Here is a 144,179-nt window from a genome sequence, read left to right on the forward strand (position 1 = left end):
GTGTCTGTTTTGCTTGTTAGTTCAGTGTGTTCATTAGATTCCACATATGAGTGAAATCAGATAGAGGGGGGATGTTAAAGGGTGGAGGGATTGAGCAAAAAGGAAAAAGGACTCATAGACATAGACAATAGTGTGATTTGGGGAGAGGGGAATATAAGAGGACTAAAAGGCAATATAAAAATGCAATGAAGTTTGGGTTTTTTTTAAAGAATTTTTTCTTCATTAAGAAGCTATCCAAGGTAATAGAAATGAAAATATGAAACATCAGAAATACATAAATATAAAACTTGCCCAGTTGTTTTGTACTAATGGGAATGTTTGCTTTTAATTTACTGTATTTAGTGTCTAATACATTGTCACTATACTATAAAAGTTATTAATAATAACTTCACATATTAAAATTATTAGCTCTAAAGTTAAATTCTGAAACAAAATCACCTAACAAGACCTAAAATGAACAATAAGAATGTATAACTTGGCAATAAGTTGGAAACCTGTCCTCTGACATTGACCCAAATATCATCCTTAAAGTTAGCATAAAGCACTTGTATGTTCTCATGACTTTTCCTTAACCTCTTTCCACACTTGGTCACTCTTGCTATTACTCTGCTTCTTTATCCTTTGCTCTTTTCTTCCTTCATTTCCTCCTTTCTTCTTCTAACATAAACTTCCCTTATTCCAAAAAGATACTGAAAAGAGTTTGAGCAGGAAAGCTATAACATAATCTAAATAAGATATTTGAAGAGTTTACTAAAAAAACTCTTAAAAAAAAAAAACCATGAGCAAGGCAGAAGGGAACTCCAAGATTCAGGGAAGTGCTCTGGGCTAGCAACAGGAGAAATTCTTAGTCCTAAACCTGAAGGGGCCAAAGTGGGGAAGTGGAAAGCAAGTTTATGGGGAGTTGGGATGGAGGGTACCAAAGATAGAAAAGCCCCTGTGGAAAGGACTGCCTTTTTGTGAGCTGAGACCTTCAACAAGACATGGAGCATACCCAAGGAGTCCCCCACTGCAGAGAAGGAAAGGAGAAATAAATATGCAGACTCACTACTGGTACTCCTTTCTGTGTCCTGCTGAAGTGCCTCATTGTCAGGGCCCAGTTGTAAGCCAGAGGGCAAGGGTCTCTTTTTCAGTCCATACAGGTCAGCCTCTCTGGACACTGAGTAAGTGAAAAACAGTTGAGAGTGAACCTGAAGAGGTAAGTGGAAGTCTTCCAGTCAGTGGTTTTAAATACATGCATAAACACACATACACACACAATATCACACTATAGAATAAATTTAGAATTATAAAACGTAAGTCAGTACTCTGTGACTGGGGCAGGATATATATAAGATGAGCTTGGAGCAACTGGTAGTACAGAAAGAAAGTGCTCAAAATAACAAAAACCCACAATGGTGGGAGTTTGTCAAAGGAACACAGGAGCCAACTAAAAACGTTCACAATGACCAAAGCTGGAATCATTGGCACAATAAAATGAAGTAATATTATATTATATCACAAAGTACACAGTAAATATTGTGTCCATACTTATATAAAATGACCAAAGAAATAATAAATTTAAAAAATGAAGAAGAAGAGACAAATTTCCCTATAGAAGAATTTCATATAATTTGGTAGGTTCTCTGTCCTCTAAATGGTGGGGCATAACTCCTGACTCTTTAAGTGTAGATGAGTGTAGTGACTTTCCTTCCAAAGAGGACAGTGTGGAAAGGGGGTGGGGCAGAGGGAAGAGTAACTTCACAGTGGAGAAATCTGAAACCTCAGCCAGATGATGGAGGTCAACATCAACAAATGATGTCATGTTGATAGTATTACCCTCAATATGATGTAAAGAAAATGGCATTTTACACCTGTGGTCCTCCTCCCCATACACAGTGAGGTCAATGGGGATTCTGTCCTCCTGGGAGATTTGGACTGCACCATCCCAGGGAAGGAGCGCTCCCATTGTTACAACATTAGCCCAGGAACTTTCCTTTGGTCTGTGACTGCTGGAGAGTTCAGGCTGCTGTGCTCAGGTGCTGCAGAAGGGTCTGCTGATTACACCTAGCTATGACTTTAAGGGGTCCTCTGTTTTCTACAAAGTCTTTTGACAGAGAGCCAGTCAGTGACTAAACTGTGTGGCTTGGGAGAGAGGATCAGTCTCACCCACCTCAAGCTCACTGGTGACCCCCCTCTCCCCACCTGCTGAACTGCATGGTGTGACACATCCTTCTGGGCTCCTCAACACAGGGGAAAGGCACAGGGCTGGAATTTTAGCCCTACCCTGCTCAATAAGAGTTCAGGGGAGCCAGACTTATGGCCTGTTTAAGGCAGGGTGAGGCTGGGAATTCAGCCCTACCTTGCTGTGACCAGCTGCAACTAGCTGCATGAAGAGGTTGGACTGCCCAGTGGGGCTGATTTTTGACACACTGCTGCTTGTTTGGTGGTGTGGGGGGTGCCAGGGAGCCATGCAGATGTGCGTTTGGGGGACTGTTTCTCCCAGAAAGGCTTCTGTCCTGAAGCCAGAATGGAGGGTGCAGGGCTCTGCCACTGCATTGCAGGGAAGCAGATCTGGGAAGTTCAGCCAGCATTGCCCTGGGAAGGAGAAGAAAAGCCTGCCATCCTTCTCATAGGTTGTAAGCCCCACCCTCAATGGGAGACTGTTTGAATCAGCCCTGCCAAGGCCTAGATACCCCTGCTGAGCACAGTCCCATGGAGGAAGAGAGAGCATCTTACAGCGGGGACAATCAAAGTGCAAGACCCAAAGCAGAGCCAACCTCTGGGCTCCAGAGGTTCCATCCACTGGAATACTAGGGAGTTATGCTATGCACAATCAGGGAAAAACCCAGGACAGATGTGTGGTTTGGGGGAAGGAGAACATACACACCACACTTTTTCTAAAGTTTGAACAGCAGCTTCCCTTGACCCTCTAGATCCAGTGGCCTCACCCTGGCTATTCCACCAGAGGATATTTCAGAGATTGAGGCTTTCAGTGACTAACCTGGGCAGCAAGCCAGCAGGTAGAGGTAGGTAGAAGTGGCTCCCAGTGTGCCTTAGGACATATGTTGACACATCCCTGGGACCTGTGCTCCTAAGTCTGCCTTGGAGCACAGCTTGGCCCTTCCTGTGCACAACCAAGGCAAGCAAAAGGAGTCAACATCTGTGTATGGCTTGTAGCTTTGGACAGGTTTTCAAGGGACAGGCATAGACAGCATCTACATTGGCTTGCACCAAAGGACTTCCCAGGAGGCCCTGAACCAGCACACCAAGTAGCCAGCTCCATACAACATTGAAGCAGGATTGAAATAAGCTTCACAGACAGAATATCTAAAGGGAGATCACTGTAGGCATTAAATTCTGCTGAGAAAAAACACCATTTTTTCCTTTCTATTTTTTAAAAATTATTGTATTCTTCAATTACAGTTGTCTGCATTTTCTCCCCAACCTTCTAACCCATCCCAGCCAAGCCTACCTCCCTACCTTGCTTCCTCCCTTCCCATTGATTTTGTCCATGTGTCCTCTATATTAGATCCTGAAAACCCTTCTCCCCACTGTCCTCTACCCGCTCCCATCTGGCTATTGTTAGATTGTTCTTAACTTCAAGGTCTCTGATTATATTTTGTTTACCTTTTTCTTCTGTTGATTATATTCCAGTTAAAGATGAGATAATATGGTATTTGTCCCTCACAGCCTGGCTTATTTCACTTAGCATAATGCTCTCCATTTCCTCATGCTGTCACAAAGGGTATAAGTTCCTTCTTTCTCTTTATTGTGTAGAATTCCATGATATAAAAGTACCATAGTTTTTGGATCCACTCATTTGCTGATGGTCACTTAGGTTGCTTCCAGCACTTGGCTAAGGCAAATTCTGCTGCTATGAACTTTGGGGTGCGTAGGTTCTTTTGGATTAGTGTTTCAGGGCTCTTAGGGTATAATCCCAGCACTGGAATTGCTGGGTCAAAAGGCAGTTCCATTTTTAGTTTACTGAGGAAATTCCGTACTGTTTTCTCCAGTGGCCACAACATTCTCCATGCCCACCAACAATACACTGGTGTTTGCCTTTGTCCGCATCTTCTCCAACACTTGTTTCTTGATTTGTTTATGTTGGCCACTCTGACTGGTGTGAGATGGAACCTCATTATGGTTTTAATTTGAATCTCACTGATGGCTAGTGATGCTGAGGATCTTTTCATATGTCTCCAGGCCCTCTGTATGTCTTCCTTGGAAAAGTGTCTGTTCAAGTCCTCTGCCCATTTTTTAATTGGGTTGTTTGTCTTCCTGGAGTGGAGTCGTGTGAGTTCTTTATATTATTTGGAGATCAGACCCTTGTCTGAAGTATCAGTGGCAAATATATTTTCCTATACTGTTGGCTCTGTTTTCATTTTAGTGCTGTTTTCTTTGGCCATGCAGAAGCTTTTTATTTTGATGAGGTCCCATTTGTTTATTCTTTCCTTTGTCACTTGCTTTAGGGGACATGTCTGTGAGGGTGTTGCTGTGTGGAATGTCCAAGATTTTCGTGTCAATGTTTTCCTCTAGGACTTTTATGGTGTTGTGACTTATATTTAAGTCCTTTATCCACCTTGGATTTATTTTTGTTTATGGTGTAAGTTTGTAATCGACTTTCATTTTTTTGCACGTAGCTGTCCAGATCACCAACATCATTTGTTGAAGAGGATATTTTTGCTCCATTTTATGCTTCTGCCTCCTTTGTCAAATATTAATTGACCGTAAAGACTTGAGTTTATTTCTGGGTTCTCTTTTCTGTTACCTTGGTCTATGTGCCTGTTTTTATGCCAGTACCAGGCTGTTTTGATTACAATGGCCTTGTAATAGAGTATGATATCAGGTATTGTGATCCCTCCTGCTTTGTTCTTCTTTCTCAAAATTGCTGCAGCTATTCGGGGTCGTTTATGGTTCCATATAAATTTCTGAAATGTTTGTTCTATATCTGTGAAATATGTCATGGGTACTGTAATAGGGATTGCATTGAATCTATAAATCTCTTCTGGTAGTATGGCCATTTTGATGATGCTAATTCTTCCAATCCATGAGCATGGTACATACTTCCATTTGTTTGTGTCTTCCTTAATTTCTTTCTTCAGTGTTGTGTAGTTTTCTGAGTACAGGTCTTTTACCTCCTTAGTTAGATTTATTCCTAGGTACCTTATTTTTCTTTTTGCTCTGTCAAATGGGATTTTTTTCCTGATTTCTGTTTCTGATATTTCATTGTTGATGTGCAAAATGCCTTTTTTTTCGGAATATTGAGTTTGTGTCCAGCTGTTTTGCCAAATTCATTTATTAGGTCAAATAGTTTTTTGGTGGAGTCTATAAGATTTTCCATGTACACTATCATGTCACCTGCAAACAATGACAGTTTAATTTCCTCCTTTCCAATTTGGATGCCTTTTATTTCTTTTTCTTGTCTGATTGCTGTGACTAGAACTTCCAATACTATGGTGAATACCAGTGGTGAGAGCCAATATCTTTTTCTTGTCATCATCTTATTCTTGACCCATTCATTGTTTAATAGCATGCTATTCAATCTTCATGTTTTTGAGTGTTTGGTGTTTTTCCCTTGAGATTTGTTTCTAGTTTCAGTCCCTTGTGGTCAGATAAAATGCTTGATATGATTTCAATTTCCTTGAACTTATTGAGGCTTGTGTTGAGTCGTATCATGCAATCTATCTTTGAAAATATTCCATGTGCATTTGAAAAGAATGTATATTTTGCTTTTGGGGGATGAAAAGCTCTATATATGTCAGTTAATTCCACTTCATCTAGGGCATTGTTCAATGCCACGATACTCTGTTGCTATTGCTTTTGGAAGATCTGTCCATCATTGACAGTGGGATGTTAAAATCCCCTACTATATTTGTGTTGCTTTCAATATCTTTCTTGAAGTCCTCCAAGATTTTCTTTATGTATTTGGGTGCTCCTATGTTGGGTGCATACATATTTAGAATGTTTATGTATTCTTGATGGATTCCTCCTTTGAGTATTATGAAGTGACCATCTGGGTCTGTCTTTATGGCCTTTTTTTTTAAGTCTATTTTGTCTGATATGAGTATTGCTACCCCTGCTTTTATTTCCTGTCCGTTTGCTTGGAAAATTTGTTTCCAGCCCTTCACTTTCAGTCTGTGTAGGTCTTTTGTCCTGAGGTGTGTCTCTTGTAGGCAGCAAATGTGTGAGTCAGGCTTTATTATCCATTCAGCTATTCTATGTCTTTTGATTGGAGCATTTAATCCATTTACACTTAAGTTATTATTGATAGGTACTTAGTCATTGCCATTGTTTTGTACCTGTGTTCCTTTCTGTTTCTCTTTCCTTCCTTTCCTTAAAGCAGTCCCTTTAGCATCTCTTGCAGAGCTGGTTTTGTGGAGGTATATTCTTTTAGACCTCTTTTGTCTGGGAAACTCCTTATTTGGCCTTCTATCTTGATTGAGAGCCTTGCTGGGTCAAGTAGCCTTGGTTGCTGGCCTCTGGTTCTCATTACTTGGAATATTTTTTGCCATTCTCTTCTGGCTTGGAGTGTTTCCATTGAGAAGTCAGTTACTAACCTTATTGGGGCTCCCTTGTATGTTACTTGCTGTTTCTCCTTTGCTGCCTTTAAGATTCTTTCTTTGTGTTGGAATTTTGCCATTTTCATTATTATGTGCCTTGAAATGGACCTGTTTGGATTCCTCTTGATTGGGATTCTCTGGGTTTCCTGGATTTGGGTGACTTTTTCTCTCCTCAGATTAGGAAAATTTTCCATCATACTTTTTCAAACAGATTTTCTATCCCTTGCTCTTCCTCTTCTCCTTTCTGTATCCCTATTACACTGACATTATCACATTTCATGTTGTCCTGCATTTTCCTTAACCTCTCTCCATTCTTTCTGAGCCTCTTTTCCTTTTCTTGCTCTTTCTAGGTGTTTTTCTCTACCTCATCCTCCAATTCACTGATCTAATCCTCTGCTTCATCGAGCTTGTTTTGATTCATTCTACTGTGTTCTTCAGTTCAGAAATTATATTCTTCATCTCCTCTTGGCCCTTATTCGTAGTTTCTATTTCCTTTTTCATGTTGATATAGTTTGCAGTGAATTCATTGTTGTTTCCCTGTAGTTTTTGGCAATTCTCTCTGAGCTCATTAAGCTTACTTATAACCAATACTTTGAACTCAATATCTGATAGTTGACTTGCTTCTTTTTCATTTAGCATTGTTTCTGAGACTTCCTTCTTTCTTTTCATTTGGAGATTGTTTCTTTGTCTTCCCGTTGTTTTTGAGACTCTTCCTGTTAGCCTCTGCTTCTTAAGTTGCTCTGTTCTGACCCCCTGGCTTTATGGTGTAAACTTCTGTTGTAGAACACCTGTGAGATTCAGTGGAACAGTCTCCTTGATCTTCCAATCTTACTGATCTTGGGCTGTGATTTATGTTGGATCTGTGTATTTCTTTAGTTTTTGGTTGTTGTTGGGTCTTTCTTTGGTGGGTCCTTCCCACCATCTGATTAACTGAGGGTCAATCTGTCCACCATTTCTTGCTTTCTGTTTTGCAAGTGTTGGCAGGTTGTGTTGGAGCCGATTCTTCCATATGTACAAAGTTTTGAGGCTTTTCTTTTGCTCTTGTTCAGTTGTTTGTTCTGAGTGATTTCTCCACTATTTAGTTGTGTTTCCAGATAGGTCCTGGGTTGATTTAGTGTGGCTTCCACTCTTTCCTTCACCTTATTATGTTCTTATCTGTTGGTGGTTCCTTTGTTGGTAGGTTTTTCCCTCTAGGAGGTATCCTGATGTTCCTACCTTCTACCTACTCTTTTTTAGTGATAGGTTTAGGGGGAAGGCGAAGTCATGTAAGATAGCAGGAGAGTGTATTTTGTGATATTTAAAGTACCAGCCCTTAGAGAAGAGGTAGGAGTTCCTTTGGATATGTATAGTGTTAACCGTTATAATTCACCCACCTAGCCACTTTTTAGAAAGGGTGGAAAGAAGATAAGACTCTTGTTGTGGCGGGAAGCATTGTGAGTTGGATCTAGAAAGCTGTGAGCCTGTGGGAGGTGAGATTAAAATGGGAATAAAGGGTAGAAAATAGGTGTAATGTGTGAGAGAATAGATTTAACCACACCAGTAATAAAGTTCAGGAAACAGTGAAGTTGGCTGAGATTTGAGAGGGGTTCTGTGTAGTATTTACAAATGTATGGAACAGCTACTATTTACAATAGTAATGGAGCAATAATCATATGACAGAATCTATGTGATCTGGATAACTAGAATAGGGAGTATAGGTCCTAGAGTAGTGTGCTAATGGAACACAAGTGAAGTGAGAGACAGTTAAGTAACAATACACTATGAAAGATACAAGAAGGGAAACCAGTCAAACAATGCTAATTAACCAGTCAAGCAAAGAGGACTAAACAAAAAGAAGAGAAATACAAAAATACTAATCAAATGAGTGATGTAAGAATGATGAAAAAAATAATACAAATATACAATAACTTGCAAGTTCTCTGGAGTAGCAAAGTGAAATTTGTTTCGCTGTCTCAGCTGTTGGGATGCCCCCTCTTTGGCTCCAAGTCTGGTCTTTTCACTGTTCCATGTTTTATTGTCTCACTTGTGGGAATTAAAAAAAGAGAGAGAGAAGGAAGGATGAAGAGATATAAAGGGAAATAAAGGAATAATAGAACAAGAAAGAAGGATAGAGAGGAAGAAGGTATTAAAAGAAAAATGTAATAAAAAAATAATAAATTACTTGAAAAAATTTTTTAAAGCCTCTTGCAGGCTTCAAACTGGCCAAGCCAGTTTTGCTGGTCTTTTTGGCTACAGCAGGCTCAGGGGAACTAGCCCAGCTCTTCTTCTTTCCAGACCAGCACTTGGCCAGCCTCCGTCCCAGCTCTCCAGCAGCCACAGTCCCGCAGGTACAGGCACGTACCCTCCTGGGGGCTATGGTGTGCACGCAGGGCCTTCAGCAGTGTGTACTCTCCCTGGTGCTTTGGATGTGTGCCCCAGGGGCCCTCCGAGGTGGGCATTCTCCCCGGTGCCTCAGATGTGGGCCCAGTGCCCCCCACATCCCCACAGGAGTGCCAGGTGGCTGGGTAGAGAGGAAGCTAGAGCTGTTGCTGCAGGAGAATTCCCCAAACTACCCCCGAGTGTATTTTTTCTCACTTTTTCTTTTTGAGAAATTCCTCCTGCTCATTCCTGCCGCTCCATACAAGGAAGGACCTGTCCTCTCACACAGCCCACCTCTCCAACTAGACTGGGGACTGTCCTGGTCAGGGCACCACACGTCACAACTCTCAACTCTCCCCAACTGGTGCACAGGGTCTCCATGGGTTTACCACTTCATCCTTATTCCCCTCCTGCAACTTCAACCAACCAGGTCTCTCAGTGCTATTCAAACCTTGTTTGGCAAGGGAGGGAGCCATTAACCCGCCTCTCTCTTAGGAGTCCTGCATCAGGCCCTGCAGGTGCTGGGCCTGGGGCCACAGTCACCCTGGTCCTCGCACTGGTCCCAGGGACTTTATTGTCCTGAAGCAATCCCCTTACCGTCTGTTTTTTCAGTGTCTTCTGTACTTTTTGGTCTCCCATCTTCATAAATGTTGGGGTACTGTTGGCTGTTCACTCTATGCTTCAGTAGATTGGCTAGGTGTTTCACCCATGTGCAGGGGGAAGTGGACTCCACTCCAACCTATCTCACCACCATCTTCCAGAGTTCTCATTTTTTCTTCTCTATTCTTTTATCTTTTTTTATATATTTCATTTTTCTTTTTTCTCTTTTCTCTTTCATATTTCTAACTTCTCTCTTTCCTTTTCTTATTCTATTTCCTCTGTTCTTATTCTTTTTGCTATTTTTATTTTCTTATTCTTTATTCATCTCTTTCCTTCTTTCATTTCATATTCTTTTTTCCTTTCATTTTTGATTCTTGTTCATTTTGTTATTATTTTTCTTCTTTCTTGGTATTGTTTTTGTTGTTGTTGTTTTTGGTTTGCTTTTTAGTTTAGTTTAGTTTTGGCGTGTTTTGTTCTGTCAGCACCTGTACAACAGCTTGTATGACGTGGTCAGGGTTGAGCCTCAGAGTCAGCCAGCCTGAGGGTCGATCACACCCACAAATGGACCAACAACAATAAAGACCCTATTATAAAAGAAAGGCCCACATAACCCACACAAGGGACATTCCTAGAGTATGCAACTCAGGAGATTAAGGTGACTGCATTACTGGGTCCCAAAAGACACCTACTACATAAGGCCACCCTACAAAGACTAGGAGTAATAGAAGCTCTATCTAATACATAGAAACAAACCCAAAGAAACAGTTAAAATTGTGAGACAACGAAACAAGCCCCAAATGAAACACCAGGAGGAATCTCCAGAAAAATAGTTAAATGAAATGAAGGCAAATGATTTATCAAATGTAAGTTCAAAATAATGGTTATAAGATGCTCAAGGAAGTTAGTAAAAATTATAAGAAACAGAGAGGGAACTATAAAAGCATGAAAAAGGGCATAGAAACCATGAATAAGAACCAGACAGAAATCGAGAATAACATATCTGACATCAAGAATACATTGGAAGGAATTAAAAGCAGGTTGGATGAAGCAAAGGATTGAACCAGTAAGTTGGAAGACAAGTAGAACAAACCACCCAATAAGAGCAGCAAAAAGAAAGAAAAAACAATTTAAAAAATGAAGTTCTTGCTTTGTGACTCAGTTGGTTGGAGTTTCATCACATACATCAAAATGTTGTCCGATTCCCAATCAGGGCACAGACCTATGTTGCAGGTTCAATCCCTTGTCAGGTCTCATACAAGAGGCAACTGATTGATGTTTTTCTCTCACATCAGTGTCTCTCTCTCTTTCTTTCCCTCTCTCTCCCTCTCTGTCTCTGCCCCTCTTTCTCCCCCTGTCCACATCCTCCTCCTCCTTCATCTCTTCCTTCTCCTCCTCCTCCTCCTCCTCCTTCTTTTTTCTTCTTCTCCTTCTTCTTTGTCTAAAATCAATAAACATATCCATAGGTCAGGATGACAAAAGTGGATGAGGATAGTTTAAGAAAAGTTTTGGACAACATGAAATGTAACAACATCTGCATCATAGGAGTACAAGGAGAAGAGAGCGAGCAAGGGATATAGAAACTGTTTTGAGAAATTATGACAGAAAACTTCCACAATCTGGTGAAGGAAAAAGTCATCACTGGATAGATCTTCCAGACCAAAAAAAATCAACAAAAAAACAACAAACATAAATGACACACTAGAGCAGATGAAATTAATTGATATTTACAGAACATTTCATCCCATAGAAGTAGAAGTACATTCTTCTCAAGTGCACATGGAAAATTCTCAAAGACAGACCACATGTTAGGACACAAAATATGTCTAAACAAATCCAAGAAGACTGAAATAATATCAAGCATCTTGGATAACAATGTCATGAAACTAGAAAACAACTACAATTTTTTTTTAAAAAACTGAAAAACATTCAAACATGCAGAGACTAAATACCATGTTATTGAACAAAAATGGGTTATCAATAAGATCAATAAAGAAATCAAAAATTACCTGGAAACAAATTAAAATGAAAATACAACCACCCAAAATCTATGGGACACAGCAAAAGCAGTTTTGAGAGGAAAGTTCATAGCATTAAAGCCTTACATCAAGGAGCCAGAAAAATATTTCAAATTAACCATCTAATGCTACACCTAAAAGAACTTGAAAAAGAACAACAAGAAAATCCCAGAGTAAGTAAAAGGAAGAAGATAATAAAGATCAGAGAAGAAATAAATGACATGGAGACTATTAAAAAATACAAAAGATCAATGGAACCAATGGAATACAAAAGATCAAGAGTTCTTTGAAATGATAAAGAATATTGATAAAATTTAGCCAGATTTATGAAGAAACAACTATAGAGGACCCAAGTTAATAAAGTCATAAATGAAAAAGGTGAAGTAACAACAGACATCACAAATGAACAAAAGATTGTGTAAGAAAATACTAACAACTATATGATAACAAATTTGACAACCTAAGCAAAATGGACCAATTTCTAGAAGCATACAATCTTCCAAAACTGAATTAGGAAGAATCAGAACCCTGAATAGACCAACAACAACTCATGAAATTGAAGTAGTAATAAAAAAATCCTAGCAAACAAAAGTGCTGTATTGGATGGCTTGCCAGGTGAATTTTACCAAACATTCAAATAAGAACTAACACCTAACCTCCTCAAACTATTCAAAAAATTTCAAGAGGAGTGATGACTTCCAAACTCTTTTTCTGAGGCCAGTATTATTCTAATTCCAAAACCAGATAAAGATATTACATCAAAAGAAAATTATAGGTCAAAATTCCTGATGAACATAGATGCTAAATTCTTCAACAAATATTAGTAAATCATATCCAATGATACACTTAAAAGATCATGCACCATAACCAACTGGGATTTATTTCAAGGTTGCAAAGCTGGTGGCAATGTTCTCAAATCAATAAACATGATATATCACACAAACAAAATGAAAAATAAAAATTACATGATCATATCAATAGATGCAGAAAGAGCATTTGATAAAATCCAGCACCCATTTAAAATAAAAACTCTCAGCAAAGTGGAAATAAAGGAATTTTACCTCAACTTAATAAAGGCCATAAATGAAAAACCTACAGCCAACATCAATGGGCAAATACTCAAAGCTTCCCCTTAATATCTGGAATAAGACAAGGAGCTCTACTTTCACCTCTGTTATTCAGCATAGTACTAGAAGTCCTGGCCACAGTGATCAGACAAGGAAAATAAACAAAAGACATCAAATTGGAAAGGAGGAAGTAAAACTGTCTTTAATCATAGATGACATGATATTGTATATAGATAAGTTCAAAGAATCCACAAAAAAACTACTAGACCTAATAAATGAATTCAGTAAAGTAACAAGATAGAGTCACATTTTTATACACCAAAGATGAACTATCAGGAAGAGAAACTAAGAAAGCAACCAGTTTTTACTATCACAACAACAAAATTGTATGTGTGTGTGTGTGTATGTGTATATCTCCTAGGAATAAACTTAACCAAAGATGTAAAAGACCTGCACTTGAAAAAACTATAGAACATTAAAGAAAAAAATAGAGTAAGGTGCAAACAAGTAGAAGTGTATACCATATTCATGGATTAGAAAAATTAACGTGGGAGACACTAAAATGTCTGTGCTATCCAAAGCAATCTATAGATTCAATGCAATTCCCCTTAAAATAACAATGGTATATTTCACAGAACAAGAAAAAATACTCCAAAAATTTATATGGAACCTCAAAAGATCCAGAATAACCTCAGCAATGTTGAAAAAAAAAAAAAAAAATATATATATATATATATATATATATATATATATATATATATAATTGGAGGGATCACAACACCAGATATCAAACTATACTGTAAAAGTATTGTAATTAAAATAGCCTGATATTGTCACAAGAACCAGCCCATAGTTTAATGCAAATAAAAAAAAGGAGCCCAGAAAATATACTCGTGTCCTTATGGTCAACTAACATTTGACAAAGGGGGCAAGAGCATACAGTGAAGTAAAAACAGTCTCTTTAATAAATAGTGTTGGGAAAATTGGACAGGTACATAAAAAATGAAACTGGACAACCAACTTATACACAAGAATAAACTCAAAATGAAGGACTAAAATGCATTACCATAAACCATAAAAAATATATGGTTTTTGCAAACCATAAAACTCCTAGAAGAAGACTTAGGCAGTAAAATCTCAGACATTTGGCAATATTTTTTCTGGTATATCTCCTAGAGCAAGGAAAACAAAAAATTATAAACAAATGGGACTATATCAAACTAAAAAAAAACTTCTGAACAGCAAAATAAACCATTAACAAAACAAAAATGGAACTTACATATTTGCCAATGATACATCTGATAAGGGGTTAATATCTAAAATATGCAAAATACATACATAACTGAACACCAAGAAGACAAAAAATACAATTAAAAAATGGGCAAAAGCCCTGGCTGGTGTAGATCAGTGGATTGAGTACAGGCCTGTGAACCAAAGGGTTGCCAGTTCAATTCCCAGTCTAGGGCACATGCCTGGGTTGTGGGCCAGATCCCCAGTAGAGAGTGTGTGATGGGCAACCACACATTGGTGTTTCTTTCCCTCTCTTTCTCCTTCCCTTCCCCCTCTCTAAAAATAAATAAGTAAAATCTTTAAAAACTAAAAATAAAATGGACAAAGGACCTGAGTATACTTCCCCAAAGAGGATATCCAATGGTTATTAGAAATATGAAAAAACACTCATTGTCACTAATCATCAGAGATATGCAAATTAAAACTCCAATGAGGTACCACCTCACACCTGTCAGAATGGCTACCGTCAATAACTGAACAAACAACAAGTGCTGGTAAGGGTGTGGAAAAAAAGCAACCCTCATGCACTGTTGGTGGGAATGCAGAATGCTGCAGTCGCTATGGAAAACAATATGGAGTTTCCTCAAAAAATTAAAAATGGATCTGCTTTTTGACTCAGCAATCCCACTTCTGGGAACATACTCTAAGAATCGCAGAACACCAATCAAAAAGAATATATTCACCCTTATGTTCATATTTACAATAACCAAGATCTATAAACAATCCAAGGGCACAATAATAGGTGAGTGAATAAGAAAGCTGCAGTACATTTACACAATGGAATACTATGCAACTGTAGAAAAGAAGGAACTCTTACACTTTGTGACAGTATGGATGGACTGAGATATTATTATGCTAAGCAAAATAAACCAGTCAGAGAAAGACAAGTACCATATGATCTCACTTATATGTGGAATCAAGCGAATAAAATATACTGATGAACAAAATGGAAGCGGAGACGTGGACACATGGAACAGACTGACAACTGTCAGAAGAGAGAGTCACTGGGGGACTGGCTGAAACAAGGTGCAGAGGTTAGCTAAAGAACACATATGCATAATACCTGGACACAGACAATAGTGTGATGAAGGCTGGGACAATGGGGAGCCGGGTGGAGGGGGGCAAAGGGGGGAAATAAAGGACATCTGTAATAGTGTTAACAATAGTGTTATCTACAACCCTTATTTTTGTACAAGGAAACAGAAGAAACTTGATAAACTTAACAGTTGTTAATCTAGGAAGGTTGTCATATGGACATCATTTAATTACTTTTTGTGCTTTTTGGAGACATCTTTTAAATCTTCCACATAGAATCCAATGCACAGTGCAGCCCAGGTGCATGAATGCATTCTCAGGAACAGTTTTCTGCTCTTGGGCCAAAAGAATGTTGGCAAGTTGAGAGCAGGTGTCCGTGGAGTTGTTGTGTAAGTGCCAGAGACAACTGATGTGAATGGTCACCATTGTGGGCACTGAAGGTTGTAGGCAAATGACAACCCATGTTGCCATTTTGTAGTATGCATGTAACAAAAAGTTCATGCACTATCTCTTTGTGGCCAAGCAAGGGCACTCATTTGTACACCCAGACTTTATTGCTTACAGTCCCCAGCCCCAGCCTGAAACTATGTGACAGTCCCTTTGCCATTTTCCTGACATAAGGCAATACTTTCTTGATGTGGATGCAATCAGTGTTTAGATTCACTCTTTCAAAATAATTGATTTTCTACATAAAACTAACTCTTAGAAATGGCAGCGTGTAGTGTATTTTCATTTTTCTACCCTTAAATTCTCAATTATATCAAATTTAAAGGAACTAAAATTTTAATTTTTGAATAGAATAAAATACTGAATAAATTTCAGGTAAAAATAAAAACTAATATAAACCATGCAAATACTTCAAAGTTCATCAGTGAAATAAATCATTTGCCATTGATATACCTTTTACTTTAATATAAGTTCTGAATAAATATTTTTGTAATGATAGTGTGATTATGTAACATGGACTTTTTAATCAGCTTTTGTTGTTGATTAATAATTTAAATGCCAAACTACATGAGACTAATTTCATTTAAAAATTTATATTGAGTACCTACTGTGTATCAATCACTGGGCTAGTGGCTAAAATAGGATTAGCCAAGCTGGAAGCATCTACAAAATGATTATTTTTATAAGGCTATGATAAAAAATAATACTAACTCTCTCCTCTATAGTTATATCAGATCTGATTTAAAATATGCTGTTTTAAGATGAATTATACACTGTCAGAATTCATGGTTATGAAAAGGGATTTCCAGATATTTTTAATGACTGGGAATTTGTGTTTAATCTAACGAACCACACTGACTATTGAATTTCTGTTTCTGTGAATATAAAGATTTATTGTCCTTGGAGGTAATTATTGACCTCAACACCTTATCAGTCAATATTTACTTCTCAGCCCAATAAATCTTGATGTAACCTCATCAAAGTCAATATCTGTTTAATAGTATACATGGAAATCTGTAATAGTTTGACTACAAGCTTCAATATCATGCTGCGTAGTGCTCCTCTTCACATCTGAGGGTCATGGAATCATTTTTTCTATTCAACATAAACTGAACAGGACTCCTCTATTTGCTGTGATTTACTTGTTTTCAATCTGACATTAGACTGGAAATATTAATAATCATTCTTTAATTATCTGTTGCATGAATCCTGCATCATCAATCAACTTGTAAGCTCTTGTGAAGCTAAGACTAATTTAATGTTTTTGTGGTTTCACTCTTTGCTCTAGCAGCACAGCTCTTCATCATTGCAAATAAAACAGCTTCTGTGGACTGACAAGTCTTCCAACACACGCACCCCGGGGGTTACTAAGTAAGTCATCCCTTTTCCAGAGTACACATCACAAAATACCTTCCAAACCTAGCAAGGATTCAGTCTCATCAGATGCCAAGACAGAAGAAATGAGTATTTAAGAATGAGCCCATATTGCCCTTGACAGGTGGCTCATTCGGTTGCATTTTTGTCCTGTATACCAAAAGGTTGCAGGCTGACCCCTCATTTGGGTATATAGGAGAGGGAACCAATTGATGTTTCCTCTCCCTTATCAAATGTTTCTCTTTCTCTCTTCTTCTCTCTCTCTTTAAAATCACTAAACATATACTCTGGTTTCTTTTCAGATCGTATAAATCCTTTACCTTTCACTAAACACATATATTTGAACCTCAGATGAGGAGAAAGCAGAAAGAAAGGTGGAGGAAGAAAGAAAGATGGAGGAAGAAAGGAAGGAAGGAAAGAAGGAAGGAAGGAGGGAAGGACAGATGGGGAAAGAAGGAAGGAAAGAGAGAGAGAGAAAAGAAATAAAGAAAAGAAAGAAAAGAAAGAAAAGAACAAAGAAAGAAAGAAAGAAAGAAAGAAAGAAAGAAAGAAAGAAAGAAAGAAAGAAAGAAAGAGAAAGAAAGAAAGAAAGAAAGAAAAAGAGAAAGACAGGGAGGGAGGGAGGAAGAAAGAAAGAAAGAAAAAGAGAAAGACAGGGAGGGAGGGAGGAAGAAAGAAAGAAAGAAAAAGGAAAGAAAGAGAGAGAGAGAGAGAAAGAAAGAGCACATGTTTCTCCCTCAGGAAAATCAGGAAATTAATGCATTTAGGGAGTTCAAGTGCCATGCTGTAAGTTTTGAAAATACACAGGGTGGGCAAAAGTAGGTTTACAGTTGTGAGTACATGAAAGAGTTTATTCTTATATTATTTATTAATTATTGTATTATTTGCTATGCAAACAACTATAAACCTAGTTTTGTCCCACCCCGTATAATTAATTACATGACATTCCAGTTACCCCATAAATATTTGTTGACCAGGACCCTGTAGAGGATAGTACTAAAATCATTTTTGTTGTTTCATGAGCAGGTTCTGAAACATTAAAAAATGCAGTGTAAGGAACAATTTGGCTAAGTCAAAGACTATTTCACATTGATTAATCAATGACATAGACTACCAATTAGGTTAGATCAAAGGGGCTACATTTTCAGTGGTTGCAGACATCCTCAGTAGGGTTTCCACATGTCTTAGAGTTTTAACACCATGGGGCTTCTGATGCCCTGACATGACAAGTTCCACTAGCTTTCACATCCTGGGCTTCATTTCCCTGTTAATATTTATTTGCCTTTGTAAACTTGCCTGCAGTGGCAAAGCAGGCAAAACCAAAGGCATCTTCATTCTTTAGAGTCTTGTACATTGCCCAGCGACATGTAATCCAGGCCTACTGGGGCAGCAAACATCAAAGAAACTTATGTGAACATGATCAATTGCAGGTGCAGTTCCTCCTTCTCCCATTGTGGAAGGACAACCTCTGATATCTAGCAGGATGAATGTCATAGCTGAGGAAAGTGCTTGTCCCTTAGACTATACAGCTTTTATAATGCATGGTTAGAAGGGTGATACAATGAAAGGCCAGGATACCAAAGTAATATGACATGGCAGAACCTTGGCTCCTGACCTACCCTGCCAGCTCAATGGCTGTGGTTAGGAGTAGCAATAATTCTCTTGTGGCATTGGATACAGGGCTTGTATGTGGGAGGGAACAACTGGGGTCTATACCTTGCAATGGACTGGATTGATTGCCATAAGCACTGGACTGAAGACAATTTGCATGGAGATTTGCAAGAGGCCAATATCAACTCTTTTCAGAGATCAGTCTTAAGTAAAATACACTTTACTCCTCTGTTTACAGTGCCAAACCAAAAAATGCTCTGAAGCATAATACCCCACTCTATAGATGACCCTTACTATTTAAACCTCTAAGATGTATGGGGTCACTCACTGATGCAGCCATACAGGACATTAAAATGTGGTTAGAAATGGCTGGTTGACTGCACCTGTCAGAAAAGAGATGTCATCTGTAAGAGTAAGCTGGGGGATACACATTATTTCAGAGAGTGTCCTGAGGCCAGCAACTGTGGCTTTTAGGGAAGCACTGTTTCCAAATCTCCACTGGCTTGGGACTGCTGTCATCTTGAAAAAAAGAAACGCTTTCACACAATTCACTGAACAACCAGCTAGTATATAGTAATGTATCCAAGTTTGTGTCTAGCACAAGTTTTAGCCTAGATATCTCAATTACTTGAGGAAGTCAAGGCTTTGTGGAAAAGTATTCTCTGCAATTCTACTAATCCAAGCCATTTCCTACTCCAGACACCGGGTCCATTGTCTTCAGAATTCTGTCTGACTATCCTAATTTTTTTTCTTTCTTTTTTGAGTTGTGTAGCCTTTATTAGCAACTAAAGTAGAAGTTGTCTGTTGTATGACACAGGTAGTAATTGACTATAACTGGAGAATTATTATATTCTAATATAAATCATTTATAAATTTTATTTATGAAAACTTTCCACCTCTTTTGTTTGTGTAGAATTTGCAAAACTATTCTGAAATCAGAATATATGTGCACAAGTCTGCAAAGAGTGAAAGTTTAGGATATGGTAAATGCTTTACAAATTACTTTCAAAAAACTGTCACAACTGGACCATTGATGCCAACCTTCCTTCCACTGCCCTAAACTATAAAGCATTTTTAATGAGTTGAAATTAAGGAAGGACTATACCTACTAGAAAAGAAGAGAAGAAAGTTCTATTAATTTGAGGTTTCAGAATCCCCCTAAACCAGGACCAGTATCTTGGTAAGGGCTAGGCTGGGACCTCAGAGTATGAGTATGTACAGGTAGCATCCCTGAGAACTCAGAGCATCAGTGGACCATGAGTACCCCAGCTGCATAACTCGCTGAACTGTCTTGCCAGTTTCTACACTGGCTTGACTGGGCATGATCCAAAATGAAAAAGCTCATATTCATTCTATTCTTTTGGAGCTCTCTGATAGCATTTAATAACACTCCAATGGGATGTCTTCCACATAGTATTATGATATTTCTTCAAGTAATTACTAAAAGATACAGAGTCTAATTGTTCTATAATACTCATATCCATTTTATCTAGATGTTCAATGGATCTATAAACTTCCCCCTGGGATTCATCATAGTAACTGTAATGGGGCCTCTGACCCTAACAGAAGAAATCAGAAAAAACCCTAGAGAGATTACTGGGATCCGCTAGATATTTATTGAAGAGTTTTCTGAATTCCCGTTCTTTTGTCTCACTCAGAGGTTCAACCAGTACAGGAATAATAGCAAATTCAGCCTTATGGCTTTCCATGGCTTCAGCTGTATAAGGCAAATGCATTTCAATACTGTGTTCAATTTCATCTGTCTGCAGAGACATGCATTCAAACATTCCTGTCTTTCATAGTTCTCCATAAATCTTTTGGTCAATATGAAGGTCATACAGAGGTGTCCTATATATATCCACACTAGAAAGTGCACATTGAGAGAGGGGCACATGATGAGAAGGCCCAAGGATGAAATTTCTACAGCCTGCCAGCACCTCAATCTAGAACTTCCAGACTTCAGAAGTAATAGATAGAGCCACTTGTTCGTAAGCGTGAGCAGCACAAGACCCACAGTAAGTATATCCTGCATGGGGTGCAATCATTGCTCCAGCAGGGCTTTTTATAGACTGTACTTGTGAAAGCCAACCTTCTAGCTGTATATTCAGCTGCAGTCCTAAGGCTGTGTACCAGCTTCTGGTATGACTGGTTTCCCAGAAGACAACTTGGTTGAACATCTTGGTGCCATGCCGCTCACCACTCTAATGGGTCATACCCACTGAGCATGCCCAGCAGCCACTGCCAGGCCCACCGAGGAATCTCTGCCTATCCTAATTTTTTACTATGGTCAAAGACATCCATAGATGGACATTCAATGCTTCTGTCAGGATTCTGAAGTTTGCCCTGAGGATTCTAGTTTTTCCAAAAGGTGGTCAGTTAACAAGGTCTAGGTATCATTTCTACAGGCTCATGCTTTATCATCTGAATCTTATAAGGACAGAGTGACATTCTGGGGTTATTCTCTTCTCTGCCATCAACATGGTCTGGACCTTCCTTAACACTTATTCAATCTATACTCTGATTGTAACTCTCATATCACAAAGAGGGTCACATATACATCTCATTTTTTCTTAATTCTATAAGTGGTAGTGGCTTAGCCTTTCCCTGACTAGAGTTTTACCCCTCTGGGATGACTCCCCTCAAGATCTTTAATAGCTACCAGAAAATTCTGCTTAGTACTCAAGACTTTATGAGAGTTATTCTCAAGAACAGTCTGTGCCCAGCTGTGCCAATGAATACAACTCTACCTCAAGGAATTTTTATCACGATAGCACTTTGATCTGTAGTCTATTGACTGTCTTGTATATGGTCATATGGCTGCCTGGCCTGGTAGACAGCTCATGGCACTAACTGCCATTCAATCAGGGCAAATAGCCAGGTGGCACCATTCCAGACTTCCCAGAGTAGTGTGAGTTGGGCAAAGTTCATGTAGTAAGACCAGTAGCAGGTAGGTAGGTCACTGTGATGATTAATTTTAATACAGATCCCAGAGATCTATCATGACCAGACTTTGAGCTGTGGTACTTTTAAACTGCAGAGCTCTTTCTATGGTGTGATAGAGGGACTGGAGATCAAGCCTGTTGGTGGATCAGGATTGATTGCTTCAAGGCCTGGGCCATAGTTTCCATAAAAATTTGCAACAAACCAACTCCTTCTTTAGAGACTAGACTACAAGGGGCAATATTTGGACACTTCTCTCATTGGTTCCAAAATATTGCTGGCCCCTTTGGGTGTGACCCCAAATTCTGCTTTGTGTAACAATTTAACTATGAAAATTTCAATGAATACTTTTGATATTTTAGAAAGATAACTTATAAAACAGTCCTTATAAACAATAACATCCTCATATTATTCATTTGTTCCCTAGCTTATTCTTTCATTCAAATGTGTATTGAATAGTAACTTCTATGTCTAATGTGTTGGTCACTTAAAAATATATAGCTTTCAACCTCAAGGGTTTTACCATATAGGTTAAATGAAAAAAACAAATATGCTTGTGTGGCCAGTTAAAACAATAGAATTGATGGTGACTTAAAGCCACAAAAATATGAGATGTTAAAAGGCAGATTTGGCTTAAGCACCTAATGAGGTATCTTTCTGTTCATCACTATCAGTGCTTCAAATACTAACCCCTAGTTTAAGCAACTCAAAGTCTATGACTTTGCTAGCCACAACAGGCCCTATGTAATCTATTCTCTGTTGAGAACTGCGCTGCCTGGTTTCTGAAGCTATAATCCCCTGTGGCTAAGGCTGAGAAAAAGACCTTGGGACCATAAGTCGTTAAAGAGAGAAAGCTTATTTTCCTTGTAGGGGTGCTGCCTCTGCCCACTTTCACTTCACCCTGCTTGGCCCTGGGTATATGACTAGTTAGCCAATGATGGGTAAGATTCCTCAAGGGAGGGACAACCTGAGACAGGCACAGTCATGAAGGGGCCCTCAGGGAAGGTCTTGGGTGGTTATAGAAAAAGGGGGTGGATGGACCCTCACCCCTCAGCTTTGACATAGCCTGAGTCCTCATTCTGTATGCAAGTCTCCTAATCTCTTGGTTGCCGTACTTCCCCTGCTAGGTTAAACCTGAAACAATGCCTTAAACCTGAAACAGTGCAGGAGGTGGGTGCAGCCCTGTGTTGGAAAGGGCATGTTCCCTGGGGCAATCAGGCCTAAGAAAGAATGCATAAAATCCTGTGAAACCTGCTTTTCTAGGAATACCCTCAATTTAAATGATAAGGGTCCAAGCATGAAATGAGTTTGTTCCCCAAAGTTTTATGGCCCTCTGACCCTGACTCAGAATAAGCCCTCAGAGTTCTTTGAAAGTTATCTGTTGTTTCCTCATTACTGCCTGACAATGATTGATGAGCTTTACATATATATATATATATATATATATATATACACGCCCTGTATTCCTATGCAAATTAAACCCAACAAAAGCCCATTGAGGAACAGGCTCCTGGACCTTCTCCTTTGAGATATCAGCTACCTTTCTTCTCCAAGCAGATCATGTCTTGGTAGACTTATTCTCATCGGTGGTGGTGTGGGCAAAGTTCCCCCATAATTCTCCACATACCAAAACCAAGAAAAATCTTTTTAGAGGACAAATCTAATTATGCCAACCACTGCCACCTAACCCTACTCTGATTTAAATATTTCAACACAGAGAAGAAGATGGTGGCAAGATAGGTGGGAATGGAGTTCACTTCTCCCTGCACATGGTTGAAACACCTAGCCATCTTCTGAGGAACAGAGTGAACAGCTATCAGTACCCCAGCATATAAGAAAATTGGAGACCAAAAATTGTAGAGGACATGAAAAAATCAGACAGTAAGGAGAGTGTTTCAGGACAATAAGGTCCCTGGGTACTATGCAGGGATCCAGGGTGGCTGCAGTCCCAGGCCCAGCACCTGCAGGGTATGTTGCAGGGTTCTTGGGAGAGAGTCGAGTCAACGGCTCCCTCCCCTGGCAAACAAGGTTTGAGTAGCACTGGGAGAGACCCGGTTGCTTGAAGTCGCAGAGAGGGGAATAAGGATGAAATGGCAAACACACTGGGGCTGTGAGCAACCACAGAGACTGTGGATGCTGGCTGGGGACAGTTGAGAGTTGGGCCATGATGAACCCTGACCAGGAAAGTCCTGGGTCTAGTTGGAGAGGTGGGCTGTGTGAGAGGCCAGGCCCTTGTATGGAGTGGCAGGCTTAAGAAGAAGGAATTTCTCAAAAAGAAAAAGTGAAACAAGAGACACTCGGCAGCTGTTTGGGGAATTCTACAGCAGCCTCTCTGGCCTCCTCCCCACCCAGACACAAGGCGCTCCAGCAGTGTGGAAGGCCTGTGCTCACACTCATAGCCCTGGGGAGACTGTGCACATGAACCTGTGGGACTGGAGGCTGCTCATACTACCCTACGCACAGGACTAGGATAGAGCACGCCTGACCCCACCATACAGAGGCATCTCGCACCCAACCCCTACACCCCCAGGGAAGTGGCAGAGGAGGCACACACCTGCATTGGCAGCGGCAGCCACAGTGGCATCACTGCCCCACAAGGCTGACTGGCTCTCAGGGAGGAAGGCAGAGATGCACCCGCAGAGAACTTCAGGGCTCAGGGAGTCAGCAAAAACCAGAAGGACTTGACTCAGGGGGCTGAACTGGCTTGAGGGGGTGCTGAGAGCACCTAGCATGTAGGGCAGCAAAGAGCGAGCACCTCGGGGTCAGGAAAACTGGTGGACTTAAGTCCAAACCTGGGTTCAGAGGGGCCTGACAGCAAACTGGGGAACTGGTCTAGATGCTGGCTGAGTGCAGGTCAAGCAGAGAGAAAAGTGAAACCAATTCCCCCTCATCCTGCTGCAGCCAGGAAGACCAGCAGAACAGGCTTCAACCATTAGAAGTCAGCAGGAGGCTTTGTTTAATTTTAAGTAATATTTTTTTTTATCTTTTAACTCCTTCTTCCTCTATTTCCTTCTTTCTTTTTTTTTTTTTCCTTTTTTGGGGACATCCCGGCCCCTGCTCCCTAGTGCAGTGGTTACTGTGGACCTGTGGTGGTGTAAGCAGGTCCTGGGTCTTCCTGCCTCTGCGGTCAAGGGCTTTTCTGGCTTTGAGCGACGTTTTACTGGATTTCCCCATCACTTTCTTTCTACGTTTGCTCCCTTATTTTTCAGGGTCATGTAACTTTTTGGGAGCATAATTTGAAAACTCAATAAATTCTTTTCGATCTCCTATTCTACCTGTTCCTTGTTTTATCTAGGAATATGGGTCATCATTTCTTTCAAATAATGTTTATTTTTATAAGGATAGTTTCCTTTGTAGAATATTTGGGAAATGTTAAGAATATGAGAAAGAAAATAATATTAACACTTTTTTGAATTTTCTTTTGTTTTTCTCTGTGTATTTCTTTTAAATTTGAGGTAACCTAATGCCAATAACTTTATTGGATTTTTCTGTGAATGCAAATGAAGTATATTTCCTCATGTCATTAAAAGCAGGCTTTTAAGTATCATTTTTTGTTTTGTTTTGTTTTGTTTTTGGTTACACACCAGATACTTGATTATATTTAGGAATTTATATATATATGTATCTTTAAATTTTTATTGTTATTAAATTACAGTTGTATACCTTTTCTTCCCATTCCTCCACCCCACCCCAGCCAAACCACCCAGCCCTCCCCCAACTCCTCCCTTCCACTTGATTTTGTCAATGTGTCCTTTATAGTAGTTCCACTAATCCCCTTTCCCCACTGTCCCCTCCCCACTCTCCCCAGGATATTGTTTAATTGTCCTTAACTTCAATGTCTCTGGTTATATTTTGTTTGCTTCTTTTCTTCTGTTGATTATGTTCCAGTTAAAAGTGAGATCATATGGTATTTGTCCCTCATCACCTGTCTTATTTCACTCAGGATAATGCTCTCCAGTTCCATCCATGCTGTTGCAAAGGGTATAAGCTCCTTCTTTCTCTCTGCTGTGTAGATTCCATTGTGTAAAAGTTTAGGATCCACTCATTTGCTGATCATCACTTAGGTTGCTTCCAGAACTTGGCTATTGTAAATTGTGCTGCTGTGAACATTGGGATGCATAGGTTCTTTTGAATTGGTGTTTCATGGGTCTTAAGGTATAATCCCAGCAGTGGAATTATTGGGGCAAAGGGCAGTTCCATTTTTAGTTTTTGGAGGAAATTCCATACTGTTTTCCACAGTGGCCTCACCAGTCCGCATTCCCACCAACAGTGCAATAGGGATCCCTTTTCTCTGCATCCTCTCCAACATTTGTTTGTGGATTTGTTTATGTTGGCCACTCTGACTGGTGTGAGATGGTACCTCATTGTGGTTTTAATTTGCATCTCTCTGATGGCTAGTGATGCTGAGCATATTTTCATATGTCTCTGGGCCCTCTGTGTGTCTTCCTTGGAGAAGTGTCTGTTCAAGTCCTTTGCCCATTTATTAATTGGGTTATTTGTCTTCCTGGAGTGCAGTCCTGTGAGTTCTTTATATATTTTGGAGATCAGGCTTTCGTCTGAGGTATCATAGGCAAATATGTTTTCCCATACTGTTGGTTATCTTTATATTTTAATGCTGTTTTCCTTAGCCATGCAGAAGCTTTTTATATTGATGAGGTCCCATTTGTTTATTCTTTCCTTTAGGTCCCTTGCTTTAGGGGACGTGTCTGTGAGGATGTTGCTGCATGGAATGTCTGACATTTTTCTGCCAATGTTTTCCTCTAGGACTTTTAAGGTGTTACAACTTATATTTAGAACTTTTATTCATCTTGAATTTATTTTTGTGTATGGTGTAAGGTGGTGATCAAGTTTCATTTTTTCTGTGTGTAGCTGTCCAGATCTCCCAATACCATTTGTTAAATAGTCTGTTTTTGCTCCATTTTAGGCACCCGCCTCCTTTGTCAAATATTAATTCACTGTAAAGGCTTGAGTTTATTTCTGGGCTCTCTGTTCCATTCCATTGGTCTATGTGCCTCTTTTTATGCCAGTACCAGGCTCTTTTGATTACAGTGGCCTTGTAATACAGTTTGATATCAGGCATGGTGTTCCCTCCTGCTTTGTTCTTCTTTCTCAAAATTGCTGCAGTTATTCAGGGTCGTTTATGGTTCCATATAAATTTCTGAAATGTTTGTTCTATACCTCTGAAATATGTCATGGGTACTCTAATAGAGATTGCATTGAATCTATAAATCACTGTGGGTAGTATGGCCATGTTGATGATGTTAATTCTTCCAATCCATGAGCATGGTACATACTTCCATTTGTTTGTGTCTTCCTTAATTTCTTTCTTCAGTGTTGTGTAGTTTTCTGAGTACAGGTCTTTTACCTCCTTGGTTAGGTTGATTCCTAGGTACTTGATTTTTCTTGTTGCTATATCAAATGGGTTTTTTTTTTCCGGATTTCTGTTTCTGCAGTTTCGTTGTTGGTGTAGAGGAATGCCTTTGATTTATCAGTAGTGACTTTGTATCCAGCTGTTTTGCCAAATTCATGTATTAGGTCGAGTAGTTTTTTTGTGGAGTCTATAGGATTTTCCATGTACACTATCATGTCATCTGCAAACAGTGACAGTTTCATTTCCTCCTTTCCACTTTGGATGCCTTTTATTTCTTTTTCTTGTCCGATTGCTGTGGCTAGGACTTCCAAAACTATGTTGAACAGGAGTGGTAAGAGAGGGCATCCTTGTCTTGCTCCTGATCTTAGTTGGAAAGCTCTAAGCTTTTGTCCATTGAGTATGATATTGGCTGTAGGTCTCTCATATATGGCCTTTATTATGTTGAAGAATGCTCCCTCTATTCCCACTTTGCTGAGTGTTTTTATCAAAAATGGGTGCTGTATCCTATCCAATGTTTTTTCTACATCTATTGATATGATCATCTGAGTTTTCTCTTTGCTATTGTTTATGTGATGTATTATGTTTATTGATTTGTGAATATTGTACCATCCTTGCATTCTTGGGATGAATCCCACTTGGACATGGTGTATGATCTTTTTAATGTATTGCTGGATGCGGTTTGCCAATATTTTATTGAGGATTTTAGCGTCTATGTTCATCAGCGATATGGGCCTGAAGTTTTCATTCTTCATTGTGTCTTTATCTGATTTTGGGATTAGGATGATGCTGGCTTCATAAAAAGAGTTTGGGAGTCTTCCATCAGTTTGGATTTTTTCGAATCCTCTGTGCAGGATAGGGTTTAGCTCTTCCTTAAATGTTTTGTATAATTCTTCTGTGAAACCATCTGGTCCATGGCTTTTGTTTGTTGGGAGTTTTTTTGATGACTGCTTCAATTTTGTCTGTTGTTATTGGTCGGCTTAGGTTTTCTGCTTTTTCTTCATTCAGTTTTGGAAGATTATTTTTTTCTAGAAATGTGTCCATTTCATCTAGGTTTTCAAATTTCTTGGCATACAGTTCTTCATAGTAATTTCTTACTATCCTTTGTCTTTCTATGGTATCAGTTGTAATCTCTCCTCTTTCATCTCTAATTGTGTTTATTTGGATCCTCTCTCACTTTTTTTTTTTGATGAGCCTACTTAAAGGTTTGTTGATTTTGTCTATCTTTTCAAAGAACCAGCTCTTGGATTCATTGATCTTACAATTGTTCTTTTTGTCTCTATGCCATATAACTCTGCTCTTATCTTGGTTATCTCCTTCTTTCCACTTTCTCTGGGCTGTCTTTTTTGTTGTTCCTCAAGTTCTTGTAGGCGTAGGGTTAGGTAGTTTGTTTGAAATTTTTCTATCTTTTTAAGGTAGGCCTGTATTGCTATAGACTTCCCTCTCAAGACTGCCTTTGCTGTGTCCCATAGGTTTTGCGTTTTTGTGAGTTCATTTTCATTTCTTTCCAGAAACTTTTTGATTTCTTCCCTAGCCTCATTCTTGACCCATTCATTCTTTAATAGCATGCTATTCAGTCTCCATGATTTTGAGTGTTCTGGGTTTTTTCCTTTGGGGTTGGTTTCTAATTTCAGTCCCTTGTGGTCAGAGAAAATGCTTGCTATGATTTCAATATTCTTGAATTTGTTAAGGCTTGCTGTGTGTCCTATCATGTGGTCTACCTTTGAAAATGTTCCATGCGCACTTGAAACGAATGTGTATTTTGCTTCTTGGGAATGGAAAGTTCTATATATAACAATGAAGTCCACTTCATGTAGGGTATTGTTAAGTGACACAATATCCTTGTTGATATTTTGTTTGGAAGATCTGTCCATTTTTGACAGTGGGGTGTTAAAGTCCCCTACTATAATTGTGTTGCTGTCAATATCTTTCTTGAATTCCTCCAAGATTTTCTTTATGTATTTGGGTGCTCCTATGTTGGATGCATATGTATTTACAATGTTTGTGTCTTCTTGCTGGATTCTTCCTTTGAGTATTATGAAGTGACCTTCTGGGTCTCTGTTTATGGCCCTTCTTTTGAAGTCTATATTGTCTAATATGAGTATTGCTACCCCCGCTTTTATTTCTTGTCCGTTTGCTTGGAAAACTTGTTTCTAGCTCTTCACTTTCAGTCTGTGTAGGTCTTTTGTCCTGAGATGGGTCTCTTGTAAGCAGCATATGTGTCAATCATGCTTTCTTATCCATTCAGCTACTCTATGTCTTTTGATTGGAGCATTTAATCCATTTACGTTTCATGTTATTATCGATAGGTTGTTATTCATTGCCATTTTTTCCTGTGTTCCTCTGTCTTTCTCTTTTCCTTCCTTTCCTTAAAGCAGTCCCTTTAGCATCTCTTGCAGAGCTGGTTTAGTGTAGGTTTATTCTTTTAGCCTTCTTTTGTCTGGGAAACTCTTTATTTGGCCTTCTATCTTGATTGAGAGCCTTACTGGGTAAAGTAGCCTTGGTTGCTGGCCTCTGGTTCTCATTACTTGATATATGTTTTGCCATTCTCTTCTGGCTTGGAGCGTTTCCATTGAGAAGTCAGTTGCTAACCTTATTGGGGCTCCCTTGTATGTTACTTGCTGTTTCTCCCTTACTGCCTTTAAGATTCTTTCTTTGTCTTGGAATTTTGCCATTTTCATTATTATGTGTCTTGAAGTGGGCCTGGTTCTATTCCTCTTCATTGGGACTCTCTGTGTTTCCTGGATTTGTGTGACTTTTTCTCTTATCAGATTAGGGAAGTTTTCTATCATTACTTTTTCAAACAGGATTTCTACCCCTTACTCTTCTTCTTCTCCTTCTGGTATCCCTATTATACGTATATTATTATGTTTCATGTCATCCTGCATTTCCCCTAATCCCTCTTCATTCTTTTTGAGCCTCTTTTCCTTTTCTTACTCTTTCTGGGTGTTTTTTTCTACTTTGTCCTCCAGCTTGATGATCCGATCCTCTGCTTCATCAAGTCTGCTTTTCATTCCTTCTACTGTGTTCTTCAATTCAGAAATTGTATTCTTCATTTCCTCTTGGCCCTTGTTGATAGTTTCTATTTCCTTTCTCATGTTGATATAGTTTGCAGTGAGTTCATTGTAGTTTCCCTGTAGTTTCTGGTAGTTCTCTTTGAGCTCAGAGAGCTCAGTGAGCTTCCTGATGACCATTGCTTTGAACTCAGTATCTTATAGTTCACTTGCCTCTTTTTCAGTTAGCATTCTTTCTGAGGCTTCCTCCTTTCCTTTCATTTGGGAATTGTTTCTTTGTCTTCCCATTGTTTGTAAGACTCTTCTTGTTAGCCTCTGCTTCTTAAATTGATCTCTTCTAACTTCCTGGGTTTATGGTCTGAACTTCTATGGTAGAATGCCAATGGGATTCAGTGGTGCTTTCTCCTTAATCTCCTGTGCTCACTGGTCTTGAGCTGACATTTATGGGTGTAACATGGTCTAACTCTGGTCTTTTCAGAGCTCCAAGTTTTATTGTCTCACCTGTGGGAAAAGGAGAAAAAAAGGTAAAAAAAGGAGAAGGGAGGAAAGGGAAAAGGGAATAGAAATTAAATGAAAGTAAGGAAGGAAAGAAAGCAGAAGGAATAAAAAAAGATCAGAGGAAAGGTAAGAAGAAGGAAATTTAACAAAAATTAAAATTAAAACAATAAATAAAAGAAGGTAGGAAGAAGGATTAAAAAAGTAAAAGACGGAAGGAAGAAGGAATAAAAAAAGAAAGAATGACAGAAAGGAAGAAGGAATTTAGGAGGAAAGGAGAAAAAAAAAAGTCTTCTGCTGTCCTTGAACTGGTCAGTTTATGTCTGCTGGTCTTCCTGTCTGTGAAACGGACAGGGGGTGGTTGGAGGGATTGGTTTCATTTTTTTCCCTTCCTGAGCCACACTCTTTGCTGCTGTTCAGCCTCCTGTCCAGTTCCTCAGGGACCTTCTGCTCCCTGTTAGGCCTTTAGTTCACCAGATGTGCTGTCCCTGAGTTGCATCAGGGGCAACTCACACTCCACCTTCCTGCTATTTGCTGGCTTAGATGCTAGGGGCTCTTGGTGCTCCTTCGGGGTACTTCAGCCCCCTACTGGGTCAAGTCTTTCCAGGGACTACAGTCTCCCCTAGCCCTGCAGCTCCCCTCTGCTGGGCATTCTGCCTTCCTCCTAGAGAGCAAGTAGGCCCTGCAGGGCTCTATGTGCAGGGGCTAGGTGGGAGTTGTTCAGAAGCAGTGCTTCAATTGTGGTCTACTGCAGGCAGCCAGGCTGTTGATCTGGTTGTGTGGATGATCCCCGGCTTTGGGCCAGTGCGGCTGGGACAACTGGGTCACTGATCAGTCCTTCTTTCTTTTTTTAATTCTTCTTTTTTTCTTTCCTTCCTATCACTTCTTTCTTCCTTCTTTTTTTAATATATCATAAATGAGACAATAAATCCTGGAACTGTGAAAAGACCAGAGTTGGACCCAAAGAGGAGACATCCCAACAGCTGAGACACAGAAAAATTTCACTTTGCTAATCCAGAGAACTTGCGAATTATCGTATATTTATATTATTATTTTTTCAGTATTCTTAAATCTTTCATTTTATTAGTATTTCTGTATTTCTCTTTCTGTTTAGTCATCTTGGCTCGGCTACTTAAATTGAATTGTTTGACTGGTTTCCCTTGTTCTCTCCTTCATAGTGTACTGTTAATTAACTGTCTTTCACTTCACTTGTGTTCCATTAGCACACTACTCTAGGTCCTGTATTTCCCATTCTTGTTATCCAGATACATAGATTCTGTCATACGATTGTTGCTCCATTATTATTGTAAATGATTGCTGTACCATACAATTGTAAATACTACACAGCACCCCTCCCAGATCTTAGCTCACTTCCCTGTTTCCTGAACTTTACTACTGTTGTGGTTAACTCTATTCTCTCACACACCACACCTATTTTCTATCCTTTATTCTCATTTTACCTCATAATATGACCTCCCACAAACTCACTTCTTTCTTGATCTAACTCACAATCCTTCTGCCCCACAACAAGAGTCTTATCTTCTTTCCACCCTTTCTAAAACTGGATAATTTGGTGCAATATCATGGTTAACACTATACATATCCAAAGGATCTCCTATCTCTTCTAAATGGGTTGGTACTTTAAATATCATAGAATACACTCCTGCTGTCTTAAACCATTACGCCTGCTGCATCCAACTGATCGCAAAAATGTAGGTGGCAGATGTGAACACTAGGATACCTGCTGGAAGAGGAAAAACCCACCAACAAAGGAACAACGAACAGATAACAACAGAAGAAGGTGAAGGATAGAGTGGAAGCCACACTAACTCAACCCAGGACCTATCTGGAATTACAACTAAATGGTGGAGAAATTACTCAGAACAAACAACTGCAGAAGAGCAGAAGAGAATCTTCAAAACCTTGTACACACAGAAGAAACAGCTTCAACACAACCTGTCCACACCTGCACAACAGAACGCAAGAGGTGGTGGACAAAGTGACCCTCAGATAACCAGCTGGAGGGAAGGACCCACATAAGAAAAACACAACAAGAATCAAAACCCAACAACATATCCATATCCAACATAAATCACAGCCCAAGACCAGCGAGCTCAGGATATCAAAGAGATTGTACCACTGAATCTCACAGGCATTCTACCATAAAGTTCACACTATAAACCCAGGGAGTCAGAACAGATAAATTTAAGAAGCAGAGGCTAATAAGACGAGTCTCACAAACAATGGAAAGACAAAGAAACAAATGGAAGGAAAGGAGGAAGCCTCAGAAAGAATGCTAAATGAAATAGAGGCAAGTCAAATAACAGATAATGAGTTCAAAGCAATGGTTATAAGGAAGCTCAATGAGCTCACACCTAATTACAAAAAACTACAGGGAAACTACAATGAACTTACTGTAAATGATATCAAAATGAAAAAGGAAATAGAAACTATCAACAGGTGCCAAGAGGAAATAAAAAATATAATTTATGAACTGAAGAACACAGTAGAAGGAATCAAAAGGAGGCTCGATGAAGCAGAAGATTAGATCAGCCAGCTGGCAGACAAGGTTGAAGAAAACACCTAGAAGGAGCAAGAAAAGGAAAAGAGGCTCAGAAAGAATGAAGAGAGGTTAATGGAAATGCAGAAAAACATGAAACATAGTATGTGTATAATAGGGATACCAGAAGGAGAAGAAGAAGAGCAAGGGATAGAAAAACCGTTTGAAAAAGTAATAATGAAAATCTTCCCTAATTTTATGAGAGAAAAAGTCACACAAATCCATAAATCACAGAGAGTCCCAATCAAGAGGAACCCAAAGGGTCCCACTTCAAAACACATCATAATTAAAATAGCAGAATTCCAAGACAAAGAGAGAATCTTAAAGGTGGCAAGTGAAAAACAGGAAGCAACATACAAGGGAGCCCCGATAAGAGTAGGGGCTAATTTATCAATGGAAATGCTCCAAGCCAGAAGGGGATGGAAATAAATATTCCAAGTAATGAAAACCAGAGGCCTGCACCAAGACTACTATACCCAACAAGGCTCTCAATTAAAATGAAGCCCAAATAAAGAGCTCCCCAGACAAAAGAAGCCTCAAAGAATATACCTCCTCCCAACCAGCTCTTCAAGAGTTGCTAAAGGGTTTGCTCTAAAAACAGGAAGGAAAACAGTGAGAGAGACAGGAAAACAGGTAGGGGGAAAAGGCAATGAATAAGTACTTATCAATAACAACTTTAAATGTAAATGGATTAAATACCCCATCCCAAAGACACAGAATAGTGGAATGGATAAGACAACATGACCCACATATATGCTGCCTACAGGAGACCTATCTCAGAACAAAAGACATACACAGACTGAAAGTGAAGGACTGGAGACAAATTTTCCAAGCAGATGAACAGGAAAAAAAAAAAAAGACAGACTACCAATACTCATATTGAACTAAACAGACTTCAAAAAAAGTCATAAAAAGAGACACAGAAGGTCACTTTATAATACTCAAGGGAAGAATCCATCAAAAAGACATAAACATTGTAAATATATATGCACCCAACATAGGAGAACCCAAATACATGAAGAAAATCTTGGAGTACCTCAAGAAAGACATTCAAAGCAAAACAATTATAGTAAGAGACTTTAACACTCCACTGTCAAAGATGAACAGATCTTCTAAACAAAATATCAACAAAGATATTGTGGCATCAAACAATGCCCTAGATAAAATGGAATTAACTGACATATATAGAGCCTTATATCCCAAAGAAGCAAAATACACATTCTTTTCAAATGCACATGGAATATTTTCATAGACTGCATGATAGGACACAAAAGAAGTCTCAACGTGTTCAAGAAAATTGAAATCATATTTTCTCTGACCACAAGGGACTGAAACCAGAAACAAACCTCAAGGAAAAAAAAACCCTAACACACAAAAACATGGAGATTAAATAACATGCTATTAAACAATGAATGGGTTAAGAATGAGATTCGGGAAGGAATCAAAAAGTTTCTTAAAACAAATGAAAATGAACCCACAACAATCCAAAAATATCGGGACACAGCAAAGGCAGTCCTGAGAGGAAAGTTCATGGTGCTACAGGCTTACCTAAAAAAGAGAAACATTTCAAATAAACAACCTAACCCTACACCTACAAGAACTTGAGGAACAACAACAAAGACAACCTAAAGACAGTAGAAGGAAGGAAATAGCCATGATCAGAGCAGAATTAAATGACATACAGACTAAAAGGACATTTGTAAGGATCAATGAATCCAGGAGCTGGTTCTTTGAAAAGATAAACAGAATTGACAAACCTTTAAGTAAGCTCATGAAGAAAAAAAGAGAGAGGACCCAAATAAACACAATTAGAAATGAAAGAGAAGAGAGTACAACTGACACCACAGAAATACAAAGCATTGTAAGAAATTACTATGAAGAACTATATGCCAAGAAATTTGAAAACCTAGATGAAATGGACACATTTCTAGAAAAATATAACCTTCCAAAACTCAATGAAGAAGAAGAAGAAAGCCTGAACAGGCTAATAACACCTGCTGAAATTTGAAACAGTAATCAAAAATCTTCCAATACACAGAAGCCTTGGACCAGTCAGCTTCACTAGAGAATTCTACAGAGCATTTAAGGGAGAGCTAGCCCCCATCCTCCACAGATTATTTCAAAAAATTCAAGAAGATGGAAGATTCCCAAACTCGTTTGATGAAGCCAAATCATCCTAATTTCAAAACCAGATAAAGACATAACAAAGAAAGAAAACTTCAGGCCAATATCACTGATGAACATAGATGCTAAAATCCTCAACAAAATATTGGCAAACAGCATCCAGCAATACATTAAAAAGATCATACACCATGATCAAGTGGGATTCATCCCAGGGATGCAAGGATGGTACAATATTCACAAATCAATAAAGATAATTCATCACATCAACAACAGCAAAGACAAAAATCACATGATCTTATCAATAGAGGCAGAAAAAGCATTTGATAAGATACAGCACCCATTTCTGATAAAAACACTCAGCAAAGTGGGAATAGAGGGAGTATTCCTCAACATAATAAAGGCCATATATGAGAGACCTACAGCCAACATCATACCCAATGGACAAAAGCTTAGAGCTTTCTCACTAAGATCAGGAACAAGACAAGGATGCTCTCTCTCACCAGTCCTATCAAACGTACTATTGGAAGTCCTAGCCACAGCAATCAGACAAGAAAAAGCAATAAAAGGCATCCAAAGTGGAAAGGAGGAAACGAAACTGTCACTGTTTGCAGATGATATGATAGTATACATGGAAAATCCTATAGACTCCACCCAAAAACTACTCGACCTAATAAATGAATTTGGCAAAACAGCTGGATACAAAGTCAATACTCAGAATTCAAAGGCATTCCTGTATACCAACAATGAAACTGCAGAAACAGAAATCAGGGAAAAAATCCCATTTGATATAGCAACAAGAAAAATAAAGTGCCTAGGAATAAACCTAACCAAGGAGGTAAAATACCTATTCTCAGAAAACTACACAACACTGAAGAAAGAAATTAAGGAAGACACAAACAAATGGAAGTATGTACCATGCTCATGGATTGGAAGAATTAACATCATCAACATGGCCATACTACCCAAAGTGATTTATAGATTCAATGCAATCTCTATTACAGTACCCATGACATATTTCACAGATATAGAACAAACATTTCAGAAATTCATATGGAACCATAAATGACCCTGAATAGCTGCAGCAATTTTGAGAAAGAAGAACAAAGCAGGAGGGAACACCATGCCTGATATCAAACTGTATTACAAGACCACTGTAATCAACACAGCCTGGTACTGGCATAAAAACAGGCACATAGACCAATGGAACAGAACAGAGAGCCCAGAAATAAACCCAAGTCTTTACGGTCAATTAATATTTGACAAAGGAGGCAGGCGCATAAAATGGAGCAAAAATAACCTCTACAATAATGTAATTTTTTTTAAAAAATTAAAGAACGTATGTATTTCAACACAGGCATTTTTTATGTATTGATGACTCCACCTACGTAGTGCCATCTCATATCATACCTTCTTCAACCATCTTTTTATTTACATGTTCCTTCATTACAAATTATGAACCTACAAATGGACACATCAAAATCACCAAAGTCCATAGTTATATTACTGTTCACTCTTGCTGTTGTATATTTTATGCGTTTGAATAAATGTTAAATGACATTTATGCATCATTATGGATCATACAGAATATTTTCACTTCCCTAAAATCCCTTTTCTCCATTTTTCATGCATTCTCTCCCCCAGCTCCTAGAACTTACTGAATTTTTTAATGTATCCACAGTAACGCCTTTTTCAGAATGTCATATAGTTGGAATCATATAGTATGCAGCCTCTACAGATTGGGTCTTTTGCTGAGTAATATTTATTTAGGAGTCCACTATGCCTTTTTATCAATTAATAAGTCATTTATTTAGCCTTCAGTTATACTCCATTATGTAACTTTCCTACAGTTTATTTATTCATTCACCAAGTGTTGGCAATTTTGAGTCAACATTCCATTAAATAACCATGTGCAGGTATTTTGTGGATGTATGTTTTTAACTAGTTTGGGTAAATACCGAGAAACGTGACTACTGAATCATATGTTAAAAATATATTTAGTTTTGTAAGACATCACCAAACTTTGTCCCAAAGTGGCTGAACCAGTTTGCATCCTCACCAGCCATGAATGGGAGTTCTGTTGCTCCACATTCTTACAGCATTCAGTGTTGTGTGTTCTAGATTTTGGCCACTCTAATTGGTGTATAGTAGTATTCGCTACATTTTAATTTGCACTTCCCTGATTACATGATGTAGAGTATCTTGTGATATGCTTATTTGCCATCCGTTATCTTCTCTGGTGAGGGATCTGTTAAGGTCCTTAGTCTATTTTTTTTTAATCGAGTTGTTTGTCCTCTTAGTGTTTAGTTTTGAGTTCATTGTATACTTTGGGTAACAGTGCTTTTCATAGATATCTTTCACACATAATTTTCTCCCAGTATGTGGCTTCTCTTCTTGTCTTGATGTTTCTTTCACAGAAAATAAATTTTAATTTTGATTAAGTCCAGTTTATCAAATATTTATTTCATAGATTGTGACTTTGGTGATGTATCTTAAAAGTTATCACCAAATCCAAAGTTATCTAGATTTTCTCTTTTTATCTTCATGGTGTTTCATAGTTTTTCATTTAACATTCAGCTCTGTGACGCATTCTCAGTTAATTTTTATCAAGGGTGTAAGGTCTATGTCTGCACTTTTTTTTCATATGCCTGTTTCTGTTTTTGTTCAATCTTTTATCCCTAGCACGGCCCACAGTGGGCACTCAGGGATTGAAAATATGAAGAGGTCATTGTAGGCTGGAATAACAAGAAGATTTCTATAAATAGAATGTATTTTTGGGATTTTGAAAGATACAAATTTTTATAGACAGGGAAGAGTAAGGAGATCATCGTAGGAGGAATTTTGTGAACAAAGGCAAAGAAACCTATAGAAGCATGACACATTTAGGAAATGATGCATAATTCACATTAGAAATAAATGTTTGCAAATTGAAAATATAACTATAGTAAGTTTTTATTAAGAAATGGGTACAATAGTATCTTACATACTCTGTGCTTATCTATAATACTGCTCCCACCATTTGGAGCAGATAGCTTTTCTCAAAGAACTTCAGTCAAAAACTTTGTCCTGGGGAGATTTCTCTTCATCTGGACCTGATCTAGTTGATGAGGTCCTATCCTTTAAGCTGAACTTGTAATCAGATAAGACTTTGAGGGTATTCAGGAGGGGTTTGTGTATGAACTTTTGTATGTGTATGGATTATTTTGTACAAGGGTGGAGTGTAGCAGATACTGTATCCTGAAGATGGCAGCATCATCTCCCATCCCACAATGAAATATCAATTGTCCTATTACTAAATAAAGAATGGAGTCTATGTATTACCCTATGCAACTTCCATGAACCTTTGGTGACTGCCTTGACTTATAAAATACAGTAAAGGTGGGGATGTGAGGCTTTCAAGGCTATTCCTAGAAGTGCATACAACTTCTGTCTGGATTTCCTAAAACACTTGCTGTCTACATAATCCCTATCACAACATTCCATCTTGGAACCCAGCTACTTAGCTGAGAAACAGTCCAAGCCAAATGGAGAATCAACATAGAAATGTTCTAGTCACCACTCTCCAGATGAGCCTAGCCTTCAATTTTTCCAGTCCAGGTATCAGACATGAGAGTAAAGAACTTTCCAGAGGATTTCAGCCACAGACATTTGAATCTTCCCAGCTGAGGCATCAAACATTCAAAATAGTAGAGACATGGCATTGGTATTGTGCAAAGCCTCAGTTCCTGACCCACAGATTTCGTGAGAACAATGAAGGAGTCCTTGTTTTAGGCCACTAGGTTAGTGGTGGTTTTAATGCAGCAGTGAATAACAGAAACAATAAAACCAAACTACATAAGCCTTGCGTAGTGGACTGACACATCTGGCAAGTCTATGATTTTCTAACTCTGGCCCACAAAGACCCCTCAGTGACCCTAATGGAGTGCAGGGTTGGAAAGGAAACAGAGCACATGGGGTGCATAGCTATCCACTTCTACCACATTTATTTGCTTTCCATATGGACTTCCAAGTAAGCCTTTGCTTAACTAAAGGCTATCATACCAAAAGTAATAAATTATAATTTTTGTCTATAAATCAATAACTATGGCTCTATATAGTCATATTCCTAGGACAGAATAACTTCTCTTGAACACTGTGTTGGTTCACTGGTTCAAATGGCTTCTCCAGGTGTGTGGTGCACACGCACCTGCACATTCTGCATTGTGAAACCTGACTCAGTTATGGGTCATTATAGTAGTATCTTACCTGTTATTGTTTTCTAAGCTCACGGTGAAGTTAGGTCTGTGGACTATTCTGAAATAGGATCACCTGCAAACAATAAGTTTCAGGTGCTTTGCCCTATATCTACTTATGGAATCATAATCTTTGAGAATTATAAAAATTAGCAATTCACAATGTGAAAAACAGATGCTCCCTTTTGATGAGATTAACTACAAGGTCACAATGCAAAAGGCCTGGATGTAGAAAGGTTATCAATAGGGCTGGCAATGTAATCAATCTAACATAGTGGTAGGGATTGATAATATGCAGTTTTAATATACTCTCTAGGGTTTCAGAAAATCTTTTGTACATCAATCTTTAAGAACTCCAGAATACACAAATAAATAATTAGGATGCAAAACCTATGTCTCATTTATAAGACAATTCTATTAGGTGATATCAATGACACAGGAATGAGGGTTTCTGTGATATGTTTCAACTTGTTCTGTCAGCTTGGTGCTGACATCCAAAATAGTAGAGACATGGCATTGCTACTGTACGTGTGCATGTAGGCTGGATTGAAACAGAGAGAAATGCTGAATTAAGTGATCAGTTAGGTTATTTTAGTAACTCAAGATGTAAGGTGACAAAGCCCTGGAAAGGCAAGGTGTTGGCCAGGTTTCATTCCTTTCTGGGATCTCTTGAGGAGAATATGTTGACTTGCCTTTTCCACCTAAGGCAGCTTGCTTCCCTTGGTTTGTGGCCTCTTCTTCCAAGTCCAAACCAACAGTGTAACATCTTCACATCTCTTTGACTCTAATATTCTTGCCTTCTTCTTTTTCTTAGGATCCTGGTGATTACATTGGGCCCACCCAGATAATCCAGGATAGCCTTTCCATCTCAAAATCCTTGACTTAATCACACCTGAAAAGTCTCTTATGTCACATAAAGTGACATGGTTACAGATTCAGAGAATTAAATGGGTTATCTTTGGGAGTCGTTATTTTGTTTATGGCACTATACATTTCCCTTGTGAGGACTTTCTGGGTAACTGCTCAACTGAAGGGTGAGGAAGCTGGAGGATTGATCCATTGATTTCCATTTCTAATTGGCTGAGAGTTGGCCTATGGGTAGTATATCTGACACTTCTTGACTACTCTATGAGCAAATGCCTGTGACACAAGAAAAGATCCTCCTCAGGCAGAGAAGTAGAGAGACCTAGGTACTTAGGTAGAACACTGTCCTATGGATAGCAACTGTGATCCTAAATTGCAGTGAGCTCAGATACAGACCAAAGAGTTATAAAGAAAAAAAAAAAAGAGCAACATCTGCTAGAGGTCCCATCACTTTTACTCTAGAATGCATAACATGATATTACCAGAGCCATCTGTCCCTGGACTAATCATTATGCCCCTTCTCTTCCCAATCCTTCTACTGTAACCATATTTTCTGGTCAAGGATCAGCATAAATTTAACCTCACCTGTGGATTGTTCTAAGAGTTAATGACCTTCCTGGGATTTTGTACTTCATGGTCTCTGGTCTGATAACACATGTCTTTACTCTATAACAACATTTATTATCTTAACACCATCTTTGTACAGTAACTAGGTAGCTAATTCTTAGAAAGCAGAAGCTATATTTTAAAAAATAACTTCTTTATTTCCAGGTAGAGAAGTGGTGCTCAGGCCATCTAGGTGAACAAGTACCTGGAAATCTAAGTGTGTGCAAGCTTAGGTGTCATTATAAGATCAGAGTATGGATTTCCCAAACAGTTATCAATGATTTTTCAACATTAAATTGGTATTTGTGGTTAGTCAGGAAATGATGAAAGGGGCTACACTTTACATTTTTCTCTTCTGTTTTTTTCTCTTCCACCTAAACTTCAGATTTTATTTTTAAAAAAAAGACAACAACTCATGGGTTTGTAAACCAAAGATTATACATGATTTGAGCACTGCATATAAATGAACCTAAAAAAGTCTTCCCCAAAGTTAACCATAAGAGAATGCTACTTTGACCACTGAATCACTCAGTGCCCTACTCACTTCGCAACACCATAACATAAGCTGGGTTTTGATCCTTTTAGTCATGTTCCTCTCCACATCAATGTGCCTGCCAGTGAAGTGGTGGGGAACCAGAGTTTCAGAGTCAAAGTCGGTAGGAGACCACAGCAGTAACTTATCAGCCTATGATTACTGTTAAGAGGTGGAATAAACTCTTCATTTTAAAGAGGCAAATGATTGTAAAAGCATAGCGATGGGCTTTAGGAAATGCATCAACTTTATGTTATGAATGGTGCAATTTTGATGTCAGCAAGTTGGCAGCTTTTACTTAGAAAGACATTATTATGATCATTTCACATCTCATCATTTATTTTAAATGCACATTCATGACTTTGTTGTTCATAGAAATTGCAGAGGAGTTACCTAGAGCTGCATCATTTAAAGCTCATGCATATTGGACTTTGTCTAATGAGTGTAATAGTGCTCAAATGAGTTTAAATGAGATACACATATATGTTCCAAAGAGTGAGGTTTATGATTTTACTTTCATATTTATTTTTGTGTATTTATTTCAACAATATAGTGAGAATGAAAGATTATTTCATGGAATATGCAAAGCTGATGGGAAAATTTGAGTTAAGCACAGAATGATGATGAGTTGACTTTCCACAGTCATTTCCATGGATTGTCTCCTTTGCTTCATTTCTCTTCCTATATCAGTTTCTCTGAAAAAGAAATAGACAGTAGTTAGTCATGTATTCTTTCATTAATGTATTTCAATTTAAGAAACATTTATTAATGTCTACCTTACTATTTTATTACTGACAGTACACATGAATACACACCAAAAAATGATATAGGCTATGCCATGGACTGAAAATTATCACTAGAACAATATGATGAATTTAAAATGTAATTATTGTATTATACTGTGTTTTATTACAGTTGAGTTTCTGCCAGAATCTAAAACACTTAGCTAACCTGGTTAAGTCAGACTTGAATCATAACTAATGTGTGACTGCATAGTATTGTTGATGTTTAGAAATCACATTAAGGTAACAATTATTTCAATCAAAAGCTAACTTTATACTAGTTAGAGAGATGACCTCACTATTGGGCTATAAAGCCTGCTTTCCGTTCTCCTACAAATCCATCACTTTATCTGTTTTTTTCTCTCACACCGCCAATATATGGTTAACAATTTTATATGTGAGAAGACTTTATGCTTTTTGATTTGTAATGCATATTACTTATATTAGCATAAGATATAAACTGATTATCTGAATCTAAAATAATATAAAATTTTAAAATTAAAATTAATGCAGTTGTCATTATTCTCCCTATCAACTAAGGTAGACACTTTGGTGTTATCTTTGTATTTTTTCTCTTTCTCATCCCATATATTCAGTCAAGCCTTCTAAGGCTTAATATCAAACAGAGTCAGATAGCAAGGCTATAGTCAAACCACTAATCTTAATATTATTTACTTTAACAATAATTCAGGTGTAGATAATGTTATTATTAGTGTGAACATTGATACTGAACACAAAATGCTAATTGACATTCTATTAAAATATTCACTCATGTGCATGTGCATTTTGTGTGTGTTTTTACTTTGTAACACAGTCTTTCACTTACAAAGTAAATTTATTCTTCAAAAATACATTGCTCAAAGTTTCACAGTGGTCCTTTCTAGGTCCCCACTTCCCCTACCTCAAGATCATCATCCTCACTGTGCCCTAGCCTTTCCACAGATATCAACTGCCCTTTACAAACTGATGTTCACCATCCTTGTATTTGTTTACACTAATCCTCACTTCAAAAAATCATAAAGTCCTCAGATTCTTAGAAAATAATGATCTCCTCAGCCTGATATTCCAGTCTTCAGAATCTAGCCTCAGCTAAACTCTTACCTGCAAAAAATCCACTCTTCAAGCATAACTGGCTGAGAGTCTGGCCTCAACATACCATTTGCCTATATGAAAAGTCAGGCCTTTCTTCACAGTGCTACCTTCCCCTCATCCTGTCCTAACTTTTCCGAATCTACAACCTTCCAGAAACTTTCTCCTATCAACCACAGTCATCACCCTCTCTCCTAAGCCCCTGCTGTCATTTTCTTCCCCAACACTGACACTTGATTACATGCTGCCCTGAATTATAGGCTCTGTTTTAGGCATGTTAGTAAAATTGCTTGAAGTAGAGCTATTCCTGAGAGTGAGATTTTATTTCTTCATTTGAGTCACCAATGTGCCTAACACCAAATCTTAATCATCATTTTAGCATATTAGAAGCATGCATCTATGAATTGATATGGTACAAAATTAAGCAAAATCACTCAGGGTATTTTCCCCAAATATATCCTGGTGTGTAATAAATTCTTACTATTTAATTGATCTGAATAAATCACTCTATCTTCCAATTAAACCTTAAAGGTGCTCAAAACAAAAGAACAAAGTTCTGTAATTTTTCAAAAATACTTTCCCAATGACATGTTTATTGATTTTAGAAAGAAAGGAAGGGGGAAAGAGAGAGAGAGGAAAAAAAACACATTGATGTGGGAGAGAAACATGAATCAGATGCTTCCTGGACATGCCCAAACCAGAGATCAAACCCACAACCTTTTGGCGTATGGGACAATACTCTAACCAACTGCACCACCTAGCCAGAGCAACAAAGTTCTGCAATTTGACATGCCATCGAGTAAGCAAGGCCCTTTGGTGATTTATTTGAAACTGAAATATTTTTCCCTGCTCTAGTCATAAAATGATATATATCTGAACCACTTGAAAACTGTGGCATGAAAAATCAAGATTGCTGATGTGGACGATGATGCCGCACATTATTTAACGGAGAGTGTCCCTTGGAACTCAAAAGCAAGACCTGCAGTCATGGGTTTCAGGAGTGGTTAAGATAAGGAAATCTACCTTCTCTTTGGCTGAAACATCTTATAGTAGCAGCAGATTTTTATCCCTATTCCCTTATCCCACTGCATTCTGTGTGGTTCTTAATGGCCACTGGGCTTGCTTTGACTGAGGAATTATTGTTGCACACATTGTCTCATAGCTGACTGACAATACAAGACTGTGATGATAATATTTATCATCACATTTAGCATTGTTCCCACAGATGAAATAACATTTTGCTAACTGATCTGCTAACTGGACATGAAAAACAACTAATAACAACTTTTAAAAAGTTATTTAACTTCTTGTTTAAACAGGATAGAGCAGACTCATTTTTCCTGGCTCTTCCGCCTCTAAGTACAACTATAATACTTGGAAATAGCAGAAGAGTCATCAAAGCAGAACTTCTAAAGGTGGACACAGAAAGGAGAACTTATTACAGATCACAGATTAGAGAAAAAACTTGGCAGCAGGGCATCTTAAGACTACTCGCCACAAAGCAAAAGTAAAACCAAGTTTGGTATCTCCCAATTTAACAACAGAAGAAAGTTTAGGAAAGCTCACTCCTCTGGAGGATTGAACTGGAGTCCCATCAACAATATCAGATCAGCTGAGCAGCACACACAATAGAGAATGGTTGTGGATCCTGCTTAAAGTCAACAGCTGGAAGTGCTCTTCTCCCCCCCCCCACCAAAAACTGGGCCTGAGACTGCACTCCCCAGCTGAGAAGCATTTGGCAGCTGAGGGGCTCCAGCTAAGTAACAAGAAGTGGCTGGGCTTGCCACAAAGGGATACCACCAAAACAAATGAGCCAGTCTGAGAAGCTTTATTGTCTCAAAAGAAGTCAAGAAATACTTAGAAGTGAATGAAAATGGATATATGACATATCAAAATACATGGAATGTAGCTACAGTGCTGATAGGGAAATTGTTACAGTGGAGGAAGGAAAGTTCTCAATCAATAATCTAAGCTCCTACTTTGGGAACCTAGAGAAAGTGGTGCAAGGTAAACCCAAAAGCAAGCAGAAGAAAGGGAATAATATAGATAAGAGTAGAAATTGATGAAATTGAAAACAGGAAAACAATAAAGATAGTCAGTGAAAAAGGTATTTGGTTCTTCGAAAATAATGAAGTTGCTGGAACTCCAACAAAACTAACAAAGTTAAAAAAGAGAAAACAAAAATCACTAATATCAGGAATTAAGCAGGCAGTATCACTACATTTTCTGCAGCTATTAAAAGAATTAAAAGGGAATGTAAACAATTTTATATTCATATGTTTGACAAACAGAAGAAATGGATCAGTTCTTCAGAAACTACAAACAACCAAAACTCAACAAGGATAAATAAAATAATCTGAATAGTTATATAATTAAAGCGACTTAGTTTGTAATTTAAAATCTCCTAGAAGGAAATTTCATAGTCCAAATTGTTTCCCTGGAGAATTCTACTAAACATTTAAAAATAAATTAACATTTTCTTCCCAAAAGCCAAATTAGAGGGAACACTTTTTAACCCATTTTATGAGGTCAGCATTCTGCTGACTGAAACTAGAAAAAGAGAGCAAAAATGAAAATTACAGACTAACATCCCTATAAACTTAGATGAAAATTCTCAAGAAAACATCAGCAAGACCAATTTAACATGGCATAAAATGAAGTTTACACCATGACTAAGTAGGATTTATTCTAGGTATATAAGGCTGGTTCAACATTTGCAATCAATCAATGTAATCCACCATATCAAAAGGCAAGAAAAGAAAAATTACATGATCATGTAAAGTAGTGCAGAAAAAGTATTTGACAAAATCCAACACCCGTTCATGATAAAAACTCTCATCAAATTAAGAATAGAGGAAATTAACTCAACTTAATAAAGAACAGCTAAAAAAAATCTACAGCTAACAACATACTTAATGGAGTATTGTCTTTTTAAAATCAGAAACATGGACAAAAATGTACAGTTTTACCACTCTCATGCAAAGAAAATTAGAAATTCTAGACACTTTAATAAAGTAGTAATAATAATAATAATAATAATAGAAATATATTCCCACTTCTGGAAATATATCTAAAGAAGCCCAAAACACTACAGTAATTCAAAAGAAGATATGCACCTCTATGTTTATTGCAGTGTATTTACAATAGCCAAGATCTGGGCACAACCCAAACACCCATCAGTAGATGAGTGGATAAAAAAGCTATGGTATGGCAGGTACATTTATACAATGGAATATATGGCCTACTTGACCATATAAAAGGAAATCTCACCTTTTGCATAGGTGGACCTGGAGACTATTATGCTAAGTGAAATAAGCCAGCAGAGAAAGACAAATGCCATATAATCTCACTTGTATGTGGAATCTAATGAACAAAATAGAAACAGAGGCATGGATGCGTGGATACCTGGAACAGACTCATGGCTATGAAAGGAAAGAGGGATTTGAGGGTCTTAATGAAAGAAGGTGAAGGGTTTTAAGCAAAAAAAATAGATATATAACACATACACACAGACAACAATGTGGTGTTAGCCAAAGGGAAAGGGGACTGGGGTTACATGGAGGTGGGCAAAGGCGGGGATGGGGATGGAGAGAGAATTTGCTCAGGGAAATAGGTATATGATGTAGTATGCAGATGGAGTTTTGTTGAGATGTACACTTGAAACATGTATGGTTTTGTGAACCCATATTGCCCCAATATATTCAATTAAAATATTGATTAAGTAATTAATTACTACTGGAAATATAGATTTTAAGGTAAGAAATAATATTGTCTTCATTGGAGATTACATGATAGTACCTAAAAATTCAAGTAATCTACAAAAATTTCTTATAGCAAATAAGTGTAGAGCAGTCACAGGATATACGTTCAACATACAAAAATTTATTATATTTTCTTTTTTTAAATATATTTATTGATTATGCTATTACAGTTGTCCCATTTCCCCCCCTCACTCCACTCCATCCTGCCCACCCCCTCCCTCCCACATTCCCCCCCTATAGTTCATGTCCATGGGTCATACTTATAAGTTCTTTGGCTTCTACATTTCCTACACTATTCTTACCCTCCCCCTGTCTATTTTCCACCTATCATCTATGCTACTTATTCTCTATACCATGCCCCCCTCTCCCCCTCCCACCCCCTTATTGACAATCTTCCATGTGATCTCCATCTCTATGGTTCTGTTCCTGTTCTAGTTGTTTGCCTAGTTTGCTCTTGTTTTTGTTTTAGGTGTGGTCATTAATAACTGTGAGTTTGCTGTCATTTTTACTGTTCCTATTTTTTATCTTCTTTTTTCTTAGGTAACTCCCATTAACATTTCATATAATAAGGGCTTGGGGATGATGAACTTCTTTAACTTGACCTTACCTGAGAAGCACTTTATCTTCCCTTCCATTCTAAATGATAGCTTTGCTGGATACAGTAATCTTGGATGTAGGTCCTTGCCTTTCATGACTTGGAATACTTCTTGCCAGTCCCTTCTTGCCTATAAGGTCTCTTTTGAGAAATCAGCTGACAGTCTTATGGGAACCCCTTTGTAGGTAACTGTCTCCTTTTCTCTTGCTGCTTCTAAGATTCTCTCCTTCTGCTTCATCTTGGCTAATGTAATTATGTTGTGCCTTGGTGTGTTCCTCCTTGGGTCCAGCTTCTTTGGGACTCTCTGAGCTTCCTGGACTTCCTGGAAGTCTATTTCCTTTGCCAGACTGGGGAAGTTCTCCTTCATTATTTCTTCAAATTAGTTTTCAAATTTTTGTTCTTCCTCTTCTCCTTCTGGCACCCCTATAATTCGGATGTTGGAACGTTTCAAGATGTCCTGGAGGTTCCTAAGCCTCTCCTCATTTTTCTGAATTCTTGTTCTTCATTCTTTTCTGGTTGGATGTTTCTTTCTTCCTGCTGGTCCACACCACTGATCTGAGTCCCAGTTCCCTTTGCATGACTATTGGTTCCCTCTACATTTTCTTTTGTATCTCTTAGCATAGCCTTCATTTTTTCATCTGGTTTTCGAACAGAGTCAACCAATTCTATGAGCGTCTTGATAACCAGTGTTTTGAACTGTGCATCTGATAGGTTGGCTATCTCTTCCTCGCTTAGTTGTATTTTTTCTGGAGCTTTGAAGTGTTCTGTCATTTGGGCCATTTTTTTTTTTTTTTTTTTTTGTCTTAGAGAGTCTGTTACTTTAAGGGGCGGAGCCTTAGGTGTTCCCTGGGGGTGGGGTAATGCTGTGCTGTTACACTATACGTGGGGGAGGGGCCGAGAGAGAGCAATGGCGCCTGCTCCACTTTCCACTGGACCCTAATCTTTCACTCCGCCACCCACAATCAAACTGGGCCCCTCTGGTGCTGGTTCCCGAGTTGGTGGGCTTGTACATGCCCTAGGCCCCTGTGGGTCTCTCCAACGACCTCTCCTGTGAGGCTGGGAGTCTCTCCTGCTGCCGCCCCAACCCCAATGGGAGTTTTCAATCAGAGGTTTGAGACTTTATTTCCCCACGCTGGAGCCCTGGGTTGCGTGGTCTGCTTTGGTCCCTGCTGTTTGTCCGGTTTATCTGTGCGTGAATGTGGGGCCACGGGGTGCTACCCGCTGCTCTGCCTGCCCCATTCTCTGCCACTCTGATTCCAGCCCTCTCAGCCTATCTGCGTGAATTTGGGGCCGCAGGGTCTGCCAGTGGTCAGACGGCCTGCCCCAGTGGTCCCACACTCCGGCAGTCTCGGTCCGCCACGGCAACTCGAGTCCTCTCCGCCCTGGTGCCCCTCTCCGCCCCTCCTACTGGTCTGGATGAACATTCATATTTCACTTCCTTGGTGTTGGACTTCCTTGCAGCTCGATTCTCTGTCACTTCTGGTTGTGCGAGGAGGCGCAGTGTGTCTACCTATGCCGCCTTCCTGATTCTCCCTTAATTATATTTTCTATATAACAACATTGTGCACGTGAAAACCAAGGTTGCAATAGTACAACTTACAATCACTCCAAAAGAAATGAATTGCATAAGTATAAACTTCACAAACATGTATGGAAGCTGCATGCTGAAAATTATGAAGACCTAATAAAAGTAATCAAATATGATTGTTCTGCTGTGGAACCTACTACAACACTCCTTTAACAACACTGTGACATTGAGTCTTGCTTTATTTCTCTAGCATCCCTTGTGCTTTGAATTTTACCACTGCTTATTTCTCTAGGACGTCTTGGATTCTTCTTTGACTCTCTTTTCCTACCCAAAAATAGCAGAGGAAAGGAACAAAATGTGACAGATGATGGCTGTCTTAACACCCCTAGGTTCAGCTTCTCCTGAAACTGGTTCAGTGTGAGAGTAAGAGAGGAGGAACATGCTAGGAAGGCCACTTTTTACATCATGTATTTTCTCACAAACTTCCAAACTTTTCACTTTGACAATCCTATATTTGCCAACCAGAAGACTCCCCAGACTAGGAGAATAGAATAGGATATGGAAGAGGTAACATCAGTGTCAGCCAAGCCCCTTTAAAAAGCCACCAGACACAGAAAAATAAGTGGGAATTCTTGTAAAAGAAACCTCATTATGTGTCCCTGTTCACCCACTTTGTTTGCTGATCCCCACAAATGTTCCACATGTTTCCAATGTAGCTTGCAAATTGTGGGCATGCAGCAAATGATAGTTCTACATTACCCTAATTTCTTTTCCCCAAATTTTCTAACTTTAAAATCTACTCATTGACTATGGGCTTTGCATTTTAATTTGTCAGAATCTTTATAATTTATCTGAAATTTCTTATGTTTTTCTTTACCTGGTTTATCTGGGAAGGAGATAATTATATATTTTGATAAGAAAGTGGGATAAATTACAGGAGTCAACAGGATTTACCCTTAGAACTCTCCAAGCAAAGCCACATCTCACATGTTTGTATATACAGTGACTACTCTTTGAACAATATGCTCATCAGTCTGACTAATAAGTAATGTTAATATTAGGACACAAATAAAATGATGTTAGAACATGGGTGTCATAATAAAAACACTTGGGCTTTCCTGTTAATAACCAACCTTACCTGGTTTCTCTGCCTCAGGTTCCAAACTTGTTCTATTCTATAGCAAAGTTCTCATTGCTAATGTCATTACCAGAGAAGATTTTTAAATACACAAATATTTCAGTTCCACCAAAGGAGGTTGTTATATAGTTAGTCTGGGGTGGGTCCTGGGCATGGGTATGTTCTAATATACAGCCAGAGTTGAGAATAAGTGCTCTAAAATGAAGAATAATCTTCCTCAAATGCAACTGCCATCCTAGATTTTACTTGCAGAGCCCAAGCGCCACCCTGGTTCCCAGCCTAGAACATATGACAGACTCATTTCTGGGGATATTTAAAAGTGTGGATGTCCTATTCTCAAGCTGCTACATCCAAATTGGCATTGTTTGAAATCTCCACTGATAGTGCCCACCCTGAATAACAACCACTGATTTAAAATCTAAACTGTTTTAATAAACTTTTCAAGACCTCTTCATGAATTGATCTTAGCCTTTCTCAATAACTGCTATGTATACAAACTTATTTTACACCTTAGGAAACCAGTTTCACTTCTAACCTGAAGCTCCCTCATCTCTGAATTCCCAAAGCAACTCAACCTTCTCATTTATCTCTAACACTCTATCCTTTTATGTCTCTCTTGCAACCTCTTTTTCCACCAAAAAATGAGGTAATTACTCAAGGCTCTTAATTACAGTTTATAATTCCATATTTATATATTTTTTATTGTTCTTCAAGTACAATTGTCTCCATTTTTCCTCCACCATTCCCCACACCCCAGCCATCCCTGCCTACCACCCTTGATCCTACCCCCTTTTGGTTTTGTCCATGTGTTCTTTATATATGTTTCTGACAACCCTTCCCCCTTTTCACCCCCATTGTCTCCTCCCACCTCTCCTCTGATTACTGTCAGTTTGTTCTTAATTTTACTGTCTCTGGTTATATTTTGCTTGCTTGTGCATTTTGTTGACTAGGCTCCACTTATAGATGAGATCATATGATATTTGCCTTTCACCACCAGGTTTACTTCACTTAGCATAATGCTCTCCAGATCTGTCCATGCTGTCACAAATGTTAGGAGATCCTACTTTCTTTCTGCTATGTACTATTCCATTGTGTGAATGTACCAGTTTTTTGATCCACTCATTTATAGATGGGTACTTCTGTACAGATGGGTAGTCAAGTACTGGTTGCTACCAGCACTTGACTATTGTAAATTGTGCTGGAAAATGTTATGAACATTGGGGTGCATAGGTTCTTTTGAATTGGTGCTTCAGAATTCTTAAGATATAGTCCCAGCAGTGGAATTACTGGATCAAAAGGAAGTTCCATTTTTAGTTTTCTGAGGAAATTCCATACTGTTTTTCACAGTGGCCACACCAGTCTGCATGCTCACCAACAATGTACTGGGTTCCCTTTTCTCCACAACCTCACTAGCACTTATTGTTTGTTGATTTGTTTATGATGGCCATTCTGACTGGTGTGAAGTGGTATCTCACTGTGGTTTTAATTTCCGTCTCTCTGATGGCTAGTGATGCTGAGCATTCTTTTATATGTCTCTGGGCCCTCTGTATGTCCTCCTTATAGATGTGTCTGTTCAGGCCCTTTGCCCATTTTTTAATTGGATTGTTTGTCTTCCTGGAGTGGACTCGTGTGAGTTCTTTATATATTTTGGAGATCAAACCATTGTCCAAGTTATCATTTGCAAATATATTTTCCCATATGGTTGGTTCCATTTTCATTTGCTGCTGTTTTCTTTCATTATGTAGAAGCTTTTTATTTTTATGAAGTCCCACTTGTTTATTCTTTCCTTTATGTCCCTTGCTTTAGGGTACATGTCTGTGAGGATGTTGCTGCGTGGAATATCTGACATTTCCTCTCTATGTTTTCCTCAAGGACATTTATGGTGCCATGACTTATATTTAAGTTTTATCCATCTTGAATTTATTTTTGTGGATGGTGTAAGGTGGTGATGGAGTTTCATTTTTTTGCATGTAGCTGTCCAGCTCTCCCAACACACACCACTTGCTGAAGAGGCTATTATACACCATTTTATGCTTCTTCACCCTTTGTCAAATATTAATTGACCATAGAGACTTGGGATTATTTCTGGGATCTCTATTCTGTTCCATTGATCCATGTATTTTTTCTTATGATAGTACTAAGCTATTTTGATTACAGTGGCCTTGTAATACAGTTTGATATCAGGCATTGTGATCCCTCCTACTTTGTTCTTTCTCAGAAATGCTGTGGCTGTTTGGGGTCATTTATGGTTCCATATAAATTTTTGAAATGTTTGTTCTATATCTGTAAAATACATCATTAGTACTTCAATAGGGATTGCATTGAATCTATAAATTACATTGGGTAGTATGGCATTTTGATGATGTTAATTCTTTCAATCCATGAAAGGAGTACATGTTTCCAGTTGTTTGTGTCTTCCTTAATTTCTGTCTTGAGTGTTGTGTATTTTCTGAGTAAAGGTCTTTTACCTCCCTGTTTATGTTTATTCCTAAGTACTTTATTTTTTTTGTTGCTATATCAAATGGGATTTTTTCCCTGATTTCTGTTTCTGATATTTCAATGTTGGTGTACAAAAAGGCCTTTGATTTCTGAATATTGACTTTGTATTCTGCTATTTTGCCAAATTCACTTACTATGTTGAGTAGTTTTTTGGTGGAGTCTCTCGGGTTTTCTATGTACACTATCATGTCATATGCAAACAATGACAGATTTTTGCTTCCTCCTTCCAACGTGGATGTCTTTTTATTTCTTTTTCTTGTCTGATTGCTGTGGCTAGGACTTCCAATACTATGTTGAATAGAAGTGGTGAAAGTGGACATCCTTGTCTTGTTTCTAATCTTAGTGGGAAACCTTTTAGTTTTTGACCATTGACTATGATGTTGGCTATAGGTTTTTCATATATGGTCTTTATTATGTTGAGGAATGCTGCCTCTATTCCCACTTTGCTAAGTGTTTTTATCATAAATGGGTGCTGTATTTTATCAAATGCTTTTTCTCCATCTATTGATATGACCATGTGATTTTTGTCTTTCCTTTTGTTTACATGATGTATTACATTTATTGATTTGTGAATATTGTACCATCCTTGCATCATTGTAATGAATCCCACTCCATCATGGTGTATGATTTTTTTTAATGTATTTCTCTATGCAGTTTGCAAATATTTTGTTCAGGATTTTAATGCCTATGTTCATCAGCAATATTGTCCTATACCTTTTTTTCTTTGTTGTGTCTTTATCTTGTTTTGGGTTTAGGATGATGGTCACTTCGTAAAATATTTTGGGGATTCTTTCCTCTTCTTTGATTTTTTGGAAGAGTATCTGAAAGATAGGGGTTAGCTCTTCTGTAAATGTTTTGTAAAATTCTCATGTGAAGCTCTCCAGTCCAGAGCTTTTGTGTGCTGGGAGTTTTTCCATTATTGTCTCAATTTCATCAGCTGTTATCATCTATTCGACCTTTTTGCTTCTAGTTCATTCAGTTTTAGAAGATTATATTTTTCTAGAAATTTGTCTATTTCACCTAGGTTTTCAAATTCCCTGACATATACTTCTTCATAGTAATTTCTTACAATGCTTTGTATTTCTGTGGTATCTGTAGTAATCTCTCCTCTTCATTTCTGATTTTATTTGAGTCTTCTCTTTTTTGTGTGTGTGACGCCTGCTTAAAGGCTTGTGAGTTTGGTTTATCTTTACAAAGACCAGCTCCTGGATTTATAGATCCTCAGAATTGTTCTTTTAGTCTCTATGTTGTTCAATTCTGCTCTGATCTTAGTTATTTCCTTACTTCTACTCACTATGGGCTTTGTTTATTGTTGTTCCTCCAGTTCTTGTGGATGTAGTGTTAGCTTGTTTATTTGAAATGTTTCTATCTTTTTTAGATAGGTCTATATAAGTTTTGGACTGTTGTGAGTTAATTTTCATTTATCTCCAGAAACTTTTTCATTTCTTCATTGATCTCATTCTTAACCCATTTATTGTTTAATAGCATGATATTCAATCTGCATGTTTTGAGTGTTTTTGAGATTTTTCCTTGAGGTTGGTTTCTAGTTTCAGGCCCTCATAGTCTGAAAAGATGCTTGATATGATTTCAATTTTATTGAATTTGTTGAGGCTTGTTTTGTGTCCTATCATGTGGTCTAGATTTGAAAATGTTCCATGTGCATTTGAAAAGAATGTGTATTTTGCTTCTTTGGGATGAAAGGTTCTAAGACCATTTGATGTAGGGCATTGTTCAATGCCGCAATATTCTTCTTGATATATTATTTGCAACATCTACCCATTGTCTGCAGTGGGGTGTCAAAATCCCCTAGTATAAGTGTGTTGCTGTCCATATCTTTCTTGAAGTCCTCCAAGATTTTTCTCATACATTTAAGTGCCCCTATATTCGGTGCACATATGTTTATAATGTTTATGTCTTCTTGATGGATTTTTTCCTTGAGTGTTTTTGAAGTCTTCTTCTGTGTCTCCTTTTACGGTCTTTGTTTTGAAGTCTGTTTTGTCTGATATAACTATTGCTACCCTGGCTTTATTTTCCTGTCCATTTACCTGAATTATGTTTTTCCAACCCTTCACCTTCTGTGTGGTCTTTTGTTCTGAGGTGGGTCTCTTGTAGGCAGCATATGTGTGTGTCATGCTTTCTTATACACTTAGCTACTCTATGTCCTTTGATTGTAGCATTTAATCATTTACATTTAAGGTTATCATTGATAGGTACTTATACATTTTTTTAAATTTATTTTTTATTGTTATTCAATTACAGTTGTATGCCTTTTCTCCCCTTACCTCCCCCCCACCCCAGCTGAACCCACCTCCCTCCCCCACCCCCACCATCCCCCTCGATTTTGTCCATGTGTCCTTTATAATAGCTCCTGCAATCCCCTCTTCCCACTGTCCCCACCCCACTCCCCCCTGCCCACTGCTAGACTGTTCTCCCCTCAATGACTCTGGTTGTATTTTGCTTCTCTTTTCCTTTGTTGATTATGTTCCAGTTAAAGGTGAGATCATATGGTATCTGTCCCTCACCACCTGGTTTATTTCACTTAGCATAATGCTCTCCAGTTTCATCCATGCTGTTGCAAAGGGTATAAGCTCCTTCTTTCTCTCTACTGCATAGAATTCTATTGTGTAAATATGCCATAGTTTTTGGATCCACTCATTTGCTGATGGGCACTTAGGTTGCTTCCAGTACTTGGCTATTGTAAATTGTGCTGCTATGAACATTGGGGTGCACAGGTTCTTTTGGATTGGTGTTTCAGGGTTCTTAGGGTATAATCCCAGTAGTGGAATTACTGGGTCAAAGGGCAGTTCCATTTTTAGTTTTCTGAGGAAATTCCATACTCTTTTCCACAGTGGCCTCACCAGTCTGCATTCCCACCAACAGTGCACTAGGGTTCCCTTTTCTCCGCATCCTCTCCAACATTTGTTTGTGGATTTGTTTATGCTGGCCACTCTGACTGGTGTGAGATGGTACCTCATTGTGGTTTTACTTTGCATCTCTCTGATGGCTAGTGATGCTGAGCATATTTTAACAAGTCTCTGGGCCCTCTGGATGTCTTCCTTGGAGAAGTGTCTGTTCAAGTCTTTTGCCCATTTTTTAATTGGGTTGTTTGTCTTCCTGGAGTGCAGTCGTGTGAGTTCTTTATATATTTTGGAGGTCAGGCCCTTGTCTGAGGTATCATTGGCAAATATGTTTTCCCATACTGTTGGTTCTCTTTGTAATTTGGTGCTATTTTCTTTAGCCTTGCAGAAGCTTTTTATATTGATGAGGTCCCATTTGGTTATTCTTTCCTTTATGTCCCTTGCTTTAGAGGACATGTCTGTGAGGATGTTGCTGCATGGAATGTCTGAGATTTTCCTGCCAATGTTTTCCTCGAGGACTTTTATGGTGTTAAGACTTATATTTAAGTCTTTTATCCATCTTGAGTTTATTTTCGTGTATGGCGTAAGTTGGTGATCGAGTTTCATTGTTTTACACATAGCTGTCCAGATCTCCCAACACCATCTGTTGAAGAGGCTATTTTTGCTCCATTTTTTGCTCCTGCCTCCTTTGTCAAATATTAATTGACCGTAAAGACTTGAGATTATTTCTGGGCTCTCTGTTCTGTTCCATTGGTCTATGTCCCTGTTTTTATGCCAGTACCAGGCTGTTTTGATTACAGTGGCCTTGTAATACAGTTTGATATCAGGTATTATGATCCCTCCTACTTGTTCTTCTTTCTCAAAATTGCTGCAGCTATTCGGGGTCGTTTATGGTTCCATAAAAATTTCTGAAATGTTTGTTCTATATCTGTGAAATATGTCATGGGTACTCTAATAGGGATTGCATTGAATCTATGGCCATTTTGATGTTAATTCTTCCAATCCATGAGCATGGTACATGCTTCCATTTGTTTGTGTCTTCCTTAATTTCTTTCTTCAGTGTTGTGTAGTTTTCTGAGTACAGGTCTTTTACTTCATTGGTTAGGTTGATTCCTAGGTACTTTATTTTTCTTGTTGCTCTATCAAATGGGATTTTTTCCCTGATTTCTGCTTCTGCAGTTTCGTTGTTGGTGTACAAGAATGCCTTTGATTTCTGAGTATTGACTTTGTATCCAGCTGTTTTGCCAAATTCATTTATTAGGTCGAGTAGTTTTTGGGTGGAGTCTATAGGATTTTCCATGTACACTATCATGTCATCTGCAAACAGTGACAGTTTCATTTCCTCCTTTCCACTTTGGATGCCTTTTATTGCTTTTTCTTGTCTGATTGCTGTGGCTAGGACTTCCAATACTGTGTTGAATAGGAGTGGTGAGAGAGGGCATCTTTGTTCTGTTCCTGATCTTAGTGGGAAAGCTCTAAGTTTTTGTCCATTGAGTATGATGTTGGCTGTAGGTCTCTCATATATGGCCTTTATTATGTTGAGGAATGCTCCCTCTATTCCCACTTTGCTGAGTGCTTTTATCAGAAATGGTTGCTGTACCTTATCAAATGATTTTTCTGCATCTATTGATATGATCATGTGATTTTTGTCTTTGCTGTTGTTGGTGTGATGTATTATGTTTATTGATTTGCGAATATTGTACTATCCTTGCATCCCTGGGATGAATCCCACTTGGTCATGGTGTGTGATCTTTTTAATGTATTGCTGGATGCGGTTTGCCAATATTTTGTTGAGAATTTTAGCATCTATGTTCATCAGCGATATTGGCCTGAAGTTTTCTTTCTTCGTTGTGTCTTTATCTGGTTTTGGGATTAGGATGATGCTGGCTTCATAAAAAGAGTTTGGGAGTCTTCCATCAGTTTGGATTTTTTCAAATAGTCTGTGAAGGATAGGGGTTAGCTCTTCCTTAAATGCTGTGTCGAATTCTCCTGTGAAACCCTCTGGTCCAGGGCTTTTGTGTGTTGGGGTTTTTTTGATGACTGCTTCAATTTCCTCTGCTGTTATTGGTCTGTTCAGGTTTTCTGCTTCTTCTTCATTCAGTTTTGGAAGATTATATTTTTCTAGAAATGTGTCCATTTCACCTAGGTTTTCAAATTTCTTGGCATACAGTTTTTTGTAGTAGTTTCTTACAATCCTTTGTATTTCTGTGGTATCAGTTGTAATCTCTCCTCTTTCATTTCTAATTGTGTTTATTTGGATCCTCTCTCTTTTTTTCTTGATGAGCCTACTTAAAGGCTTGTCGATTTTGTTTATCTTTTCAAAGAACTAGCTCCTGGATTCATTGATCCTTAGAATTGTGCTTTTAGTCTCTATGTCTTTTAACTCTGCTCTGATCTTGGTTATTTCCTTCATTCCACTTTCTCTGGGCTGTCTTTGTTGTTGTTCCTCCAGTTCTTGTAGGTGTAGGGTTAGGTTGTTTGTTTGAAATGTTTCTATCTTCTTAAGGTAGGCCTGTATTGCTATGAACTTCCCTCTCAGGTCTGCCTTTGCTGTGTCCCATAGGTTTTGGGTTGTTATGAGTTCATTTTCATTTGTTTCCAGGAAGTTTTTGATTTCTTCCCTAATCTCGTTCTTGACCCATTCATTGTTTAATAGCATGCTATTCAGTCTCCATGATTTTGATTGTTTTGGGTTTTTTCCTTTGGGGTTGGTTTCTAGTTTCAGTCCCTTGTGGTCAGAGAAAATGCTTGATATGATTTCAATTTTCTTGAATTTGTTGAGGCTTGCTTTGTGTCCTATCATGAGGTCTATCTTTGAAAATATTTCATGTACATTTGAAAAGAAAGTGTATTTTGCTTATTTGGGATGAAAGGCTCTATATGTATCAGTTAAGTACATTTCATCCAAGGCCTTGTTCAATGCCACAATATCTTTGTTGATGTTTTGTTTAGAAGATCTGTCGATCTTTGTCAGTGGGGTGTTAAAATCCCCTACTAAATTGTGTTGTTGTCAATATCTTTCCTGAAGTCCTCCAAGAATTTCTTTATGTATTTGGGTGCTCTTATGTTGGATGCATATATATTTACAATATTTATGTCTTCTTAGTGGATTCTTCCTTTGAGTATTATGAAGTGACCATCTGTGTCTCTATTTATGACCCTTTTTTTGAAGTCTATTTTGTCTGATATGAGTATTGCAACCCCTGCTTTTTTTTCTTTTTTCCCCGTCCATTTGCTTGGAGAATTTGTCTCCAGCCCTTCACTTTCATTCTGTGTAGGTATTGTGTCCTGAGGCAGGTCTCTTGTAGGCAGCATATGTGTGGGTCATGCTTTATTATCCATTCAGCTATTCTATGTCTTTTGATTGGAGCATTTAATCCATTTACATTTAAAGTTATTATTGATAGGTATTTATTCATTGCCAATTCTTTATACCTGTGTTCTTCTCTGTTTCTCTCTTTTCCTTCCTTTCCTTACGGCAGCCCCTTTAGCATCTCTGGCAGAACTCGTTTGGTGGAGGTGTATTCTTTTAGAATTCTTTTGTCTGGGAAGCTCTTTATTTGGCCTTCTATCTTGATGAGAGCCGTGCTGGGTAAAGTAGTCTTGGTTGCAGGCCTCTGGTTCTCATTACTTGGAATATTTTTTGCCCTTCTCTTCTGGCTTTGAGCTTTGCCATTGAGAAGTCAGTTGCTAAACTTATCGGGTCTCCCTTGTATGTTACTTCCTTTTTTTCCCTTGCTGCCTTTAAGATCCTCTCTTTGACTTGGGATTTTGCCATTTTAATTATGATGTGTCTTGCAGTGGGCCTCTTTGAGTTCCCCTTGCTTGGGACTCTCTGTGTTTCCTGGATTTGTGTGACTTTTTCTCTCATCAGATTAGGGAAATTTTGCATCATTACTTTTTCAAACAGGTTTTCTATCCCTTGCTCTTCCTCTTCTCCTTCTGGTATCCCTATTATATGGATATTGTTACATTTCATGTTGTCCTGCATTTCCCTTCACCCCTCTTCATTCTTTTTGAGCCTCTTTTCCTTTTCTTGCTCTTTCTGGGTGTTTTTTTCTACCTTGTCCTCCAGTTTGCTGATCCAGTCCTCTGCTTCATCAAGCCTGTTTTGATTCTTTCTACTGTGTTCTTCCGTTCTGAAATTATATTCTTCATTTCCTCTTGGCCCTTGTTGATAGTTTCTATATCCTTTTTCATGTTGATATAGTTTGCAGTGAGTTCATTGTAGTTTCCCTGTAGTTTTTGGTAATTCTGTGTGAGCTCATGAAGCTTCCTCATAACCAATTCCTTCAACTCGAAATCTGATAGTTGATTTGCCTCTTTTTCATTTAGCATTGTTTCTGAGACTTCCCCCTTTCCTTTCATTTGGGGGATTGTTTCTTTGTCTTCCCATTGTTTGTGACACTCTTCCTGTTAGCCTTTGCTTCTTAAGTTGCTCTGTTCTGACCCCCTGGGTTTTTGGTGTAAACTTCTGTGATAGAATACGTGTGAGATTTAGTGTACCGTCTCCTTGATCTCCTGATCTTACTGATCTTGGGCTGTAGTTTCTGTTCGCTCTGTGTATGTCTTTAGTTTTTGGTTGTTATATGGTCTTTCTTTGGTGGGTCTTTCCCACTAGCTGGTTATCTGAGGGTCAGTCTGTCCCCCACCTCTTGTCTTCTGTTGTGCAAGTGTGGGCAGATTGTGTTGGAGCTGGTTCTTCCATGTGTACAAGGTTTTGAGGCTTTTCTCTTGTCTTGTTCAGTTGTTTGTTTTTAGTAATTTCTTCACTGTTTATTTGTATTTTCAGATAGGTCCTGGGTTGACTTTGTGTGGCTTCCCCTCCCTCCTTCACCTTCTTTTCTTCTTATCTGTTGGTGTTTACTTTGTGGGTGGGTTTCCTCTTCCAGGAGGAATCCTGGTGTTCCCAGCCTCTACACACTCTTTTTTTATGGTAGGCCTTCTCCAGGCTATGAGTGTGTGTGCAGAGCCTCCTTAATTTTCACTCTTCTGGGGTCTGTGGTCTCAATTCTATCAGAGATGAGGTGCAGACACTCCCCTGTGGGTGGGAACACTCCCCGTCGCTGGACACCCTCCCCCGGGTGGTGCCTGTAGTCTCAGCTCCCTCTGAAATGAGGTGCCAACACTCTGCAGTGAATGGGCACACTCCCCAGTCGCTGGGTGCACTCCTGGTTGCTGGGCACCCTGTCCCAGGTGGTGCCTGTAGTCTCAGCTCCCTCTGAGATGAGGTGCGCACAGTCCCCTGACGGGTGGAGGGGTGGAGAGGAGACTGGAGCTGTTACTGCATGGGAATTCCCCAAAGTGACCCAGAGGGTCTTTTTCTTTTGGGGAAAAATCCTCCTGCTCACTCCTGTGGCTCCCTCTGTACAAGGAAGGGCCAGTCCTCTCACACAGCTCACCTCTCCAGCTAGGCTGGGGTGTGTCCAGGTCTGGATTGCACACGACCCAACTTTCAACTCTCCTCAGCCAGCGCCCACAGTCTCCCTGTGTTTACCACTTCGTCCTTATTCCCCTCCCTGCGACTTTAGGCAACCAGGTCTCTCACAGTGTTGCTCAAGCCTTGTTTGGCAGGGGAGGGGGCTGTTAACCCGGCTTTCTCCCAGGAGTCCTGCTGCAGACCTGGCAGGGGCGGGCCTGGGGCTGCAGCCGCCCTGGTCCCTGCGTTGGTCCCAGGGACCTTTTTGTCCTGAAGCAATCCCCTTACCTTCTGTTTTCTCAGTGTCCTCCATACTTTTTGGCCTCCTATCTTCATAAACACTGGGCTGCTTTTGGCTGTTCACTTTGTTTCTCAGTAGAATGAGTAGGTGTTTCACCCAGGTGCAAGGGGAAGTTAACTCCACTCCCACCTATCTTGCCGCCATCTTCTCTCCATCTCTATTTATTTTTTATGAAAAATAGAAACATTTATTGAAGAAGATACAAGATACAAAAAACACTCTACATTGTACACAGGACAATAACGCCTCAGTTCCCTTCAAAGTAGGCACCTTGGGACCTCACAGAGTTCTCCCAATTGCCATCAGCTGTCCCACTGTATTTTCCTGAATCTCACTGATGGCCTGAAATTTCTTCCCTTTCAAAGGTGATTTTAGTTTGGGGACAATCCAGAAGTCACAGGATGCTAAATCTAGGCTGTAGGGGGACTGAGTCACCTGGGTGATTTGATCATTTGCCAAAAAACTCTGCACAAGATGTGATACATAAGTGGGCTGCTCTTTGACTTTAAAGATGAGGTTGTTACCTTAACCAAGTAATAGCTTTGCCTGAAAATTTTAATTCTCCATATTAGGAAGAGTTTTGTGCAGTTTCATCTATCCCTTCCCCCATCTTCTCTGTCATACCTGAGTTCCTAGTTTCTGGAATGTCTAGCATAGGGCCTGCTATTTACTAAATATTCTGTGCATTATAATAATCACAGTAATAGTAATAATAAATAATAATAGTTAAAAATTACTGAGGGTTTGAGTCACATAAGACTTTGTATTATCTTACAAAAAAAAAAAAAAACCCTGAGAGAGACAGGTTCAAGGTTCACATACCTATACAAGAGTAGCAGATTTTGGATTGATTTCTCTGTGCAGCTCTTGGCTTTCCCCTCATGTTTGCACAATGGCTGCTGCAGACCCAGGCATCCAATCTTCAGACAACATCTCCAAATACAAGAATAAAGAAAGAACCTTTCTAGATACATTTTATTACTTTCTCAAAAAGGAATATTTCCCCCCATAATCCCACAAGACTTGACCAGGTCCCATCAGGTCCATCCATCCCTTAACCAATACTTGGCAAATGCAATGGGTAATGAAGTTGCCATAGTTGACTTATCCCCTTCAAGTCTCATTCTCTAACACTGGGAGTGAATTCCACCTACACTAAGCACTTTATTACTCAAAATGAGAACAAAATCTGATTTTCTTAGCTAGAGATAATGGAAAGAACATCTTGTCAGAGCACTTTCTGCTCCAAGTAGATACTATTAGTATCCACATTGAGTAAAGGAAGAAAACAAGACTTTGGGGAGTGAAATAACCAGCTCAAAGTACACATCGGGCATGTGGCAGAGGAGGAACCTGAACAGTTTGGCCAAATGACTTCTGAGCCCAAGTTTTTGTCATATGAGTTGTGCTGTTTTTTTTAATCTGAAGTATGGTCCAATTTGCAGGCTATCCTCTGGAAAATAAAGAAAACCAGCACTTTTCATTCCTAATCCTCCATAAGAGATATTCTAGATTCTCACTGGAAGACAGAACTCCAGAATGAGGACAGCCAATGCACAAGGTCCTTCATCATCCCTGGCTATCAAGGAAACAGAGCAGTCCCTGTGGAGAGTGATACTAGTAGGCAGAGCTGAAATAAAAGGAGAAGACTTCCATTCTCCTGTGAAAGAAGGGACGCTTAGGCTCTTAGAGGTTCTAGGAGCTCTTGTCTTACTCTAGAAGCAGTAAGATGGGGATGGGAGTGGAAATAAAGTTCTTGGGGTCATAATGCCTCTTGGAGAACATAAGCCATAGAAGGAAACACATATGTTTAGTCTCAGGTCTGTGCAGCAGTAAAGTGCCATCAACATGCTCCCATTCCATTCCTGGGGTGGACATCTATACCTTAACAATCTCTAATTCCAATAAAAGAAAAGACTTCAGATCATACCTGCAAGTGTATATTATCTTTCTTAGTCAGTCATGTAAGACCTGTCATTATCTCATCCCTTTCCCCAATTTGTTTTCTAGAATCCTCTTATAAGAATGGACCACTGCATTTAAGTAGCCCCTAAGTATATTTTGCCAATTACTTACCCACTCATGTTTTCATATTGAATGTCTATGACTAAATGATATGCGGCCTTTCTGCTATAATAATTTCATTTACCCATAAAAGTGTTCACTAAGTGATTCTGGTTCAATTAACTAAGCATTTGCATGTATAGGCACATACAGGTGCACATACTCACACACACACACACAGGTTAAACTTTAGCGTGTACCACACAGCCACATACCAAAATAATTTGCAAATGAACAAAACTTCAAAGATAAATGTAAAAAACAAAACAATGAAGCTTCCAGAGAGAAAGAAATATGAAGTTTAACTCATTCTTTTTGAAACAGTTTGGCACATGACACCAACATCAGAAACCATAAAAGGAAAGATTATTGAGAAACATAAAGATTAGATATGTGAAATCACTATAACAATAAAAAGTTTAAAATGTTACATATATTAGACAAATGGTTATTAGTTTCAATACAGAGAGACCTCTCACATGTCTTTAAAAAGATTAGTAGCAGTAAGGAATATGGACAAAGGCTTTAGAATAACTAATTCACAGAAAATGAACAAATTTCCAATAAATATATTGGGAAAAAGTCAGTATTTATTGTAATTAAAGAAGCACAAGTTACAATTAAATATGAGGCTTTTAAACATCGAAGGTGAAAAATGAAAACTCCAATTAGAATACCCATGTTGGTGAGCATTCAGAATAATGAGACTCTTGTGATAATAAAACCATAAATTGGTCCAGCTTTTCCAAATGTACAATTTGGCATTATACACATTATACTAAAAGATTTTACATATAGATTATCTGCCATTTGATTTAACTATTTCACTTTTACAAATTTTTCCTTAGGATATTATTAGTAAAAATTTTCCTGTATGAATTTTTATTGCAGCATTGTTCAAAACAGGAAAATGAATAACTAATATATTCATCCATAGTTAAATTATTTATGATACATAACATTAGTTTAAATGAAATACAACCATTTAAGTGAAAAGTAATAAAACTGTATAGAAAACATTCACAATATATTGTTGACAAAGTAGTTTTCTTTTTTTTTTTTCAGATGTAAGCCATGGATTTAATATGTATTAATTGTTAAGTTTCTGTAGTTACATAAAAAGTACAATCCAGATAATGTGTGGTTTTTTAAAAACATTTTTTATTGTTGTTCAGTTGCAGTTGTCTCCATTTTCTCCCCACCCCTTCATTCCACCCCAGCCAAACTGACCTCCCTCCCCCACCTCCACCCTCCCTCTTGGTTTTGTCTATGTGTCCTCCACAGTAGTTCCTGAAAACCCTTCTCCCCTCTATCCCCTCCCCACTCCCCTCTGGCTATTGTTAGATTGCTCTTAACTTCAATGTCCCTGGTTATATTTTGTTTTTTTTCTTGTGTTGATTACATTCCAATTAAAGGTGAGATCATATATGGTACATTTACACAATGGAATTCTATGCAGCAGAGAGAAAGAAAGAGCTTATACCCTTTGCAACAGCATGGATGGAACTGGAGAGCATTATGCTAAGTGAAATAAGCCAGGCGGTGAGGGACAAACACCATATGACAAAGTAGTTTTCATAAATACATTTTAAAAATGTGTATATGTATATAAGCATGTCAAAAATGAAAGGTCTTCTGCATATTTCCCTTTTCTCTAATTTTCTATAATGAAAATATATTGTTTTGTAACAAAACAGGTTTGAGTGTTCCTGATCCATCATTCCAGACCTTCTTTATATATGATCTTCATAGAATGTCCTTGGATTCCCCCAAATAGGGCATTCCTTCTTATGAAGTCCTATAGAAATCATTGTCTGTATAGCTCATAAAATATTTATGACAGCCCACCTTTAATGCAGGTTTTATTGTTGTTATTGTTTTCTATACAAGGCTTATCTTCTTCATTATACAATCATCTCCTTAAAAGGATAGAACTTGACATTTGTGCTTTAGTATTCTCTATAAAATACTTAGTAAGTTAATGCATTTAGGAAGCTAAACCATTATAATGAGGTTTTTAATCTTTCCATAACACTTTCTGAATTACTTTGTGAAAAAGAATCTCACCAATGCATGAAGAGCAAGAGTGATGTTGTCCTTTTACCTGGAAGGAAAATTAAAATTCGGGTTTAAAAATACATCTAGTTTATGTCAAAGCAAAGACTAAGCAGAGCTTTGCAAACCTCCAGTTATTATTTCTCCTATGTGTTAGAAATAGCAACTCCATTGCATACTGTGGGGATGATTACAGTAAAGACATCCAGTGACTCATACCTCCCAGTATGTATGCCTTTGTATAGTTTCCTCCCACATTGACTCTGAGTTTGATCATGTGACTTGTGTTGCCAATGGGACATTAGCAAATGTGATGCCACCCAGGGCTTGATAACTGCTTATACCATGAAGTTTGTTTTCCTGGGTAATCCAACAGATGAAGACACAATAAGAGAACCAAGTGCTCGAGCCAACAACCTCAATAAACTTCCAGGCACTTGAGGCCATCTTGCATCCTTACGAGCCCTCTCCCCTCCTGTGAGACACAGTGGAGGGCAGTTAACTAATTAACCCCATGCCAAGACCAGAACTGCCAGCTAACCCAAAACAAATAAAGAATTGTAGCAAATAAATAGTTGTCATTTTAAGCCACTAGGTTTTGGAGCAGCTTATTAGAAATGATACACATACCTATCACCACCTCTGACTCTGCCATTGCTCCAGCTGATCTAGATCTATCAGGGTATGCTGAACAGGTAAGCAATCTTTCACACTGAGTCCTGACTTGACTTGGAATCGTTCTCAATCAGCACTCTGGTCATCCCCTTCCAATGACAGGAGCTAACACATAAATTTAAAACTCCTTGCCTTCCAGAGTAAAATAACGCTTTCTCTTATCTAATGGGGCACATTAAGAGAGATAAGGTTTTGAGTAAGACCTTATCTTACTCAGGCTAAAAAGTAAATATGTTTCAGCATTGCAAACTTGTTGAATAGTTCCAAAATTTAATATGAACTGGATTATTTTTTGCAGTCCAGGAAGTCCTGCTGCTGACTTGTCCATCCATAATTGCAGTGTAAGGTGTATGGCAAGATGTATGGGTATTGCCCCCATATTATGGATGGACTAGTAAGTGATGACCTACTATTCTTAGTTTGGGAAGGAAGGAAGATAGGGAATGAGCAACAATACTCATGTGCTATGTATTCTACACCCCCCCCCCATCACTGTTTAAGCAAAGAATTTCACATAAAAATCATGCGAGTCTCAGTGGAAGCCAGTTTGGTGGCCCAACTTTACTTCAAGTAAATTTGGTTGTGTGTGCCTCACTTTTTTCATGTATAAATTGAAGACTGTTACATATGCCCCTTACATATGTATATAGTAACAAATGAGATAATGTACATGAAAATATATTCTTCAGAGGAAAGTAGCTATAATTAGCATAACTTAAAACACAGAAATCAACTTGTGTTTATCAAAATGTAATATATTTTTTATTGTTGTCAGTAGAATTACTACTATGTATGTGAATTTAAACTTAGTTTATAGTGATTTCAGTGAATCCATAAATTAGTCATTCTAATATCAGTTCAACTGTTTTATTACTAGTAATTTCAGTTAGGGTAGAATCCTATTTAGATAAATTATATGTGTATTAGACACTCTAATGATTGCTGTATTTCTCTGAGAAACCACTTTGTCTTATGCCCTAAAAGAAAAATGTCTGAAGTCAATAATAGTCTATAAAACAAAATATTTATCACTAAAATTTTGCAAATAAAGCTGTAATATATTCAACTGAAACATATTTACTTTTTAGCCTGAATCAAATTTTAAATGTTCTAATAAGTAAACTGTTCAGCTACCTGTGACTTAATGGAAACTTTTTCTTGAATGGAACACTCAAAATTAAAAACATCCTGAGTGATTTAAAAAAATCTTATGATGAGTTTTAAATCATAGAGATTTTGTCATCAGAAGTATTACTGATCATTTAAGAAATCTTCAGTTTGCTCCTCACGCTAAATTAATAGGAAAAAAAGAAGAGACTTTTATGTCACTTATCATCTAAATGCTTAGTTTAACTTATAAAGTCAGCAAAATAAAATAAAAGGTATATATATTTTTTATTTTATATCAATATATAAATAGTATAACCTGAACTCCCCTTTCCCTTTCTTCTGAGATGATTTGTGTTAATCATCTTGTAGTTACCCAGTTTTTATATTCCTTTCTGACTTGTGCAAATGTAGATCCCTGAAGATAACTTTTTAAATACAAACCAATTACAAGCAGATTCATGGCAATTTTTTTATTTTTTAAATATGTTATTAATTATGCTATTACAGTTGTCCCATTTTCCCCTTCTTTATACCCCTCTGCTTTGCACCAGCCCTCCTCCTAGCATCCCCTTCCCTTAGTTCATGTCATGGGTTGTACATATAAGTTCTTTGGCTTCTACATTTCCCATACTATTCTTAACCTCCCTCTGTCTATTTTATACCTACCAGTTATGCTTCTTACTCCCTGTACCTTTTCTCCCATTCTCCCCGCTCCCCCTCGCCACTGATAACCCTGCATGTGATCTCCATTTCTGTTCCTGTTGTAGTTGTTTGCTTAGTTTGTTTTGTTTATTTAGGTTTGGCTGTTGATAGTTGTGTTTGTTGTCATTTTACTGTTATAGTTTTTGATCTTCTTTTCCTTAGAGAAGTCCCTTTAACATTTCATATAATAAGGGCTGGGTGATGATGAACTCCTTTAACCTGATGTTGTCTGGGAATCACTTTCTCTGCCCTTCCATTCTAAATGATAGCTTTGCTGGATAGAGTAATCTTGAATGTAGGTCCTTGTCTTTCATCACTTCAAATATTTCTTTCCTGCCCCTCTTGCCTGCAAAGTTTCTTTTGACAAATCATTTGATAGTCTTATGGCACCTCCTTTGTAGTTAACTGGCTCCTTTTCTCTTGCTGCTTTCAAGATTCTCTAGTTATCTATAATCTTGGGTAATGTAATTATGATGTGCCTTGGTGTGTGCTTCCCTGGGTTGAACTTCTTTGGGACTCTCTAAACTTCCTGGACTTCCTGAAAGTCTATGTCCTTTCCCAGATTAGGGAAGTTCTCCATTATTTTTTCAACTAAGTTTTCATTTTCTTGCTCTTTCTCTTCTCCTTCTGGCACCCATATGATTCGGATCTTGGAATGTTTAAAGTTGTCATGTAGGTTCCTAAGCCTCTCCTCATATTTTTTAATTTGTTTCTTCATTCTGTTCTGGTTCAATGTTTCTTTCTTCCTTCTGGTCCAAACCATTGATTTGAGTCCCAGTTTCCTTCCTGTCATTGTTGGTTCCCTGTGCATTTTCCTTTATTTCACTTTTCACAGCCTTCACTTTTTCCTCTATTTTGTGACCATACTCAACCATTTCTGTGAGCATCCTGATTACCGGTGTTTTGAACTCTGCACCTGATAGATTGACTATCTCTTCATCACTTAGTTGTATTTTTTCTGGAGCTTTGATCTGTTCTTTCTTTGGACCATTTTTTTTTTTCCCTCAGTGCACCTATTATGTAGTAAGGAGCGGGGCCTTATGTATTCACCACGGTGGGGCAACTCACATTGCTCCATTGCAGAACTGTATGTGGAGGAGGGATCCAAGAGGGAAAAATGCCACCTGCTGGGCTCTCTGCCAGCTTTCAGTCACTTCCTCCACTACCCACAAGCAAATTGGGCCCTTTGATGCAGATTCTGGGTGGGTGGGTTTGTTTACATTCTAGAACCCTGTGGATCTCTCCAAGGAACTTTCCTGTAAGGCTGGGAGTTTCTCCCGCCACCTCAACCCCCACAGGTGTTTTCAGTCAGAGGTTTTGAGGCTTTATTTCCTGGCACTGGAGCCCTGGGTTGTGTGGTCTGTCTGGCTCCCCAGTTGTTCCTCCTGGTTTATTCACATGCAGATGTGGCGCCACCTGGTCCACCAGCCACCACCTCGCCCTGACTGCGAGCCATCACCTTGCCTACCCTGGTATCCAGCCACTGCCTTGCCATGAGTCCTCTCTGCTCCAGCTGCCTATCTCAGCACCTCCTACAGGTTTGAGTGTTTCTTATTTAACTCCTTGGTTATCTGATTCCCATACAGTTCCATTTTCTATCAGTTCTGGTTATTTTTTATTTTTAAATTTGTTGTCCTTCTTTTGGTTGTGCAAGGAGGTACTGTGTATCTACCTATGCCTCCATCTTGGCCAGAAGTCTGCAGCTTCATTGTTCACAACTTTCCTTTTTATGTGTTTTAACATTATCTGTTCATTTATTGATGGGCAATTGGGGTGAATAAGATGAAATAATTAAGAAAAATAAATGAATAAAAATAACACATAGACAACAGTATGTTGATTGCCAGAGGGAAGGATTTAGGGAGTGGTGGAACAAGACAAAGAAAGGAAAAATGGTGGCAGAGACAGACCTTTCTTTGTACAGTGAGTGTACAATGTGTTATACTGATGATGTGTTACTGAGTTGTACACTTGAAACCTGTATAGTTTGATTAACAAATGTCACCTCAATAAATTCAATGAAAAATGCATGTTTTAACTTTTTCATCTAAGTTCTCCCCCAGCCTCTTCAGTGTCATTGGGCAGATACTAGGATTATCCACATTTTAGGGATGAAGCTTAGAAAGATTACTCTGATTGAATAAAAGTCAACAGAACTAAAGCCAGCTCTCTGGACTTCTAGCCTAGGCATGGCTGGAAGTTATTCTAGGTTACCTTCAGAAACATTGACTAATGGAAAGATGAAAAGAATTAAAATTTTTCTTTCCAAACTTGCTTGGTTAGCATGAAGACTGCCTTGCCTCACGCACTGCATTGAGTAATGTCACCTTAGCCTCAAAACAGTTTCATCTTGGGTAAGGGGCAACAGTTGTGCTGCACATCTGAAATCTCTTTCCCCTGACTTGTTGTGTCAAAGCCCGTGGATCAATTAGTGACCTTAGTTTCCCAGCCATTATTCTCTGCAACTCTTGCATTCTCTCTGTACTCTATACTTATGAATTTCTAGGGGTCATGCTTTGTGGGGGAGAACAGCACCTAATTCAGAAGACACTAGAAGTGGCACTTCTTTCACCAATTCACATTACAGCCTGGGCACAGATCACCCTGAGTTGAATCCTATCCATTTGAGATGCTATGCAGTTACAACCTCTCTAAATTGCAAGGATCATTCAGCAAGGCCTGAGCAAGTAGAATAACAGGAACTGACTGAGTTTTTCAGTGGGAATGAGTAGGCATTTTGTAACAGAATAATAGAGTGACTGCTCTTAGAAGGACTGGATTTGACCAAGTGAAACTCTGTTGAAGCAACCAGGGGGATGAAGACGAAGAAGAAAATCTTACACATGCCAGAAGAGCACCACAGGGTGGGAGGGACAATGTCCAAGTAGGAACATTTCCTTGTACCAGGGATGAGCTCTCTTGTGGGGATGAAAGGACATTTTAACAGTTCATCTGAGACCTTACCTGTGACTCTGATCTAACCCTGGATTCATCAGAACCTTCGGATTATGAATCTCAAACAAGAGCTCCCAAAATCTGCAGTCTCCTTCCATATTTAGTTTCCTAGTGCCCCACAACACTCATCTTAAAATAAAATCAAGTCATATGATTCACAATTAAGGAGAAGATAATCTTATGATAAAGTCTTATATGCTCAGGAATGTGTTGCAATGTGCAGAGCCTATGAAGTTTTTTAAAATATATTTTATTGATTATGTTATTACATTTGTCCCATTTTTTTCACACCTTTGTCCCCTCCACCCTGCACCCCCCTCTACTAGCATCCCCTCTCCTTAGTTCATGTCCATGGGTCATACATATAAGTTCTTTGGTTTCTCCATTTCCTATACTATCCTTAACCTATCCCTGTCTATTTTGTTCCTACCATTTATGCTTCTTATTCCCTGTACCTTTTCCTGCATCCGCCTCCCTCACCTTCCCTGCTGATAACCCTCCATGTGACTCTGTTCCTATTCTAGTTGTTTGCTTTTTTTTTTTTTTTTTTAGGTTCAGTTGTAGATACTTGTGAGTTTGTTGTCATTTTACTGCTCATAGTTTTGATATTCTTCTTTTCCTTAGATAAGTCCCTTTAACATTTCATATAATAAGGGCTTGGTGATGATGAACTCCTTTAACTTGACCTTATCTGAAAAGCACTTTCTCTGCCCTTCCATTCTCAATGATAGTTTTGCTGGATAGAGTAATCTTGGATGTAGTACTTACCTTTCATGTCTCCGAATACTTCTTTTCAGCCCCGTCTTGCCTGTGAGGTCTCTTGTGAGAAAGCAGTTAATAGTCTTATGAGAGCTCCTTTCTAGGTAACTGGTTTCTTTTCTCTTGCAGTTTTTAGGATTCTTTCCTATATTTAATCTTGGTTTATGTAGTTATAATGTGCCTTGGTCTGTGCTTCCTTGGATCCAACTTCTTTGGGACTCACTGGGATTCCTGGGCTTCCTGGAAGTCTATTTCCTTTGCCAGATTGGGGAAGTTCTCCATTATTTTTTCAACTAAGTTTTCAATTTCTTGCTCTTCTTCTTCTCCTTCTGGCACCCCTATGATTTGGATATTGGAATGTTTAAAGTTGTCCTGGAGTTTCCTAAGCTTCACCTCATTTTTTTTAATTCGTTTTTTCATTCTGTTCTGGTTGAATATTTCTTTCTTCCTTCTGCTCCAAATCATTGATTTGAATTCCAGTCTCCTTCCTTTCACTGTTGGTTCCCTGTATAGTTTTCTTTATTTCATGTTGCACAACCTTCACTTCTTCCTCTATTTTGCAACCATACTCAACCATTTGTGTGAGCATCCCTTACTAGTGTTTTGAACTGTGCATCAGATAGGTTGGCTGTCTCTTCATTGCTTAGTTCTTTTTCTGGAGTTTTGACCTGTTCTTTCATTTGGGCCATATTTCTTTCTCTCAGTGCACCTGTTGCATTGTAAGGGGCAGAGCCTTAGGTATGCACCAGAGTGGAGCCAGCCACATAGCTGCATTGTGATGCAGTGTGTGGGGGAATGGTCAGAAAGGGAACAATGCCTCTTCCTCAGCTCTCAGCCAGCTTACAGTCACTTCCACCACTACCCACAAGCAAGTCAGGCCCTTCTGGTGCTCATTCACAGGAGGGTGGGTTTGTGTATGCTCTAGGACCCTGTGAGTCTTTCCAATGAACTCTCCTGTGGGGTTGAGAGTTTCTTCTGCCACTGAAACCACCACAGGTTTTTAAGCCCAGAGGTTTTGAGGTTCTCTTTTCCTGTGTTGGAGCCCTGGGTTTTGTAGTCTGTCTCACCCCCCAGTTGTTCCTCCCAGTTTATCCACACGCAAATGTGGGATCACTGGCCTCCACCTTGCCCACCCAGTCCTCCAGCCACAGCCTTGTCGTGTTTACTCTCTGCCTTGGCTGACTGTCTCCACCAGTTTGGATGAATGTTTCTTCTTTAACTCCTAACTCTTTGGTTGTTGGACTTCCATACAGTTCGATTTTATGGCAGTTCTTGTTGTTGTTGTTTTTTTTAAGTTTGTTTTTGTCCTTTTTTTGTTTATGCAAGGAGACAAAGTGTATCTTCCTATACCTCCATCTTGGCCAGAGGATCAATTTTTATTCAGAGCCTATGAAATTTAAAACATGGAGCAGAGGTTTGATATCTTCATGGAGAGGAAAAAGGCCTCCTACAAAGTGTCATTGTCAAATGAAGGTGCTTGTTCTTAGGAGGCTGTGAATCAGCAAATTATTTTGAATGTCTGCCTCTATGCTCTTTACTTAATGCTCAAGTGCTATGTTGAAAGCATGCAGAAAGGCAGAAGAACTATATAATTACCAATTATCATACCCAAAATACAATGTTTGTTTTCTCATATGGAAATTATTCTGTGAGTGAGGTGGGAAGACTCTATACTTTTTTCTAATCAAAATGGGTAACTGATGTAATAATTTTTGTTCTCATGGAAAATGATTACAGTAAATTCAGATGTTCACCAAAAATAGGTTATTATCTGAGATGCTGGATGTAAAAATCACTATGTCACAATTCAGCTTTTAAAACTGATTTGTAGTGACATCTCTTGCCTGATGCTCAGGGAAGGGCATGTCATCATGGATGGGGAACATAAAATTATCATAGGGGTGGGACCATCTGACAAATCTGATAGACTCTTGACATCCTGAAGCTTGGGAGCCTGATCGATGTAACAAAAATTCGGTGCAATGAACTGCATTATTATCTATGGTATTTTTCTAAGAAAAAAAATTCCCTTACTGATGGAATTTAATCCATATTTTCTTATGCAAATCTTTGACATGGAGAAAATAAAGAAAAACAAAGTTAGAAATATAGAAATTAAACATGGTGGACTCTGCCAGATGTTCTAATTCCAGCAAGGAGTTTCTTTAGTCACTGGAGGGGAGAATTGCAATATCATCTTTCATCTCAGATGAACTGAATCAACTAACAAAATATCGTCATATAAAGATACTAAAGAGAGATACTAAAAGGAAGTTAACTGATATTTTTTACTTATTTTTACCTAGGAAAGAACAATAAACTATACCTAAAAGTTATCCAGGTCAATGGCCTGGTTCCACAGTCTGCAAAATGTAACTACAGAATCTGTTATATATTTTCTTCCCTTTCCACTTTCTCTCCCATAACCAGCAACCATATCTTGCAAATAGTTATGACTCATATATCCTACTGACTGCCTCTGGCCTTTAAAGCCCCAAAGCTTCAATGGCTAAGGGCCCCAGGTTACAGCACAGTATCAACCCCTCCACCCAAATCTCACAACACAGAATACATATTGTAAGTTTTCCTTGAACACATACTGATGTAGCCCCAAGTCCAATTTGCATAAAGTATGTGATAAGCATCTGGTTCTTAAGGACACACAACACACTAAGTTAAAAATAATAAATTATTTTCTGATTGTCAATCCCTGCTTCAACTATAGTCAAATTCTCTTTTTCTGATCCTGTGATGTTCTGGTCATTATATTGAATGCTAAGCCAATCCAGTACAGCTTACAAGTTCAAATGCTCCATCTGGTTTAAAGCATTCCAACTCCATATCATCACAGGGCCTTTTCTCCTCCCTGTCTTCCAAATATGTCTTCTTCCAGGGTCAGGCAGATGGGGCATCATTAAAAGCTCCCCGGGGGTGGTGATGCCTAACATCTAGGGAAATGAAGAGAACAAAGAAGCCATTTTGAGGGAACTGCACCTTGTTCACATGGCAAACATATCAGGTCCACATAGGCAGAAGCCTCACACAGGAGGCAGAGGGACATCTGCCAGCTTTTCAGAAAGTAGAAACATAGTTAAATGGTAATAACGTTGGGAAGTTGTTGTAGATTTTTTTTGAGATTTTATTTATTTATTTTTAGAGAGAGGTGAAGGGAGAGAGAAAGAGAGGGAAAGAAATATCAGTGTGTGGTTGCCTCTTGCATACCCCCTACCGGGGGCTGGGCCCGCAACCCAGGCATGTGCCCTGACTGGGAATCCAACCGGCAACCCTTTGGTTCATAGACCAGCCAGTGCTCAACCCACTGAGCTACACCATCCAGGGTGGAAGTTTTTTATATAAATGTGGAAATGTGTCATGGTTCTGTTTTTTTCTTCTGATGCCAATATATTTTTCATAAAAACAGAAATTGAAAGCAAAGGAAAATTATGAGCACTTAGGTAAAACTGAGAGCTCATGATAACACTGCAAATTTATTTCTTCATTTACATTTTACATTCAAAATTATTCTTTGTGAGTTTCAGGTGTATAGTATAGTGTTAAGGCAATCATAAATTTACTTTAAAAGTAGTCCTTCTGATATTTAAAGTACCCACCTGTCCCCATATACAGTTATTACAATTATTATGATATTATTTACTATATTCCCTATGCTGTACTTTACTTTTTTGTGACTATTTGTACTTCTTAATCCCTTCATTTTTTTACCAAGCTCCCCAACCCCACTTCTCTCTGCTAACCATCAGTCTGATCTTTGTAACTATGAGCCTATTTCTATTTTGCTTGTTTGTTTGTTTTTCTTTATATTCCATATGTAAGTAAAATATATGGCTTTTGTCTTCTCTATGTAACTTATTTCACTTGCAATAATATCCTCTAGGTCCATGCATGCTGTCACAAAGGTAAAATTTCATTTTTTTATGGCTGAGTAGTACTCCATTGTTTATATGCGCTACCACTTTTTATCCACTTATCTTTTGTTGAGTACTTGGCTTGCTTCCATATCTTGGTTATTGTAAATAATACTGCAATAAACATGAGGATACATATATTCTTTCAAATTAGTGTTTTGGGTTTCTTTAGCTATATTCCCAGAAGTGGGATCACTGGGTCAAAAGAAGTTCTATTTTTAATTTTTTGAGATAACCCCATACTGTTTTCCATAGTGGCTGTACCAATTTGCATTTCCACCAACAGCACATGAAGTGAAAGGCTAATTGTTAATTTGAAATTTTTCTTGTTTCTTGAGGTAGGCCTGTATTGCTTTGAATTTCTCTCTTAGAACTGTTTTTTCTGTATCACATAGATTTTTGGTTGTCTTGTTGTCATTTCCATGGGTCTCAAGGTATCTTTCCATTTCTTCCTTGATCTTATTGTAAGCCCATGCATTATTTAGTAATATGTTATTTGACCTCCATGTATTTCTGTGGTTTTCCATTATTTTCTTGTAATTGATTTTTAGTTTTATGTCTTTGTTGTCAGAAAAGATGTTTGAAATGATTTCAACATTCTTAAATTATTGCAGCATGTTTTATGGCCTAAAATGTGGTCTATACTGAAAAACGTTCTATGTAAGTGTGAAAAAATGTATACCCAGTTTTAGAATATAATGCTCTAAAAATATCAATTAAATCCAACTGGTCTAATGTGTTATTTAGGTCCACTCTTTCCATGTTGATTTTTTTGTCTAGAATCTCTATCCATAATGCCAAATGGGGTATTAAAGTCACATACCCTGCTTGTATTACTGTTGACTTCTTTTTTCTTCTTTTTTAAAACCCTCACCTGAGAACAGTTTTTTCATTGTTTTGAGAGAGAGAGAGAGAGAGAAACATTGATATAAGAAAGAAACATCTATAGGTTGCTTCCCATACATGCCCCAACCAGGGATCAAACCTGAAACCTAGGTATGTGCCCTAAGCAGGAATTGAACCTTCAACTTTTCAGTGTATGGGGCAATGCTCCAACCAATTGAACCACATCAGCCATGGCTGTTGATCTCTTTCCTTATGTTCATCATTACTTACTTAACATATTTAGGTACTCCTATGTTGAGTATATAATGTTTACAAAGGTTATTTAGTCTTGTTGAATTGATCTCTTTATCATTATACAATGGCCTTCTTTGTCTCTTGTTACAGCCTTTGTTTAGAAGAGTATTTTGTCTGATATAAACATTGCTACCTTGGCTTATTTTTGCTGGGTTTTTTTTCCACTTGCATGAAATAACTTTTCCATCCCTTTACTTTCAATTTATGTGTATGTTTGTTCTGAGGCTGGTCTCTTTTAGACCACATATATATGGGTCTTGTTTTTCAACTATTTTAGCTACCTCATGTCTTTTGATTGGAACATTTAATCCATTTATGCTTAAAGTAATTATTGATGTGTACATATTTATTGCCATTTTATTCTTTATAATGTCTCTTTTTTTCTATAGAAATCCACTTACTATTTCTTGTAATACAGGTTTGTTGGTAATGAACTCAACTTTTTCTTGTTTTGGGAAGCTCTTTATTTCTTTTCCAGTTTTAAATGATAGCCTTGCTGGAGAGAGTAGTCTTGCTTGTAGATCCTTTTTCATCACTTTGAATATTTTGTGTCAATCCCTTGTGGCCTGAAATTTTTCTGTGGAGATATCCAATGACAGTCTTATGGGAGTTCCCTTTTAGATAACTTTTATCCTGCTCTTTTAAGATTCTTTCTTTGCCTTTAACCTATGTCATTTTAATTATGATTTAATATTTAATTAACTACTATTGTTTGGGCTTTTTGCATTAATCTTGCTTGGGAATCTCTGTGCTTCCTGGTATGTATGTCTTTTTTCTTCACCAAGTTAGGAAAGTTTTCGGTCATTATTCTTCAAATAGTGACTGTGTCTCTACTCTTGCTCTCTCTCTCTCTACTCCTTGTGGTACCCTTATGATACAGATGTTGTTATGCTTGATATTTTCCCAGAGGTCCCTTAGACTGTCCTCATTTTTTATTCATTTATTTATTTATTTGCTGCCTTGCTTGGATGTTTTCTGCTATCTTGTACTCCAAATTGCTGATTTGATCCTCTGCATCTAAGATGTTGTTGATTCCTTCTAGTGTATTCTTCATTTTAGATACTGTATTTGTATTTCTGACTAGTTCTTTTCTATGTTCTTTTTTATGCTTACTCTCCCATTGATTAGTTTCTAGCTGAGTTTATCCATTTTTCCCTTAATTTCCTTGAGCATCCTTATAACCATTGTTTTGAACTCTGCATCTGGTATCTTGGTTGCCTTCATTTCATTTAGTTCTTTTTCTCTGAATTTCTTCTGTTCTTTCATTTGGTGCATGTTTCTTTGTCTCCCCATTTTGACTGCCTCTCTGTATTTGTTTCTATGTATTATGTAGATCTACTGTGTCTCCCAATATTGGTATGATGGCTTTATGTAGTAGGTGTCTTATGGGGCTCAGTGACACAATATCCCTGATCACTTGAGGCACGTGCTCCAGGAATTTGCTTTTTGTGGGTTCAGTAAGCCCTTCTGTTGAGTCTTGATTGCCGTTGGCACATTCATGGGTGGGTTGACCTTCAGTCTGGCTGACTATGAGAATTGATCCTGACCATAGTGTATGAGCTGATGTGCAAGGGCTGACCTCATGAAGAGGAATTGGCCCCAGCAGGGTCTGGCACTTGCCTGGATCTCACTTTAGGTGTGACACTTGTGGAGGTAATTGGGTCATGCTGTGGTGTAGTCTGAAGCCCACCACCAGGTGTGTTGATCCTGCGCCTCTTGAGAGGCATTCCAGTGCAGGTAATTACCCTGCCTATAACTGACCTTAGGCTACCTGTCGGGAGCTACAAAGCAATCCACAATTTGTAACTCTGCCTGCTGGGCCTCATGAGTGGAGCCAAACTATGTACCAAGGTTGACTCCCACCAGTTCCGAGACTGGGGGGAGTTTAGCAACAGGTTCAGGTTCTCAGTGAGTCACCAGGTAAGAATGAGTGGCATTCACCAGGTTGACACAGATCCAAACTCAGTGCAAGTGCTGAGTCTGAGGCCACACAACAAAAGTCTCAGGATACACCAAGACCAGTTGCTACTTGCCTGGGATCCCTAGGTCTTTGCAGTAGAGCAAGATCTCAGGGAACCATCAGGATGAGGCCAGCTGAGTTCAACTGAATAAAACAGACCAATATATGACCAGGTAGAGAGAAGGCTTCTCACAATAACAGAAGCAACACTGAAGTGTTTCAGAGAAAATGGTCATACCCTCCAGCCCCAAAACTCAGTCTCTTCCCCTGTGATTGTGGCACTGTTTGAGACTGTTAGGACCTTCCTGAGGGATTCTTAATAAGGGAAACATTGCAGGCCACACTGGAGTTTGACAGAAACCTGTCCACAGGAAGCAATCCCTGCAGGGTAGAACCTTTTAGGAGTTGGCAGGAAGGGGCTATTGCCCCTCTCTAGGCTGATGTTATGTGGAAAGGGGTGCACAGCTCAAGAAAGATGGAGTCTGTGGTAGGTGTGGGAGAGGGATCCAGTACAGGGATACTTGCTGCTCTCACTCCAACCCTCTCCTTACAGCCATGCCACTGAATTTCCCCCTTTTTGAGTCCAGTTTACTGTAAGCCACCGTCCTTCTGCTAGAGCCCAGGGTGAATGCCATGACAGATTCTGTGTGCTGGCCCTACAAGAAAGCCATCCCCTTCTCATCACGGATGTGAAATCCCTGCAAATTCTCCCAGCCAGATACTGTGTGGGCTCCTCTTCCCATCCTTAGTGCTCTGGGCTAGGGAGTCTGGTTTGGAGCTAAGGCTCCTCACTCCTCCAGGGGGAACCTCTTCAGCTAAGATATCCCTCTGTATTCTTTCCTGCCATGCATGGATGTGGGGCCAGTCCCTTTTGGGTCTCTGCCCCTTCTACCAGTCTGGATCCCAGTTCCTCCATAAATCCTTAGTTATAAGACTTCTATTTGGCTAGTCTTCAAGTCTTCAAATGGTTATTCAGGTTGACTGTTCTTTACTTTAGTTACTATTTTGATAAGGACGTGGGAGGAATGTAACCTCCAACTACTACACATGCTCTCTTGAACCCTCTTAACAGATTTCAGATTCATCTTTTTGCACACACATTTCTGTTCATGTTGACATTTTCAAAGCTCTTTGTTATTTTTTCTATTGTTGTTCAATTACAGTTGTCTGTATTTTCTCCCCACCCCTCCACCCAACCCCAGTCAAACCCACCTCCCGCCCCTACCTCCACCCTCCCCTTTGACTTTGTCCATGTGTCCTTTATAGTAGTTCCTGAAAACCCCTCTCCCCATTATCCCCTCCCCACTCCCCTCTGGCTATTGTTAGATTGTTCTTAACTTCAATGTCTCTGATTATATTTTGTTTGCTTTTTTCTTTTGTAGATTATGTTCCAGTTAAAGGTGAGATCATATGGTATTTGTCCCTCCCCGCCTGGCTTATTTCACTTAGCATAATGCTCTCCAGTTTCATCTATGCTGTCACAAAGGGTATAAGTTCCTTCTTTCTCTCTGCTGACTAGAATTCCATTGTGTAAATGTACCATAGTTTTTTTTTGGGGGGGGTTGTTTGTTTTAAATATATTTATTGATTATGCTATTACAGTTGTCCCATTTCCCACCCTTCAGTCCACTCCATCCTGCACACCCCTCCTTCCCACATTCCCCCCCCCTATAGTTCATGTCCATGGGTCATACTTATAAGTTCTTTGGCTTCTACATTTCCTATACTATTCTTACCCTCCCCCTGTCTATTTTCTACTTACCATTTATGCTACTTATTATCTGTACCTTTCCCCCTCTCTCCCCCTCCCACCCCCTTATTGACAACCCTCCATGTGATCTCCATCTCTATGGTTCTGTTCCTGTTCTAGTTGTTTGCCTAGTTTGCTCTTGTTTTTGTTTTAGGTGTGGTCGTTAATAACTGTGAGTTTGCTGTCATTTTTACTGTTCCTATTTTTTATCTTCTTTTTCTTAGGTAACTCCCATTAACATTTCATATAATAAGGGCTTGGTGATGATGAACTTCTTTAACTTGACCTTATCTGAGAAGTACTTTATCTTCCCTTCCATTCTAAATGATAGCTTTGCTGGATACAGTAATCTTGGATGTAGGTCCTTGCCTTTCATGACTTGGAACACTTCTTGCCAGCCCCTTCTTTCCTGTAAGGTCTCTTTGGAGAAATCAGCTGACAGTCTTATGGGAAGGCCTTTGTAGGTAACTGTGTCCTTTTCTCTTGCTGCTTCTAAGATTCTCTCCTTCTGCTTCATCTTGGGGAATGTAATTATGATGTGCCTTGGTGTGTTCCTCCTTGGGTCCAGCTTCTTTGGCACTCTCTGAGCTTCCTGGACTTCCTGGAAGTCTATTTCCTTTGCCAGATTAGGGAAGTTCTCCTTCATTATTTGTTCAAATAAGTTTTCAATTTTTTGTTCTTCCTCTTCTCCTTCTGGCACCCCTATAATTCAGATGTTGGAACGTTTCAAGATGTCCTGGAGGTTCCTAAGCCTCTCCTCATTTTTCTGAATTCTTGTTTCTTCATTCTTTTCTGGTTGGATGTTTCTTTCTTCCTGCTGGTCCACACCACTGATCTGAGTCCCAGTTTCCTTCCCATCATTATTGGTTCCCTGTACATTTTCCTTTGTTTCTCTTAGCATAGGCTTCATTTTTTCATCTGGTTTTCGAACAGATTCAACCAATTCTGTAAGCATCTTGATAACCAGTGCTTTGAACTTTGCAGCTGAGAGGTTGGCTATCTCTTCCTCGCTTAGTTGTATTTTTTCTGGAGCTTTGAAGGGTTCTGTCATTTGGGCCATTTTTTTTTTTTTTTTTTTGGTCTTGGTGCACCTGTTATGTAAAGGGGCATAGCCTTAGGTGTTCACATGGGTGGGCTAAGGCTGGTTGCTGCACTGTGATGCTGTACATGGGGGAGGGGCCAAGAGGGAGCAATGGTGCTTGCTCCATTCTCTGCCAGTTTTCAGTCACTCCCTCCGCTACCCACAATCAAACTGGGCCCCTCTAGTGCTGATTCCCAAGTGGGCGGGTGGGCTTGTGCATGCTCTAGGCCCCTGTGGGTCTCTCCAACAAATTCTCCTGTGTGTCTGGGAGTTTCTCCTGCTGCCACCTCCACCCCCACATGTGTTTTCTATCAGTGGTTTGAAGCTTTATTTCCTGGTTCTGGAACTCTGGGTTGCGTGGTCTGTTTCGCTCCCTTGCCATTTCTCCCAGTTTATCCATGCGCAAATGTGGGGCCGCAGGGGCTGCCAGCCACCGCCTTGCCACAAGTCCTCACTGCCCGGTTTCCCGTCTCCACCCCTCCTACCAGTCTGGATGAATGTTTCTTCTTTATCTCTTTGGTTGTTGGACTTCCATACAGTTCGATTTTCTGTCATTTCTTGTTGTTTTTTGTTTTTAAATTGTTGTTGTCCTTCTTTTGGTTGTGGTAGGAGGCACAGTATGTCTACCTATGCCTCCATCTTGGCCAGAACCATAGTTTTTTGATCCACTCATTTGTCGATGGGCACCTAGGTTGCTTCCAGTACTTGGCTATTGTCAATTGTGCTGCTATGAACATTGGGGTGCATAATTTCTTTTGGATTGGTGTTTCAGGGTTCTCAGGGTATGCTCTTTGTTATTTGAGGTACATGATTTTGTCCTCACCTGTGGTTGATCTATATTGTAGGCTGGATTCTTTGACATTTTTTCCCCTACTTATATTATTATTATTATTTAATTTAAAGACTTATAAAGAAGAGAAGGAAGGGAGAAAGAGAAACATTGATGTGTGAGAGATACATACATTGTTTGCCTCTCTCACACCCCCAGTTGAGGACCTGGCCCACAACACAAGCATGTGTGCTAGCTGGGAATTGAACCAGTGACACTTTAGCTCACAGGCTGGTACTCAGTCCACTTAGCCACACCAGCCAGGGCCCTATTTGTATTATTTGAAAACTTTTTCAATAAAAGTAAGGTGTTCTCTCTTTTTTTTTAACTCTATGATAGTTCACTGGAGAGTCAAGATATTATGCTAATGCAAGTAGTATGGAAACAACAGAACATATTCTCATCATGTGATATGAAAATATAATTTCAGAAAAAATATCTGCAAACCAGGACCTGTGCATGATTTGAATTGTAAAATTTCATATCAAAATTTGTAAAAATTTATGGCAAGAAATATATTACTTCAAAGTAAAAAAAAATATTTAAGGCAAATATCTTACCTAATTTTTAAAGATTTTATTTATTTATTTTTAGAGACAGGAGAAGGGAGGGAGAGGGAGAGAAGCACTGATGTAAAAGAGAAACATGATCACTTTCCTCACATGTGTGCCCTGAATGGGAATGGAAACCGCAACCTCATGCATGTGCCCCAAACAGGAATCTAAAAAGTGACATGAACCACACTAGTCAGAGCAAGAATTTTATTTTTTAAAGTTTTAAAGAATCTTGCGTTTCTAAGTTTAGGTAGTTAGTTTACAGCCTTATAGATTTTGTGTACTCTTACCAGCCAGAGTGTTCTCCCACCAAATCCGTTTGTAGAGGTTTACCTTCTACATATGGTGTTTCCAATCAGAAAAGAGATCCAGAAATTTTAGAAAACATGAAAACTACAATGCATTTAAAACATTATAATATCGGAGGCACTGTTACTTTTTATGATATAATTATTGCTGACAAATTATCATCTGCTCAATTAAGTTATGGTCACAACAGTTCGCTTGAATTTTTTTTTTTTCAATCAGGAAACAGAATTTATGGCTAAAGGAGCATGATAAGTAAATTTTTTCTCTACTTATACGGGAAGTTTTTGATGTTGTTACAAATGACCATGAAAATTACACTTTTATATGGGTGAACTCTCAAATCATTTTTTACCAATGTTTGCAAATACAAAATCAAATTATTTAAAAAGTAAAAATTTATAAATATCAGAACCCTATGAGTGAGGCCACTGCAATCAAAACAGCCTGGTACTGGCATAAAAACAGACACATAAACCAGTGGAACAGAACAGAAATCCCAGAAATAAACCCAAGTCTCTATGGTCAATTAATATTTGACAAAGGGGGAAGAAGCATAATATGGAGTAAAAATAGCCTCTTCAATAAATGGTGTTGGGAGATCTGGACAGCTACATGCAAAAAAATGAAACTCAATCACCACTTTACACCATACACAAAAATAAATTCAAGGTGGATGAAAGACTTAAAAATAAGTGGTGACACCATAAAAGTTCTAGAGGAAAATGTTGGCAGGAAAATTTCAGACATTCCATGCAGCAACATCTTCACAGATATGTACCCTAAAGCAAGGGACATAAAGGAAAGAATAAACAAATGGGACCTCATCAAATTAAAAAGCTTCTGCAAGGCTTAAGAAAACAGTATTAAAATTAAAAGAGAACCAACTATATGGGAAAACGTATTTGCCAATGATACCTCAGACAAGGGTTTGGTCTCCAAAATATATAAACAACTCACAGGACTCCACTCCAGGAACACAAAAACCAAATTACAAAATGGGCAAAAGACGTGAACAGACACTTCTCCAAGGAGGACATACAGAGGGCCCAGAGACATATGAAAAGATACACAGCATCACTAACCATTAGAGAGATGCAAATTAAAACCACAATGAGATTCCACCTCACACCTGTCATAATGGCCATCATAAACAAATCAACAAACAAGTGTTGGAGAGGATGCACAGAAAAGGGAACCCTAGTGCATTGTTGGTAGGAATGCAGACTTGTGTGGCCCCTGTGTAAAACAGCATGGAATTTCCTCAGAAAACTAAAAATGAAACTGCCTTTTGACCCAGCAAATCCACTGCTGGCATTATACCCTAAAGGCCCTGAAACACCAATTCAAAACCTGTGCACCCCAATGTTCATAGCAGCACAATGTACAATAGTCAAGTGGTGGAAGCAACCTAAGTGCCCATCAGTAAAGGAGTGGATCAAAAAACTGATACATTTACACAATGGAATTCTACCCAGCAGAGAGAAAGAAGGAGCTTATGCCTTTTTCAATGGCGTGGATAGAACTGGGCAGCATTATGCTAAGTGAAATAAGCCAGGCGGTGAGGGACAAATACCATATGATCTCACCTTTAACTGGAATATAATCATCAAAAGAAAAAAAGCAAACAAAATATAATCAGAGACATTGAAATTAAGAACAATCTAACCATAGTCAGGGGGGAAGAGGGTAGGGGACAGTGGATAGAAGGGTTTTCAGGAACTACTATAAAGGACACAGGGATAAAATCAAGGGGGAGGGAGGAAGTGAGGGAGGGAGGTGGGTTTGGCTGGGGTGGGGGGGCGCGGTGGAGAAAAAATGCAGGTAAGTGTAATTGAACAACAATAAAGTAATTTAAAAAAAATAAAAAATAAAACCAAAAAGAACCCTATGAACGAGTTTAATATTTATTCAACTTGTTCAATAAACTAAAATTAGATAGTCTGAGATATATGCAGAATCATCAAAAACTATTTAAATTGAAAATAAACTTTTTTGGGAGAAAATGGCAGCGAGATAGGTGGGAGCGGAGTCCACTTCCCCTCAACACCAGTGAAATACCTACCTGATCTGAGGAGCAGAGTGAACAGCCAACGGTATTCCAGCATATATGAAGATTGGAGACCAAAGATAGAGGGCACTGAAAGATCTGACAACAGGAAGACCAGCAGAACTAACCTTACCGGTTTAAAGCCAGCAGAAGACTTTTTTTTTTTTTTATTTCCTCCTTTCCCCCTGAATTCCTTCGTCCTTTCTGTACTTCTTCCTTCTTTTTATTCCTTCTTCCTTCCATCCTTTACCTTTTTTATTCCTTCCTCCTGCCATCTTTTATTTATTCTTTTGTTTTAATTTTTGTTAAAATTCCTTCTTATCTTGCCTCCGATCTTTCTTTATTCCTTCTTCCTTCCGTTCCTTTTCTATTCCTTTTTTCCCTCCTTCCATTCCACTTCCTTTCTCTTTTTCCCACAGGTGAGAAAATAAAACCTGGAGTGCTGAAAACACCACAGTTAGACCGTGTTACACCCATAAACGTCAGCTCAAGTCCAGTGAGCACAGGAGATTAAGGAGACAGCACCACTGAATCCCATTGGCATTCTACCATAGAAGTTCATACCATAAACCCAGGGAGTCAGAAGAGATCAATTTAAGAAGCAGAGGCTAACAAGAAGAGTCTCACAAACAATGGGAAGACAAAGAAACAATCCCCACATGAAAGGAAAGGAGGAAGTCTCAGAAAGAATGCTAACTGAAAGCGAGGTAAGTCAACTATAAGATACTGAGTTCAAAGCAATGGTCATCAGGAAGCTCACTGAGCTCTCTGAGCACACAGAGAACTACCAGAAACTACAGGGAAACTACAATGAACTCACTACAAACTATATCAACATGAAAAAGGAAATACAAACTATCAACAAGAGCCAAAAGGAAATGAAGAATACACTTTCTGAATTGAAGAACACAGTAGAAGGAATGAAAAGCAGACTTGATGAAGCAGAGGATCGGATCAGCAAGCTGGAGGACAAAGTAGAAAAAAACACCCAGAAAGAGCAAGAAAAGGAAAAGAGACTCAGAAGGAATGAAGAAGCAATAAGGGAAATGCAGGACAACATGAAACGTAACAATATCCGTATAATAGGAATACCAGAAGGAGAAGAAGAAGAGCAAGGGATAGAAACCTGTTTGAAAAAGTAATGATGGAAAACTTCCCTAATCTGATAAGAGAAAAAGTCACCCAAATCCAGGAAACACTGAGACTCCCAAGCAACAGGAACACAAAGAGGCCCACTGCAAGACACATCATAATTAAAATGGCAAATTTCCAAAACAAAGAGAGGATCTTAAAGGCAGCAAGGGAGAAACAGGAAGTAACATACAAGGGAGCCCCAATAAGATTAGCAACTGACTTCGCAATGGAAACGTTCCAAGCCAGAAGAGAATGGCAAAAAATATTCCAAGTAATGAGAACCAGAGGCCTGCAACCAAGACTACTTTGCCCAGTAAGGCTCACAATCAAGATAGAAGGCCAACTAAGGAGTTTCCCAGACAAAAGAAGTCTTAAAGAATACACTACCACCAAACCAGCTCTGCAAGAGATGCTAAACGGACTGCTTTAAGGAAAGGAAGGAAAAGAGAAAGACAGAGGAACACAGGTAGGAAAAAATGGCAATGAATAACTACCTATCGATAATAACCTTAAATGTAAAGGGATTAAATGCTCCAATCAAAGGACATAGAATAGCTGAATGGACAAGAAAGCATGACCCACACTTATGCTGCCTACAAGAGACTAATCTCAGGACAAAAGACTTACACAGACTGAAAGTGAAGGGCTGGAAACAAATTTTCCAAGCAAACGGACAGGAAAAAAAAGCAGGCATAGCAATACTCATATCAGACAAAATAGACTTCCAAAGAAGAGCCATAAAGAGAGACCCAGAAGGTCACTTCATAATACTCAAAGGAAGAATCCACCAAGAAGACATAATCATTGTAACCATATATGCACCCAACATAGGAGCACCCAAATACATAAAGAAAATTTTGGAGGACTTCAAGAAACATATTGACAGCAACACAATTATAGTAGGGGACTTTAACACCCCACTGTCAAAAATGGACAGGTCTTCCAAACAAAATATCAAGAAGGATATTATATCACTTAACAATACCCTAGATGAAATGGACTTAACTGATATATATATAGACAGCTTTTCATCCCAAAGAAACAAAATACACATTCTTTTCAAGTGTACATGGAACTTTTTCAAAATAGACCACATGATAGGACACAAAGCAAGCCTCAACGAATTCAAAAAGATTGAACTCATATCAAGCATTTTCTCTGACCACAAAGGACTGAAACTAGAAACCAACCCCAAAGGAAACAAACGCAAACACTCAAAATCATGGAGACTGAATAGCATACTATTAAACAACGAATGGGTCAAGAACAAGATTAGGGAAGAAATCAAAAACTTCCTGGAAACAAATGAAAATGAACTCACAACAACCCAAAACCTATGGGACACAGCAAAGGCAGATCTGAGAGGGAAGTTCATAGCAATACAGGCCAATCTTAAGAAGATAGAAACATTTCAAACAAAAAACCTAATCCTACACCTACAGGAACTCGAGGAAGAACAACAAAGACAGCCCAGAGCAAGCAGAATGAAGGAAATAACCAAGATCAGAGCAGAGTTAAATGACATAGAGACTAAAAGCACAATTCTAAGGATCAATGAATCCAGGAGCTGGTTCTTTGAAAAGATAAACAAAATCAACAAGCCTTGAAGGCTCATCAAGAAAAAAAGAAAGAGGATTCAAATAAAAACAATCAGAAATGAAAGAGGAGACATTATAACTGATACCTTAGAAATACAAAGGATTGTAAGAAATTACTACGAAAAACTGTATGCCAAGAAATGTGAAAACCTAGGTGAAATGGACACATTTCTAGAAAAATATAAAATCCAAAACTGAATGAAGAAGAAGCAGAAAACCTGAACAGACCAATAACAGCAGACAAAATTGAAGCAGTCAACAAAAAACTCCCAACACACCAAAGCCCTGGACCAGATGGTTTCACAGGAGAATTCTACAAAGCATTTAAGGATGAGCTAACCCCTATCCTTCACAGACTATTCCAAAAAATCCAAACTGATGGAGACTCCCAAACTCTTTTTATGAAGCCAGCATCATCCTAATCCCAAAACCAGATAAAGACACAACGAAGAAAGAAAACTTCAGGCCAATATCGCTGATGAACATAGATGCTAAAATTCTCAACAAAATATTGGCAAACCACATCCAGCAATACATTAAAAAGATCATACACCATGACCAAGTGGGATTCATCCCAGGGATGCAAGGATGGTACAATATTCGCAAATCAATAAAATATTACATCACATCAACAACAGCAAAGACAAAACTCACATGATCATATCAATAGATGCAGAAAAAGCATTTGATAAGGTACAGCACCCATTTCTGATAAAAACACTCAGCAAAGTGGGAATAGAGGGAGCATTCCTCAACATAATAAAGGCCATATATGAGAGACCTACAGCCAACATCATACTCAATGGACAAAAACTTAGAGCTTTCCCACTAAGATCAGGAACAGAACAAAGATGCCCTCTCTCACCACTCCTATTCAACACAGTATTGGAAGTCCTAGCCACAGCAATCAGACAAGAAAAAGCAATAAAAGGCATCCAAAGTGGAAAGGAGGAAATGAAACTGTCACTGTTTGCAGATGACATGATAGTGTACATGGAAAATCCTATAGACACCACCAAAAACTACTCCAACTAATACATGAATTTGGCAAAACAGCTGGATACAATGTCAATACTCAGAAATCAAAGGTATTCCTCTATACCAACATTGAAACTGCAGAAACAGAAATCAGGAAAAAAAATCCCTTTTGATATAGCAACAAGAAAAATAAAGTACCTAGGAATAAACCTAACCAAGGAGGTAAAAGACCTGTATTCAGAAAACTACACAACACTGAAGAAAGAAATTAAGGAAGACACAAACAAATGGAAGTATGTACCATGCTCATGGATTGGAAGAATTAACATCTTCAAAATGGCCATACTTCCCAAAGCAATTTATAGATTCAATGCAATCCCTATTACAGTACCCATGACATACTTCACAGATATAGAACAAACATTTCAGAAATTCATATGGAACCATAAACGACCCCAAATAGCTGCAGCAATTTTGAGAAAGAAGAACAAAGCTGGTGGATCACAATACCTGAGATCAAACTGTATTACAAGGCCACTATAATCAAAACAGCCTGGTACTGGCATAAAAAGTGGCACATAGACGAATGGAACAGAACAGAGAGCCCAGAAATAAACTCAAGCCTTTACGGTCAATTAATATTTGACAAAGGAGGCAGGATCATATAATGGAACAAAAACTGCCTCTTCAACAGATGGTGTTGGGAGATCTGGACAGCTACATCCAAAAAAATAAAACTCGATCACCAACTTTCGCCATAAACAAAAATAAACTCAAGATGGATAAAAGACTTAAATATAAGTCGTAACACCATAAATGTCCTCGAGGAAAACATTGGCAGGAAATTCCCAGACATTCCATGCAGTAATATCCTGACAGACATGTCCCCTAAAGCAAGGGACATAAAGGAAAGAATAAGCAATGGGACCTCATCAAAATAAAAAGCTTCTGCATGGCTAAAGAAAACAGCGCCAAATTACAAAGAGAACCAACAGTATGGGAAAACATATTTGCTAATGATACCTCAGACAAGGGTTTGGTCTCCAAAATATATAAAGAACTCACAGGACTCCACTCCAGGAAGACAAACAACCCAATTAAAAAGTGGGCAAAGGACTTGAACAGACACTTCTCCAAGGAAGACATACAGAGGGCCCAGAGACATATAAAAAGATGTTTAGCATCACTAGCCATCTGGGAGATGCAAATTAAAACCACAATGAGGTACCATCTCACACCAGTCAGAGTGGCCAACATAAACAAACCCACTAACAAATGTTGGAGAGGATGCCCAGAAAAGAGTACCCTAGTGCACTGTTTGGTGGGAATGCAGACTGGTGAAGCCACTGTGGAAGACAGTATGGACTTTCCTCAGAAAACTAAAAATGGAACTGCCTTTTGCCCCAGCAATTCCACTGCTTGGATTATACCCTAAGAACCCTGAAACACCAATCCAAGAGAACCTGTGCACCCCAATGTTCATAGCAGCACAATTTACAATAGCCAAGTACTGGAAGCAACCTAAGTGCCCATCAGCAAATGAGTGGATCCAAAAACTATGGTATATTTACACAATGGAATTCCATGCAGCAGAGAGAAAGAAGGAGCTTATAACCTTTGCAACAGCATGGATGGAACTGGAGAGCATTATGTTAAGTGAAATAAGCCAGGCGGTGAGGGACAAATACCATATGTTCTCACCTATCACTGGAACATAATCAACAAAAGAAAAAAGCAAACAAAATATAACCAGAGACATTGAAGTTAAGAACCATCTAACAATAGCCAGTGGGGAGTGGGGTGGGGACAGTGGGAAGAGGGGATTACAGGAAGTACTATAAGGAACACATGGACAAAATCAAGAGGGAGGGTGGAGGTGGGGGAGGGAGGTGGGTTCAGCTGGGGTGGGGTGGAGGGATGGGGAGAAAAGGCATACAAGTGTAATTGAATAACAATAAATATTAAAAAGAAAAGGAAAAAAATTAAAATTAAATAAAGAAAATAAACTAAGTTTTAGTAGTTCTGAAGATATGACTGACAGCATCTTATACAACACAAAACTTATATGTCGTAAATCAATGTTTCTGTTGTTAACATTCTGGCTATCTACATTAGCCAGAATGTACATTGACTTAATCATAATGATATATATGATTAATTATATTTAATTAGTAAATGCAAGGACACTAAAATGCTCTCAAACTGTTGATTATTTGTATGGTACTATTAATGAATATGTGTGGGTAGGAGGATGGGGCATAGCAACTATTTTTAAGGAGAAAGAAGAATTAACATGGAGGATGATCTGTACTTCTTCAATCACACAACATTGGACATTGCATTATCAAGAATCATTAACCTCATTAATGTAATTGAACTAACAGAAATTATGATTTCATCCCATGTAATCTAGGCTCTATGGACAGATTTTGATTTTGTGCATTTTTTATGTTCTAAATGGGAAGGAATGTACCATTTTTCATATGATGAGAATAATAAATATAGCAAAATCCTTTGGAATAAAAAAAAGAAAGTTCCAAAAAATAATCTTTGAGAATTTCAAAATTGAGATATTTCTCTTATAAAGAAAGGATGTTAAAAAAAATACACATGCCCATTCAGATAGTATTTCACCCTTATACACCATCAAAAAATAGCAGAAAATTTAAAGGCCTTTGTCAGTGATTAAAGTTTATGTAACTAAATTGAAAAATGTGATTTTTAAAAAATAAATTCAAAAAGAAAATAATTTGTAAAAACTTTTAAAGTTTTTTTTAAGATTTATTTATTTATTTTTAGAGAGAGGGGAAGGGAGGGAGAAAAAGAGGGAGAGAAACATCAATGTGTGGTTGCCTCTCATTAGCCCCCTACTGAGGACCTGGCCTGCAACTCGGGCATGTGCCCTTACTGGGAATCAAACCTGTAATCCTTTGGTTCACAGGCAGAGCTCAATCCACTGAGTCACATCAGCCAGGGTTAAAAAAACTTTTTAAAAATAGAATGTACCAACAAATTAAACAATGTTCAAACTAGCCAAGAAATATATAAATGTGATACAAATCCCAGAACTTTTATTTTTCTTGCAACTTGAAAAGCTCAACTTTATCTATGATTATGTTGATTCAGTCATATCTATGATTATGCTGATTGATTCAGTTGATTGTGACTATTTGTTTTTTCAATATGCCATTCACAGTCATGCACCTTTTCCTCCAAGCTTTCTGCTACTTCTACTCTGTTCTTCTCAAAGAATGTACTTAGATGGCATGGTGGGGGTGGGGGTGGACAGATTCAACGGCTGGGCATGGATGACAGTGGAGAGAATGGGTTTTGCTTGCATGAGCACATGCATACACAGACACACAAATACACAGAGACACCCACATGGGCACACACTATCAGTCCTTCAGAGGACTTCTCAACATTTTGAAATGGTTGCCACAGCACCTTGCCTCACCTTCAGAGAAATAGATTATGCTTTGCTAACTGAATATTTAAGAATTTTGCAATTTCCTCAGTATGGGGTCACACTTTATGTTTTAAACTTTAATTCAAAGCCTAAAAGTGTTTCTGGTTGACCAGGTAACTTAATTTTATTGGCATGGCCTGATTGGGCAGTAACATGGCAGTTATAAAAACGTCTTTATATTTTTCCAGAGGAAATACCAGGTAAAGATGGTACGTAAAACTTGTTATAAAGCTTCTCACTTTTGTAATTAATTTCTCCTCATACCAAGATCAATCACAGTGACTGGCCAGAAATAAAGTCTCTTCCCAAATATTAGAGTCCTACAATGCTTAAGAATATGGAAAAATGAAAAGATATGAAGCTAGAAAGATAAGCAAGAATATAGCCCAGGCCTTATGTTTACATACAAAGAAGGAAAGTGTATATTATTTACATATATACAGATATATATGCAAATATACAAAGAAAGTCAAAGCTGCCTCTAGCTCACAGAAACTAAGGCCTCAAGCTATATCTGAGCCAACCTCCTTACTTTGTTTCACAGTTGGTACATGGCACACAGTGTGTTTATATGGGGTACCGTAACTACCTCATGAGAAGGCAGAAATAAGGAATTGGAAGCAACCTAAGTGCTCAACAGTAAATGAGTGGATCAAGCCAGGAGGTGAAAGACAAATACCATATGATCTCACCTATAAGTGGTATCTAATTAACAAAACAAACAAGCAAGCAAAATATAATCAGAGACACTAAAATTAAGGACAAACTGAGAGTAACCAGAGGGGAGGGAGGGGGATAATAGGAGAAAGAAAGGGAAGGGTTGTCAATGAACATGTATAAAGGACCCATGTACAAAGCCATGGGAGGAAGGATTGAGGATGGGAGGTGGGGGTGGGTGGGGCAGTGGAAAGTGGGGGGATAGTGGGGGGAATGGAGACAACTCTACTTGAACAACAATAAAAAAGAGAAAAGTAAAGAAAAGGAACTGAAATTTCAATGTAAGTTCAAGTTGTCAGGGCCTTTGTTCTTTATTATATTTTCAAACCCAGCTAGTGCCTAGCACTAAGTAGGCTCTCTGTGGCTATGTTTTGAATGGCTCAGTGGCATAGATAATTCATGGTTAATGTGAATACAATCAGTTAACTTTGGACTACACATGTTCAGCCCAGTTAACTTTGGACTACACATGAAATGGCCCTTGGCTAGGTGGGAAGGCAGGGAATAGTAGAGGTTTGGTTGGAAAGTTGGGATGAAAGTATTTGAAATGACAGAAATAATATTTGAGTAGAAAAAGAATGGAGGACAAATCATGTGAGAGGATTGTCTGCTGAAAATACTGAGAAATAGTCCAGAACATAATAAAAGTGGTCTTAGGAGAAAGGGGACCTTAAAGCCCTCATAAACAAAACTGCAATTTAATTTGATTTAAAATCAAGCTGAGTGTTACCCCAAGGTTAGAGTAAGGAACTAATTCTGTTTTCTTAGCATCTAAAAAGATGATACCTTTGATATTGAAATATTTTCACAAAGGAATATAGTACTAAACAGAAGATAGTCTCACTAGTTCAACAGTACTTTAGAGATGGAAAGAGAATTAGTGTACCACATTTTATGCAGAAAAAATCAGCCATGGTTAGTATTAGGATGGATTTATAATATAGAGGAGGAATGAATAAAAAGATGTTCACTCATTTATTCATACTTATAGAACACCCATAATGTGATATAGCTATAAACAAAACAGAAAAATAAACCCTTACTTTAATTCACTTTGCATCTCACAGACATCAAATCAAAAAACAAAAATAAAAAAAGGGAAACATGCAAAAGTGGAAAAGATTCAGTAGCCAGAGAGAGGGATAATGAAGTTGGGAGAGGGCAGAGGGCCTCAAGGGACTGGTGCTTCTATTTTCAGGCAGGGAGTGTAGGAAAGGCCTTGCTATGAAGATCACATTTAAGACCTGAAAACGGTTCTAAAATCATTTATGTTCTATAAGGATAGAGATACCATGATATCTCTATCTATTCTTATACTTACAGAAAAAGTAAATGTAACTTAGTAATACATTTAGATAATCTGGCAGAAATGTTAATTTCTCTCATACAACATTAGAGGATTGAATGCTAGTTACAATTCTCAATGTCTTTCTCATTGGCTTCTTTTCAAAATAGTTCTTTCAAGTCATTAAATACCCACTAAACAACTACTGTTATGAGCTCTAAAAGTAAGGGAATTTCAAGCCTTGACACTCTAAAAAAAATGACCATTATCAAGATTTAAACAATTAGAGCAAAATATCAATTCAATAATATAAAACAAAGAGTCACAGAAATGGGGGGGGGAGAGAGAGAGAGAGAGAGAGAGAGAATGGTTAATTAGGAGGAACTGAAAATGTACCATGGAAGGATCCGTGTACAATGGCTAAAATTCTGAAAATCTCAGATGTGGACTAGGTGTCTCATCTAGATAGAATGATAGGAGCAGAGAAAAAGTCAAAGCTATTTACACAGGAGCATGAAGAACAAAATGCGAAAGCACCTGCAAAAATCATTTTTAGTCCCATCCTAATGAATAAAAAACAGTCAATTTGTTCTTTTGGGTATGCTTTTAAAAAGTCTCACTCCCTCCTATCTCTAACTTTGCAGTTACCGGCTATGGGACTGCAAAGTCTCTGGCTGCTCAACTGTGAAATGAGGACAATGGTGTTCCTTACAATTCCTCAGGTTTGAAAACTTGGAGCTCACAGTGCCAGTGCCACTTTATCATTGATAATTTGAGAACTAATATTTATAATTAAAAAATTATAGACAGCCATTCCCCCACTCATTTGCCTAGTATTCCACCATTTCAAGTTTTCTAAGACCTTGATGATATCTTTTTACTTTAAAGTGACAATTACTTTTATTTTACATGCTTGTTCTTGAGACTTCCCTAGCTATGTAAATGAAGGTCCTCTGTCTTTATTTAGTTCTTCCTTCTCAGTGGGTTTCTGCTTGTGATACTAAAGCAAGATTTGACCTAAATAAAGCACCAAATTAGAAAAGAAATATGAGAAAAAGGGAAATATGGTGACAGTGTCAAATGAGAGTGAGCAAATACAATATTGGGGGGAACAGTTCAGTCTTGCCTTAATTGAACTTCATATAAAAATACACCCTTATATTGATAGTATAATTTTCAGCATCTCATTTTAAAACATACATGCATGGTCAATTATTGATTCTTTAGAAAGTACATTAAAAACCATAATGTTTTAAACTGTAGCTTATATTTTTGTGAAAATATTTTCCTTTTTGTCTTTCTTGAAAAATCATAGTTACCAATTGCTATTTTTTCCACCAAATGTTCTGATTATGAACAGCAAGGAGCCATCATACACTAGAGACATAGATTACTTTCTCTCTACATGTGCTACTTAATTACAGGAGCATCGGAGGCCATGCACTCTGCCAACACTTTCCAATGGTCTCCACATTTGGTATCTACCATTGCTGTAAAAATAAAAGTATACAGCTCTTCAAAAAAATAAAATTAGCCTTGACTGGTGTGGCTCGGTGGATTGAGCACCAGCCTGTGAACCAAAGGGTTGCCAGGTGGATTCCCAGTCAGGCCAGGCCCTTAGTGGGGGTTGCGTGAGAGGCAACCACACATTGATGTTTCTCTGCCTCTCTCCCTCCCTTCCCCTCTCTCTAAAAATAAATAAAATCTATTTTAAAAATAAATAAATACAAAATAAAATTAGAATATAATTCAGCTCAAAAGAATTAAAGGCAAGGAATTGAACAGATATTTGTACACCAATATTCACAGCAACATTATTCACAATAGCCAAAAGTTAGAAGCAACCCAAGTGTCCATCAGTGGGTGAAAAGATAAACAAAATGTGATCTATACCTGCAAAAGATTAATATTCAGGGGAGATAAGATAGTGGCTGAGCAGATGGAAGTTAAGCCCATTTGCTCATGAACCCAGGATAGATTTTCAGCTGATCTTTCAACAAGTGACCTGATCAACAGAATTTTAGCTGATATGAATTTTTATTGTGATTCTATTACAGTTGTCCCAATTTTTCTCCTTTGCCCTCCACTCAGCCCAACCCCCATTCCCACAGTTAATCCCCATACTGTTGTCTATGTTCATAGGTCATTCATACATATTCTTTGACTAGTCCCTTCCCCTTCTTTCCACAATGATCCCCTTCCCTCATCCCCTCTGGCTGCTGTCAGTCTGTTCCATGTTTCCATGTCTCTGGTTCTATTTTGCTCATTAGATTATTTTGTTCATTAGATTTCCCTTATAAGTGAGATCATATGATATTTGTTTTTCAACAACTGGGTTATTTTACTTTCTTTCTGCTGTACAATATTCCATTGTGTAAATGTGCCACAGTTTTTTGATCCACTCATCTACTGATGGGCACTTAGGCTATTTCCAGTACTTGACAATGAATTTTTGAAGCCAAGGAGTACAGAAGATGCTTTGCACCATCCAGCAAGAGATTTTATAAGTTGAAGGGGGAAATACCCTGTTCGAGGCACCTACAACAGGGGAGAGAACAGGAAAAAAACACAGCTTAGTATCTCCTACCCCTCCTGGAGTGGAGGTAGCCCTGGTCCCACACCCATAACCCCCAACCCTACTCAGGAGAGACTTGGGAGGATATACGGAGTTTGGAAGACTCAGGTTGCACACACACAGCTAGTAGCATGGACACGGCTACAACACCAACTGGGAGAGTTCAAGAGAGAAATTCTATATCCTACCTGTTGGAGGCACCAGCAGGCTGTGGCAGCCCTGACCAAGAGAGACTTTTTGCCTTTTGGGGAGGTAGAGTGCATGGGGAGCCAGCAGTGGCTTGGTGCTGCAGTATGGGTATCACATAGGGACTTTTTTAAAGAGCAAGGCTGAGGTGTAGCTGGGAAGGGACGCCACAGGTATGCACAGCTGCCCTGCCAGCACAGGCCAGATTGATAGCACAGTTCATGCCCCCTGAGTCTAGTAGGCCAGGAAGAGTAGAAGGCTGCACAGTGAAGGGATTTCTGGGCCCCAGTCAGCGTGGCTGGTGAGCAGGGGGTCTGTGTACAGAACAGTGTTTGGGTCTGAGCCTTTTGTGAAAGCAGTGGGCTATGAACTCAACAGGCAAGAGCTGAGCGCCTCAGATTCTTTTCAGCCAGGCAGGGCCACTCACACCATGGAGTACAAATTCCTGGGAAGAGGAAGGCATGCCCAAGCCCCACCTGCAGGATTGCCAACTCCACAGAACAGTAAAGCCAGGCTCAAGAACACCCTTCAGGGCACATATCCACGAAAGAAACGAACAGAATCTCCCAAGGACCCCTATATGAACTTTTATTAGATGCTATGCTGGCTCCCCCTCGGACCCTATTCCCCTGTAAACAGCAGAGCAGAGAGATCAGAAATTGGCCCAGCAAGAGGTATTCAGGGCCCCACCCAGCCTCAGCTCTTACACAGAGCTACCATCAGTGCCAAGCAGGAAAGAGCTGACCCTTTTATACATATTGCTCCCTCACATGAAACAGACAGGCAATTTATCAGAAACCACACATTATTGGAAATAATCTGGGACAGAAACAAAATGTGTGGTGCATGGAAGGGGAAAACACCCACCATCTTCGTGCAGACTGAACAGAGCCTCCCAGGAGTGAACCATGGATCCCACCCTCTCAATTATACCGGAAGCCCCCTCTAGAGGCAGGTGGAGGTGGTACATGCAGTGCTGTCAGACTTCAGATAAATCACCCCTGGGCCTTGTGCAGATAAACAACCAGCAGGACAGAACAGCAAGGACCAGCCAAGCCTGAAGGAGACAGCCACAGACTGTGGATAGCTTGTAGCCTCGAACAAGCTGCCAAAAGCTAGACTGGGACACCATCTGACATTACCAGAGATGGATCCAGAAGGAAAAGACAGTGGCAAACAAACACTAAACTGCTGAGACAAATCCCACCTCATTCATTTTCATTATTTGTGTTATTTTTCTTCTGCATAGCTTTTTAACATTGTTTCATTGTCTTCAGTTTTGTTCCAATCATTTCATTATTTTTTTGTTTTATTTCATTTTTATACATCATTTTTATTTTTGTTATTTTTATTTTAGTTTTATTTCAAATCTCATATTTTACTCTTCCCTTTTCTTACATGGTTTTGCCTTCATTTTTTCCTTTCTTTTTTTTGTTCTAAATTTTATTTTTCCCTTTCCATGCTTTGTTTCTATTCTTCTCTCTTACTACTTCTTCTCTCTTTATCTTCTCAAAACCATCCTTCTTTCCATTAGTTGTCTCACATTCTTTTTCCCTTCTTATAATATTCTTATTCTCTTTCTATTTCCATTAATATTTGCTCAGTTGTCATTGATATTGTGGTGGTTGTTGCATTTCTTCAATTTTATTCCAAGTTGTTCACTATTTTTTTTATTTTAAATCTCATGTTTTACTGCTTCCATGTCCTCCTCCATTTCACTTTTGTCCTGTCATCTTATTTTCATTTTAAATTTTATTTTCTCCTTTTCATAGAATTGTTTCTAACTCTTACAGTTATTATTTCTCTTCCCTCTGTTCTCTCCAAATTATTTTTCTTTCCTTTAGACATCTCACAAGTTTTTTTCTATTTTTTCTATTTTTCCTTTCTTAATATTGCTCCCTTTATACCTTTACTAATATTTGCTCATTTGTTGTGAATATTGCCATGGCGGTTGTTATTCTTCAATTTGGTTCCTATTTTTCTTCCTTTTCTTACTCCATTTTGCTCTCTTCCCTCTCTATTTTACTTACATTGTAAATGTTATATTCTCCTTTTCTTCAACTTGTTTCTATTCCATACTCTTATTGTTTCTTCTCCCTCCACCTTCTTTAAATATTTTTCTTTCCATCAGTCACCTCATTCATTTCTCCTTTTATAATATTTTTATTATCTTTCTACCTTACTAATATAAGCTCATTTGTTGTTGATATTGTGGTAATGGTTGGGAAGTATTTTTGCTGATGTTCATTTTGTTGCTGGGTTGTTTTGTTCTGTTCTGGTAGTTCCTGTACAACAACCAGAGGGGGAAATCCACCAACAATGAGCCAACAACAACCAAAACCCAATTACAACAAGAGAGCCCATATGAACTACATAAAGCAAAAATAGCTAGATACAAAATCAATATTCAGAAATTGATGGCATTTTTGTATACCAGCAATCAATTATCAAAAAGAAAAACAAGGGGAAAATCTGTTTTACTATAGCAACAAGAAAGATAAATTGTCGGGGAGCTTCAACTCAGCCCCCCCCACCCCCACCCCACCCCCGGTCCGCCACAGATGAAGAATAAGACTACCAAGACATGATCTGCTTGGAGAGGAAAGGTGGTGGATCTCTCAAAGGAGAAGGGCCTTGATCCTTTCCCTCCATGGGCTTTTATTAGGTTCATTGGCATAGGAATGCAGATAAAGCTCATCAATCATTGTCAGCCAGTAAGGATTAAACAATACATGATTTACAGAGAACCTGGGGGGCTTATTCTGAGTTACAGCCAATTAGTTAGAGGGCCATAAAACTTTAGGCACCAGACTCATCTCAGGTCTGGACCCTTATCTTTTAAGCTGAGGGTACAGATTAAGTAGGTTTCACAGGAAGGTACATATTTCCCTTAGGCCTGATTCCCCAGGGAATCTCCCCCTCCCAGCACAGGACTGCACTGCCCTCTGTATTGCTTCAGGCTCAAGTCAGACAGGGAAGTAAAGCAGCCAAGAGATTAGGAGACTTCTTGCAGACAGAATGAGGACTCAGGCTATTTCAAAGCCCAGGGGCGAGGGTCCATCACCCCCTTTTGCCACAGCCCCCCAAGTCCTTCCCTGCGAGCATATCCCTGGTGACCAGAGCCTGTCTGAGGTTGATCCTCCCTTGAGGATTCTTACCCATCATTGGCTAACTGGCCAAGCTCAGGGCCAAGCAGGGTGAAGTGGGCAGAGGTGGCACTTCTGCCAGGGAGATAAGCTTTGTCTCCTTCATGGCTTATGGTCCCAACTCTGACTCAGCCTTAACCATGGGGGGTTAGAGCCTCTGAAACCAGGAAGGGCGGTTCCCAACAATAAATAAAATACCTAGGAATGAACTTAAACAAGGATTTAGAAGACCTATACTTGGAAATAGAGGAAGATCCATATTAATAGAAGCATACATCATGTTCATGGAGTGTAAGAATTAACATCATTAAAATGTCCATATTACCCAAAGCAATCTATAGATTCAATGCAACTCCTATTAAAATAGGAATGGCATATTTCACAGATCTAGAATAAGTACTTCAAAAATTTATATGTAACCAAAAATAACCCAAATAGCCTCAGCAGTCTTGAGAAAAAAGAACAAAGTTGGAGGGATCATAATACATGATATCAAACTATACTACAAGAACACTTTCATCAAAACAGTCTGGTACTGGCATAAGAACAGACACATAGGTCAATGGAACCAGAATAGAGAGACCAGAAATAAACCTATGTCTTTATGTTCAATTAATATTGGACAAGAGGGGCACAAGCATACAATGTAGTAAAAATAGTCTCTTCAATAAGTGCTATTGGGAGAACAGGACTTGTACAAGCAAAAAAAAAGAAAGAAAGAAAAGACACTAACCACCAACTTTCACCATACACCAGAATAAACTCCAAGTGAATGGACAACCTAAGTATAAATCAGGACACCATAAAAGTCATACTGGAAAACAGGGAAAATTTTGTAAAACATAGGTAAAATTTCAGATATCCCATGTAGCAATATTTTTGCTGATATATCTTCTAGGGCAAAGAAAATAAAGGAAAAAATAAACAAATGGGACTACAGCAAATTAAAAAGCTTCTACACAGCTAAAGAAACCATCATCAAAATTAAAAGGGGATCAATGTATGGGAGAACATATTTGCCAATGACACATTGGACAAAGGTTTAATCTCCAAAATACAGGGTCAGCAACAAATAATGCCCCATTTTTATTACAAAATCTTTTATTACAAAATCATAAGCATGTAATTCTGTAACATAATAATATACTGAAGCATCCATACGACATTTTAGGTGAAATGTTCAAATTAAAACTAAATTATTTCACCCATATTATTACCCTACTAACAACACTCAAGCAGGTGTTACATCTGCTAGACTCTGTATATAAAGAATTCATATGACTCCACACCAGGAAGACAAGCAATCCAATTAAAAAATGGACAAAGGACCTGAACAGACTCTTTTCTAAGAAGACCTATAGAGGGCACAGAGACACATAAAAAAGTGCTCAAAATCACTAGCCATCAGGAAGATGCAAATTAAAACTAGAATGAGATATCACTAAACACCTTTTAGAATGGCCACCATTAATAAATCAATAAATAACAAGTACTGGTGAGAAAGTGGAGAGAAGGGAACCCTAGTACACTATTGGTGGGAATGCAGACTGGTGCAGCCACTGTGGAAAACACTGTGGGATTTCCTCAAAAAATTAAAAATGGAACTGCCTATTGATCCAGTAATTCCACTGCTGGGAATATACTCTAAGAATCCTGAAGCACCAATTCAAAGAATTTATGCATCCCTAAGCTCATGGCCATGCTAGTTACAATAGCCAAGTGCTGGAAACAACCTAAGTGCCCATCAGTAGATGACTGCATCAAAAATCTGTGGTCCATTTACACAATGGTGTACTAGGCAGCAGATAGCAAGAAGGAATTCCTACCCTTTGTGACAACATTGTTGGAACTTTAAACTATTATGCTAAGTGAAATAAGCCAGTTGACAAAAGACAAATACCATATGATCTCACTTATAAGATAAATCTAATGAATAAAATAAACTAATGATCAAAATAGATCCAGAGGCATGAAAACATGAAATAGATTGACAGTGGCCAGAAGGGATGGGAGAAGGGGATAATGGTGAAAAGAAGGATAGGGACTACCCAGGGAACCTATGTGAATGACCCATGGACATGGACAATAGTGAGGGGATTGACTGTGGGAGCTGGGGTTGGTCTGGGCAGAGGAGGGCATGGGGGAAAAATTGGGACAACTGTAATAAAATAACAATTAAAAAAGCACAGCCCTCACATTTGTGCAAGGGCTTCACAAAGCACTTAAAAAATAATATTATTCAGCCTTTAAAAGGAAGTTGTGACCCATCCCACACCATGGGTAAACCTTGAAAACATTGTCTTAAGAGAAACAAGCCAGTCACAAAAGAATGCATACTGCGTGAGTTCACTTATATAAAGCACTGTACTTGGAATAATAATCAAAGTCACAGAAAGCAGAAAGTGTTTGCCAAAGGCTGTGGAATGGGGAAGATGGAGAGTTATTTGTGGGACAGAATTTCAATTTAGAAAAATATAAACATACTGGAGATGGACAGTGGTTATGGTTGTACAACAATGTTCTTACTGCCACTGAACTGTGCACTTAAAATAGCTAAAAAGGTAAATTTTATGTTACCTACATTTACTAAAATAGAAAAACACAATGAAAGTGCAACTCATCTTTCTGGGAGATGATAGAGCCCATGATCTGGCAATCCATTTCTTGTATTTTGGTAAATGTAGAGACTGGATAAATCATATGATGGACAGCACTGAAAGAGAGCTGTGTCAGGTGAAGCACGCAAGTCCCATTTCTGGCTGCTGAGAAGCTCTATCTATCAGCATGTTTTGAATCATTACCCTGAGCATTCATCAGCTGATGAAACTAATTTTTTTTTCATCAACTGATTAAGATTCAAGATAATGAGTCAAAACATGCCAGTAGTAATTCCCAACAGTGCTAAAGACAGGATGTTAACTTTTCCTCACACATATATGCATGCAGACAGATATGAAATGATCGAACACAGTCTCCCTCATATGGAAAAGTGTGATTCATTAATTAAATAGGTAACAATTACCACATACCTCTAAAAAAAAGTTAACAAAAGTTAGCTAACCAACAATTGAATTAAATGCCAACAATTTTAAAATGCAGTGAGAAAGAGCATTAAATTAACTCATAAGAGAATGCAACTGGAGGGGAAAAAAGAAAAATCTCACAGGAAATTGCCAGGTACAAATTTGAATGGATTCTAGCAAAACAAAATTCCAAGTGCTTTGTACTTCCTCTTGAACAAATAAATGCTCTTCAGAATGTTTTCTATGGCAATTGTATGCAAGCTTAAAGATCCAGGAATTTTCCATAACTGTTCTGCATTCTACAGGTCTTTTGTCTGACTACAGAATATTGAGTTTTATCAACAAAAGCAGTTGATCAAATACTATTCCCCTTAATATCAGATATGTATGCATTTTCAATTTCATTTGGCACCCATTGGGAAACTACCTAATATTTGGAATATATACTTACTGTGCTAACTGATCTTATTTGTGTGTGGTGCTCACTGTCAGAAAGGCCAAAAGCATATTGACAGTTATTGCCATTGAAGGAATTCTTTTGGGGTGTGAGCAGAATGGGTAATGGGCCAGGAGTCAAGGGAGTTCAATATTTCCTGTACCTGGTAATGCAGACCAGAATTCCAAAACTGAGGAAGATTGGGCATAAAAATCTTGAACATATCAGCCTAGGTTTATCTCTTTCAGTAGTTTGAGTAAACCAACTTATAAAATTGGCTAAGAAAAGTTTCCCTCTAAAAATATAATAAATGCTAAAATATGGCATAGGATAGTCTCAATGGTAAACTGAAAGCAAACAGTTTATTCTGAGAACAAATAATGGCTGTGATTCTAATGCTTTGAACTGCAACAACTGAGTGTGCCCTGCTTTTAAATGCAAGATTCAGAGCAGCAGAGACTGCATTCCTCCATATACGATTAAAGAAAACGATGGGCAGTCTCTATGAGAACCTTCTTACAGGAACACTTTGTTAGAATTTCATCGAGGTTTTGAGGGAGGGAAAAGCTAGTGCACATTTCTTTTTCTTGCTGTTTTTTTTTTCCTTCTTTCTTCCCTGACTGCTATATTTCTGCTGAACTAGTGCCTGTCACTTGCAGAAGACACCATCACTCAGCTTATTAGGAACTCATTGCTCCTACTATTGCCCAATTTAAAATGTATTTGTAAGAGACCAACTCATGCACATGTTCAGAATGAGTCTAATTGGTGCATGATTTACCACATGAAGCAAAACTTTACTTGGATAGTCTGAAATACTATGTTGAGGAATAGTCCTTTATATGGTTTTACAGGCTTATCTTCTCATTGGGAACATCCATTTACTAACTGTAGACCTGGTGGCACAATTCTTCCATCATAAACATTGTTATCAGTTAATTAAACTCGAAATGCAGCTTTCTCGCACATGTTTTCTCAGATTGTTTTCCTTATTTATTTATCATCATAAAATTTTACTTAGTGACTGGCAGCTTCTCAGCCCTCCAATAATAATATAAATCAAAACATAAGATTTTAGTCTTCATGCAATTTCCTTTTGGTCTGAAAATATGAAACCAGATGTTTTTGGCATGCTAAAGATGCTTTTCATCTTTTTTTAGATTCTTTCAGTGCAGTCAAAGTAAATGCATTTTTAAAACCAACTTATGAAACTTAAATTCCCTTTGTTCATCTCAGTGTAGTCTGGTTTGCATTGATGTAGTGGCACTGAGAGACCTTTCAGATAACATACTGAATTTCTTGGAGGAATTACACATGTGGGGCAAAAATCTCAAAAGGCAACAGAAATTGTATTAATAGCAAATCAGTAGACAATGAACTGTTATTCACTAGAAGGTCTTACCAAGCAGCATGCCTAAAGGTAGAGGTTCGGTTTAGAAAATGACCAATATGATCTCAACTATCTATACATTACCTGGGTGATGTGCCTAATTTGTTCACATAGTTATCACATACTAGTTCCAGCTTGAAAACCCAGGGCCCATGGAAGCTTGGCCATTGGAATTTCCTGTGAGAGTGAATCTCATTTCAGTAGATATTACCATCTATCTCAGCCTAAGGCTATCACTAAAACATCTAACCATTCCCAGCTGGAACCTACTTCACTGATATTAGAGGGATTTATTGTTACTGTGGAGAGACTTGGGGTCAGTAAATAGAAGCAGGAATAGAGTGGCACATAGGCTAATCTCATTTGTATATGGCCTCAGATTGCCACGACACCCCTGGGCTATTTTGTGGTTTGGGTATTCAGTCTTAGAACAGACTGAAATACTTTGGGATCTTGGTGGGGTAATGTATGGAATTATTTATAATCAACTTTGCTATCTTAAGCTTTGATGTGGTTTTCCCCATCCTCAGCCCCCAGCTTCAATTTCATAAATTCCATGGCCCAGTGCACAGGACATTTCTACCTCTTCACTACTACTCCCAGCAAGCATGGCAGTCTCTGTATTTAAGAAAAGTAAAACTTCCCTGCACCTTACTCTGCTTGATTTTCAAGCAAGTTTCCCCAGAAGCAACACTTTCCCACATATACAGACTTGATGAACTTTTTTATTCCCCACTGAAACCAACTTGACTTTCCATTTTCAACATTCCACTGAATTTGCTGTGTCAAAGTCACCAGTGGTCATTTAATAACCAAACACAATACATTCTTCCAGTCTTCAACATTATTGACCCCCTGCTACAGTGACATCTCCCTTCTCCCTAAATTTATCCTTTCTTAGCTTACCTAAACTAAGCTCTTTTGATTCTCCTGCTTCCCTGTCTTGCTTTTGCAATATCTGCTCTTTCCTCCGTCTTCACTCCTTATAATCTTGTGGGTGTCACATTGACTTCCATGACTACCTATGTGGTGATGGCACCCATAATTCTATCTTCTAACATTTTGCCCCTGTGCTGAATAACCCAGTATCTTCCTGCCTAAAAGAAATTCACACACAAATGCAGCATTAAAAAAACCCTCATTTTTACCCCCCAAATGCTATTTTTCTTAAATAGTCAAGGCTAATTCATATCTTCCAGACATCCAACCCAGAAACCTGTTGGTCATCTGTGATTCCTTCCCATAGATTATCCTACCTCCACTTGCTCACAGCCTTCAAATCTAAATTATCCTTTTAAATTTCTGCAATTCATTTTGATAATATAGTAAAAAAAATAATTAGGGAATATTTGGTTCTCTAGAGTTGGGTGAGAATTTTCTCATGTTTAGATCTATGTTTCTGAGGCAGGAGACAGTCAGGGAAGAGGAAACTCTGGAGGTGCTCTGGGGCTAAGGAAAAGGATATCGATGCAGGACAGAGAACCTGTTCTGCTTTCTGGCAAAATGCTGAATCATGGTGACTCATGAATGCACCTGCACAGAAGATGCCACATGACACCTGCTTCATTATAATAGCATTATCATAAATTAACATTGTGGGGCCCCTATCCCAGGTGGCAATCAAGGAAAATCATGGGAGAACACATGTGCAGTAGCTTTAAAGTAATATAACTACTTGCACATGCGCAATAAAACCCCATCAAAAGTAGCCAGGAATATCCACCTAAAAGAATAGAATCCCTCCAGCCCCTAAGGTCAATCTCTGCTCAGAGTTGGCCTGCTTCTGTGTTCTGTGGAGTGTACTATTGCTTAGTAAATCTGCTATATCTCTTTCTGCTATAATCTCTCTGTGTGTTCAGTTCAATTCTTTGTCCACTATCACCAAAAATCTGGTTACCTGTGCCCGCCTGTGACATTTGCATACAGATTCTTACCATGCTAATTTCAAATCATAAAACATAAACCACCACCTTCTCAGAAGTCTTACCTTGAAGGACACAAAAAAAGGGATATGAAATACAAGTTTTATAAATGAAGAGAGGAAAATCTCAAAGGGAGAAAAGGCAGGAGGACAAGAAAAAAAGGCATTTTCCCAAACCAACATTTTTTTCCTTTTTCCTTATTTTCAAGAATGGTACTGAACTCTATTTTGTTACTCAAGTCAGGTTTTTTTTTTAGTTCCTACCCCCACCCTCAGCCCCTAGGTACAAGTTTACACTGATTCTATGATTTCTATCTCCTAAAATCTCCCATAGGTATTATATTGCTACTGACACGGTTCACACCCTCACTTTATTACATCTAATATGCTGCTGCCCTGTGCCCCTTCAGTCTTTTTCTTACTTCTCTTGGTTGTCTTTCTTAAAACAACAGTTTCTTAAAATTCCTTGATGCTGCCTCATTACTGTCAGGATAAAGTTCACACTCAGCAAAATGATCATAGCTCCATCATTATCTTTTTGGTGTTTATCTCTGCTACATTCCAGTTGGCACCAACAATTAAGTGTGCTGAATGATCTATATTCTTAAAATACAAATATGGTTCCCACCTCATCTTTACTAATGTTCTCTTAATGTCCTTATTTCCCTCATCATCTTCTAACACCCGCCCAGTGAGCTAAGCTCCAGGACTCAGCTAAATCGTCACTTGCCCCAAGTCCCCCACTGCACTGGTAGAACGAATATCATCATACTTTTCTGTTTCTCCTTAGGCATCTTTTACCATCTTCCATCTCTCAGCATCTGTAGCACCATATGCTATGCTTTGTACAGTCTCATGAATTAGACTACAATTTTTTAAGTTCTAGAGCCATTCCTGGCTATATTTGGTGTTCTAGTTCTTAGCACAATGTGTAGCACTTAGTAGACTAGTGTGATATACATCAAGGTGCCCTTTCTGACTAGTCATGATCATGCCACAAGTTAGGAACCACATGCCTATTTGCCAGCCTCTGTCCTTGGATTTCTGATGCTAGCTCACTACCTACAGGCCAGAATAACCTCTCTAGGTCTCTGTTGCATCTTTTGTCAAACAATGATAACAGTATGGCATACCTAATAGCATTGATGAAAAGGGAAAAAAACAACATGTCAAATGCTGAACACAGTGCCTCATATATAGTAATTGCTTAAGGAATATGAACTGTTATCATTAGCTGATTAATATGTGCTTATTAAATAAATAAATTATTCAAAAAGTATAAGAAAAAATAAGATCTATCAGTTCCCTGAGATTAAGAATCATACCTTCAGTTTCTTATTTTTTTATTTGTTACTTGGTTTGTTTTGGTCCATATTTAGCACAATGTCAAACTCAAAATAAGAATTCCATATATTTAGTTGAATGCTAGCTCAAAAAGATAATATGGGGATCGGTGGATTAGATGAACACAAACTTAAATAAAATCACACAGGAGAAGGAGCTCAGCAAAGTGTTCCCAACGCAGTGATGTCTGATACTCTGGAGGAAACAGTCACTGTTTTTGTGATATATAAACAGACAGCAAACTGTAGAAGAATGGCTTAAATAAATGGTGGTAGGAGGATCCTAACAGTCCTTTTTTTTGCCCCTTTTTCTTCATTCCCATTATGTAATCATTTATTTTATCAAAATTTTAGAATTGTGCATTCATTATTTTAGCATATCTCAAGGTTAGTGTTACCTTTTTGTAAATGTAACCAGATTCCTACTTCCATAAAGTCTTTGATAAATGCCTTCTCCACAAAAATTAAATCTCTTACTCAGCAATAAGGTCATCTCTGTTTGTAGTTTTAAAATTGAGCTCTAGATTTGCTTTCAGATATTAGAAAGTGACTAAAATAAGAGGACCTTTGTGTCCTGATCATTTTTATATTATTCTTCCAACAAACTTTATTGTGCACCTACTGTGAGTAGGAAAATGGAACCATATTTTCTATTAAATGAACTAAGTATGCTTGAAATTTGTAAGTTTGATTCATATTATAGAGCACTCATGGGAAACTTGAGACCTGCTGATCTTACTATGCAATATTTATTGTCTTCTCCAGTATTTATTGGAACCAAACAAATTGACTGCTCTTTGTTGACCTTGGGAAAGATGTGCCAAGGTCAACAGTAAAGACTAGTCATCGTGGGTAGGTTATTCGTCTTTTGGCCTTCAAGTAGCTTCCCCATCCTTCTGTACCATGATAGGCTAACAACTGCAAAATATGTTTCCCAGAATCCCTTGCACAGTTGTTAATTTCAGACAATGGAAGACCAACATGATATTAGAAGGCTGTAGAGAAGAAGAAAAACCATACTATTTTTACCCCATCTCTGTTTCCTTGGGCTTCACCAGCAGTGGCTTTGTCTTTCCTAGAAGTCTGTTCCCACAAAGCATATTCGTCAACCAGGGCCCCAGCTCCTGGGCACTGGTACATCCCTCTTCCCATTGCCCATCCAATCCCTGAGGGGGGGATGGATTTTGCCCCTGAAATCCCTGTTTTCACTTCCTGCAGTTGTTAAGCTCTGGATTATTTCAGTTCTCTGTTTTCAGATCTTTCAACACCTCTGTAACTTGCTTTTATATTAGACTTCCATAATAAAGCACTTGAGCATGAGCTGTTTTCCTAACAAACTCTGAATAATAGAGCCAAAATGACTCTGTACAATCTTTGTGACCCACATGGAACATCTCTTCTCACTTTGAACTTTGGGGGTAAACTATATTGCTACAAGACCTTTAGAAGCCACCTTTAATCCTGGAAGAGAAGGCTTCAGATTTGTTTTATTCCCCAGCCTCACTGGGTTAAAGGGTCAACTCAGGCACACTGAATAGCAATTTCTAAGGAGCTGGTGCTAAACAGATTTCCTGGGGACTTGGCCTTTAATGGTCTATGCTGGAAGGTGGTTTCTCTGTTTTGAAGTATTTCTTAAAGATTTTATTGATTTGTTTTTATAGAGATGGGAATAGAGAGAGAAAGAGAGGGAGAGAAACATTGATGCAAGAGAGCAACATTGATTGGTTTCCTCTCACATGTGCCCTTACTGGTAATAAAATGGGTAACCCTTCACTTTGTGGAATGATGCCCAACTAAATGAACCACACCAGTCAGGGCTGAAATATTTTTTTGGAATGTGTAAGCTTTTAGTAAAATAATTTTGTCATGATTTGCCTGAGCTTTCCTTAGCAGCATTACTGAAGGGTAATACAGTACTTTTATAATATATTGCATAAATTTCAGGCAAGAAAATAAATATCTAAACAGATAACACACATATTTGGTGGAAACTTCCAATATTAAGACCTGATATTCAAAGGAGGTAACTCTGTAGATTATTGCTGATGAATTATGAATGTTTTTTAAATACTCAATTTACCACTTGGTCTTCAATCTTACTTGTACCCAGTCAATTTTCAAGGCTACCAGAAGTGTGGTCATTCCAAAAACCAAAGTGTCATTTGATCATGACACTTAAAACCTTTACTGGATTTTCATAGCTTTCAAGATGAAGACCAACTATTTTATCAAGTTATTGTGCATGGTACTTCAAGTATGTTGTTCCTACCTTTCTCTTTGTTTACCTGACTGCTACTTTTGCCTTTCTATGGTCCCCTCTGGCTTTAGAAGTACCCTAAATCTACCATACTCTTCCATATATCTATGTTTATGAGTTGAATGTTGTTCTGGCTATAGTATTTTTCTCCCTCCTTTTCTTCTTTCCCTGACTTACTCATAGTCTGCTTAAGCTCTGACAAACCACCTAAAATCTTCCCTGTCTTTTCCATCCTTTGTCCTATTAGGCTGAGGTGGCTATTAAGCCATCCCATGAGCTTCCATATAATAGCATCTGTTGCATACCCCTGCCCTTTACACAGTGCAGTGATTTTTTGTCCACCTGACCATTTCCCCCACCAGACTAGCCATCTGATGGACAGGGACATTCTCTTACACTTCCTTATTTATCAGTGGGTAATGAAGGGGCTGGTATATATTAGACACTTAATACACAATCTCACCATCAGTTCCTAAGATTTCTAGGTGCTCCATATTCTTACCAACTCTTAGCATTTTCAGTCTTTTTAAATTTTAGCCATATTAGTAGAATTATAATGATACTTCACTGGCATTTTAATTTGCATTTCTGTGAAAGCTAGTAATAACTGTTTTTGCACATATTTATATCTGTATCTATCTATATATAGTCAAGTGTTCATTTAAGTCTCTTGCTCATTTTAATTTATTTTTTATTTATAAAAGTTAAATGTACACAATTTTGATAATTTCATAAGTGTAATAGGTTGATTCAATCCCTTTTTAAGAAGCAAGTATGTCATTATTTTAAGTTATAAAAATCATTGACTTTAAAATATTCCCATATTTTATAGACAGGGACATTTCAAATAGTATCTAACTACAAAATATTGTTTTATATTTAGCTAAATTTATAACGTATACATGATAAAATCTGGGGGCTTTTTTAAAGGAAGGATCAAAATCTGAGAATAACAAAATAATGTGCTGCTTCAGAAAATAGAGTTTAACTAGAAATGTTCCTCTCATATTTTAGTAAAATGCACAGTGGAAAAACATTACACTAACCATTTTCATTTATTATAATAAACATGCACATATCTATGAAAGGAATTTGGATCTAAATTATTTTTATAGGAAATGGCTATGTTTATCACAAATTCTGAACACACCATACAGATAACAGAATTGGTTCTTAATGTTTTGATCATTGCCAGAACAAGCACATTTCCGGATTTATTTATTTTTTCCTAAGGTTGAGTAAGACATAACAAACACTTCCTGCCACGGGCATGGCATAGCGGTAGGTCGGATACCTGGGTTATATAAATCTTTATGCTGAGCGTTTATGACATTTTAACTTAGAAGTTCATTCAGTTTGATGATTGAGGCAGCAGGCAATTATGACATTAAACAGTTCACAGACCTTAGCCCAAGACCTAAATGGTTTAATTTTTTTTAATGGCTAACTTTGCCTCTCCTGATGTGCACAGACCAATGCAGACCTTAAAACCCTCACCCATCTTAATTGCCCCTGCTTTGTTGCAAGCACCACTGACTGCCTTCTAGTTTCAAATGTCTTCAGTTATTAAAAATTATCAATAGAAAGTAATAGAAAGTAATCCAGACTTACACTGGTGACACAATTGGCCACATATGCCCTAGTGGAGCATAAAATAAGAAAGATACTGTAGTTACTATTACTACTGAAGTGTCATGCTGAAGAACATACTTTAAAAGTGAATCATATTATGCCTGTTCAGTCAATTATTTTTACTTGCAAAGACAGAGCTCCTTCATGAAGATGACTTTCCTCTCTTGAGTAAAGACACAGTCTTAGATTCAAATGTATACTAGAGTTTGAAGATGCAAATTGCCAAAGTAACCAGACTGGGGGGGATATTAAATTTAAATAAAAGTCAAAGATAATTTTATTGTGATAAATGTATTTGTACCCACAATCTTCCAGTTATAAAATAAATGTTATGGGGATTTAAAACACCACATAGAGAACGAAGTCAGTAGTATCATAATAACTTTGTATAATGACAGATGGTTACTAGATCTATCACAGTAATCACTTCATAAGATATCTAAATGTTGAATAACTATTTTGTACACCTGTAACTCTTATGATAGTGTATGCCACCTATATGTCAAATAAATTTTATATAATAATATATAAATATATGTAGTCGGTATTTTCTTTGCTCCTGAACTCACTGAAATTAATAAGGTGGTATCATATAAAATGTCTATAATTTTCACAATTTCCTAATATTGAATTAATTTTTCATATCTGCTTAGTGAAGATAATCACTGTTAGTTGTGAACTCTAGATAGCAACCATAGCCTTGTAGAAAGATGGCTTTAAGACTTTAAATAATGCTTATGGAGGCAAGTGGGCTTATGAAATATTTAAGATTTTAAGCAATACCTCTTATAATCATGAAAAATCCCCAAGGTGAGAGTTTGAAATACTTAATGGTTACATGAGATAGGCAAAACTCACATCAACTCTTTTATTTTGGGTTTGACATATTTTTTACTAGTCACAGTGACAGAAAGAAAGTAATATTAAAGATATTTCAATTTATTTTATCCTCTATAACATGAAGTGACCTTTAAAATTATAGCACACTTTGAATATACATTTAGTTTCCTTAAAGAATCTGGACTACATTTTGTCAACAGATTAATATAAAATTGAGTTTATATTTCCCAAAATCTCATTTTGTTTAGTCTCTCTTAAGAAAGTGTCTCATGTATAAACCAGTTTATAGTATCAGTCTCTGCCATAGCAATCATATTTTGAATCCTCCAAATAAAAATAAAGTAGTTTATGTCATTTCGTCAAAAGAGGTTACTCATGTCTTCTTGGGAAGTCATTTAGTTGTGACTAAATGTGACTCATTACTCAGAAAGATACTTTCAATTTGAACACTAATGATTTTAGGATTAGTTGTGAAGGTGACTTAAGGTGGGTGGGACATAATTGATGGCCATCTTGGCTCAAATCCCCCTCCACACCACTCCTTACTAAAGTATCAAGTCTTGGGCTTGATGAAGTCTATGCTGGTCCCACAAGAGATAGAACATGTCATACCACTTTATGATTTAAGGCAAAATTTATAATTGTTAGCCATGAATGGATTTTATAAGGTTAGCAATGCTTTTTATCTTATATCCAAGATTCTGTGATTATACGTGCTTACTTTTTTCCTATGGAAGTGGTTTAAGACTTCTGCTTACTGGGTGTGATCTATCCTAGTTCCCCAAATGAAAAATGTTATCACATCGGAAAAATATTGCCAGAATATAAATGGCTAGTCAGTGCCATTGGTCAAGTATGAACACCTTAAACTCTCAAGCATGGTGCACTTGACTGGGTCCCTTCTATAGGGTTCTGCATTAAGTCCCTCATGTATGTTCCCCCAATTGCTTGTTATTATCACTATCTCAGTGCTTCCCACAGCTATCTTATTCTTTTTTATTTTCCTATCGCTTTGCCAAAGTTCCCAATATCCCCATGTATACTCATTTTGTATTCCTTAACATGTAGATAAAAGTCCTGCACACGGAAGTTAATAAATGTCTGATTGAGTGAATGCATAAATTAATAAATAAACTGTCCAGAGATGATATATCCAGATCATTTTCCCTGAGGATCCAAATTAAAACTGAGTCTGATGACTTAGGAAAATGAAGCAACAGCAGGTTAAATTGAGAAACAAGATGTTTCATGGAGGAGTGGGTCATAAAATTCTGCTAAAACTAAGCACAGTTAAAACAGACAATTTGTTATCAATCACCTGGATTTTTAATTTATTCAAAAGTTCTCCCTCCTGAATCATATCCCACTAAAAAACCATCCTTCTTTAATATTGATAAACAAATTTTTGGCTCCACATCACTTTCATCTACCATGTTCTATGTCACTTGTTTTATTCTACAAAAGAATTGTTCCCTGCCCACCCCTCTGTCATGAGCTACATTGTTTCTTTCTTTTGATTCCTCAGGCTTCTTAGCTATATTTATTTCTGTTCTTCAACTACTAAATATTATTGTTATAACATCATCTAATGAGAGTTTAATATGTCTTAGGCACCATACTAAATGCTTTCAAAGAATTAACCTATTTCCTTCTCATAAAAACCTGTTAAATTGTTACGGTTTTTTATTGTTGTTCAAGTACAGTTGTCTCCATTTTTCCACCACCACTCCCAACCCCACCCTACTCACCCCCACCATCCACCCTTGATCCTACCGCTCTTTGGCTTTGTCCATGTGTCCTTTAAACATGTTCCTTGATGACTCTTCCCTATTTTCCTCTTTGATCTCCCTCCTCACTCCCCTCTGGTTACTGTCAGTTTGTTTTTTAATTCAATGTCTCTGGTTATATTTTGATTGCTTGTTTGTTTTATTGATTATGTTCCTCTTATAGGAGAGATCATATGATATTTGTCTTTCACCTCCTGGCTTATTTCACTTAGCATAATACTCTCCAATTCCATCCATGCTGTTGCAAAGGGTAGGAGTTCCTTCTTTCCACTGTGCAGTATTTCATTACGTAGATGTACCACATTTTTTGATCCACTTGTTCACTGATGGGAACTTAGGTTGCTTCCAGTACTTGGCTATTCCAACTTGTGCTGCTATGAACATTGGGGTACAAGGTTCTTTTGAACTGGTGTTTCAGGATTCTTAGGGTATAATCCCAGCAGTGGAATTTCTGGGTCAAAAGGAAGTTCCATTTTTAGTTTTTTGAGGGAATTCCATACTGTTTTCCACAGTGGCTGTACCAGTCTGCCTTCCCACCAACAGTGCACTAGGGTTCCCTTTTCTCCACATCCTCGCTGGCACTTGTTGTTTGTTGATTTGGTTATGACGGTTCTCACTGGTGTGAAGTGGTATCTCATTGTAGTTTTAATTTGCATCTCTCTGATGGCTAATAATGCTGAGCATCCTTTTATATGTCTCTGGGCCCTTGGTATGTCCTCCTTGGAGAGGTGTCTGTTCAGGTACTTTACCCCTTTTTTAGTTGGGTTTTTGTCTTCCTGGAGTTGAGTCATGTGAGTTTCTTATATATTTTGGAGATCAAACTTTTGTCATAGGATAGTCAAATGTATTTTCCCATATGATTGGTTCCCTTTTCATTTTGCTGCTGTTTTCTTTAGCCGTGCAGAAACTTTTGTTCCAGTCTCTTTTGGCTTGTATTGTTTCTGTTCAGAAATCAGCTGATAGCCTTATTGGAACTCCATTGTTTATTACTAGCTGTTTCTCCCTTGATACCTTTACAATTCTTTCTCTGTCTTTGATTTTGCCATTTTTATTATGATATGTCTTGCAGTGGGCAACTTTAGGTTCACCTATATTGGGATCCTCTGTGCTTCATGAACTTGCATGACTTTTTCCCTCACCAAGTCAGGGAAGTTTTCTATCATTATTTTTTCAAACACCTTTTCTATCCCTTACTCCTCTTCCTCACCATCTGGTATCCCTATAATGCACATATTATTATGTTTCATGTTGTCCTTCAGCTCCCTTAAACTATCTTAATTCTTTTTCTGTTTTGTTTTGTTTTGTTGCTCTGACTGGATGCCTTTTCTACCTTGTCTTCCAACTTGCTGATTCATTCCTCTGCTTCCTCTAGCCTGTTCTTAATTTCTTCAAGTGTATTCTTCATTTCAGGTATTTTATTCTTCATCTCTACTTGGTTCTTATTCATAGATTTGATGTCCTTTTTCATGCTGATGTAGTTGCATACTAAGTTCTTTGTAGTTCTCACTAAGTTCCTTGAGCATCCTTATAACCATTACTTTGAACACTATGTCTGATAAATTACTTGCCTCAATTTCATTTACCTATTTTTCTGGTGATTCCTCCTTTCCATTTGATTCTGGGTTGTTTCTTCCTCTCCCCATTTTAGGTGACTCTTTTTGTTTGTTTCCACATATTAAATTGATGTAGAAACAGAGTGTAGTATAACAGAGTGATGTAGAAAAGAGTGTGATAACACTCTTACCATAGAGGGCACCCCATGTCTTCGTGGGGTTCCCTCTGTGGTAAGAGTCCTGTGGGACTTAGTTGTGCAGTCTCTTTGCTCTCCTATTCTGTTTTATAAGTACTGACAGAACAAACAAAACAGCACAGAAAACAAAACCCACACCAGCAAAAATTACCCTCCACAACAACTGCAGTATCAACAACAAATGAACAGAGATTAATAAAGGTGGAAAGTGAATAACAATATTTCAAGAAAAGTAAAAAAGCATAGGGGGTGACTAAATGGAAGAAAATGCTTTTGAGAGGGTAGAGGGAAGAGAAACAATAAGAGTATGAAATAGAAACAATCAAATAATAGGAAAAAATAAAATCTAAAATGTTAATATTTAAGGGAAGGAAGAAGGCAAAATGGAGCAAGAAAAGAGAAGAGTAAAATATGAGGTTTGAAATAATAATTAAAAAAGAGAAAACATTGTTTAAAAGTAGGAAAAAAATGAGGGAAAACAATAGCCACAGCAATATCAATGACAAATGAATGTAGGTCAGCTAAGGTGGAGAGAGAATAAGAATATTATAAGACAGAAAAAAAGAATATGAGATAACCAAAGGAATATGAGATAACCAAATGAAATAGAAATGATTTTGAGAGAAAAAAGTAAAGAGATACAACAAGAGTAAGGAATAGAAACAAGGCAAAGGAAGGGAAAAAATGAAATTGAAACTGAAATTAAAAAGGGAAGAAAGAAGGCAAAATAGAGTAATACAAGGGAAGAGTAAAATATGAGAAATGAAATAAAAAAGATAGTGTACTAATAGAAACAAAATAGAAGAAATAGAAAAAAATGTTAAAAAAAAACTTGGTGAGAGGAAAAAACATGTAAACGATGGAAAAGAATGAGATAAAATTGTTCTCAGCAGAGTCTATAGCTTGGCTGCAGGCCTCTCCTTCTGGATTTGACTTAGACAATGTCAGTCATCGTCCCTATCTAGCTCTAGACAGCCTGCTTGAGGGTACAAGTGACCCACAGTCTGTGGCTGTCTCCTTCAGGTTTGGCTACATCTGGGAAAGTCCTCACTCTCTGTGCCCTGCTGACTTTTCATCAGCACAAGGCTCAGGGGTGGGTTATCCAATGTCTGAAAGTACCTCAGTTACCACCTCCACCTGTGTCTCTCTATGGTCCTGCCATTAGTGTTAACCTCACTACTGCTCCATCTGTTTCTGAGAGAGCTTCTGGTGTAATTTGGAAAATGGGGATCCTGGATGTGCCCTTGGATGTGCTGTTCAGACACAGAGAAGGTGCTGGAGCCACATATCTTGGTTATTTCCAATAATGTGTAGTTTCTGATGAGTTAGCTGTCCACTTCATGTGAGGGGCAAATCTGGGTAAAGGAGTCAGCTCTGTCCTGCCTGGCACTGATGTCGGTTCTATATAAGAGCTGAGGTTGGGTGGGGCCCTGAATTGCCCTTGCTATGCCAATTTCTTAACTCTTTACCCAGCTGGTTTCAATGGAATAGGGCCCAAGGAACCAGCATGTGTTGTTGCAACTGAGAAAGTTTCCGAAAGGCTCCCTTGGCAGTTCCCTTTTCTTCCCCACTGGACATGTGCCCAGCAGGGGCCTCCTGAGCCTGACTGTACTGTTTTGCAGGGTAAGGATGGACACACCTTGCCCTTGGTAGATGGTTTTACTCCAAGGAGGGGTGAATGTCTGCCTGGCTGCAATGAATCTCTGGTACTCAACTCTTGCCAGTCTGACTCCTGTGTTCTGCAAAGCTCTCTGCCTGCTAGCTAAGCTGGATGGGGCCCAGCAAAACCCTTGTTGAGTATCTCGCTGAACTCCCTGCCCAGCTGAATTCAATGGAAACTAACTGCACTTTCAATCTGGTCTCTTTGCTAGATGAGCAGCTGCATGCGGGACTTTGCCCAGCCATGTTTCAGCTCCTTTCTAAAAAGACTCTATGTAGTACCCATACCACAGTACTGAGTCACAATATGGTTCTCTGTACATATCCCCCCCACAAAAAGCAAAATATCTCTCTTGGTCATGACTGGCTGCAGTCTGTCAGTGCCTCTGATAGACCCACGTGTGGCAAGCTGATTGTTTTAGGAGATTGAGTCCCTATTTTGAATTCTCCAGGTAGGCACTACCATTATGGATATGTTGCTCACTCTGTGTGTGTAGCCTGGGTCTCCCAGACTCTGTAATCCTCCCAAGTCTCTCCTGAATAGGGTTGGGTATCCCTGTGTGGGACTAGGAACCCTGTTCCAAGACAGGAGGGAGCTCCTAAGCTGTGATTTCTGTCTAGTCTCTCCACTGCTGCAGGTGCCATGCACAAAGTATTTCCCCTTCAACTTACTGGGTGGCACGAAGTGTCTTCTGTACTCCTTAACTTCTAAACTTCATATCAGCTAAGATTCTGTTGATTGTTGGGGTCGTGGGAAGATAAGCTGAAAATCCAAGTTGGGAGCTAGAGCAAGCAGACTTGGCTTCCACCTATTTAGCCACCACCTTCAACCCTCGGCTGTTAGTTTTAATGAACTGTGTCTTGTTAATCTTTATACTCCAGGACCCAGCACATAATCCAGCACACAAAAGGTGCTTAATAGATATTTTCTCAATGAATTAATTAAATGTAAAAAAAAAGAGAGAGAGAGAGAAAAGGAAAGAAAAATGAATACCACCTGCATCATAGGAAAGAATCATTCATGTTTAAAAAATGTGATCTTCCTCAGGGGTGCGAGGATGAAGAGAAAATTGAAGAAACAAGTGAGGGTTCTAAAGTAAAACAGTGTTTAAGTGGAGTAGGTATTAAATTGCTATGGGAAAAAATGAATTCATTTGAAGAAAGATGAGAAGGGTATAAAGAAGATTAATTAAATTTTAGTTTATCATATTTTTCTCAAGAGATTGGCAATTTAGTCAGGAAAATCTTATTTAAGTGCATAAGTATATTTCAGCTTCTAAGTGCAATGCATGATAAGATGAAAACAGAGAATACCCGTATACATTAATTAATTAGAGTTTGAGAATTTGATATGCTCTGAAATTCTAAATCTAGAAAATAAAAGTCTTAGGGTAAAAGTATACAACTACCTCAATATGACAAATTTTTTAAATACCAAATGCATGAGGTCACCGGTGACTCTTATGTTCCCAAAGCTGACCTACTCCTTTTGATATTTATCTTACTTATCTATCTAGGTGCTTGTGGGACTATCCATCTGTCAGAAGCATTTATTCTCTCATTTTTTCCTCTTAAGTCTGTCATGGTTTTCCTCTTGGTCTCTGACCAGTCATTTTTTACTTCATTTGCTGGCTCCTCCTCCTCTACTCCATTTCTAAATGTTAAATTCCTGAAGAATCAGTGTTGGTCCTCCCTGTCTTCTTTACTCGTATCCTCCCTGTGCGATCTGACCGTCTGCCCCACTTTAACTCACATATCTGTGTACCCCGTTCAATTGAGGTAGATAGGGCACAATGGAGGGTACAGGCTGTCAAGTAAATGGACTGGTTTTCAATATTGCTTTCACCACTTTTGCTTCAGTACCCACATCTGTAAAATGGGGATTATCAATAATAACATAAGAGTGTGTGGGAGTTAACCCAGAATGACAGGACCTGGCACAAAGTAAAAGTTTGATGAAATTTGGCCAATATGTCACCAAGCTTCCTAGTGTGTCTCTGGATGCTATGACTTATCTCCTCTCCCACTGATCTGTGGTGACAGTCCCTAACTGCCCCACTCCTTTTTCTTGGCCCTTTTCACCATTAAACATTCTCCACAAAGTGGACAAGTTATGTTAACCAGAGCACAGGTTAAGTTCCTTACCTGCCTAAAACCCTGACAGGCTACTCACTTTTTTAGAAGAAAGTCTGAGAGTCTTCCCATCTGTTGACCTTCCAGATCTACCCTTCTTCCTTCCTCTTTCCATTTCCATGCTCTAGCTCTCCTTCCCTTTTTCCAGTTTCTCCAGCAATAACTGCCCCAACTCCTGCACCTACAGACTTCACACAGCTGTTCATGGCTGATCCTTGGGTCTCGGTCCATCTCTCCCCACCTCTCCCCACCTACCATGCTCAGGCTCCCCTGCAGTCAGTGTTTTCCACATAACACTGCCCCTGGTGCAGAGAGAAAGCAATTGAAGCCCCCACACACCTGCAGCACCCATGGAGTAGAGACATCCCTTTTGAAAACAGAGCACTGATACATAGTCTCAAGCCCTAATCAGCCCTTCAAAAGGAAGATAAAGAGCACTTTGAGTGTGTTCAGTGGTGGTGGGGAGTCCTAGTTTTGTCTTATAATTTATTGCAGGTCTTAGGAAGGAGGAGATAGTGAGATGAGACAGGAAGGCAGGATGGAGTTGGCTCAGGAAAGATGCTTTGGGCTGGTACTGGAGATTCAGGGCTGGCAGCAGGAAGATCTGCCCCTGAGAGGGAATCCAAATGGTGAGAATGGTCATGAATATTGTTGGGTAGATTAGTACAAACAATAAAATAATCGCCAAATCCGAATATGGCATTCAAAATCATTCATGTCATTTTGCCAAGAAAGACAAAATGAAAGGTGCTTTTACCTTAAATTTAAAATCCAAATTCTAGGGAAATAAGGATGAAGTAAGGAGATCACAATGAGCTTCACTAGCAGTATGCTGAAGACCCCTCTCACCCGGGACACAGCCCCGGATATCCCACCTTTCTGAAATGGAGTCTGACGTCATCTAACAAATATTCAAGTTTAGTTTGGGGGGTTCACATACAGTAGTAAGTGGTCAATTCGTATGAAATTATGAATTTGAATTAATGCTTTCCCTGGTGACCTGAATGTCTCTGAAATTGCAGGATCATTATGAGTACCTAACTATGATCTTCGAAGATGACTGAAATTTGAAACTGAATTTGTATGGAGGACGGTTGCCTTTGTGAAGTGGTATCAGTAACAAGGACCTGACAAAATAAGTGCTTCAATATATATTAAATGTGCTATTTTCTAAATGATAGTAGAATGGTCCATTATGCAGATAGCTTTAGTGTTCTTGGAGAAAGTAAGGAAAATACTCTCTGGCATATGATGTCATTTATAATAAGGAGGGCCAGCCAACATTTGCAAGTGCTTCCTTTGTACCAGGCACGGCTCTGAGCATTGGGCTGTGATTCTCTAATTAAGGCCATGTGATGGGAGCCACACCACCAGCAAAGGAAAATAAACAGCTCCCACCTAGTGCAAAGACTATAGGTAAAAAGCCGAACAGAAAATCCAAAAGCCTAAAAAGAAATTTTTAATCCTAATGCCAGTAGAGTGTCTATGACTTTAAACATATCAGATAACTTGTCTTTTAGCTCCATTTCTCTTTGCAATTAAGACTATAGAATGATAGTTATGTTGATGAGACACACAAGGGGAGTGAAAGAAAGAGTGAGATTCTACTGGGGACTAAATTTTTTTCTCCACAAAAATGTCAGGTCACTCTGAATGCATAAATCCTGGAGGGGCAATAAGATGTGGTTTAGGGAAAGGGAGGCTGGGTGGTTACTTATCAGGAAAGCAAAACCAAAGCCTGGCCAGTATTCATTGTAGCTTGACCTCTACAGGGGGTTGAAGAAAAAGAAAAAAAATTATCCAGGAAGGGAAAGAACCATAATAAGTGGCCACTGGGTCTTTGTTCAGGCTGAATTCCTTGGTAACAACAGAGATTCTATATAAAACATCTCTTGGCAAGTCTTCCTCCCTCTCTGAGGAATTTTTTAATTGGAAATTTGGGGGTTTCATAACTATTATGACTCAGTTTTTACCCAATCAACAATGGGAGGCTTATATCTTCTCACCTTCTGCAGATCATACACAATCACAATTGAATATATACACTGCTATGAATCATTTCATTAGTCATCCGTCAGTCAGAAAACACTTATTGAGCATGAAACTATATACACTATATAAAAATCCCCAACATTCCAAGCCCTTTATGACTTGATAGGTATATATATACTTATCATTGAATTATTGTCTTTAGCTTGAAGAGGAAAAGGGGATCTTGATTTGGTCTTTATAACCCATATATTTTCCTTAGGATCTCAAAAGTGAACCCCAAAATCATATTTCAAGCACTTCAGAGAGACAGTAGAGTGTTAAATACATTATTGTGGTGAAGAATGTTTTTTTCCACTACCTCAACCCAGAGAATACAGAACAAATATTCCAACCATCCATGACCATTAAATAAATTTTAAAAACGAATAACAACAATGCGTTCTTCATGCTAATTAGAAGACAAATGGAGATGATTTGGTATGATTCTGGGCCATATTTTAAAATAATTTCCTCCATAGTAGTCATTTCAATGTTAATAGAAAGATAAGATTTTTGTCTACATTCATACACTAATAGACTCAACAAATATTTATTGAGTGTCTATGGAGTGCTGGACCCTGATTTGGGCATTGCATGAGCAGTGAAAGAATGTGGCTCAATTGCTCTCCTCTCCCTGACAACACTTAGAGATAGTCATTTGTTTAACCATCTCATCTATTTATTTCCCAAGAAGATGGTTCTACACAGTAATTTTTTTTATCCTCACCCAAGGACATTTTTTATTGCTTTTAGAGAGAGAGGAAGGGGAAGTGAGAAAGTGAGAGAGGGAGAAAGAGAGAGAGAGACAGAGAAACATTGATGTGAGAGAGAAATATTGATTGGTGGTTGCCTTCTCGTACTTGCCAAAACCCAGGATCAAACCTGCAACCTGGGTATGTGCCCTGACCAGGAATCAAACCCACAACATTTCAGTTTAAGGGACCGTGCTCTAATAAAGTATGCTGCACCATCCAGGACTACACAGTAATTTTTAATACAAGGTGTGTCAGTATAAAAAGCAGCATGTAATTATTCAGTTTTCTACTACTTAAATTTTAATGACCATACTTACTTGTTCACTTAGTTTTGCAACTGTTACCCCATATACACTTGTGTAGCAGTTTGAGACCTGAGACTCTCCCAGATTAACTCTGAGTGATCAAGCCTAGTTGGACCACTAATTATTTTGTAGTAGACAGGTCTTCCTCAAAATGACCTTCCACTTGCATGGCCAATATCCAGAATAATTACCAAGCATGTGACCCATAATTTTATATTTAGAGAGTTACAAACATTCAAGATTTTTTTTACTATATATGTCCCCTAAGGAACCTGACAAAATGAAAGGATGAATGATTCCTGCCACAAGTTTGGCTTAACTAGCAGTCAAATTAACAGTAACCTCAGACCTTCACTATGAATAGAACTGGAGCCCAGCAGATCCCTTATAGTCAACTTGAGAATGTAAAAAAACAGATGAACAGGTTCCAGCTTCCTTCTCTCAACTGTGCTTTCAAATATATATTCATATAATTGTTTTCATCATTTTCACAGGAAAGAGATGATGATTTAGGGCATCTCCATGTATAAACAAGCAGTTACCTACTTAATATAGATGCATTCAGTTTGGTGCTGTATAAAGAACAATACAGACTTTGGTTCCACAGCAGGAGTCATTACTTCCACCTGTTTGCTTGCCAAGATATATTTTGGACTTTATTTTAGGCTATTAGATCACAGCACATTCATCCTATCAAATCCAACATACTTTGTTCACCTTACTTTCTATCAGAACTCAGTAAAGAAACTATAGCCATAAATACAGCTCCTTATTTAAAGGTAACACAGATTAACTGAACAAAAAAAAATTACCAATGGTTAATACCTACTAATTAGATTATTTAATTTTATGGTTATTGTGGAAATAACTCTGAGTGAAAGAAAAGGTGACATGGGCAGAAAACGCGAGTCGGGATATGTAGAATCAAAGCAAGTGTCTTGCAAAGACTATAATTTACCTAGTGCATGGCTTTGACTCCAGATATGCTTTTTCTTGCCACATGGTCTTGCTATTGTAAGAACAATGCCAGGTACAGTCTGGGCACCTCTGAGCATCTCACATAGAGATCTGAATCCTCTAGATCTGATTCAACTTCTGACCTGGATTTTCATGTTTAATACAAGATTGTATTATAGTTAGGATATAGTCAAGATAGGCTATATTTTGTTGTAGTGACAAAAAAACCTCCAAAATCTTTGTGAAAATACAAAAAAATTAGATCACACTCACACACACACACACACACATTACATATCTAGTGCAATGGCAGCAGGGAGGTCTTGCATATTAGAGATCCTTGAGGTCCCAGTCTAATGGAGGTTCCATGCACATGTATTCCTCTATAATCACCTTGACATAAAAATGTGAATGTAGTGAACTGCACAATTGCTATTAGAAATTCCCTCCCAAAGTGAGATAATTGTTGGCTAAATCATGGACATAGTTTTGATGGCTCATCTTGCATGTCTGAGTCATTAGGTGCCTAGATATTTGCTCAAACATTGTTGTGAGTATATCTGTAAGGATATTTTTGATAAGATTAACATTTAAATCAGTTGACTGAGTGAAGCACATTACCTTCCCCAGTGTGAGTGGATCTCATCCAATCAGGTGAGGGCCTGAGTAGAACAAAAGGCCAACCCTTTCCTGAGTAAGAAAGTATTCCTCTGCCAAATGGCCTTTTAACTGAGACATCAGCTTTTTCTTGCTTTCAGACTCAAGTTGAAACATCAGTTCTTCATGGGTCTCAATGCTGCTGGTTTTAAGATTAGAACTACATTATCTGCTCTCCTGGGTCTAGGATTTACTGATTCATCCTTCAGATCTTGATACTTGTCAGCCTTCATAACTGTGGCAGCCAATTCTCTGTAAAAAATTGTGTGTGTGCATTTGTGTTTTGTATACCTATACACACATACATGCATCATTTTGGTTCTGCTTCTCTGGGAACCCTATATATACCTGATTCAAGGAAGTATGGAAATGCAATTCTACCACATGCCCCAAAGAAGAACTAAGATTATTTCCTGAATGGTAATAATGATTTTCGAAATATCAATAGTATAATGAGCTGAATACATTTTTGAATTGGAATGTATTCTAATATATCAAACTGACAATAAGTGAAAAATAATACAACAGATACAGCCGAACAAAACCAGTCCTGCTACAACCCCCATTTATGCTTTTCTTTGTAATCCATATAAGAAGATTGAGTACAGGAGGATGGGCTGGCCAGTGAGGTGGATTACCTTAGAGGTACAAAATGTTATAAATGACAAGATTTCTCCCTGCCCTCTCCAAAGTCAAATTAGTGGGTCTATAAGAAAATCAGTGGTTGAATTAAGAGTGCTTACAAGAAAGGATCACCAATGCTTTACTTCTCAGCTGAAAGTTTGCAGAGTCATTGAAAAGGTAAGCACATATTGTAGCCACCACTAGAGAGAAGCCAATGAAAGTGTCCTCAAGAAAATTTGACGTGTGTATCCTGGTTGTGATTGACCAGTATAGAGAATATCAAAACTGGTGTGTACTACTGACCTAGCCATTTCTGAGAAGGGAAGAAGGACTATAGGAGTAGCCTTTGGCAGCATAGTAGGCATGAGGTATATCCTTCCCTAGTGCCCTGGACATCCAGAAGCAGAAAAAGTGAAATCTAGCAATGGGCATGGTTCCGTGGAAGGAGCACAGAGATAAAAGGAGAGAACACTCTTTTGAGAGAGGGAGTGGGGGTCATGGACCCTTAGAGGGACCCAAAGGACTGCCTTTCTCTGGAGTAGTCCACAGCTGAGCATCACTCTAAGAAACTCCTACACCTTCTATTCAGAGGCCAGTACATTGAAAGAAGGAATACCAACATCAGATGAAATAAGACCATGTGAGAGAGAGACTGAGGCCACCTCATCAATACCAACAGACAACTAAGTATGTAAGAGTATCTGTGACACTGATTCCCCACTCTGCCCCAAACTCAGAGGCGCTAGACTCACCCAAAGCAGTGACAGGAGCAGAGGTATGGCAGAACTGGACTCACTCCATGGAACTGGCATATTATGGAGTAAAAAAGCACGAGTTTTCTATTTTACCTCTTTCCCCTTCTTTCATAATTTTTAACATAACATGATTATTATGAGAGTATTAAATGTTGCAGTAAAATGCCCAGTCACAGCCACTTACCATTGACATTTAGTAATAGGCAAGGCCTTGTGGAGAACTGTTCCAAGTGTGGGAAATGTGGCTCAGCCCCCACTCGGAAAACCAGTGGGGAGCGAGGTTGGCAGGCAGGACCCACGTCTATGGATAGGTTCTCCAGTGGGAAATCAGGCCTGCATTGTACCTAGACTGCTATGAGACTTGATCTTGCTAAAACTCCCTCACCTTGAGGCAAGCAAATGTTTACTGAGTATCTTTATCTTCCTAAAATCTGAGCTAGACCTTCCAGGTATGGAACCTAGCCCTTTGGACCATTTCTCCTTTTACATTGCAAATGTCCTCCTTTGATGTATTCAGTGACACCCTCTCCTTTGTCTGCAAAAGATAACCACCTAAAACAAACCTTTGCATAGTAAAGGAGGACCTTCTTTGATGTAAGGGGCCTAGCAAAACAATAAAAACCTGTCAAGTCAAGGGTCCGGTGCTCTCCTCTTGAGGGAGTGGCTGCGCTGTCCCTTTTCCTCTACAGGATTTCTGTAGTCTGTGTGTATTTGAATATTGCAACCACACCCGTCAAGGCCTTCTCTCTAATTCTAAACCATTTCCCTTTCAAATCTTTAACACCAGCCATGGCACTAAGAAGCCTGAAACACTGCTGTTGTGGACTGTACACATTTAGTTGTTTTGAGTTCATTCCTATCACATTACATGAGTTCAAAAATATGGTGACAGTCTTACACCAATTGTAAATGCAGACTTAGATTAATCTCTAAAAGGGCAAGTTCAACAGCATTGCACAGAGCAGAGATGAAGCAGGAAAATAATGGTAGTACTTCTGTTTATCAAAAAAAAAAAATGTTTGCCCAGAATTTTACATTCTTAGTGATAAAAGGAAATTTTAGTACCTAGCTACACTGTCTAATATACATCATATATATCCAGGATTTTTTCTACATTTCTATACAACTTAGAAAAATTACTAGATCTGGGCTGAAAGATGCAGACCTTGAGTATTTTAATTGGGAATCACACAATCACACATATGCTACATTAGATTATTTTTCTATGAAAATTCATTACCTGAGCCAATAATAAAGCTCTTCAAATATTTCAGCAAATGTCCAGGTGCTATTTTTCCATTTCATACACTTTGCAATTCATATCTTACATTGAAGTTTTCTTGCTATGAAAATGAGTCCAGATATACATTTTTGGCCTGGAAAAAATTTAAAATTTCTTTCAAAGTAACATTGAATATCTTGTGATCTATCAAATTCTGCTGTCACTTGTTTTGGTTCCTTCTACCTTTTCACCCTTGTTCTGTTTACTAGGGAAAAAATATTTTAGAAAATAATATTGTTCAGAATAACGTCTCCCTAAAACATAGAGATAAAAGATTACAATGGAATAAAAAGAAAAGAGCTCAACTGAATTGCATTTCTTTTTAGGCCTATCACCTGAATTCCCTAGAGCAGCCCATCCAATAGAACATAATACAGGCATACCTCATTTTAGTCTGATTCACTTTATTGTGCTTTCTGGCCATTGTGGGTTTTGTACAAATTGAAGGTTTGTGATAACGCTGCACTGCACAGATCTATCAGCACCATTTTTAAACATGACTTTCTCACTTTGTGTCTCTGAGTTGCATTTTGATAATTCTTGCAATATTTCAACGTTTTCCATTATTGTTACACTTGCTATGGAGCTCTGTAGTCAATGATCTTTGATGTTACCACTGTAATTGTTTTGGGGCTCCACAAATGGAGCCCATATAAGATGAACAACTTAGTCCATAAATGTTGTGTGTGTTCTGACTGCTCCACCAACTGCTTGTCCCTCATCTCTCTCCCTCTCCTCAAGCCTCCCTAATCCCTGAGATACAACAATATTTAACTTAGGCTAATTGATAACTCTCCAATGACCTCTAAGTGTTCTAGTGAAAGTAAGGGTTGCATGTCTCTCACTTTAAATCAAAAGAGAGAAATTATTAAGCTTAGAGAGGAAGGCATGTCAAAAGCTGAGATAGGCTGAAACCTAGGTCTCTTGCATCAAACATTAGTCACATTGTGAATGCAAAGGCAAAGTTCTTAAAGGAATTTATAAGTGCTATTCCAGCGAACATAAATAATAAGAAAGTAAAACAGCATTATTGTTATTGAGAAAGTTTTAATGGTCTGGATATAAAGTCAGAATAGGTACATTTCCTTAAACTAAAGCCTAATCCAGAGCAAGGCCCCAACTCTCTTCAATTCTAGGAAGGCTGAGAGTGGGGAGGAAGTTGCAAAAGAAAAGTTTGAAGCTAACAGTGGTTGATTCATGAGATTTAAGGAAATAGGCCATCTCTATAACATAAAAGCACAAAGTGAAGCCGCAAGTGCTATTGTAGAAGCTACAGCAAATTATCCAGAAGATCCAGCTAAGATAATTAAAGAGGTGGCTACACTAACAACAGATTGCCAATGTAGTCAAAACAGCCTTATATTGGAAGAATATGCCATCTAGGTTTTTCATAACTAGAGAGAAGTCAATGCCTGACTTCAAAACTTCAAAGCACAGACCAACTCTCTTACTAGGAGATAATATAGCTGGTGACTTTAAGTTGAAGCCAATGTTCATTTAACTTTCTGAAAATCTTAGGAACCTTAAGAAATGATGCTAACTCTACTTCACCAGTGCTCCATACATGGAACAAGGTCTGGATGACAAAACATCTGCTTACAACATTGTTTACTAAATATTTTAAGCCTACTGTTCAGAAACGTTTCCTTTGAAAATATTACTGCTCTTTGACAGTGTGCCTGGTCACTCAAGAGCGCTGATAGAGATGTACAATGAGATTAACATTATTTCAATGGCTGCTAACACCATAACTATACTGCTAGTTAATAGATCAAAAAGTAATTTTGTCTTTCAAGTCTTATAATTTAAGAAATACATTTCATAAGTCTATAATTGCCATAGATAGTGATTCTGCTGATGGATCTGGGCAAAGTAAACTGAAAATGTCTGGAAAGTATTCACCATTTTAAATGCCATTAGAAACATTTATGATTCATGAGAACAGGTCAAAATACCAACATTAATAGGAGTTTGAAAGATGTTTATTCCAACCTTCATAGATGACTTGGAGGGATTCAAGACTTTAGTGGAGGAAGTAACAACAGATGTAGTGGAAATAGCAAGAGAACTAGAATTAGAAGTGGAGCCTAAAGATGTGACTGAATTATAGCAATCTCATGATAAAACTCTAATGAATGAGGAATTGCTTCCTATGAATAAGCAAAAAAAAAAAAAAGAAGAAGAAGAAGAAGGAGGAGGAGGAGAAGCAGGTCTTTTTTTGAGATGGAATCTACTGGTGAAGATTCTGTGAAAATTTTTGAAATGACAACAAAAGAGTTAGAACATTACATAAACTGAGTTGATAAGCCAGCAGCTGGGTTAGAGAGGATTGACTCCAATTTTGAAAGAAGTTCTACATGTGGGTAAAATGCAATCAAACAGCATTACATGCCACAGAGAAATAATCTGTGAAAGGAAGAGTCAATTAGTTGGCAAACTTCATTGGCAAACTTTTTTTAAGAAACGGCTGCAGCCATCCCAACCTTGGGCCAGCACCATACTGATTAGTGAGCAGCCATTAACGTCAAAGTAAGGCCCTCCACCTGTGAAAAGATTATAATTCATTAAAGGATCATGATGGTTAGAATATTTTAGCAATGAAGTATTTTTAATTAAGATGTATATATTTTATACATAATGTTATGGCATACTTAATAGACTACAGTATAGTGTAAACATGTCTTTTATACACACTGGTAAACCAAAAAATTCATGTGATTCTCTTTACTGCACTATTCACTCATTGTAGTGGTCTGGGAGTGAACCCTCACTATCTCTAAGCTGTGCCTTTGTAAGCATAGGTATGAATCATATCTCTACTTTTCAATTTTCTAATAACCACATTCAATTTAAGTAAAAAGACACATGTGAAATGTTCAAGTTATCACCATTTTAACATGTAACAATGTAAAAATTATTGATACTTCATGTTCTTATTTACATACTATATCTTCAAAATCTACTGTGTATTTTACATATATAGCAGGTAACATTTGAAGTACTCAATAGTCACCTCAGGTTAATGGCTACCTCAGGGCAACACAGCTTTAAAGAATATTTTAAGAAGTGTATAAAAGATCTGCTAATATGTATAAAAGTAGCCTGTCTATCTATGTTGGCATAATACTGATGTTAATAATGACTATACTAATGATAGTATTAGAACACCACTTACTAATCCCTGTTATGATTGAAACTCTATGACAGATTGTTAAAACAGTGTCCATAAGGTAACCATTATATAAAATTTACAGATGAGGAAACTGAGGTTCAAAACTTTCCCAATGGTACTGAGCTGGCAAAAGCTCTGTAGCTGGGATTTAATCTAGATCTAACTCCACAGTTGTGTTCTTTCCAATATATCAAACTGGTCCTCATCCCTGATGTGGTCCTGAATGTGACCAGGAGATGGCCAGGTTTGGCAGCCAGAAACAGGTGAACTGTGAGGCTTTGAGTAAAACTAGCTTTGGCTTTGTGTAGCAGATACCCAAGAATTTCTGCTAAGGATCACAAACTAAGTGATATTATGGCTTCTCTCAGGAATTTAATCATCTCTGATGGAATTCCTGAAAGTCTGGATTAAGAATGTCCTTTTTCTGAAAATATCAGGAGTCACTAGGGATCTTGACCCCTTGGGGTACACTTAGAGCACTCAGTAATTTAACTTGTCTGATGCAACACAGATAATAAATGCAAGAGCTGGATATCACCCAGGCCTGTCTGCATGTACACTCTGCTGGGCAGCCCCTTATACATCTCTTAATGATGTGCACCTCAGAAAATCATACCTTATGCTTGTTAATTTTCACCTCAAAAAAATCCCAATGCACTATAAATGATCTCCTCATCCATGCAATGTCTTTATTCAAGTGACATAAGAGCACCCCAAAATAAATTGAGAGTAGTCTAGTGGTGTCATCTAGAGATGTCATATTGATCATAAATCATGGCGCATTGGACACAGGGCATGTCCCAGCATCTCTGTGGGGCTAGGAGATGGGATTTATTGACGCAAGAGCTGGAGAGGCCTATAGGGATATAGGGAAGGTGTCTTCTGGTATGTGATAAGAATGAAAGGTCATCTGAGCAGAGTACAGTGCTTAATACTCAGTGTTCCTCCTGCTCAGTCCTCATTAACTTCTGAGCAAAACCTAGGGTGCAGGGTTGCAAAGCAGGAACCTAAAAGAGCAGCTGCACTAAACCTCCATAGGCACTGACAATGCAGCAGCTTTGACAGGAGAGTCATTTTCAAGCCTGATGAAAGCATTGCTCCCACCAAAGCAGGCATCCTGGAGGGCAGGGCCCTCAGAAGCCAGGACCTCCATGGAACTTCCAGGAGCTTTATCACAGCAAGTAAGAGCAGGAAAGGAACAAAGAGATCCAAAGGTGAGGGGGAGAAAAGGGAGAGGAGAGGAGAGAGAGAAGGGGAGGGGAGGGGAGGGGAGAGGAGAGGGGAGGGGAGGGGAGGGGAGGGTGGGGGAGGGGAGGGAAGAAGAATAGGAAAAAAAAGCAGCAATCTCTCAGAACCCCTTAATGACAAGAGGGAATTTCAGGAAGACAGAGATAGAGATAATGCTTCTTATTTTCTGAGTATATTCAGATTAGAGTTGACAGATTTAGCAAATAAAAATACAGGGCACCCAGTTAAATTTAAATTTAAGATAAGCAATAAATATTTTTAGTACAACTATGTCCCATGCAACATACTACTGAAGATACAACTAAATACTTGTTACTAATTACTAATTACTTGTTTATCTGAAATTCAAATTTAATCAATGTCCTGAATTTTATCTGGAAGCTATAATCTGACCTCCAGGCTAATGTGTACACAAGATATGAGTTTCTCATGTTTTCATTGTGAAACTTGGATGCAAGATAGCATGGTAGTTAAAGGATTCAGACTGGATTCAGACAGCCCACGTATGAAATAAGCTCTGACACACAAGACGTGGCCCACACAAACAGAATTGTTTCTGTCACCAGGGTCCTCATCTGTAAAATGGGGATCATGTCTCTTCCTCTGGCTTTAAATTAGGATCTAATAAAATAAGTGCTCAGTAAGTGGAATAAATAATTGTTCCAGAAACAATGTCCCCTTTAACTGCTATGGGACCATCCTAACTGCCTTTGAACCTTGGTAATTTTTTTAAATTAATAAAACTGGGAATACTTTTAAGTGACTTTATATACTAAAAGGTCTAATACTGACTACCTTAAAATTTTTAGAAAACTGAATTAACTGATCTAGGAATAAAGATGACATTTTGTCTATTTTTTAGAATAAAATATATTACTTAAACTTAAAACAAAACAAAACATTTTACTATTAACAAGAGGCTCCTGTAATGAAAATATTAAACTATGGAAAATACTTTTTTCAGCATTTATAAACTACACTAACTGCTCACTTAATTCTAGACACATCTATAGTATGTGCTCAGTGTTCTGACAAGTTCAGTTACTGATACAATCATTTATAAATTAGACCCAAACATAAGTCACCCCTAGTGTCTAAACACATACACACACACACACGCACAGAGAAACACAAATAGTACATACACATACAAATATACTTTTTTTAAGCCATAGAGAATGTTAGAATTCTGAAAGGGAGAAGATGTGCCTCTATTTGACAGCAACACTTGGCAATGGTTCTGACAGTTTGAGGAGAAGCCAATCTCAGTGGTAAAGCCCTTTCATGGGGCACTTGGCTGGGACATTCAAGAGGAATGCAGTGAGGAAGGAAAGCGGGGTTGGCGAGAACACGAGTCAAGCTTCATTCTGTTTATTTCTGCCTCACTGTAAACTGTGCTTCTGGATGCATATACATCGTACCAGGCGTGCGCTGCTTCATAAAGCACAAACCCGGAACAAGGCAAGGAAGACTGGAGAAAGGAGATGTGAGTCGGTCCTCTCTTTTAATTTCCACTTTCACAAAGCTTTGAATTCGCCAAATGGTTTTAGTTTTATGATTATTGAGTACCTACTATATAGCAGGTACTATGTTAAGCACTTGACCTCCCTCGTATGCAAAATGCAAATAATAACTATATCTGTTTCATAGGGATGCATGCTATTGTGACGTCGTGAGAGAATACTTATAAATTGCTTGTCATGGGGGCTGGCACAGAGTAAGCATTCAATAACTGTTAAGCCTAAAACTGAATGGTAGATGTAGAGCATTATAATTATTGAACAGTTAGTCAGTACGGATCCAGGATTCAAACCAGGCAGCCTGACTCCAGAGCCAGCCCTCTTAATCACTATCTTGCACTGTCGCCATTAATTATCCATTAATTTTCATAGAACATTTGATAATGCATCATTGTGGTTATTCTTAATATTGATAAAATGAGGTGCACAGAATTTGAATGGGTTGGCTAAGATTTTAATGAAATGGAAGTTTCAGCAAACAGCTATGATTCTCCATAGCAGTTCAATAAATACGCCTTAATAAAGGTTTCAGCACACAGAGTATTTGAGAAAGTATTGTAGAAAAACAATAAAAGAAGTTGAAGACATGGTCTGCCCATTGAGTGGGTTTATATTCCAATCAAGAAGAAGGAGCAGACACCAAATGACTCAAAAAGAAATCAATGAATAGAAATCTATGCCAAGTGAACAAACCGATGTGAAATGTGCATAAAGGATTGAAAGGAGAACATTGAGAGGGAACAGTCCCAGAAGCTTCCAGGAAAAGGGAGATTTAGAGCCAAGTTTAGGAAGAAAAGAGGGGTACGAGTTGGCAGAGCCTTCCAGCTCCAGCCATGCTGCCAATCAACAAATCCACTCTATCCCAAGGCAGTTTCCAAAGCAAACCATCATGGCCTGTGTCCATGGCTTCATCCTGAAGCAGTCCCAGCAAAGTTTCAGCCTGACAGGTCACTGCTGACTCAGAAAATGGCCACTGAGAAATAGCAAAAAAAATAAAATAAAATTTTATATATACATATATGTAATCTCCAGTAAGTAAAAGGTCACCTATTCAAAGGAAAGAAAAAAAGAAACTTTATATAGATGATTGGAGTCCTGTAAAATTCCCAACTTGTTTTTTGTTCATTTGTTTGTTTTTTTGCCATTGTAAATTATTTTCTTCCAGTCTGTGAACACATGCTGGCTTTTCATACTTTAATATCTGAATTTATACATGCTCCACTGTTGTTCACATTTATTACCCTCTGTCTTTTCTATGCTCTTATTCCCACCCTTTCCTCTTCCCACATCACCCCAAAAGACAAACAAAAATAAAACAAACAAACAAATATATGAAACTTCTTTCTTGGAATGGTTCAAGAGTCTCTATACTGTTAAGACACTGAGTAATGATTGGCTACTTTCCAGGTGCCTCTGCAGTCTGTTAAATAGCTCAATTAGTGAGCAGCTCTCTCCCACTCTCGCTGTTGCTCTCTCTCGCTCCCTCTTCCTCTCCTCCTCTCCCTCTCTCTCTCTCTCTCTCTCTCTCTCCCACTCTCTGTCCCTCCACTCTTTTTCTCTCCTCCCTCTTTCTCATTGAATTTGCCAAGTGCATGCTGCATTGTTGGAAGGGGCAATGCCAAATTACCTTAGCAACATCCCTTTATAGCCCTGATGTCTGGGACACCTGAGAACAGCAGAAAAATTACTGTCTCCTGGCCCTGTGGGAACTACAAGGCAACAGAGAGCATTGTGGCAGGACAGTTTTTCCTTCTAAAGGGTGGCTAATGAGCAATGTAGGTGAGGACCCTCGGGAGGCACCTGGGCATCCTGCCCACTTACATAGAAAAAAGCTATGTGATGATGGCAGCTGGAGCCTGAGCTGGAGCCCATAACCAGAGAGAGAGGAAGACAAGAAGACCAGGGGAAAATGTGCAGGCCAAAACAGCAAGGCTCTGCCAATTCATTTGAGACTGAGTGGTATTAAGTAAGATCTGAATCCCTTTTTTAAAAAATGCAATTCTCAAAAATACATAAGCCCAAATGTCAGCTCAATGTAAATCAGCTGTGTGCCCTTGGCATAGTTTATTCTAGTGCTCTGCCATTGAGCTCTCGTTCCCTCTTCTCATGAGAAAAGGTTTAGGTACACACTCTCGGCTAACAAACACACACAGAAAGGAGCCCTCAAATCTATGCTGTATTTATGTCTATTTGTGGCTCAACCAGACATAAACAGTGTCAGAAGAACAAATGAGAAAGCTACGTTCCATATAGAGCCCACAAGCCCAACATAACTCACAATTCCTCAGTTCAACTTCTTGCAGTGCTCAGAAAATCCATACAGAAAGCAGGGCATTCACATCATAAGGTAAACACATGTAGTCTGTTGTCTGTTTCAGCAACACTTTTATTGGTATGGGTGATGTGATACCAATGTATTCATTACATGCTGGCATTTACAATATACAGTATTTCTCTTTCTGACTCATTACAACCTTCATACCAATTAGGTGAAAGAAAATATTGGCTGCAAAAATACTTTTAGGGGATTACATTTATTCTGGAATATGTTGTATCACAATTTTAGAAGCATTAAGTCCCAGCATTTACATATAATCATTATGGTTATACCCTAGAGAAGATATTTAAATGTCTTTCCCCTGTCTGGTGAGTATGTGTTTTCCTTGGAAGGAGAACCCCGCCAAACAATTATAACACTGAAATAAGAGAAAATATTCTTGGTTGCTAACTTGAAGAAAATTTGCCCCAAGATAAAAATTCTTAATGTAAAATTATAGTTTGATTGGGGTGGTTTATTTTTGTTATAACATTTAGGGAATTTTTTTTAAATTTTAAACATAAAATCAGGCAACTCAATTATCAAGATATTTGCATCTGAGAAAATCAAATGCTGAAATTGACTCAGATTTTTTTGTGGACTCAAATATGTTTCTTTGTAATTTCAGTGGGTACTTGGAAATGTTTGGCCATGAATGCGAATATGCTTTGTTTTGTAAATAGTGGTTCTCCACATGCCAAAATAGACAAACTTGAGCTGGAGACATAGGTGGATCTTTTTGTGGAATTCTGCTAAAGGAACCAATAAAGGTCCTTCAAAAATAGGTTCTCTAAATGTATCCTGCTTCAGATCAAAAGATAATGTATCAATGACTGCCTTTCTTTTGGCTGGCTATGTACCATAATAAGGGAAAAACATTAATTTTAATAGCAGGTCCTCACTATCTTAGCACACACCCACATTTTTTAAAGCACAGATCAAAAGTGATGTCGATACCTGTGTAAGTCACTAGTAAAATTCTGCATTAGGATAATCTGTCTCCATTTCCATCTTTTTCTGAAGAAGAAAAAAGAAAAAGAAAATAAGACAAAGAAAGAAAGCGTAATCAAAAGCCTAAATGACAAAGAGTTGACAGTCAGATTCTGTGGTAAATGATTCCATATCGCTGGCCTGCGGAGACGCTGAGGAAGTCCCCAGCAGACCTGATTAATTCCAGTCTCTCCAGCTGCCAGGGGAGCAGAGGGTAAGCAGTTTCGCAGAGAGGAGCCTATTACCACGACTAGGCTGAAATAGATCTAATCAACTCACAGCCGCTCAAAAGAAAACTTTACAGGTTTAGCTCACTAAGGCAGTGCTTTAAAATGATGACTACAAAGGATCATGGGAGTCTGAAAGCATTTAGTCTCTACTGCAGCTCAAGGAAATTTTCTGCTGTGGTTAGGCCATGCTAATTTACTGAACATGACAAAGCCTCCTAGACTGTGTGACATCATTTGTTTAAAGGCCCCAGTGCTCAAACTGGAGTATTTCAAATATTACTTATTTTTCTTCAGAAACAGTTAATTTGTTGATATTTCATTGGTGTTTGGGCTAATTACAAGCACCAGTATAAATGTCTGGACTAACCTACTTTAACATTTAATTTAAACAACAATGCTCTCTAATTTGTCATGGTGCTCACAAAGTGGTAAATATTGCAACTTTGTTTTTAAGCAATCAGTGTTTTATCAGTGCATTTAAGAGAAATTTTCTGACAAGAAGGAGACCCTGAGAAACCAATGTAGTATTCACATCCCCAGCTTCAAAATTCAGCTAAGTTATATGGCAATTTGTATCATAAATAATAATAGGATCTGTATGGATTAAAAATGGTCTGAACTAATGCACGCCATCAAAGAAAGTTCTAGATCTTTATAAATATCCATATTGGATTGTATAACCACCTCCTTTTTTTAATGGAAAATAAACAGAGGGAAATTATTAAGGCCAAAAAGATGCACATGTTACATTGAAACCAAATAACCATTTGTCTTTTTTTTTTCTTTTGGTTGTTAGACATCTTTGTACAGTTTTGCAGAGGTAAAATCTGCTTTTGTTTAAATAATCAAGATTTGGAAACTCTGGACGACTCACATGATGTTGAAAGTACTGTGTGTGATAGCAAATGTGTACAGGCACACATATTAACTATATTGATTACTAATGAATTCACCAATCATAACTACCAAAAGAAATCAAAGGGAATACTAAATCATTGAATTTAAGTTAATTACAGATGATGATCTTCAAACTGTTTCTTTCAGAAATTTTGTGTGGAAGGAAAATACAGTAGACACCGAAGATGAACAGTGTAGAAGCAGAGATGAGATAAATGATGGATACTGTAGAATTTTGCTTCTGAGCCTCTCTGTTAGGCATTATTTCAAGCATAGTCCTTCCAGTAAGGGTGTCTTATCAGGGGAAAAGGGGCAGTGAAGTACAGAAGGCTGCTGGGCACACCACAATTTCAGAAAAAGCAAAATGTAGTCATGTGATATTCTGAAAAAAACTTCCATGATTTTTTTGAAATCTAACTTCTAGATTTGGAAGAATAACCTAGCCTACTGAGCATTTGCAAAGTATCATAGCAACACATAGTGGCTTCTATAGCATTATTATTATTATTGTCTGAATTATAATTAAGTTGTTTAGATACTTAGAGCCCTTGATGATCAGGTTTTCTTCTTAAAATAGGATTTTAAGTTATTTATTGCCTAGCTTATACAGAAACCAAAATGATGCCTGGGTTCTCCTTCACATGGAGTCTGAGATGCATCACAGACACCCATATCTAAATATGGTTTGTAAATTTCTGTCTCTCATCAGAATATCATCTTTGGTTCTCTAATATTATTATGTAGTTTAATTACATGACAGGAATTTAAACTGGATTTGTGTTTTAGATCAGAGCAACATTTTGTTTTGTGAGGTTTCCAATTTTATATCATTTGGGTAATGTTAAGCTACTTAAAATTTCAACACAAAGAATCCAGCAGCACCCCTAAAATAGATACAAATGCCTCTGGAACTGTAAAACTGAAGAGGTCAATCCCCAGCAGAGCTGTGAGTTCATCATAGAATCTCAAAGGCTGGATTTACTTCTGGCTCTTTCAGTGACAGTTCCTAGTGGCCTCAAATGTGCAAGCAATTAGACAGCTGTACATATAATTGGTTTGACATGCCTGTTTTTTTCTCCCAGACAGAGAAACTACCTTTAAAAATTCCATGGGTGAACTGTTGACTATATAGACAACATTTAAAAATATGTTTTGTGATTCTGCAAGTACCTAAGAGAAATTCAGATGAAATTAAGAGAATTTTAGAGAATTTTGGATGCATATCACACCTGTGATTGGATCAATCCATGAACAGAGAACTGTGCGTTTGTGACCCAGCTCATAAATACTCTTATCAAACCTGCCCCATCAGTTTCAGTTTGTTACAAAGCCTAATGATATCAAAATACATATTATTGTAGGAAAAAATAACAGTTGAGGAGGATAGGCTAGACTGGGTAAGAGAAACACAAAATAGTATAAATCCATCTGAAAACAGAACTCAAAGCAAATAGTCTACTACTAATCAGTAGCATCATTTTCACCTACAAAACAGTGGTTCTTGGAATTTCCACTGTTATTTATAAAAGAAAAACCAAATTATTAATAATTATAATCTTAAAACTAGGGAGCTTTAAGTGTAAAAAAAAGAAAAAATATATTCATGAAGTTAGAATATTGAAGAGATGCAGGTGTGATGAACGATGATAGATAGAAAATCTCTGAATAAAGTGAATATTTTATTGATTACATGTGATTTTATAACTTTAGGAAAGATTGAGCTACTGGCCATCAAATGGCAGAAACACTAAAAGGCATCAAAATCGACAAGTTCAAAAACTGTATTGAGCAGTGAAAGAAAGTCTCAATAGGTGTATTGCATCAAATGGAGAATACTTTGAAGGTGACTGAAGTTTAAGCAAGTAAGAATATAAATACACAATTTTATATAAATAAATTGCATTTTGGGGAGTCTCTACTCGTATGTGTTATTGGAGAATTTATTTAATATGGATTTTACCATGGCGTTTACCAGTGGTTTTTACCACTTTAACCATGGTTGTTAAAGTATATGTAGTTTGTCTGTAATGAATGTCATGTATACCCCAGCAAGTCATTAAGGAGCAGCCCTGCCACTGGAGCCTCCAAGGGACAGAAAATGAACCACAAAGGAAATGTGAATTCATGCGCATGGGGTCCATTCGCAGAGGCAGAGCTTGGGACAAGAGGAGCCCATCCCTGCTGGCAAATAGCAATGTTCTAAAGAGCATGTTTTATATCTTATTTTTGAAGGAAATAGAGTGGTTCTGAAATCACCTGCATTTGTTTTATTATTTTATTTCTTCTGAAAAGATCACAGTGGTGTCATATGTGATTCAGCAATAGAGACATGACTATATCGACAGATTTTTAGATTAAATTCTAAGGGCTGTACTTTTTTGACTGGCTATTCCATGTAGTTTGGCTTTTTAGTGTTTCATAGGCTTTATGTTTCTTATTATGGTTTATTTTTAAATCTCTATGTACTATGGTGTTTGTGCTACTGAACATTGCTCTAGTTTTCTTTAAATGCCAAATCCTCAACATGGAATTGTAAAGATGTGTTAATTAAACTCAATCCATTTTACATCTATTAATTCAGATTGTGTTCTCTCATCATATTTCATATGTTAAGTAGGATTCAGGGATGGTCAACAGATGTAAACTGTTCAGAAATGTGGTGAACAACAACTCCAATGACCATTCCTGAGTCAGATTTTGTTTTTACTTGTTCAGTTGCTAAAAGATTATATTTCAGTTTGGCTAGACATTTGGCATAAACAGAGCAAACTACATTTTATGGCTCTGCTGAGTGTATACCAGTTGTAGCTATTTTATTTTCAACATTTAATTTTTCTCCTGAGTGGCCATTCTCTCTTTGATTCTGCCATCATCCGAGTCCCCCATAGTGGGCAGAGTGAGGAGAGCACGAGATGGCCTTATATCCCATCAGTATATTAGACCCGTCCCTTCTATTCACAAAGCTGTTCACATCCTGACCAAAAACCAAGAAGGATTCTGTCACTAACAAATACAACAACAAAACTCTCTGAAGAGTACAGAGGGACAAAGAATTTGACATTTTGAGACCAGTTTCAGTGAAAAATGCTATATAAAATGATAGGCATTAAAATTTTTAATAGTCCTGTTTCTGTATTCTTGTATAAGAGTAGCAGAGTTAACATGCCATCAGATATTACAGACACTGAAATAAAATGCATCCTTTGCCTCAAAAGATAAATCTGTCAAAATATGAACACCACCAAAGGTAAGACCCAGCACCTTCATCACATCATCACTTTAGTGTAAAGAAAGTTTATAGGTAAAGTGGAGTTCAGAGCTCATCATAGAATTTGAGCTTTCTTAGAGAAGTCTATGCAAATAAGTCCCTAGTGAGTGGTCTCTGATGGAGAAAAGGCTTTACAAATTACAACTATTCAAAACCAAAGTTGAAATCCAAACACCTCTGGTCAAAGGGTTCCTTTGTGCCCCCTAGTGGATGGAGATGCATTTCCACATACCCATTATGTCCATTGTAAAAGGAGACTTCAGCTGGCTTCTAAAAGTAGGTTTCTGGAAAAGGCAAACTATGATGTGGTCAGATTTAACCAATTTTGTTTTTAGTGAATGCTTTGTAACAGAGTACGTATTTAATTTGGGTAATGCTGTGCTTCCTATGTCCTTTAACATGAGAAGTGATATTTCTATTGCAATAAGTGGCTCTGTGTATTGTGGTCTTCAGTTATCCCCACCATGTGATGCTCTCTTCTATAGCAATTTCTTTTCCCTTCTCATATGCTTATATCCAAAACAGAAGTAAAAAGAGAAAGGATACTTTGATCTCCCCTTCTTTTCTTCCCTGCATTTTTTTCTGGTATTCATCCTTCAAAATTTTTCTCCTTTTTACTATATTTTTTATCTCTTATGCCCTTTTGTAGTATTTGGTACACTGTTGCTTTCAACAGATTAATGATTTTAAAGGACAAGCAACTTAAAGTTTTTTTTAAATGTATTTTCCAGGTCAAATAAAATAAAAACAGTATTAGGACAGATTAATACATTCATGATGGTAGGATACCCAGAAAAATTTTGTTTCAATTCTGTCACCCTTATAGAAGTATTTTTGAGTGTGATATGCTCTGAAATTTTATAAAATTCTTGCCAAAGGTAAAAATAATATGTAGTGATGACATTCCCTTTTCACAAATGCACATATTGTAGAACCTGTGCCTAGCCACAGGATTTCACAATCTTTTGGGTTTGGCAATTCACACAGTGCAAAATCCCATTTGCAACATAGCTTTCCCCAATCCCATGGGATTCACTGTGAGAACATTTTAATATAATAGTTTTCTGATAGTTGAGAACTCTAGAATGATAGCTTCTAGTCTAAGACGGAAGGACATTAAGCAGGGTTGAGATAATGAATGGATGACATTAAAAAGTTCTTTTTTACTTTTTATATCCTGTGTGTGCATTTCTTATCTACTTTTCACTGCATTTTTACAATTTCTTCTATTAGAAGGACACAGGAGCATAGACTCTAGATTTCTTCCACATCCATCTGTTTCTTTAAGGGGATAACTGGAATGGTACCGCTTTAAAGCACAATTGTAAGAGACCCTCTTCCCACCTTATATCCTAGAAAATCAACTTCATTTCCTCCAACCTGTGAAAAAATAATGCTTTATGAAATTATATAATATCTCCTTGTCTGTGCATACTTCTTTTCCATATAAAATGTTATTTGAAGACTGATCAATGTTCTTTTGTAATCAAAATCTCTCCAGCCCAGGTCTTTTCATTTTTATTTTTGGAGCTATCAAGTTCACATGAAAATAATTCTTTCAAAAATAGCTCACAAGTTTCCTGGAACAAACTCCAGAGAGGGTTTCTTATGTTCACCTTTTAGAGAGTTCATACTTTGAAATGTCTAGTGATCTCTGAAAACTAAGCAGACTGTGCTTTTCAGTTTAATCATTGAGTAAATATCGATGACAATACTAACATTGACACGTGGACATGAGTAGTAAAAAACATGAAAGGTACAAAAATGATGCAGAAGCTTCATTAACTGAGAATAAGATTTTTTCCCAACTTTAACACTAGGCTGTGTAGTCATACATCATTCTCAGAGCAAATCATCACTTTTAAAGTAAAACTTCTGATTTAAAGGGAAAAAATCTCCACTCTCTGTATTTAGTGGTTATTCAGGAGTTTAGACATGAATTCTTTCAAAAGAGCCTCCCTTTTGCAGTCATCAAGATTTGTGGTTTGTACAAACCCTTTCAAGCTTTGTCATCTCGACACATACTTAAGCGTTTAGATCTTTACACAGCTGTAAGTCATAAACAAAAACAACAGAACTTTTTCCCTGAAAAACTATTTTAGATCCAAAAATTAGAACATATTTCAAATGAAAGACATCAAATGCAAATAAAAAAGATCAATTCAGATAAAAGTAAAAAGGTAAAACCAACCATGTGCCTTTTGACTTTGTATCTTTCTCTTTGGGTAAATAGGTAACTGAAAACCCTCAGTCCACAACATTTTAATGCAGTCATTGTAATTGGAAAAACAAAAATGAGGAATAAATCAGAGCCCATTACAACTCAGGACAAAAAGTAACAATTGCCCAACTTTTTTGTCAGACGAATTGTCCTTATCTGTGATATACATTTTAAAATGAAACTTAAATTAGCTCATTAAAGTGGTCCTGTGACTTTAATTACTCAAAAAGTACACAAATTTAATGAGTTTTTAAATATTAAAACTCTTCTCTATTGTCACTACCATGAGCTCTTAATTTACAGAGCAATTAAGTCAAGACCCTCATTTATCAGGACATGTGCATTTGTTGAAAACGTAGTCAGTTTTTATTAATTGATGCTATAGAAATACTGAGGTGAAATTAATGCATGTCTTCAGAGGTCGCACTGCTGTTGGTGAGGACCTAGCAAGGAGCAAGACGTGAGATAAATAAGTCACTGTTATTTCCTGATTGCTCCACAGGAATGCTGAAATATTAAATGGCACAATGGCAAAGGCTTGCAAGAAAATGCCCCCTGAGTTTTTCTCTGGCAAACATCTGTCATGGGTAGTAGCTGAGAAATAGGGAAACTTCAAAGTGGTAGTTTCTGATTATTAGCAGAGTGTAGAGTGTAATGTTCTTACATTTTAATGCAAACCAAGTGTTGATGAGCTGAGATGGTAGAATTAAAAAGTAGCCCAAATTTCCTTTGTTCTC

At 38.2% G+C, this 144,179-nt stretch overlaps 1 pseudogene; it reads right to left on the reverse strand.

Annotated features, from left to right (window-relative positions):
• Positions 1 to 19,582: 19,582 nt before the first annotated feature.
• Positions 19,583 to 20,513, reverse strand: LOC112315236 (protein MEMO1-like; annotated as a pseudogene).
• Between the last annotated feature and the right edge of the window lie 123,666 nt (positions 20,514 to 144,179).

This window comes from Desmodus rotundus, chromosome 5 (genome assembly GCF_022682495.2).
Source record: "Desmodus rotundus isolate HL8 chromosome 5, HLdesRot8A.1, whole genome shotgun sequence".
Taxonomy (NCBI): Eukaryota; Metazoa; Chordata; class Mammalia; order Chiroptera; family Phyllostomidae; genus Desmodus; species Desmodus rotundus.